General features: G+C 50.7%; 1 protein-coding gene across 10 annotated transcripts; it reads right to left on the bottom strand.

Annotated features, from left to right (window-relative positions):
* Positions 1-14,997: 14,997 nt before the first annotated feature.
* Macroh2a1 (macroH2A.1 histone) lies at positions 14,998-77,926 on the bottom strand. Of its 10 annotated transcripts, none has more exons than NM_017182.3 (9): positions 77,545-77,716; positions 70,977-71,181; positions 46,672-46,778; positions 46,133-46,330; positions 38,851-38,958; positions 32,805-32,904; positions 26,823-26,912; positions 24,805-24,979; positions 14,998-15,703 (listed from the first exon to the last, which is right to left on the bottom strand). In NM_017182.3, the coding sequence occupies exons 2-9, from the start codon at positions 71,146-71,148 to the stop codon at positions 15,538-15,540; spliced, it is 1,116 nt and encodes a 371-aa protein (NP_058878.1). In that variant the 5' UTR covers positions 71,149-71,181; positions 77,545-77,716; the 3' UTR covers positions 14,998-15,537. The 10 variants fall into 10 exon arrangements, 6 of the variants coding, with proteins under 6 accessions (NP_058878.1, XP_006253638.1, XP_006253635.1 ...); XM_006253576.5 differs by lacking the exon at positions 32,805-32,904 and adding an exon at positions 30,963-31,053 and having other exon boundaries at positions 15,059-15,703; positions 77,545-77,926; XM_006253573.5 differs by having other exon boundaries at positions 15,059-15,703; positions 38,851-38,961; positions 77,545-77,754.
* Between the last annotated feature and the right edge of the window lie 29,650 nt (positions 77,927-107,576).

Here is a 107,576-nt window from a genome sequence, read left to right as displayed (position 1 = left end):
AAGGTATGGCTCATTTAATGGATCAGATTTCTCCAGAGTAGCAACATCCCAAATCTTAACAGAATGAGTGCTTCTCACTCTTCAATAAAAGTGACTTCCACTTCAAAGTCGGCTTAGCTTTGAGGGCCTCAGATCGGATGGAGCCTGGATGGGTAGGTTCTGCACACCTCCACCCTGACCCCCTATGACACAGGCACCCAGGCTGTGTGCACTGTGCGCTTTGAGCCAAGTGGTGCATAGCAAGGCCAGGCTGGGGGCGGGTGGGGTGGGGGAGTCTCAGTGATCTGAGTTTAAGATGTGGGTTTCACTGCCAGCTGTGCGTGACAGGCGAGCCAGCCCAACTCTCATGGTTTCTGCTTCTGCGTGGTGGAATGGGGAAGATAACAGGCTTTGGGGTACAAGGCCACTAAAGACTTTGCTGACGTGGGGAGGACGGGGAGCAGGCCACTCCTTACGAAGGATTAGTCTTGGCAAGGTTGAGAACAGGACCTGCTAATCGTCCACTGGCAGAGCCTTCGCTGTGGGCTGGGGGCAGGAGGCAGGGAGAGCCGTGATTCGCATTGGGCACCTTGACGATGCGTTTCCATTTTTACAAAAGCATTAGCAATGCCAGAGGGTTCAGAACTGATGTCAGTTTAGCCTATGCATGGCGTGCTCTCTCTCTCTCTCTCTCTCTCTCTCTCTCTCTCTCTCTCTCTTCTCTCTTTCTCTCTTTCTCTCTTTCTCTCTTTCTCTCTTTCTCTCTCTCCCCCCGATGGAGAATGGGCTCTACCAAGCCATGCATGGCTGTGCCCAGTCAGAGGAAAAGTAAGGTAACAAGATCATGGCTGTTGGCAACCTTCGTAACAGCTCTGGGGCGGATGAACCATAACCTTTCCGTGGTCGGCGGGTGAAGAGGGCTGAAAAACAGACCTGTGGGTGAGACTGGTTGGGACAGAGGAACAGTGCTCTTGGGATGCACTTGGGGGGCCTGGGGAGATGGCTTTTGTTGCAGTTGCATGAGGACCCGGGTTCAGATCCCCAGCCCCCACAGAAAAGGTTGGGCATGCTTGATTTCGACACTCGAGTGGTGGAGACAAAGAAGGTCCCCGGGGCTGGCCTCCAACATGCATTCTCAGGTGCATGGACACCTGCACACACATATTACCATAAGATAAAATAGTTAATTAAAATATTAGTGGCAATCTGGAATGTTCTCTCTGCAGAGCCTTGAGTGAGGCACTCAGTGACTTTGAGACTCTGTTTCCTCAGTCTGCCAAGTAGGATGCTTCTCTGTCCATCTCCCGCAGGGCTGCCTTGGAGATGTGGAACTGTGTGCCGAGATGTGGGAAAGTGTGCAGCCCTGTCCAGTCACACGGAGCTGAGGGGGATTAAGATGTGGTGTGTGGGTTTTGCTGGCAAGATGTGATTCTCGGAATCTGGTGCTTAGCTTTTAAAGGTTTCTGCTTTTTAAGAAACAGGCAGAGACGGTGACTTTCTGAAGGCGACTCTGGTGGCTCAGGAAATAATAGAGAAAAGACAAGAGGGATTGCAGTCAGTCAAAAAGGAAAGGACAGAGGAGAGACCATCTTTAAAGAGAGAGGAAGCCTTGTCATCCTGCAGAGGACCAGTCCCAGAAGGTATGAGGGACTTTGAACCTCAAGAGGGAAGACTCCAGCCAGCAAATGGGCAAGTGGGCTGAGCACGTACTTTTCAAATGTACACGCAGCTCCTTCCCACACAGAAGACTTACTTAGCGTCTTTAGCTGTGAGGAAAAGGTGTATATCCAAGCTATGTAGAGATGCCGTCGCATCGGGGGATCATGGGAAGTAATAGCAAATGTTGCGACATAGGAGAGGAAAGGGTCACTTTTTTTTTTCTTTTTCCTTTTTTTTTCCGGAGCTGGGGACCGAACCCAGGGCCTTGCGCTTGCTAGGCAAGCGCTCTACCACTGAGCTAAATCCCCAACCCTGAAAGGGTCACTTTTATACCGTTAGTACCGTTAGTTGGATTATAAACTAGTCCAGCCACTGTGGAAGCTTTTGGAGAGAGAGAGATAGAGAGAGACAGAGAGAGAGAGAGAGAAAGAGAGAGAGGGAGAGAGAGAGAGAGAGAGGAAGAAGAAGAAGAGAGAGAGGGAGAGAGGGAGAGAGGGAGGGCAGGGAGGGAGAGACAGAGAGAAGGGAGGGAGAGAGAGAGTCAGAGAGAGAGAGAAGGGAGGGAGAGAGAGAGAGTCAGAGAGTGTCAGAGAGAGAGACAGAGAGAAGGGAGGGAGAGAGAGTAAGAGAGAGAGAAGGGAGGGAGAGAGAGAGTAGAGAGAGAGAATCAGAGGGGGAGAGAGAGTTAGAGAGAGAGAGAGGAGGGAGGGAGGGAGAGAGAGAGGGAGGGAGGGAGAGAGGGAGGGAAGGGGGAGGGAGGGAGGGAGGGAGGGAGGGAGGGAGGGAGGGGGGATATGACCCAGCTCTGCACTCCTGGGTACATTTCCAAAGGAACACAGCATATCAGATAGAGGTGTGTCCATACTTATTGCAATAATAATAATAAAATATAATAATAATACTTATTGTAGATACAATAACCAGTTTAGGGAACCAGACCCCATGTTTATCAGTAGAAAATCTACACAGTGGGGCAAACTAGTCTTCCATGATGAAGACTAAAATCGTTTTGTTTTTGAAACTAGACAGAACAGAGAGTGACCATGCTAAGTGCAACAAACCAGACTGAGAGGGACCGATGCCACATGGTTCTCATGCCTGGCTCTAGGTGGGCTGTAGGGAGAAACATGCATATAGAAACACGACTTTCAGGGTAAAGGGTAAGGGAAGGGGGGGCACGAGGGAGCCATGGAGGCAAATGGGAGTGATGAACATTGTGGACGCGCACAATGGGTTCCCAACGAAGCTCACCATGGTGAAAATGTAATGTACAATGTTAGATCTCTGAGACCCTCGGATCCGTCCAGCTGGTTCACGGATGACTGAAACGTGGCATCCGTTCAGCACAGAGCGATACCACGGTACACATGAAGGAACTACTTACCTGCGTCACAGCGTGGAGGGACTTCGCAAACACAAAGACTGTGTGAATTAAGTCAATTAAGAACGCAGGGCTGGTGTACGGTGTCCTTTACGTGTGATTTCTTACAAAGCCGGGTCTACAGAGACGGTGGGGGGAGCTGTGACTGCCCACGGGTGGAGAAGTTGCGGAAGAACACTCAGGTCGGTGTGTAGGTGAGAGAGGGGTTCCAGGGCTAACCTGGGGTAAAGGCTATCCAGTTCAATACATTTGCCTACAGTCTTCAAGTGCAAGCCATTCGTGATTCACTGAAGTTTTAAGAAAATGCACTTAAGCAAGCCCAGCGCATTATATGATCAGGCAGACGGCGGCTGGGTGGGACAGCCGAGTTCTCATTATAGACCCAGGGAAGCTAAGTAATGTTCCCTGAAGCACAGTTAATAGAGCATGGAGTTGGAACCCAAGCCCACTGCCCACTGACGGGAGAGTGCTAAGACCCTCGTTCTTGCAATCTGCCCATGGAACCCAAGCACAGCAGGATAGGGCTCAGGCCCTGTCATTCTTGTGACTTGCCCACAGGACCTGCCCAGGATAGAAAAGTAAATGTCTGCCCGTGTGCTCCTACCTGCAATCCCATCCCTGAGGTGTTACTAGGCCTCGGCCATCGAACCCTGATTCCCTCGACCCTGATGAGACGCCAGAGTAGAGGGTAGAAGGGAGACTGTGTCCTCTAGGATGGCCCCAAGGTGAGCAGTGCCCCAAGCAGTCTCTCTGTTCCTCCCAGGCGGGTGTCTGCAGAGGTGAACCCCCAATCTGAAGGGTGAGACAGGGCTGCTTTGATTTAATGGGGGGGGGAGTTCAAAGCCGAAAGGAAGCTCTCTTTAAATGGAAGGGCACCGTGCGTGCGTGTTGGGGCCAAAGGAGGATGGTGGAGAATTCCTAGTAAAACTTTACAGCTTCCTGCTTTCCGTCACTCCATCTTCAAGCCACGAAAGCTATGAACCTGGGGGGCCCCACCCCCGTCTTGCTGAGCGAGGGCAGGAACCGCTCCCCTCCACCTCCCTGCCCCCTCGAGCCCAGCCAGGATGGAGTTGTCAACTTCACAGGTGCCCATCTCTGCTTTTCAGAGTACAGGGCCAGCTTCCAGCCTGGGGTGACATAGAGCAGCCTTGAGCTGCCCACAGGAGCTGGGGACACCTAGTGCCCTTGGCCGGCTAGGCTGTGAGTGGGCAGAGGAAACTCAGCTGTCACCCCTTTTATGTGTATTGACTTAGTAGGGTGCAAACATGGTAAAGGTTCACTTTCTCCTTTATAGGAGTCTATAAAAAGGCTCTTAAACCGGAGTCCTAGGGCTTCCGCAAGACAAATGGAGGATGAGGCCTTGGGGAGGTGCTGTGCCTCCCTCTGCCCTCATCGTCGGTGAAGCGGATTCGGGCTGGAGCCTGGGTGCATTACCTGGGCCTTTCCATCACAATGAGTTCCTGCCAGTGGCTGGAGAAGTAAGTCCGGCCAGGAGACTGCTCCAAGGCCGGCAGACTGTTTCTGGTGAGTCCTCGGTGAACCCCTGAGTGGAAGCGGGAGCATTTCGGTCCAGGCCCTAATTCCTGGACCTATTACAGGGTCAGCGGTCCTGAGTTGCCAAACAAGCTAGTGCCTGTGGGAGAGGAAATGCCCTCTGAGTTACAGTTCTCAGCAGCCATCCTGCTGGGTGACTTGGGTCCCAGGGCAGCCTGCAGTGAGGAGGGATGCTACAAAGCCTGAATGGAAAAGAGGCCTCCTTGTTTGGCCTCAGGAACCACAGACCATGCCAGGGACCTTGTTTGTGGAAACTGTTCTTTGAAAGGACAAGGGAGGGAGCAGGTGACAGGGTTCAATGTCAAATTCTGAGGCAGTTGGGGGGTTGGTTCTCCCAGTCTCGGTTTCTCCACCCGTCGTCATGGGTGGTCACTCCTCAGAGTGCCAGACATATGAGTTTGTTACAAGGAGATAGTCAAATGGAGGGGAAGGGGTTTGAGGTGGAGGTTGAGTTTTCTGTGGTCCAGAGGAACTGCCTACTAACAGTCTCCAGGCATGCTTAGTCCTGAGGCCAGTGAATGCTGCTCTCTCTTTGCTCAATAAACAGCCGGGGGTGGCTGATAAATTGGGGTACTAGGCCCCTAGAGAGTCTGGGCAGCCCTTTGCCCTGCTTTCTTCTCTGTCATGTGCCCTGGCTGTGGCTTGGAACAGAAAACATGAAGGCATCCCCTAACCTCAGACTCACTCGCAGACTGGGTATCCTCTGCCCACTCTGGTTCCGCTCACCTGACCCCTGCAGAGGGCAGTAGTAGGGAACTCAGTCCAGAATCTCTGCATAGGGACTGACCCGGGGATTGGGGGGGGGGGCAGCAAACGAGCGGCTCCTATTGGGACCTGGGGACCTGGGAGAGAGAGCACTGTCTCAGAGTAGTCCCTTGCAGTTCTAAGACGTGAACGATAGTCTACACTAAGGACTTTAAGGGATCTTGATTCCCAGAGGAGCGGGATAACAACAGTGGCAAAGCACAGCCTCACCCTCTGGGCAAACCCACCGAGAACGCCTGGCTGCAGATCACCTTTGCAGTCAGGCCTGGTTGGGCCGCCCTGCCTGAGTCCTGCGGCCTCTCTGGGCCTGGACTTCGGAGATGTGTCACTAATGGGGAAAGTCCTTTGCAGAGCTCAAACGGGATGGTGAGTGTCGGGCAGCCAGCTCTTCCTGGACTTCTGTGCCCTGGGACACAGAAGCGTTTGTCGTGTGAGCACGCTGGTCCCATGGCCACAGTGTAGTGGTTAGCGGCTCAGCTCCACTTGCCCGTGGAAATGCTCTGGCTGGGACATTGGTTCCTTCTTCTAAATCAAAGGACAGAAAACACTCAGGCCATCGCCTGATGGGCTCTCTGGACCTGGTGTTCTAGAATCAATCTGTTCGCTCTAACTTTCCGACATGCTGATGCTCTGCCTTTAGTAGCTTCCAACCCTTGGCCCCTGCTGGCTACGTGCGGCCATCCCGTACTGGCGTAGATGAAGAAAATAAATTAGTGACTCCATTGCTTTTAATCAGCTTAAATGTAACCAATGTGACATTAATGTCTGCCAGATGAGCCCATACCGTTCTAGAGTGTTCTTCCACAAGCTGGACATCACGGAGATGCTCTACGCCACGGCAGCGTCGTGTGGAGGAGAGCTTCAATCCCTTCAGCCTCATACAATAAAGGGGGATCCTGACCAGCCCGTGGCAAACCACACAAGTGAGCTTAGCTGCTCCCGGTCAGGCCTAGTGTGGATGCGAGGCAGGCCGGCACACAGTGTCCACCCGATGAGATGATAAAGGAATGAAAGCGGCTTTCTTCTAGGCCAAGACCAGCGCTAGGCCAACCTCCAGAAGAGGGGAGGCGGCTTTTCACACAATCATAGGGTGGTGGCTTAAGTCTTTCAGCCAGGCCTCCCCTGCAGGAAATGCAGGACACAGACCTGCATCCCGCTTACTTGGGGTTCCTCTGCCGTCACTTTACCTTCCCAGGCTCCCCAGTGAGGAGACACCTGTCCTTTCCCTGCTATCTGTTCATGGCAGTGTTCTCTGGCTAGCAGTGTCCCCTGGCTAGCAGTGTCCCCTGGCTAGCAGTGTCCCCTGGCTAACAGTGTCCCCTGGCTAGCAGTGCCCAAGGTGGGAAAGAGTTTCCTGTCTGGAGGCATAGTGATGGTGGCCTTGAGGAGCTGAGGTACCTGCAGAGTGGGCCGGGTCCCCGAGAGTAAGGACAACCTTCTATTTCTGAGCCCGCTCTTTGCCTCTGTGTTGTCCCTGATTCCCGGTGACATCCTGTGACTTTTGCTGGGAGCACAGGCCACACCCCTGGGCCCATCTCTATGAAATGTCTCCTCAGAGTGCTACCTCGAGTTGGGCAGGGTGCAGAGTGGGGTGGTCCTGCTCTCTGGGGCGGGAGCTGAAAAGGCCTTAATAGGCACATTGTCCCCGTGTTTCCAGAGTGCCGCCCGGCCACTTCCTCACACGCTGCGCGCTGGATGAGCTCATGTCTGAGGCTGGGAGCAGCACAGAGAGCTGGGCCTGGCTGCTGGGAGGCCCTATGGCCTGAGAAGCCCTCGCAGGCTGAGGCTGGCGGAGTCCTGAAGCGGAACGTTGTAATGAGCGACGCCGACTGGATTTATGGGGCTGCGCACATGGGCCTGGCCTTCCTGCGAGGGCCTCCACATGGGAACAAAAACAAGTGCTGGCCCAAGTGTGGCGCGACTGGGTCTTAACAAGAGTCTACTAATTACAGGACGGCCTCTGCCAGAGCCCCAACCTGAGGAGCAGCAGAGCACCGGAGCCATTCCTGTCAGCCTGGGCTCTGCGGGAGTGTCCTGTCTCTACCAGGGATGGGGAGGCGGGGAGCAGACCATGAGTGTTTCGTTCATTAGCTCTGCAGCCTCAGACTTGGGCTCAGCCTTTCCTCACTTGTCCTCATCTGTGAAATGGGATCCCAGCTCTTCAGGGCCCGTGGGAGGCGGAGTCCCAGAACAAATAATGGCTAATTTCAGAATTACTCACTCCTGCTTTAAATCCTAGTTTAGCCAGGTCCTTATTCTGTGGCCTGGGCAAATCATTACCCAGAAGACAGGGATATAAGGGATGGTATGTTAGGAGGGTGTAATGGAATGCTATCCTCAGTCTCCTCTGTCTACACAGAGCGTGGTTCCCTAGTGCACAGCCATGGCTCTGTGCCGCTGATGTTTTCAACTTAGGAATAGGGTTGGCAGCAGCCTGCGTCCTGGAGTGGGCTCCCTAAGGCCCTGCTGCTGTGGTGACAGTTCTCAGGGGTGTGATGGTCAGGAAAGCAGAAGTGGGACACACTTCCTGCCAGGCACACAGGAGACCTACCTGGGCAGCCCTGCTATGCCGAGGGCCATAAGCACTTTGTTTGGATGAAGGGAGGGGAGTATAGTCAGTACCAGGAGCCAGGCTGTGGCACTGTGGCTCAAGCTACGGGATTTGGCTCTCCTGGCATACAGGGTGACCTGTGAGGAGCCTCCTGTGACACAAACAGGTATGCAACCATCAGGATAGTCTGCAAACGGCCCAGCAAGGACAGCTCTCTGAGGCCGGTGCCCTGTCCTGTGAAGTGTGTCTTCACAGCTCACTGGAACATGAGCAGAGGCTCTCTGCTGCCACGATGCCACGTCCCTTCTGCAAGTATTCTTCCCTGACAAGGCTGTGCTTGCCTCCTTTCAAATCTGAGGATGGGTCAGGTAGAGAGAGGCACCAGAGGCTGTGAGATCGAGGCTGTGGCATGCCGTGTGGCCACAGGGACTAGCCTCTGACACCGGGCTATGCTAAAGCTGTCGTGTGCACACAGGCGTCAGCACTGGGCGACAGCGTCAGGGATGGGCGTAGGTGTAAGCCTGAGGGAGTCCACATTCGCTCAAGCTGCCCCTGGCTTTCCTGAGTCAGGCGCTATGCCCACTGCAAGGCCTTTGCACACCGGCAGTGATTCACACAGCTGCCAGCATCTCAGGTCTTTCTGGCAAGGCATGGAGGGTGTGAGATGCACATCGCTATGTCTTTGTGAAAGGCAGAGTCTCCTTTGCTTACTCAGTCCCCAGACCCTAGTACTGTCCCATACCAGAGAGGCAAGGGACAGTGTGCATAGGCATACTCAAGAGTCCAGTGGAGGAGACGGCTGCTGACACACAGGACAGCTGTGGGCAAACACGATGCTCTGACCAGTGGACACTTACGGTGGACTGAGAGAAGCCATCTTTCCAGAAGGGGAACATTGCTGCAGGAGGCTGTGTGCGTGTGTGTGTGTGTGTGTGTGTGTATGTATGTATGTATGTATGTATGTATATGTATGTGTGTGCGTGTGTGTATGTATGTATATGTATGTGTGTGCATGTGTGTGCGTGTGCATGTGTGCGTGTGTGTATGTATATATATGTGTGTGCGTGTGTATGTGTATGTGTGTATGTATGTATGTATAAGTATGTATATGTGTGTGTGCATGTGCATGTGTGCATGTGTATGTGTGTGTATGTGTGTATATGTGTGTATGTATGTATGCATATGTATGTGTGTGCGTGTGTGTGCGTGTGTGTATATGTATGTGTGTGCGTGTGTATGTGTGTGTATGTATATGTATGTATGTGTGTAGTGGCGGCACACAGGGTTAAGCAGGACTGTAACTATGCAAAGGTGGTGGGATCCATGAAGGAGCTGGTGCATGCAAATGGCTAGGTAGGCAAAGCACGTGAACCTGCTAGAGTCAGGTCAGGTGCCGAGCTGCTGCTGCTGGTGAGATCTGGGGAGAGGGTAGCCAGCCTTTTTCCTTCGTAGGCCTTAGGTGACATTGGGAGGCAGATTCCTACTTGTATGGGTCTCAGTAATTAACCTATAACATAGACACTGAGTCTATCTGGATGCTGTGAGGCCTTCAGGGGTAGCGTCTACGTGGGCTCTGCGTGCTGGAAGGGGGCCAAGAGAACATGGTGATGGTTTGGGAAGTGATGGAGACACACTGGGAGGCACAAGAGAGTTGTGGAGAAGGTGGAAGCCATGGCTCTACGGTGCCATGCTGAGGGAATCATCAGCATCTTCTCTTTGTCTCTTCCACTCAGACTTGCACATCATTGATTCCTTGAGCACTCTTAGGGACAGTGGACAAGCGCAGTGCAAAGACTTAGAACCAGCAGAAGTTCCTTAAAGTTCACAGGGCGCTTGTCATGGTGGCATTTCCTTTTTAACGTGTGCAGCCAGAGGACCTCAAGGTGAGACCTCATAGCCAGGCCCTCTGTGGGACCTAATGAGGAGCTGCTGGGTTTCAATTATGCCAGGGGCCTTGCGTTGCACTGTTTGACTGACAGCTCATTACCCTGCTGCTGGTTTTTGGGGCAGTGGAATTTAATCTCCCAGGTGGGAAGCAAATCAATTTGCCCATCTGCCACAGCTGAGCCTACTTGAACTCGACTCTAATTTATTCTCTTAAGCTGAGGGAGCCTTGTTGTTTCAAAGTGCAGGAACATTAAGTTTCCTGGTCAGCCTGGGCAGGGGTGCACAGGCAAATGTTCCACAGTGTCTCATCGGGGGCCTGGCCTGAGCAAGCCACGACGGTCAACTAGGGACAGGCCACCAGCTAGTGTCTAAAGGCCACAGATCTCTTGGCCATTAGGCCTCTATGATTTGTTGGAGAGGGGTGATAGGACAACGTGTCATCTGATGGTGCTGAGATTAAAGTCACCTTTCCAAAGGGCTCAGGCCAGCAAGGCACACTGGCTTCCATTTTCTGTGTGTTCTAAACTGTGCTACCCTCCACTGCGTCCTGTACTGTAGTTTCAGATACTAAGACACAAGATTCGAAGAGCATCGTTCTGGTACTGTGTGCTCCTTCCCTCTCTACAGTACAGGTGTAAACCTGAAGCCAAGGTAGTGGCTTTTAACCTTGGGCACTGGGGCAGCTTCCCTGTTTTGCTCAGGAAGGCAATTGGGGGACCTCTGGGCCAGGACAAATGGCACTCACTGTGTGTACATTAGAACACATCCAGGTTGACATCAAGGGCACGCAAATCATAACGCATGGCTCCTTTGGACTGGAGAATCCAGCAGACTCTGTTCAGAGGCTTCAGGAAACCTGTTTGCAGTTCTTCAAGGGGTGCTGATGACCAATCTATAGAAAGCCGTGGCCACTCCCCAGAGCAAAGAGGTCTAGGAGGGCATCTCAGAAACTAGTCATGGGAGGTAGCTCCCACTGCTTTCTTAGGTTCTAAAGATGGTTCCTTGCATGTTCCTCAATTCTGTCCTTGACCAAACAAAGCTCTGGGGCCTCCACTTGCGTGTGCATGCACACACATGGCCATAGGATGGAGTTACCGGGGTGGCTGCAGCTGAGGCTTCTTCTGGGGAGGGAAGCCATGTTTCTGCAACAGTTCCTGAGTCTGACAGTACAGCGCCTGCTGGGTTGGTTTCCAGGGGTCAGAGAAAGGCCAGTCTGTTTACATGCCTTTGCCAGGAGTACAGGGGGTGTCAGGGCCCCGGGATTAATGAGCAGGGTATTGTCTCACCTGTCGGGAGGGTCATGTGATATGATTTTGATATGAGGGGCCCCAGAAGCAAACATGACAGGTCAAGTTATAAACAGAAGAAAAGCCCAAGAAAGGGTAGCCTCACCCCTCGCCATTGAACATGTCTCTCTTTCTTCTCACTGAAGAGTGGGTGCCGGACTCCCCCTTGCCCCAGAACCTTCAGGCAGACCCCCTCCCACCTCTACAAGGAGGCCCCAAGGCCAGCTTCTAAGATAAAGTTTGACACTGGTGCCTCAGGGAAAATTAAACATCACGGTTGCTAATGGGAGTATGGGGCAGGCTCTGCCCCGAGGACCACAGGGTGACTGCCAAGCAGCCTGAATGGCAAACAAGGAATGGAGAAGCTTGTCGGGCCCCACCTTTTGAGGAAGGCTGAGCAGACAGCCCAGGAGCCCTGCGAGCCAGGGCTGTTGGCTTTGGGTGAAGCAAGGAGGCTGTTGCTTGTGGAATTCTTCCCCCTTTCAGTGTGTAAGCTAATCTGTCAATCAAAGCTGGCTGCAGCTGTGACCCAGTATGCACCTGACCCCAAAAGGAGTTTGTCAAATGCTGGGCCTGGGGTGCAGAAGGTGGGAAGGAGAGAGGCTGCCATGAGTGGGAATGGGGGCAAGGCCTGGGTCATCAGCGAAACGACCCAGGGTACCTCCAGCCTGGAGCTGAGGGAGCTGTCCACGTTCCATTTGTCCACTCCATTTTCCTCCCTTGACTGAGAAGATCCCAACCTTCCCTACCAAGTCTAGTGCTGGCTTACATGTTCCAAGAAACCCTCTGGAGCCTCCCGCACCGGGAGACAAAGCTCACTTCTCCAAGCTACTGCTGGACAGAGGCGCTGCCTGGCTTGTCTATGTGACAGGCCAGCCACCAGAGGCCTGTGTCATAGGAAGCATTCACAAAATCCATGTCAGGCTTGCTTAGACACACATTTTTAAAAACGACTTATTTTTATACGTGTGAGTGCTTTGCCTGCCTGTGTTTGCATCTGTACCACGTGTATGTCTGGTGCCCGGAGAGGCCGGGAGGGTGTTGGACCCCCTGGAGCTGGAGTTATGGACAGTTGAGCTACCGTATTGGGTGCTGGGAATGAAACCTGGGTCTCCTAGTGGAACATCCCGTACTCTTAGCCACTGAACACCTCTCCGGCTCCTTCAGTATACATTTTGATTCTTCTTTTGTGCACTGGGTTATTTATGGCCCTCAGGCTGACCAACCAGATCTTGCCAAGATAACGGTCCGATACCAAAGGAGTTGGGGGGAGTGTGCTTCAGCGGTTTCCCTACATGCAGAGGCCATTACCATCCTCGTAGGCTTGCCGTGAGAAGCAGGGGGAAGGGTGTGTAGCAGGTGGGGGTGGGGGCGGGGGCGGGGGGATAGTTGCTACTGCTGCCAACTCCGTCCCAGTTAGAGCTGTGGTCTCTGTTGGATCCCAAAACCAATTGATGGTTCAGGGAAGAAGCTACTAAGAAGACCGTGGATTTATTCAGGGTGGAGCCCCGCTGCTCAAGGCAAGGGTTGCTCTTCAGGAACGGGTCAGGGGAAGGGAGGGGAGGAGATGGCTCAGTGCTTGCTGTGGAAATGTTAGCTGGGTTCAAACTCCTAGTACACACACACACACACACACACATACACACACACACACACACACACACACACACACACACACAGCCTGGTGTAGCGTCACGAGGCTCTGCCACCAGTCCTGTGCAGGACAGACAGACAGATCATGCTGGCTTGCTGACAGTCGACCTGGCTCTGGGGTTAGAGACTGTGATTCCATAGAGCAGGACGCACACGTGCACATATACCGAGCACATACCAAAAAAACGAAAAAGTAAGTGTCTGGGGCCACCGTAGAAGCCACGGGTATGTGGCCCCGGAAGCTGGATGGAGATGGGGGGACTCTGTTCTATAGCATTTGCTGTCACTAACCCTGCAGCTTGTGGCTGCGGGAGGACACTCGCTCCAGCAAGGATACACTGGCACATGCCCCTCACAGTGACTCGTGTGCACGCTTTACCCACTCAAGCTTGGCCTTCTGAGTGGAGTCGGATGCGTGTTTTGAGAGGTTCCTTGAAGATGCGATCCCAGGAACCACTGTGCAACGGACGTCCAGAGTTTAGAGTTATTTAGGTGATTTTGGGAAACCCCAAGAATTGCAACGGGTTCTTTTGTGCTGTTGCCAAGGAGGAACAGAAACTGGCTGCCCTTTTCCGCAGTCCCTTCCCAATCCTTTGGGCGACATCTAGTGGAGGGTTTTCAAAAACTCCGCCAGTTGCTTCATTGGAATCCTCCAAAGGTGAAGGGACACAGGTCTCAAAGAAGCCATTTAAACCTCGACTCCTACACACTTCACAGGTGCCCGAGATGTCTCTCTCCAAGTTAGACCTGCCACCGGGGCCAGGTGGACTGTCAGGGTGATCAGTGTCTGTCAGTCTGTCCACGGGTGGCAGCACCTCATCACTAGACAGCTGGGCCTACTTTTTTATGCGATAACAAGGAAGCAAGTTCATTGTTGCCTGTGAAATATTCACCACGGTGCTTGGCACACGGCAAATGCCACCAGCAAACAGTGCCTACTCGTGCTCCTGCGGGGGCTACATGTGGGAACAATGCTCTTGGGGATCAGGTAAGCTCCTAAGTCTGAGCCGTTCTAAGGTGCACCCTCTTGGGGGAATCGATGCCCCTTCCTAGTCAAGAGATGAGACGATCTAGACCTACGCTGATTTGGTTAAGAAAGGGCTCTGGAGCTGGAAGCTAGGGAAGTATCGCTCAGGGTTGAGTTGGAGGTGGTCGCCGCCCCTCCCGAGTCCTGACCTCGGTTGGGCTTCATCAGACTCCCCTGTGCAAAGAAAAGTTTGTTTTTTGATTCTTTTTTTTTTTTTTTTCTTTTTTCCGGAGCTGGGGACCGAACCCAGGGCCTTGCGCTTCCTAGGTAAGCACTCTACCGCTGAGCTAAATCCCCAGCCCAAGTTTGTTTTTTGAGACACGGGTTGTATAGCCCTGGCTGGCTTTTATATCACAGGACTCTACCAAGTTTCGATTAAAGGCATGTACCACCATGGCTGGCATGGAGGAGAGGCTGTGCATAGGCCCACACTCTGTAGGGTGCTTCATCCTCCTTCCTGGTTCTACCCGCCCTTCCAGACAGACACTCACTCGCCAGGGATTAAATATGGGGAGGCTTCTGGGCTTTCAGGCACGTTTAGGTATCATGAGTGCCCACGAAGCAGAGCATGTCTGTGTCACTAAGGCATCGAGTGGCAAGATCCTGGGACCTTGGTAGTGACAAAGTATCTCTGGGGACCCTGATGCTGGGGACCTTCCTGTAGGGGTTGGCAAAGGCAGGCCAGCAGGAGGTCCGTGGCTTGAGTCTTATCCGCAGGGCCCAGCCACAAGTCAGAGAGAGATGGAACCCAGAGTGCAAGGCTCTGCTCTAGCATTGGCTGCTTCATCTCCAGTGCGGCTGTGGGTGCGCTCTCTAACTTCTCTGTGAGGTGGGACTGACACCCCAACCACACTCGAGACTCCAAGCTTCCTACGTGAATTCGCTACATATCCTAGGGCCAGCAGATGTCTGACCTACCCGCCGAGGTCCAGGGACCGTCCACAGACTCTCGTGGGACTATCCGGGAGCTTCCTGGGTGTGCGCTGCCTGGACCTGTGTCCTAGGGACACAGGCCTGGGGCCCGCAGGCGCAGTAACGCAACACGTGGCCAGCCTCGACAGTTCAACGCTTTCCTAAGTTGATTCGCACAAATCTCAAACTGCAAATATGGGGCTGGGGATTTAGCTCAGTGGTAGAGCGCTTACCTAGGAAGCGCAAGGCCCTGGGTTCGGTCCCCAGCTCCGAAAAAAAGAACCAAAAAAAAAAAAAAAAAAAAAAAACTGCAAATATAATAAGGACCACAGATCCAGTTGTCTTTTTTTTTTTAACATTTTTCATTTTCAAATCTATCATTAAGACAAAAAAGTAAACAAAAGTTAGGTCTGTTGCAAATTTTATGATTTTTTTTTCTCTTCTGAGGGGGAAAAACCGTAATAGTAAAAAGAACGCCACTGGGTGTACAGTAAAGCACCACAACACGCGTTACAAACGGGGCTTCCTGCTGCTGCTGCTGCTGCTGCTGACACAGGGGCACGGTCTCTCCACTGCTCTGTGTTAATCAGGACTTCATTAAAGTAAAACTATAAAATCTCCTAGGTTAACTAAGTCAGACACGGTCTGGAACGCAGTGCTTAGCAAGGACAATGCCAGCTATCAGTGCTAACAGAAAACATTGTAGAAGGCCAAAAACAATCAAACCGGAAACCAAAACCTTATTTCCCCTAGATGAGCAGAACTGAAAAGGAAAGGAGCCCCCACCTCCCCATAAGAGCCGAGGGGATTTTTTTCTTTTTTTTTCTTTCTTTCCAGTTGGAGGTGGGGGCCACGACATGTGCTGGCTCTAGGGAACGCTGGCCTAGTTGGCATCCAGTTTGGCCATTTCCTGCACGTAGATGCCTATGCTCTCACTGTCAAAAAGCACAAAGTACACAGTTTTGATGGAGGACGACATAGTGGACACAAAGTAGCTGGAGATGGCCTTCAGAATGAGTTGGGCGGCTGTCTGCTTCGGGAACCCGTTCCTGTAGGAGAGAACACAGGGGGTCAGCACTCAAGGTGTCTACAGCGAGCAGGGTCCTCACCCTGGGCAGGAGATGCTCCCACAGGTGTGAAGAAAGCCCTCACAGGGTAAGCTGTATTAGAGAGCTGTCACACACCGTTGGCACTTGGGTGTGAGCTCTACAACATGACCTCCCTCGTCTCACAGCAGTTACCCCAGGTGTCCTCCTAGCCCCCGTGTCTTGAGGCAGACTGCCTTTGATGCAAGGGGAAAGGAGAGTGGATGGCCAGCAAGGTTACCGTTAGTCCATGGTATAAAAATGTCTGTTGTGGGGACAGGAAGCCAAGCTCATCCCTGGACACTGCTCGGAGCTCTGGGAGCTCTAGGCAGACATGGCTTTGGTGGGGCTCCCCCAGCAGGTCACTGCTAACTGGTTTGATATCTATGAGCGGCTTGCTCTCTCCATTAGGCGTCTAGAATTGGTTTCTGCTGGGATGTTTTAAGTGTAACATGACCTGGTGTGAAGTTTGCAGTCTCTCTGCTGCTTACTGTCTTCACGTCCACTTGCTGCGTGTTAAACAAGCTCAACTCGTTCAAAACCATAAGCACTGCTGTGGTAGAACAGACAGAGCCATCCAGCGCTCACAAGACGAGGGACAGGCAATATAACCAGGCATCTGTGAGCAGGAAGAAGAGGTGGGACCCAGAGAGCATTCTAGACAGTGGCAGCAAGAACCAAGGACACTGAATGCCGAGCGTGGAGCGGTCAAGGTGCGCAAGCTCCTGCTGCTTTTCCCCATGGTCCCCGGAACCGGCAGTCCATGAAAGCTCCACTGCTGAGGCGCCTATCAGTGTCAGTCCACCATGGCCATGGGGTCTGAGTAGCTCTGCCCTCGAGTTGTATAGAGCACTCTATACAAGTGCTCTATACAAGTGGCAGTAAGGGCTGTTGGTCCAGGGACCATCTCCAAACTGCACCAGCTAGTGTTAGAGCAGAGGGCAGGCAGGGCAGCCACCGTGGTGCAGAGCAGAATTCTGGGGCAAGTGTCGATAACCTTGACTTCAGGTCATCACGGAAGTCTCCAAGTCAGCATCCTGCCACTGATGTCACAGGGGGCTCCGAGTGTGAACTCAGGACCTGGAAGCCTGAGCCAGTCCCTGGCCAATACAGCATGTGCTCTTACAGAGTGGTCTGGCCCAGTGGAAGGAAACTCTGCTTGGAGCAGCCTTCAGGGCTACGCCTTGCTCACTGCAGTCTACAGTCCCTAGCCCACCTGCCTGCCACTCTGGCTGGTCCTCTCTGAGTTGATGATGTGATCACAGCACACGCAGCCTTCTACACTGTGCCTGTGACCCTGACTCCCCACCCCGCCCCCGGGAGCCGCACTCTCCCCAGCTGTTAGTGCTCAGGGCTCTTCACAAGGCCACAGGAAAAGCTCTTGCGACCTGCTTTCGCCTGGGAGACCTGGGCCATTGTGGGGTGTGATACATGCTCAGGGCCTCTCCCCATGGAGCTCGGCTCGGAGTTCCAGACAGTCTGGTTTCTTCCCGGAACAAGCCTGATGGTCTAGCTAAGCTGGGGGTCAGTGTGACAGAAGTCAGGGCTGCAGGGAGGCACCAGGCAGCTGGCACAGTGGCCGCAATCCTCTCAGGCAGAGAGGGGAGCACAGGAACGGGCCAGGTGGGAACTGCTGATCTGTTGTAGAGAGAGCGCGTTCCACCCTCTGTGTGTATCCTGCTGGAGCCTGCATCCAGGCCCAGGGAGCAGAGAGGGTGGCCGGGGCAGGCAGACCTCAGTCCGTGGGCACAACCTGGGCTGGCAGGCTCTGAGGAGAGTGTGCAGGGAGCTGTTCTCTGCATGGGTAGGTTTGACCCATATTCCACCAGTGCCATGCTACTGAAGGCCGGCCTGCCTGCCTGCCTGCCTGCCTGCCTCACTTCACGCCCCTTCAGATGAGCAGAGCCGGGGAGGCCCCCCAGACGAACGGTCACAGCTGCGTGCTGCTCCTGTGCGCTCAGCCAGCTGGTGCGCTTGGACTCTGCCGGGCACCGGCCAAGTGTGTGATGTGATGAAGATACATGGTGTTGCCCTGGCCTCTCTCCCGACTGCAAGGTCAGTCTCCTAAGAGCATCACAGGAGCAGGTTACGCCTAGCCGGTTCAGCTGTGGCTGAGGGAAGGCTCCTCCCTGGTCCTGGGTTCTAACTCTGAACCTGTGGCTGGTGCTGACATCACAGAGAGTTTGCCTTGCACACCCGGCTGGGCTCTGCACCTGGAGCTTTTGCCCCTCAGGCCTTCGGCCACTCTGACTGGGAGCCGTGGCCTACATGCAGGCAGCGGGTCAGGACTCCACAGTCTGGACTCTCAGAATGCAGAAGCTGGGGAAAGGGAGGCTGAGAGGTTTATTCTGGTAGGGTACCGCCCACCTCACATACCATACTCTAATCTGGCCTGCTGCTGGGCCAATGGGAGCCTGGATTGGTCCTAGGGAGCCCCGCTCTAAAGTAGCAGACCATGGGGAGAAGCAGAAGCAAGACGGGCATCTCCCTGTGCTGCTGGGCAGGGTCCCAGGCGCCCCCTAGCTGCCCTAGCTAGACACACAGGTGATGAAGTAGATTCATGGCTCCCCTAAGGTGAGAGCCTCTGTAGCTACACAGTGCCTTGGCTGCCCCATCATAGATGACCTGATGCCCTCCGCTTCTGGGTTGTGCCCTGCCCTAGCCCGGTCAGGTCAGAGTGGTGGGACAAGATGATATGTATTAATTAGGTAGAGTGTGGGGTCCAGGCCTGCTAGAGACAACTGGACTCCAGGATCATCCGAAGGTGGGAGACTATCCCCCAGAGCCTCAGAGAGCTACGACTGAGTGACCGTTGGCATTTAGTTACTGTGAGCACTTTAAGCAACGCCCGCCTCAGCTTGCCAGAGCCTGCAGACCAGTGTATGGTGCCCAACTGTGCTGGAGGGCTGCAGACCTGGACGCTGGCACAAACACAGGCTTCGAAGCACGGGCACTACTTTGGTTCCCATCTGAATGCCCCTCCTGTCTTGCCAGGTCTCTGCTGTCTTCTCTAACTAGGGTGGGCATCAAAGACTCAGGGCTTGGGGCTTCTGCTCTGGAGTTTAGATTTGGGTTCCAGCTGCCCTTGTGCAGGATGTACTGGTTTCCTCAAGTGCAAACCGGAATTTCTCAAGTGTGTGTGGTGATGAGGGGGTGACGCCACTGCAGCCACCTGTGCTCCCCTCCCAGACTCCCCAGTTCTCACCTGTGCTCCCCTTCCCAGACTCCCCAGCACTTCAAGTTCCTTGTTCAGTGCTGTCCCTGTTCTACCAGCCCTGGGCCATGGCCAGCATACACTGAAGTCATGTGAGCTTCCCTTGGGGTCAGTCCTGCTGTGTCGGGAACACCCTTTCTCCACATCCGGCCCCACTTTCCTAGGCTAGTGCAAAGAGATCTCAGGGGCTCCGGAAAGTCAGTTCACGAGGGCTGTATCTGGGGTAGGCTCCTGCTTCCTAGTCTGCAGGGTCCTCCCCTATCTGGGTCTTGCTAAGCCTCATTGCCTCTGGGAGGGAAAGGGCCATTGCGAGAACCAGGCCAGCTGGAGACCCCAGATCTAAGTCAGAGCAACATCCCAGAGATAGGAGGTCTAGGCAGCTTTGGGATGATGGGAGGACAGGGCTATCACCTCCTATACGATCACTTCTGCTAGGATTAGATCTCTTGTGCCATGCTGGTTACCCCTCTCTCTTCCCCCATCCACCATTTCCCGCATTTTCTGCAGCATTCATTCATGGCTGCCTGGCTGTGTGAAGCTCCCCCAGGTTAAGGCTACCTCTTGTAGGGAAGCCCAGAGCACTGAAGCTCGAGGAGGAGCTGTTCCCAAGACAATTGTGGCTGTTTACCACAACTAGAGGTCAGCAGCAGGGAGTGGTCTCTCCTTCCTAGCTGCAGGCCCAGAGGCCTTCAGGGCAGCTTCTGTTCTTTCTTTTCCTTTAAAACCATGCCGGGGCACAGGTGGCCTCTGTGCTGCTCTGGCAGCTCAGGTGGCAGGGCTGAGGTATGCCACACTTCCCAGGGAAGTCTGAGAACAGTGGGCATGGAGAACACAGGGCAGCGGCAGCAGGTCCAGCCTGCCCCGCCTACAAGCATTAGAGCCCTGGAAGAAAGCTCTTGTCCTGCGAAGGGTAAGATGTGGGGCCTCGATGCAAGCCTTAACCCTCCAAAGGTGGCTCTTTGACCTCTGAATGAAGTTAAGGATGCCACCCCTCAGTACTGCTGGGTGACAGTAGAGATAAAATGGCTGCTGGCACGCTCTTAAGTCTAAGACAAGTTTCCTCCAAGCCCCGCACTAGCACTGCCCAGCATGCTGCCCCAGGAGGGACCCCTTTCCTCACATCTAACAGCACAAGGTGTGTATTAACATTGTGACCATGGCCAGGGTCACACAGAAGGGTCTCCAGGGCCTCTAGTCAAAGGCTGGCGGTGGCAGGAGCAGGCCAGTGCCCCTGGGGCTGTCAGCAGTCCCTCTGATGCTGGGAAAGGGCTCCCAGCTCCTCCCCATGTTTGCATTCCAGCCTGACTTCTGTGCAGAGACACTGGACGCCACAAACAAGCCATTCCATCCCCTCAGCGCCCGTGATTTACTGGCTGGCCTGATACAATCCCATTCTTTTCCCCCTGAGAGCAAGGGCAGCTGTCTGCAGGGCTGTGGACGAGGTCTGCCTGACAGATGTGGCCAGGGAAGCCGGCACATGTGCTGCCGCTGGCATTCTGCCCTTTAAAAGCTTCCCACTGATTATTTTTAAAAACTTTTACTCCATGAAAAATGTAAATAAGTTTGTAATAACAGATGTTCTTTTATGAGAATTACTTTTATGCTTCAATTAAGAATTTCCCAATAGCCATATGAACGAGCGTGAAATTATTACCTCCAATAAAGGTTGTATGGCCCTGCTCTTCAGAAGCTCCTTTCATCAGGGCACATCAAAGTCATCCGAAGCATTAATTAACCGAGCCTCAGAACCATCTGTGAAGAAGGGTAGACCCCACGGCCTCGCTTATTAAGCAAGGCCCAGAACAGAGAGACTGATTTGTTTACCAGAGGTCACACAGCACAGTGACTCAATGCTGAAGGACAGACCTTCTACGGGAGGTACGAGCAGTAAGTATGGCTGCCTAAGCTCGAGCCAGAAGCACTGTTAGAAATGGCCTTGAGTCTACTCCGGGAGGGGCCCGGGCACCAATACCACATCCAGCTCTACAACAAGTTGTGCGGCATGAGCAGACACTTGTCTTTGCAGATACTTGCACAGCAGAAGGGAAGGCCACTGGGAAGGTTCAACTCTTTGTGTTCCTGACACAGGATAGGGTCTTATGCGGTAGCCAGTTTGGTCTCAGACTCCCAGCCATCCTCCTGTTCCAGTCTTCCCAGGGCTGGTCGTACAGATCAGTCATCACACACAGCTTTCTGGTCTAGGCCCAGTGTTGGTAAGAGGTTAGAATGGAGACACCTACCCACTTCTCTAGGATTCTCAGCTCTGCACTGCTGGGCTGAGCTCCTGCTGTAGCGTGGCACCTGCAGAATGTGCTGGCAGGTGTGAGCAAGCTGCAGGCCCAGGTGTGAACAGCTGCAGGTGTGAGCTTTCATGTCTGCTCAGTAATCCTTTAAGATCATCTATATTTACATGGTTAGGCTAATTTTGGTCTTTTATCCAGAGGTCCGAGGAAGACTACGTATGCAAACACTGGAGCAGGGACCTCTGGCAAAGGAGCCCCTGGTGTCAACACTGTATGCTAGGGAGAGAGAAACGGCATCTTCCACAGCTCCTGGCCTGGGAAGGATGTGCTCCCTCTACCATCACAGCCAGGAACAGCAAAGGCTCCAGAGAAACAGGGTCAGCAACAGCCTGAGGCCTGACCATGGTGGGGCCCGAAGGTGTGAGATCTCCGTGTGGCCCAAAAGGGACCAGGGGCCTCTGTCCTCCATAGTTCTTGTGAGAATAGAAGAGAGTGTTGGGCAAGAGCTGCTTTTAGCCTACAGGCCAGATAGTGTCTGAAAGGACAGCATAATGTAGGACACCCACCCCCTGTCCTTACCCTGTCCCACCTTGGATAAAGGAAGGACACAAGCCTCACACTGGCTCCCTTGGGAAGGCAGGTGCTCATCTGGACACACCACAGCTAGACAGACAGACACGCAGCTAGAGCTTCAGCCCAGCCGGAACTCCCCATGCCATGGCCAAGAAGATGCAACCCCAGTGTTCTCTGAGGCAGCAGTGCCCACTGCTGAGCGGAGCTCTGAGAACTCCCACTGCATGAACCTCGCTTTCGACAATGGCCTCAAGATGCTGCTCCAGGAACGGCTGGCTGTGCCTACTTTTCAGAGTGAGGTTCATTTCTAGGCCATCGATCAGCTAGTGCATGATGGGAGTCAAGACTTGACTTCAGCTGAGCTCAGCGTTGCCCAAAAGAGACGGGAGGAATGGTCTATGGCTACGTCTGACCTCTGCACTCAGTTACAGGACGACACGGTCCCAGTTCTGGTCCTCTGTCTGGTTCCAAGGGTGGGTCTCCTAAGTCCACCTAGGGTATGTGATGGGCAGGAAGGAGCTGGGCCCTAAGTGCTCTCTCATTCAGCCCCACCTTGTACCCAGACCTCAGCAACAGGCCTTTGGTTCGCCTTCAGCCATGGGACGGGAGATAAAGCATGCTAGGGAATAAAGCAAAAGGGATTGAGGGCTTTTGTGGCTTGAGCAAAAATGGCCCTCACTGGCACATAGAGAGTGACACTATTAGGAGGAATGGCCTTATTGGAGGAACTGTCGTGTTGGGAGGGCATTCAGGTTTCAAGAAGCTCAAGCCAGACCCAGTGACTCTCTACGTTCCTGCTGCCTGCCAGTCCTGATGTGCAGCTCCCAGCTCTCTCCAGCACCATGTCTGCCTGAGTGACCTATGCTTCCCACCACCATGACGAGCGACTAAACCTTCGACTGTAAGGCAGCCCTGGATAAATGGTCATGGAGTCTCTTTACAGCAATAGATACTCCGGTAAAGACAAGAGTCGATACACGGACTGGGGCAATTCTGTGATCGACCTGACCATCTCGTTGGCAGAATGGGACTTTGGCTTTGAAAAGGAGCTGACTGCTATAAGTGGGGCTCAATGGGCCGTCCTGTAGGAATGTGAAAGTCAGTGGTGCTGAGGGTGGTCTGGACTGCGGGGCCTGGCTCAAGAGGTTTCGGAGGAGAAAGTTAGCAGGTGGCTTAGAGACCATTCTTATGATATTCTGGTGAAGAATGATGAAAAGTCACAGATCGACAGCTCTGGCAGAGGGGATTTCCAGACAGCCTAGTATTGACTGTGAAGCCTGGCCATTGGTGACCAGCTTACCCAACTCTACAATGAAAAGGGGCACCAGGAAGTGTAAACAGACTGAAGAGGAGTCTGATGCTGGGTGGGATAAAGGGAGCGGGGGCCTCAGGGCAGGACCCACCCAGCTAAGATGCGACTTGTGGAAAGGAATTAAAAAGCTTAGGGCCAGGCATGGTGGTGCACACCTTTAATCCCAGCACTCTCAAGGCAGAGGTGGCAATGCTCTGAGTTTGAGGCCAGCCTGGTCTACAGATAGAGTTCCAGGGCAGCCAAGCTTAGACGGTGAAGGAGGCCATCACGAACAGAAAGCTGGTGATGTACTTGAACGAGGGGCCATGGTTCAGCCCCAGCAGCAGTAGAACTTGGCAGCTTTGGCCACATGGCTCTGTCTTTAGTCAAGGACACAGGAAAGGGGCTGTGGGATCTCCCTCCAGGGCTAAGCAAAGTCACTGAGGCCAGGCGTGGGGCGGGTGTCCCTGCATGGAGGCCTAGAGAGGCCATTGTGAGGCTGGAGCCTGGGTTGCCTTGGAGACCCTAAGATGTTGGAGATGCCAGAGCCATGGGATACCTGCAGCTACAGGGTGTGGAACCAGCCCAGGAGAGAGAAGTGTGCTGTAGACACCACAACCAGCAAAGCAGAGAGGAGTTCAAGATCTGAACATCACTTTGGCGTTTGCCCTGCTGGTTTTTGACCTGGCTTTAGTATTTCCTCACTGTGCCCCCTTTTGGAATAATACAAATCCTGTGCCATATCTGAAGTATATGATCTGCCTTTTGATTTTGTTTTTATAAGGAATTACAGTCCAGAGATTACGTGAGTCTCAGAGGAGATTTTACACAGGGTTGAGACTGACAGACTACGGGGACTTTTGAAGTTGGACTGAATGTATTTCTGTATTATGATCTGGCCACAAGCCTGTGGGAGTCAGGAAGTAAACTATGGTAGTCTAAATAAAAATAGGGAGTGGCACCTGTTAGGGGGTGTGGCCCTGTTGGAGGAAGTGTGTCACTGTAGGATGGGCTTTGAGGTCTCAGATGCTTAAGCCAGGCCCAGTGCCACTCTCTCTTCCTGCTGCCTGCCTATGCAGAACTCTCAGCTCCCTCTCCAGCACCGTGTCTGCCTGTGTGCCGCCATGCTCCCAGCCACAATGATAATGGACTAAAGCCCTGGACTCTAAGCCAGCCCCGGTGTTGATCACGGGGTCTCCTCACAGCAGCAGAAACCCTAGCAGAGACAAGGGTCTCACACAAAGGTGTGTGTGTACGGCAACCTAAGGTTCTTTTACCGCCCCGCATTCCTACTCTGTTTGCACCCCCTGAGTCTTACAGACTCTTCAAGACCCTCTGTTGGCTGGCTGGCTGTCTGTAGACCCCTGTGGTGACACTTGCTGTCACCAGGGTTTAGATATTTCTGACTTCTTATCAGCCTTCCATATTCTCTTAATGATTTTTAAATATGTGTGTGCCTGTGTATGCTACCTGTATACAGGCGCCTGCAGAGGCCACGAGTACGTCCGTCACTCTGGAGCTTGGGTTACAGACAGTTGTGAGGCCCACGAAAGAGCGGGTACTCGCAGCTGAGCCGACCCTGTAGCCCCAGCACGGCACTGTCACCTTTGCGTCCTTTGGACTGTGCTTCTGTCAGAAGCCCAGCCTGGAGGCGGCCTAAGCATCGAGTCACAGCTCTGTATTTGGGACCGCGCCTGCAGGAATGCACCTGTGGCTGACAGGGCTGCTGCGCCCGTGCCCATACCTGCCACTGCCAATAGACGGGAAGGCGATGGACTTCAGCTTTCTGTCATCAGCTAGAGCCAGGCAGTTTTTCACCGTCTTTTCTAGAAGTTCTTCACATTTGTCTGCGCCCCAGACAGGACTGTTACAGTGGATCACAAACTTGGCAGGCAGGCCGTGGCCTGCACTAACAGCAGCTGGAAGGGACAAGAGGAGGAAGCACATGTCACAAGAAGCCAGACCCACACCTATCCTTCTGCTCTGAGTGAGCCCCTAGCCACCTCTATGACTTGTGTTCACGGAGGACTGTGGCTGCCCTCCTGCTGCGACTCCATCAGCTTTAGCTACTGATGCTCTCCAAGCATCTGTCCACCGAGACTGTGGCATTCAGTCACCGCTCAGCAGGAGCAGCAGGTGATCGTCTGAGCTACTCTGCTGCAGAAGCATGGCGTACTCCTGAGAGTGGGCCTTACACACCAGCTCCACGGATTGCTAGTCAGTACCTGGGATGGACCTCTGACTCCCTACACACAAGTCAAGACAGCCTGACTCTGTGACCTGATCCTGCCCACGGTGACAAAACAAGATGGCCTCTCTAGGGGGCGACTCTTCCCTCTGTTGGGCTAGTCTCAGCCACACATCTCCATGACTGTCTGCTTCTCCCTTGTCAACTCTGAGGGCACGGCCTCAGCTCCCTTGCATACCTGAGCTATAAGCACCCTGTCCACCCCTGGGGCCGTTCCGGGACTGTGTGCCACAAGAACTGCTACACAGAGACATTCGAGTTCCTGGTTTGCTTGAGTGTCAGAACCTGGGTTTTTGTTTAATAATCGTCATTGCCCCCGTGGTATCATTAAGGCTGTGGCACTGAGACACCCTGTTGATGGCACCCATCGACAACTATACAGTGGCGCTCGTGGGGTTCACATGCTTGGGGCTAAAGGGCTGACATGATCCCTGTGGTCAATGGGCCAGAATAAAACTCATTAAACAAACCGACTCTGGGCAGGCCCATGCCTGGTCCTCCTGACGCTTTTCAAACTACTGTAAGCCAGGTGTAATGCCAGAACCTGAGCCCAGAAGTTTGAGACTTTGGTTAACAACAAAAACCTAATGTAGTTTAGACTCAAGACAAAAACAATGTTATTAAAACTAGCAAGAATAATTTGAACTATTCTAATGGCCTTCCCATCCTCACAGCTCTGGCTGCACCAGGCTGCCTCCTCCATCAGACCGCATCATGTGCCAAGAGTCACTGGTGGGCTGACAGTGGACACACGGGTCCCTTGCACAAGGTTGACTGTGGGTGGGACTGCCTAGAAGTGCTTTCTCATTGGTGCTCTGTCCACTGCACCCCTTATAGGAAAACAGAGTCTCATGGCACCAGTCAGAGTTCGTATTTCATCACTACAGGCCCCCGATACAAGCCCAGGGTGCAAGTAACACGACATCGCTGGTGAGGCTGGCTGTGTTTGTTTCCTGAGAAGACCTGTGTAGACATTATATATGATTACTAGTGTTCACATTTAGTCAAGAGGCCTCAGCAAATCAGCCATACCGGACTGCAGAGTAAGAAAGGAAAATCAGACATGTCTTCATGAAGAGCAGGTGCCCCCCGATGGACCCAGGAAGCCCTGTTCTTCAGGCACACTAACCACCCAAGATCCCCAGACCTGGGCCCAGCTTCCAGGTTTCGGCATGTGCCCCATGGACAGGCCAATCTTGTTCGTCTCTCTCTAAGATGGCGGTCATGGCACATGGGAAATGGGTACAAGTACAGCTGGCTGGAGGAGGAGGCAGCTCAGCCTCGCTCTCAGTTGTCCCCGGCTCTCGGGGCTGCCAAACGGTGCTTCTGCAAATCCTTTTAAGATGTGAAGGTGGCTTCCATGAGCCTTTAGCTCTGCAGCTTATATATGGGCTGCGTTCCAATGGTCCTGCTCCTCCTTGCCGAGACAGTGCTGTTACGCACCCTCAACCCTCCGCTCCTCCCAGCAGTGTGCACTCTACACCAGGAGAGCACAGCACCCTCCCACCACTTACCTCCAGCTACTTCCAAGGGCCCATTCTTTTTCCGAAGTTCCAGAACAGCTTCTACAAACTCCTTGCCACCTTTCTTCTCCAGTGTGCTTCCTAGGCAAGGGCAGGGCAGGGTCAGAATGCCACCCCGTCTGCGGCACAGACACTCAACAAGTCACGTGATTGCATACTTTAAGTGGCCTGAGCAGCTATATTTCCACAAGACTGCAAAACAGGATCTATGCCTTGGCTGGTCAGGGAGGGAAAACCTGGAGAGGAGCTGCCCTCAGCCAGTGGCCACTAGGCACTACTGTTCTCTCTGGCTCCCTTCGCTGCCCGCACCCTGGGAGTCACTCAGGTGGGGATGCCAGAGAGGTAAGGAGGCAGCGTCTGTTCTTGGCAGACGGGCCTGGCTGCATGCTTCCATGGGTATGAGAAAGCAGGTGGCATGTTCGTTCCCAATGGGCCTGCGGAGGCTTTCTTATCTCGGGGAGAAGCCCCAAGTAAGGGGGTCTGAGAGAGGGTGGCACATGCTCCTCCTACCAAGCTGCCAGCACTCTTGGAAGGAGCGCCGAGGGGAAAGTGTTCCCATTTGGCCACCTTCGGGCCAGCGCCACATGCTTAGTTCCTATTTTGCAGCTTTGGTGTCAAATGTGAATTAAATAAAAGAAAAAAAGAAAGATGGATTCAGACAGTATTCTCTTAATCACACTCATGATTCAGAATTGTTTTAGGAAGGAGAGCAACGTCAGAAGCAGAGCTTAAAGATGAACTGGTACTGCACAAAGCTTCCAAAGGGTGGCCGGCTGCTTAGGACCAGATTTCCAAAAGGCCTGAGACCAGGAGACGGGCTGTGAGAGCCACGCAGAGCAGCACCTCTGAGGACGCTGGGCTCTGAGCTCATGGGGGCCACGGGCAGCAGCCTCAGCTGTGGCAACAGCAGTGTGTCACATTTGGCCAGAACAGAGTTCTATTCTTCCTTGAGCTCTGGTTCCTCAGCTGTGTGAATTTTTTTAAATCCTTTTCCTCAAAAAGGATGAAATATTCCCCTTACGATTCACCGTTTGACTTGGAAAGTCTAAGTGTACCTGGGTTGGTCAAGGTCTACTGGATGTACCAGCCCAGGTCAGAACTGTCTCAGCAAACCTGTCTCATGTGCATGCATGTTCCTCGGAGGGGAACTAACCCCAGTAAGTGTCTGGGAGCAAAAGGCAATCCTCTGGGCACTGTCACAGATAAGACAGAGCCACCACCGTCACTGTAGGAAGCCCACAGTGCATGGGTGAGTGTGGTGAGCAGTGCCCTGCCCAGGAGTGGCTCCTCGGCTAAGCGAGGCCTGGGCCTTGGATTCCTGCAGCTGGATCCTCTGTCCTCAGCAACTTAGCAGCTCCTGCACTGTCACGCCCTTGGCAGCAACGTGAGCTTTCCCAGCGGCTCTCACCCGCTGCTACCGATGTCTGCACAAACTTCAGCACCAGAGGGGCAGCTGAATGTGCCACGCGTCTCAGGGACGCCCTGGCCTCTCAGACATCGGTACGGTCCAGGTGTGAGACCCCGATAGAGGTTCACTTGACATATCTGTGGGGCCGAGGAAAAGGAGTGTGGGTCCAAACCAACTAGTTCCTTAGTCTAGTGTTCCCTTTAACCCATGTGAAGAGGGGATGGATGTTCTGCTGCCTTCTGCCTACAGCTCACATTCTGAGGCGAGAACAGAGCAGTTTGAAAAAGTCAGCATTTGGCTTACAGAGATCGCTGACTCCCTCTTGAGACATAGAGCATCTCCTAAGAAAATACGGTGCTACTTTGTAATTAAAGGCATTTTAGCTTAGGAAGAATGTTTACTTTAAAATTTTTACTTATAATTAAATACTGCTTTAATTAGAAGTGAAACTGCAAGCTAAAAAAATACACTTAATGCATTTCTCAAACTTAAAAACGGAAGCCTAGGTCGCAGGCAATCAACCCAGTCAGGACTTGACTCCTACACACACACATGTATGCACATGTTCATGTAGACACACGTGTACTTTTTAACAAGAAACAGGCCCGTTTTCAACCGTGTTGTCAACACTCTTAATATGAGGCTCTTGCTTTTTAGGCTCAACTTCAGGGTTAATCACAAAGCAATCGGCTGGTTCGCCCCAAGCATAACCACGTGTTACTCCCACGAGAACAACAACATTATTCCATGCTTAGAAAGCAGGCACAGAAGTATCAGTGTTCAAAACAGCCTAAGCAAAAATTTCGGCTTGGACAAATGTCAGACTCAGCCCGTGGTCTATTTCACTGTTAGAAAGAACTGTTGCTGGCAGAAGTTAATCACTGGGCTAGGCATTCCTGCACTCCAATCCCTTCTTCCAGCAGTCAGGACTCAGGAATTCACACCGAAAATGCAAAGCAGCCCTTTCTCCCCGGCTTCCTCTTCCCTCCTCTCACACCAGTGTGGGAGCTGCAGCCAATTGAGGCTGTCATGAATCTGCATTGTCACTTCTTGGGGACCAGGTTTCTGAGGTCAGTACTAGTTTGGACTGGATCTCTGGGCAGAGAAAGCGGAGGTGGGCTTTGGAAGACTGGATTCCCACCTGGTGGTACAGTCTTTCCTCCTACCGAGGCTTCTAGCTGTGACATGGATGTGTGGTGTGCCCTTGTTCCTACTCTGTGGCCCACACTGCTTGGGCTCTCTGCGGCTTGTTCACGTTCTCCAAACCTATCTCTTCCCACGAGGCCAGCTCTGCTAACCAGGAGCCTTTCATACCACCAGCAGCTCCCTGGGCCTCATCGAGATACCTTGCCCAGGGAGCTTCCCAGCTTTCCCTCCCTCCCCCGCCCTGAATGAAGGCTGAGCCTTAGTCGTGCCCAGCACACAGGGCAGGCCCTGAGCCTTTCGTTCACTCACTCCTTTCCCATTGAGTCCGTCTTTCCTCAAGCAACCTTCTTAGGAGGGGTTTAATTGCCCACAGACTGGTTCCATTTTGGCATGGTACACGTAGCAGCTGCCCACATCACAGCATCCGAGGCAACTGTGACAGCAGGCTCTAACAGTGACACTGAGCCTCACTGGGCATTAGTCCTCGGCAACCTGTACCCAGAGCACAGGACTCAGAGAAGGCTTCCTGTGGGACTCCTCACCCCATCCTGTAGGAACACAGGAGTGGTAGCTGCCTAGGAACATCATCATATCTCTCTCTCTCTCTCTCTCTCTCTCTCTCTCTCTCTCTCTCTCCCTCTCTCTCTCCCTCTCTCCCTCTCTCCCTCTCTCCCTCTCTCTCTCTCCCACATTGCTGGGCCCAGCACATCTACGTCAAGTTACAGATGCACCCAACAGTGAGGCTGACAGTAGCAGGGCCCAGGACCTGGACACCAAGGTGCACTGCCCATTCTCACATGAGCCTCATTACCAAGTAGAGAAACTGAGGTGTGGAGGCATTACATGTCCTGGCCAGGCCCAATAACCAGTGGATAGTGACGCTAGGAGTCAGGTCCCTCCTAGCCAGGGAATGCCTCTTTGTGACAACCCTCAGGGTAGTGCTGAGTACTGAACCCACACAGTGGATCTGGAACTGGGGGAACTGGGCACACTGGACCCAGAGCAGGCACCAGCCGCCAGGACAGACCCAAGTGCTTCCTGAGTCTGGCAAAGTGTTTCTCAAGTGCTGTCCAAGGACAGTTTATAAAATAGACACCTGCAATCTGACTGCAACCTCACCTGTGGGAACCCATTTAGAAAGGGTACCCCTTGTGTATATCTGAGCTGTGAAGCCATTCACAAGAATGGACGGGCCTCTGACTTGGGAGAGCTGGGTGGGCACTGAGCCTGGGCACAGGCATAGAAGCGGCCCCGCCCACCTGTAACTGACACCTCGGGGGAATCCAGTCTGCAACGAAGCCACACCTCACGAGGCAGAGAAAGAAATGGGGCAGCTGCTGAGCCAGTTTCCAAACCAGAAGTGGCCGGGGCGGCTGCTCCGTGAGGCACAGAGCTGACAGCCAGCTGCACTCCTCCAGTTCACAAGCCAGGGACGAAGGCCCAGGATGGTCAGGACGGCTGGAAGTGTGAAATGAATGCAGCCTGCGTAGCTGTCAGAGGATCAAGCTGTCTGCGCGGCCGACTGACCATGCACGCACGCACACACACTCACTCGGCAGCACCCAGCTCGTCATTACCTACTTCACCACCGATGTAGAAGTCAGTGTTTGTCGGGTGAACGACAGCATCACTGTCGATCGAGGCAATGTCAGCCTGAACAACTTGCAACTATAACAGGTAAACAGATGCAGATCAACGGTGCTGGACCGAGACCCACGCACAGGCACATTTACTAAGGCCCCAGGGGCAGGGCTGGCCTACCTGGTCGATTCCAACATTTGAGCCCAAGGGGCAATCAGTCCACGCAGTGTGCGCACATGTGGATGGGGGTGAGGACAGGAGGAGGAATATCAAATGTGACATGTTTAAATTAAACATTTGAAGGACAAGTCCAAAAAAAAGAGAGAGAGAAACACACACATGAGATCATTTCCAAAGATTAAAAGAAACAAAACAAGGAACGCCCCGCTTCACCCTGCAGAAGCCTGGACAACACTGGCACCCACTGAGAAGGCTACGAAAACATGGCATCTGCTTTGAAACAACGTGGGCTGTCAGGCCAACCACAACAATGAGTTTCTCCATCCGTCTAGAGCAGTCAACTTGTAGCCTTTGATTTCTAATGCTTTTGTTTCCCTTCCAATGCAGCTCAAGAGAGCAGCACAGGTACCTGTACAGGGGGGCAGAAGGGGCTCTCAGGCTTGTCTCTTTCCCAGAGAATCTGTTACACATGCTTCGGACAGAACCACTGCCATTTATAGCCTCTGCCCTTTGGTTTTACAGACGCGGACATCTGGATGAAGCATGTGGGAAACAAATCCCAACCAGGTACTGCTGAGTTCCGTCTGCCTGCAGCGCTGCTGGGGCCTGTGTGTGTGTGTGTGTGTGTGTGTGCGTGTGTGCGTGTGTGCGTGTGTGTGTGTGTGTGCGTGTGTGCGTGTGTGTGTGTGTGTGTGTGTGTGTCTCATCCCTGTTAGTGGGGCCTGTGCGTGCGTGCGTGTGTGTGTGTGTGCGTGTGTGTGTGTGTGTCTCGTCCCTGTTAGTGGGGCCTGTGTGTGTGTGTGTGTGTGTGTGTGTGTGTGTCGTCCCTGTTAGTGGGGCCTGTGTGTGTGTGTGTGTGCGCGTCTCGTCCCTGTTAGGACGAAAGCAGCTGTGGTCAGTTGGGGGCAGGAGGCACACAGATTATACGGCAGCCAGGTACAAGGCACATGCCGAGCCTGAGGGTCCTAGCAACGCTGGGTCACTTCTGTGTCTCACAGGGCCACTTCTGCTGTCAGCTGACAGTGCCTCTCATGAAACGATGGAACCACAGACGTGGAACACCCGAGGGGACCTTTCAGCCTGTGCCCCTGTGTGCCCTTCTGACCAGCAGGCTCCAGCCTCACTGTGCACGCAGGTGGCAGTGGTCAGTCACACACCACATGGCTAGGAAAAGCTGGGGGAAGGGAGCTGGTAACTCATGAATAAAGCTCAGCTCCGTGATATAGAACCCAGCTCACTTCCCTGCGCACTCTGGGCGCTGTTCTAACCACAGCTTAAATGGAGAAACTGTTGTTTTGTTGTTACCTGACTTTTTCAGCTTAAAAAGAAATAAAGACAAGGAAAAAAAATCAACACACACATTTTAAAATCCCTCCCAAGAAACCAGCAGTCAGTCTGATCATTATGGAAGAGAATTTAGACGGGGATGTGTCTGCCAGGCAGGGGAAGGAGCCAATCGCACTCAATGAGACGTAAGAGACCGTCTCCATGTGGAGAGGTCTGAGTGAGTCAGTGTTCAAGGTCTACAATCAAAGGCCAATCAGGGATTGGAGAGCTGCCTGGACTGTGCTTAAGCCTAGGCGAGCAAAGAGCCTAAATTCTGGGTTCCATAAATTTCCATCTGACAGCTGGTGGTGCCAAACCCCATCCCCAATTACCTAGGTCATCTTTAAGGTCAATGTCAGCATTGGTAGGATTGATTATGGCCTCCACCTCAAAGCCGGCTAAATTACTGATTTCACTGTGAATAAGGTTCAGCTGAAAAGAAAAGCACGAGGTGGGAAATAACAGGAGAGCCGGCAAGTTGCAGAGGGTGAGAGCCCTGGGCAGTGGACGCTTGCAGTGCACTGGGCACAGAGAGAGGCTGGGAGCCGCTGGCTAATGCGGGCCTACTTCAACAGAAGACTCCCGCACCACAGGTGCTGAGGGGAAGCAGGCTAGGCGGGCGTGTGGAACCTGCGGGTGCTGTTTAGGGTGAAAGGGAAGCACAAACCACAGTGGCCTGGGAAGAGAGCTGGTAGTTCTCCTTAGAGGAACTCGTAAGGATGAGGACCCAGAAGCAAGGGCACGAGGGTAACAGAGGAATCCTAGCTGGCTGTGTGGACATCTACAAAGTGCCATTATTCTGCAAGTGTTTGTAGTTTTTTAAGACTGTTCTTACCACTGTAGCTGCTGGCTGACCCTCCCTGCTCCCATCCTGGTCAGGAGCAGCAAAGAGCTAGAATGGTCTGCTGCTAGAACACTTAATCTTATATGCCCGTTACTCACACAATGGTGACACCCAGGAAGAAACCAGTTCTCCAGGAAGATAATGTGTCTTTTTAAAAAGGAATTTTCACCTCACTGGTCAGGTTGTCCTGAGGCTGACGGCTGGGTTGTAAATACCTTGAGTTGTGTAATTCACCCAATCAACCGGGTCTTTCTGAAGAGCCACTGACTGTTCCCCACCTGTTGCTCTGTTGCCATGGAAAGCCTTGGTGACTATGGAGGAGCAGTGGGTGCTGGCTTCTGCTGCCCTGGCCCTGCCCCACTACTCCCTCCTTTTCTTTAGGTACAGATGTGACTAAACTCGTACCTTCACAATATGTCTTGTCATCAAGTTGTTGCTTCTTCAGTGACAACAACTGTGCCTTAAGCACACAGACCCATCAAGACCTAGGCCTGAGCCTACAGGGAACAGCAGGACTGAGTCTCTGTCCTGGCATTCACCATGGGAGAGTGTGGTGGAATATAGGGCAGCTCCTGGCAACTAGGCCCTAAGGGTGCTGAACTTCTGGGGCCATTGTGGGATAAAGAAAAGAAAATTGGTAAATTATATGCAAGAGAGATGCACCCCCAAATTTCTGATCCTTAAAAGCTGTTAGATTTTCAAAGCCTAATGGTCCTTTAGACTGAGAGTCCTTCCTCGAGAGAAAGCAATGGCAGAAATAGATGTGGTCGTCTGACCAGAGAAAGATTCAAAGACAGAAGAAAGGCCGGATTTCAGCTTCCTCTAGCACCTGATCATGATTGGGGGCCTCTCACGTCCCCAACTTGGAAGAAGACGGCCAGCAGGGGTCTCTTCACCGATCTGCTCCTCAGGGGCTCCTGATCTTAGTGGCAGGTGCACTGAGGGGCACAGGCCCTGGCTGTGCCCCCTGCTGGGAGGAGGGGAGGATGGGCTCCAAGGAAATGCTGTTCCTAAAAAGTAGTCTATGCTCCCAGCAGAGAAACAAGAAAATCACACTCTGTGAAAAGGCAAGAGGTTGGGGAGGGAGGGAGGGAGGCAAAGGAGAGAGTGGAGAAGAAAGCCAGCCTCTGCTGTGTGGCATGGCTGAGCACACATTTAAGTCTCTACAGAATGATGTGCTCAAGTCGTGCAGGTTCAACCCTTCAAACTTTTTCTAATTGTAGGGCACATCTGGGGTTGTATTCGCTGGAGAAACATGCGTTCACCAGCCAGGAAACATCTTCCAACCCTCAGAGGCCAGCAACACCTCTGTCCTGGGGAATGGGCTCTCTGGGGACACTGGAGTATCCTGCCTTTGCTGGGGGCAGGAAGCAGCTGCAATCAGAACCCTCCTCCTTGGAGAACTCCTAGTCCTTCCTAGCCTTGTCACCGTTCCTTGTGGCCACAGGTGGAGAGCATTTGGGAGTGAAGATCACAGCACCTCAGGAGGCCTGTTGCGTAGTACTGGTGCTAGCCCAGCCAATGGAGGGCTGTCGGTCTCTCCCACATCTAAGCATCGTCCATCATGCTTGTACAGTAATGTTCAGAATATGGCCCTGGGCTGGCTACAAGTCTGTGCTGCTCTTGACCCTGGACAAGAGAGTAAAACCCCTGAGCACAGGGCACATGGGCTGCGTGTGCACGGCTTTGAAAGGCCCAGTCTAGCAATCCACAAGTGAACTGCCAGGTCCTGGGCCAACACAGAAGTCAGCTGGCCCACGAACAAGCGACCACACACAGTATATGGCAGAGGAGAGGGACTTGGATCACAAATCAGACTGCCAAAAATTGCGAAAATTCCCAATAGTCTGATTTTCTGGGAAGGAGAAAGATCATTAGTGGTTTCAGTGTTTGAGCAAAGTGATTACATCTTTGTCATCTTGTGGGAAGATTAAAGACTTCAGTTTTATACCACAGCATGGGAACTTTAGTGCAGCTGTGGATCCTGCTGGCTGCTGCAGGAACACACTACTGGGGCATTGCCAACAAGAGACCAAGAGTGTCTCTTTGGCTACAGTTGGAAGAAAGGGACTTAACCCAGAAAACTACAGGTCCCTTCCCCCACCGGCAACCGAACACCCTCATCTCAGCCCTGTGGAAGCCTGTCCCTGACACCCGCGAGACTCAGGCCGCTGAGGGTGCCATGTCCTGTTTGGCCTGGAACATCAAACACCATTAGGTGCACCTCTTAGCTGAAGTGAGCGTCTCCTCTCTCATAGTGGGACTAAAGGAGACACCAGGCCTGCATTTCGGCAGCTTGAAGCCAGTCCTGCCTTACCTGGGGGTAGGGGGTGGGGGAATCATGTTGGGAGAATGTCTGGCACTGATGACAAGAAGCAAGTGGCCCAGTTCTGCTACCTTGACCTGACACCATTGGCCAAAGGGAATAGTACAATCCCTTTTAAAATCTGGTTAGAATTTTTAAGACATGAGAGTGATCATTACAGATTTTCTTAGTGGTATGTTGGGCCTACCTATGCTATCAAACTCTGGTGCCATTCATGACAATGAAGAGGGCTGGCCTCACCTTCCTGTGTAATCAAGTGCAATTCCTTTCCTGGCCTCAAAGCCCGCTTCCCTGCTAAAGGGGAACAGGAAAGGAAGTTGCTTTCAAGAACTCTTCCTAGTCACCCCATGAGGGCCACTCCTGTCTTCACATCTGTGCTGTGCTGTGCTGTATCACATGTCTAGTGTAAGTTCCCCAGAGCCTTAGGCCAACATATGGTAGGTAGGCTTCTGGCCCAAACAGTGCCCTAGAAAGACAAGGATATCCAGAACCTGCCTGACATCAGGATGGCGCCATACAGCATGACCACATTCCCTGTTTTAGTTCAGAAGCCGGGCATCAATCGGGATGGAGGGAGGGATGGGGTCGACAGCTCCCTCTCTTTGGCCAACTTCCCACCCTCAGAAGTGGCATGAGTCCAAGGGAATCCCTGCCACCACGATCCCCATCACTTGGGAGTTTGAGACTCGATTCCACCCTCCCTAATCTGCTTTCCCAACTGCTTCAAACACTACCACAGACCCACTGCTGACAGAGACGTGAATGCACACACTGCCAGGGTTTGCTGTTGTTGCTGTGGGGGTTTCTGTGTGCTTGTTTTTTAATAAGCCATGAGGTTTTAAAAGGGCCTGGAAAAAGCCACACATCTCAGGGCAACCACAAGGCAAAAAACATTTGTGGACTCAGGCTACCAGCACTGTTTTCAACAGTGTGTGTGAACATGGAAATCACAGGGCAGTGAGGGATGCTCCTGAGACTTCAGTCTGAAATGCATCATTAACAGCGACAATCAAGTCCAGACTCCTCAGCCCAGGGCTGGCCCTCCTGTGCGTAGCTTAGCAACTAAGGGGACAGTTTCCCAGCCGCACAGTGTCACATTTCTCCACCAGCTTTGTGGCTGTATTTAAAGATTTCTTTCGCTCACTGTCAGACAGGAAATGAGGTGCACAGGGCAGGGCACCACAGCTACCCTTCTAAAGTACACTTTCAGAAACATTCTCTAAATCTCACACCCAAACTAATGTCCAGGCCAGGCTTCCAGAATGCCTGTGTGACACTTGTGACCGTTTTATGACTCCTGCCCTCAGCACTACACACTAAACTTGTCTCCTGACTGTCAAAGTCAATAAAGGGCCTGCAAGTGCTGCTTCAGAATGATGTCCCTTGCCTCGGCTACAGGAATAGAGGGCTCTTGAAAGGCTAGAAGCACTCCAGTTCCTCACATGGGTGTCCAGGCTGAGCTCCGGTGATTCTGGGAGCCTCTCCTGGGGAGCATGGGTGTCAGCACATCCTGCCATACACACACTCAGTTGGAAGGGCAGTTTTCCTAATATCCGATAGACTGAAGTGTTCAAACATTCACAAGAGTGGATGGTTCACCTTGGGTTGGTGCCCAGGGCTGTTCTCAGGGCTGACTTCTATTCTAGGCTCTGGCTCAGCAAGTCTTCACCAAAGCCCAGATCTCAAACAGCTACTCTGGCTTCGTGACCTAGCCTAACACCTTCCCCTGCTCATCAGACCATCTCCTTTATCAGTGTATCAATACTTTCCCTGCTCCTATGGCTTTTCAGACCCTGCAAGCCCTGAGGGACAGTTAGCATTACACCGTTTTCATCCCTGAGGTGCCTGTTCTGCAATCTGAGACCAGGAGGATCCCAGGAGGAGGTACACTGCAGAGAGCTGCGGGCTCAGATGTGCAGACACAAACAAGGATCTTCACCGGGGCTCCAGGCAACAGCCTGGATGTGGACCTGATCCTATCTCCTGCTGAAGCAACAGAGCAACAGAAGGGGGGTCTGTGCTGCACATGGCTACTTCCAGAGCTCAGTGACTTCATGTTTGCTGTGTGTCTTTTCCAGTGAAGTGAATGTGAGTTCTAGCTCAGGCTGGTTGTGGGTTGGGGGAAAGAAGGGAGCAGAAACAGGAAAGGCCAGGGTGGAGGTGGCTAAAACAGCAGAGGGTCTCTCTCACACATCAGTGGCAACTGAGGCAACGTGACTGGACCTGTGAAAGGTGTGGAAGACTCGGGCATTTGCCTTCAGCTGAGAGGAAGTTAAACTTCCAAAGGCCAGACCTTAAGATGACAGCTAGAACTGCTGCTCTAAACAGATGCACACGGAATACAGATAACAGCTATAGGATGAACAGCAATGGTTAGATTCTGGAACGTCACCACAGGAATTGCATCATGAGAGCCTGAGTGCAATTAGTGACACGAGAGGGGAAGGGCAGGGGACAACGGGCATGAGTGAGCAAGAGAACGGTGTGACAGTGAGGACGTAAAAATGATGCAGCTTCTAACCCAGTACAGAGCCTGTGCGTGCTGGATCGGCAAGGCCAGGTCCAGCAACCCTTCAGGGTTATGTTACCGGTTAGGAGTAAGACGACAGTCCCCGCCCGCCCCTCTTCCAATCAGCCCTCACTCTCAGGTCTTAAAAGCCTTTGCATCATTTTTATTCTCAGTAAGAGCGAATCGACTTTTACAAAACCATGGCGTCCTGGCAAAGCTGCATCACTCGGGCGGCTGAAAATACATTGCCCGTGGTTAAAACAAGCAACTGGCTCGAGGAGTTGCCTGGTGGCTCAGTGGCGAACCCTCTATACCTGTTAGTTGGTCTAAGAACAACCCGGCTCCCCGAATCAGGAGCAGTGCCCACCAGGACCAGCTAGATCCTTCCCCCTGCACAGCCCACACTACCTGATGAGCAGCCCACTCCTCACAAGCACCTCCTTCCCTAGCTGAGCTCAAGGGTACCGGCCCCCAGTGGGAGCTTCTGGTCTGCGTGCACTCCCCTTCCTGGACCCTGGCAGAATCCCCAGACCCTGCTTGTTGATCCTTTCTGCATTCATCCCTGCCTGGGGTCACCTCCAAAGCCACCCTGGAGCTGTTCTGTCTACTGAGCTGAGTGACACCCAGGAACCTCAGCTCCCCCCTCCCCTGCCCCCCGGCCCTCGGGGCCCTGGAGCAGACTGCGCTGCATATGCCTACCTTCTGGCCGAGGAAGAGGCTCTTGGTAGAGAGGACAGTAAAGCCGTCTGTAGGCGCGCCCTCCGTTGTACTGTCTGCGCTGGCTGCCTTGCTGACTTCTCCCTGCTTCTTCTTGCACAAAGCAAAGAGTTAGAACATAGACCAGCAGGCAGGAGCCACACAATTCCTTCTTAGCAGAGAGACAGCCCCAGGTCTCACCCACTACCAACTCAGAGGCCACAGGAAACAAAGCCACTGCATGTCCCACAGTGGGGGCTGTGACTTATTTCGAGAGTCCGGTGTTTTAAGAAAACAATTTAAATTATATTTCTATTACTTATAATGTGGAGAAAAACCTTAAAAGTAAAACCTAAATTTTTAATAATTTCAAATAGAATCACTTCATAAATTCAGAGTAACATCTTGTCACTAATGGTTTTTAGGTATTTCGCCTTTTCAGATCTTTGTGTGTAACTCAAGTGTACTCAAGTGCACACTCCTGTAATCCAGTGCTCGGAGGGCTGAGGCAGGAGAACTACTAGTTTAAGCCAGGCTGCACCCATCAGTGAGCTCTCAGCTTGAGCTACAGTGCGAGCTTCTACCTAAACAAACAGAAGGAGAAGGCAGACCTCTGTGGCTGACCACACGGAGCCCTTTCCCATTTTCTTCCCTACAGTTCACAGTAGAGGCCATGGAGGATGCTCCTCTACTTTATCACATCCCCAGCATCCTTCAGACCAAAACACATGCACCCTGGTGTCCGGAGGAACTTCCTAGAGTTACAAACCCTCAGCTCAGCCTCTGGTGTGCGTCCTTGACCCCTGGTCCCCTTCACAACTCCCCTTCCACTGCCTAAGTAACTGGTAAGAAGGATGCATGGCACTGGGGGCCACATATGGTTCTGCATGGCACTGGGGACACATATGGTTCTGCATGGCACTGGGGACACATATGGTTCTGCATGGTGCTGGGGGCCACATGTGTGTTTGCATGGCACTGGGGACACATATGGTTCTGCATGGCACTGGGGCCACATGTGTGTTTGCATGGCGCTGGGGACACATATGGTTCTGCATGGCACTGGGGCCACATGTGTGTTTGCATGGCGCTGGGGACACATATGGTTCTGCATGGCACTGGGGCCACATATGTGTTTGCATGGCGCTGGGGCCACATACGTGTTTGCATACTTTACGGGGGAAACTAATAGAAATGTCATTTGGCTTGCACGTGGATTTCCAACATTTAGATGTTCGACAGGTTGAGGACAGTGGGAATGGTGGGACTTCAGGTGGTTCATCTTTTTCTTTTCCTTTTCTCCAGATTATCAGAATGCATGGCTCCTGAGAGTGTAGCTGAGGCCCAGCACCGAGGCCAATGCCTGCCTGTACAGTGGGAGAACGGGCATTTCAGATGGGGCTGCACTCCTTAGGACGGCGTCAGACAGCGAGCTCAAGGCAAGGCCCACGTCCTGTCCAGGTATGAATGTAGGATCCAAATCCACAGAGGTGGTGTGAGCAACCTTCCTGGCCCTGGAAAACCATGTCACTTTGCTGACTGCTTTGGCAGTGAGCAGTGTTTTTGGCAATGGCATAGCGGACGCCTTCTGTAAACTAAGTAAGCTACACTCAAAGCTCCAAGCTTCTGAGAGAAGACAAAGTGCTTATGAGGGAGAGCACTGGGCAGCAACAACAGTATTCAGTCTCACGGATTTGCTGTCTCCATACTTGCATTTATCTGACCTGACAGAAGAAGAGAGCCAGGCATAATCAAGACCTGCATGGGAAGCACAAGCTTGGGATACACTTCATTCTGGGAATGAAGACTGACAAAGCCATTCATAAGTTTGCGGTTTTCAGACTTCTACTCTCAACAAAACTGAAGAAACCACTGAGTTAGCAGCTGGAGACCACTGAGAAGCACACTGACAGAGAGTTCTTGGTTGATGGCAATACGCTAATGTCAGCTGCTACTCACTGGTGAGCATGGCCCGTTAACCACAGGAAAGCAGACCTGGTGAGTGGTGGGCGCTCGAGAGCTCCATGCGGTCTTTGTAACTCATTGTAAGTCTAAGCCCATTCTAAAAGGTTTCTCAGAACACACTGATGGGAGACTGCTAACCTGACCACCATCCTGGAACAGAGAGGATACACTGTTGCTGCTGTAACAAACCTTTCTGCTCTCCTCTGTCTTTCTAGGCAGCAAGACTTCCCAAATATTAATAGCTTCTGCCCTAGGATAGGACACTGACCTTTGTCTCAACACAGCAATTCATACATCTTAGGATCCATGAATCAATGAACGAGGAAATCATTCATTCCACCACAAGATACTTTTCTAATAAAATGTACTTTTTTCTGTAATAGTTACTAAACTTGGAATGCATTTGCTGGTTTGAGTAAATGTATATTATCAACTATCCAATCTGGGAACATGTATATCATATAGTATAAAGTCACAAGAAATATTTCAAGTGAACTGAAATACAGTGCCCTGCTACAAAGTCATGAAAACAGTGGGCATAAAGATGAGACACTGCGTGAGGCCAGTGGAATGGTTCAGCAGGTAAAGGCACAAGCCATGTAAGTCTGGTGGCTTGGGCATAATCCCCAGGACCCACGTAAAAGTGTAGGGAGAGAAATGAATCCAAGAGGTTGTTTTCTGACTTCCGTACTTGAATGCTCGAGCGCGCGCGCGCATACACACACACACACACACACACACACACACACACACACTTTTAAAGTATTATGTTAGAATTAAGTTCTGTAAATGAAAGGAGGGAAATAAAACATGTAAGTTTTCCAATGTCAGTAAACTGCTTTGTCTATTTTTACTGGATTCATAAAACCTGACAAAATTTTATAAATGATAAATATATGGAGCACACCGAAACATCCTTAAATTGCTTATGAAAAGCATCAGACTGGGGTTGGGGATTTAGCTCAGTGATAGAGCGCTTGCCTAGCAAGCTCAAGGCCCTGGGTTCGATCCCCAACTCTGAAAAAAAGGAAAAAAAAAAAAAAGAAAAGAAGAGAAAAGAAAAGAAAAGCATCAGACTTTAGATGTTTATGCTGCAAAGCTTTTTGAAAATTCTTCCAGGAAGTATGTAAGCCACACCACTGCCCCTCTCAGTCCTAAGGGGAAGTGCTAGTCTACGGCCAACGATGGGATGCAGGGATCTCCCCAGTGGGGTCAGAATCAGATGGCACAGCTTGTCCCTGTGGAGAGGCGTTCTAGCTCCCACTCCCCATGCAAGCCGGCAGTCACTGGCGTGACCTGAGCCTTAGGCTGGGAGGCTCTTGATTTTCAGCAGTGATTGGTTAGCACTATGGCCTCACTCACCCTGCAGGGTAAGGCTTTGCAGGGGAAGTCCTCCACCATCAGGAGGACTCTTGTCAAGAAGCAGAATCCTGAAAACAGAGACTGAAGGAACACCCATTCAGAGCCTGCCCCACATGTGGCCCATACATATACAGCCACCCAATTAGACAAGATGGATGAAGCAAAGAAGTGCAGACCGACAGGAGCCGGATGTAGATCGCTCCTGAGAGACACAGCCAGAATACAGCAAATAAAGAGGCGAATGCCAGCAGCAAACCACTGAACTGAGAATAGGTCCCCTATTGAAGGAATCAGAGAAAGAACTGGAAGAGCTTGAAGGGGCTCGAGACCCCAAAAGTACAACAATGCCAAGCAACCAGAGCTTCCAGGGACTAAGCCACTACCCAAAGACTATACATGGACTGACCCTGGACTCTGACCCCATAGGTAGCAATGAATATCCTAGTAAGAGCACCAGTGGAAGGGGAAGCCCTGGGTCCTGCTAAGACTGAACCCCCAGTGAACTAGTCTATGGGGGGAGGGCGGCAATGGGGGGAGGGTTGGGAGGGGAACACCCATAAGGAAGGGGAGGGGGGAGGGGGATGTTTGCCCGGAAACCGGGAAAGGGAATAACACTCGAAATGTATATAAGAAATACTCAAGTTAATAAAAAAAAAAAAAAAAAAAAAAAAAAAGAAGCAGAATCCTGGCTCCACCAGCTGTGTGACCTGGGCCAACTGAAAACTGCTTGCCTTTCCTTAGATTCCTCACTGGAATATGGGCCTGAGGCTAGAGAACTCCTGATTGAACAAGAGAAATCAGCCGAGTTCTGCACCAAGAAGGAACCTTTTTCTCTGCAGAGAACCCAAGCCTTCTCAAAGCAGCAGAAGCCCCGGGAAACTTCAGGTCAGCCCCAATACCCTGCACACAAGCAGCAACTGCTTTCTGATCGCAACTGTGTTCCAGTGAAGCCTGCCGTCTGCAATCGCTTCCCTTCCTACTGTCCTGGAAAAACAGTGCCTTTCCTTTCAGTGTGCTGACACAGGCAGTGGGCTTTTCTGATCTAAGCGTGGGAGATACCGCTAAGGAACCCCATCTAACTCAAATAACTAAGATTTTTAGAGTCTTACACTTCATGTAAATGCAAACGTGTCGAATGTTAGACATGTGCAGGGCTATTTTGAAAAAGCCTAGGTCAAAGTCAACCTGGAGTCACATTGAAGACTCCAGTGTTGAACTCCGTGTTGAAAAGGATGGGAGGGGGCCCCACCGACCAAGTTCACCTCTGCCTCAGCTCCTAGCCATCAATAAAAGGCAGCAGACTGCTGGGTGGCAATTCCTCATTAAGAAACAATGCCTTCCTTTGATATCTCTTTATATAGTCTTCTAATGCTGAAACTTTTAAATACAGTTCCTCATGTTGTGACCCCCCCAGCCATAAAATTATTTTGTGGCTATTTCATAACTGTAATTTTGCTAGCTATGATGGTAGACTGAATATGTGATATGTGTAAAAGCAGCTTTAATTCACCTGATCTAACTGCCGTCTCCGAGGCTCATTCACTGCTTCCGTCTGCTTCCCCAGGCCTAGTCCTTGAAGCTTCTAGCCGCCATTCAATCTAACCCAGGCCTAATCCTGGAAGCTTCTAGCCGCCATTCAATCTAACCCAGGCCTAGAGTGTCTCCAGTGGCTGAGACTTCCTGCCGAAGGAGCTCACATTCCTAGCTCTTTCTGAGCTCTGGCTGGATGGTCAACTCAGCTTTCTGGCTTTATATGTGTAGGATAGGAAGGGTTTCCATACATACATGTTTTTATATACACAGACTTTCTGAAAAGCACGTTATTAATGCATGACAGACTGTGAGAGGAGCAGCACTTTTTCCTGCATACTTGTTCTTGCCTGCCAAACGTACACACATTACTTATACAAAAGTACATTATGCAATATGCCCAGAGTCACTGGCTTGTAGATTTGGAACAGGCTCTGTCATTTTATGGGCTGGGGCAGACCAAGGCAGAGAGGGGGGCAGACTCGCCTGAGGCCACCCAAGTAGGAAGAGCCTAGGGCAGAGCCAGAGCCCTGGCCTTGAGCGCAGGAGGCTCTCTGTACCCTCTGACTGCCCCCGGCAGCTGACTCAGCTGTCACACTGGACATTTTCAAAACCTTCAAATTATATAGAATTGCGAGAGGAAATTATGATTTGGACTTCCAGTGTTGACACTTGAAAAATACCAACTCCCTCTCAGCCAAGTGTTTTAGCACGTCCCTGAGGTGGGGCGCTCTGTGCATGCCCCTGGAAAGGTGATTTTCCGAACGTTCCATGAAACATGGAAATGCCAGGGCCTCCACTGTTTCTGGGAGCTGACACCACAATTTACATTAAACAAATGTTTTGAAAATTAGCTGTTCACGGTTCCAATTTCAGCTTCCCCCTGACAGGGTTTAATGTTAGCCAAATACTGGTACAGTAAGCAGACAAAGTGTTTTATTGTGTAGAAGAAAAACAGACCACCTCACAGGCTCCCTGCTTTTGTAATCAGGAGAAAAGTTGAATGTTTGAGTGATTACTGACATATGGTTATTAGAAACATAGCTACTAGGGGCTGGAGGGACACACAAATAGATACCATACACACATACCCCCCCTCCCTCTCTCTCTCTCTCTCACCACTCTCTCTGTGTCTCTGTCTCTCTGTCTCTCTGTCTCTCTGTCTCTCTGTCTCTCTCTCTCTCTCTCTCTCTCTCTCTCTCTCTCTCTCTCTCCTGTCTCTCTTTCATACTCATACATGCACTCTCTCTCACTCCTTAAAGAAGCATTAGGTAAGCTAGATAGGTCAGGAAGTCACCAGGCAGAAACTACAAGAGAAGACTAAGGCCGGGCGGGGGAAGAAGGCTCAGCCAGGTTTGCTGCAGGCACTGACATCTAAGATGTTCAGATGACTTGAGTGCAGGCTTGAGTGCAGCCAGGGTAAGGGCCAAGCCTGAAACATGGCTCTACCCTGCTAGTGCTAGCGCCTAACACCAGGACCTCCCTATGGGCAGCCAGACACACCCCACCCCGGGGTCATTTCCAAGGAAGAAGAGACTTGGCTTCTCTGTGTTTCTCCTATCATTCCAAAGCAAGTACCCTGGGACTTGTCCTGCTTCCTCTGTCCTGCTGCCCTCCCCATTACAAATATTGGGAGAGGGCAGGGAGCCTTCCAGTCTGCTCACTTTATAGTGAGCAGAAATGAGTAAGGACCACTCTCTGAAGTCCCATCCCTGCCTGTCCTACCGCCATGCCCCCCTACCACCCCCCTCCCTCCTGGACTTCAGGAGAATGCTTTCTAGTATCTTGAAATATTGGCTGCTCTTCAAGGTCAGACTTCTCTTTTCCAAGAGTGGGGAACAATTCTAAGTATTCACTCAGATTTTTATTTCAGAGCAGTGTTGTTTGCACTCATGAGTGTGAGTGAAGAGACACAGCGCCTTCTCCTCAGCTAACACAAGCCCCAAAACAATGTCAACAGATGGGCACTGTTTTGCCCTTCCCCGTCACAGTGACTCTCCACAGAGGACAGTGCTTTCTGGACTGAAGCAAGCGTCCTGAAAGACAGCTGTCTGCAGCGCTCCTGCTGTGTAGCCATGGCAACACAATGAGACTGCAGAGCTCAGCACCGAGGCGTGTGCGGCCCCTCTGAGGACTGCATTACTGGTGATCCCTGGCAGGAGAAAACCTTTCCATGGACCCGTGCATCTCTGTGGGAGACCAGGTGCAGGGTGGGTATGGCGGGCTGGCAGCCACCTCTAGCTGCTCCCTGGAAGTCACTACCCATGCCCATGTCCAGTCTTCCAACTGAGCCCGGGTCCCATGAGACATTCTCGACTCCCACATCTTCCTCAGCCAGTTCTGCCACCAGCGATCAGTATGAGAAGGGCCGAGGGGTCCCCTGTGAACTCATTTACCCCATCCTATACATCCCTGCCAGACCCCATACCTTAGACTTCCGGGCCCCTTTCTTGCCTCCTGTTTTCTTAGCCACTGGCTTCTTCTGGGATGGAGACTTGGCCTTTTTGGCTGGTGGAGGCGTGATGATGGCTTCCAATTTTCCCTTGGATCCTCGTTTCTTCGCTAGCAACTCAGGATGGATGTTCGGCAACACGCCCCCACTGGCTATGGTGACTCCTTTTAGCAGCTTGCAGGAAAACCAAAGTTGCAGGTGGTGAGCCAGACAGCCTGCTCCATGGTGCCCTGCCTGGTTCAAAAGGTCAGCCCTGCTCACAGGCGTCCGCTCCAGGCCGCTACAGCTCTGACTCTGTGGCAGCTACAAGGATGCTCAAATCCTGAGTCCTCACTTGGTGAACTTACGCTATCATTCCTTCTAGGAGCAAAGTGCCCACGTCACCTCCCTGTCCTACTTTCAGTGAAGTCCCCAAAGGCAGGAATCTGCTCGGGGTCTTGCCAGTCACCACAGCCTCTCCTGGGTGGTTTGAGTATGTGCTAGCATGTCTGGGGACAGGCTGGAGAGCCCCGTACCTGGTTTAGCTCCTCATCATTGGCCACTGCTAACAGGATGTGCCGCGGTGTGACCCGCCCCTTCTTGTTGTCTCTCGCTGCATTGCCGGCCAGCTCCAGGATCTCAGCTGCAGGGCAGATAGAAGCATGCAGTCATTTCCGGGCACCTGAGAGCTCATATGCCACATCCCCACGTACTTCTGTAAGCTGTGCCTCTGGGGCAGCCACTGGGGCAGAGATGTAATAGAAAGGTTGGGTGGGATTTAAAGGTTCCCCCTGCTGCTTTGAAACAGAGGTTAGGAGGAACGGGGAGCAGCAGAGGGCACTGGGCAAGTGGGCAGACTAAGATCTAAACCCAGCTCTGGCTCCCAATTCCCAGACAGAGCCACCTGTGAGGGCCACTTGGACATGGCCCACTGCATGCACCTGCAGTGTCCAGAAGGACACCAGGCCTGCCCTTCTGTAATGCATCCCCCGTCGGCAGAACTCAAGGGGAAGGGACTTGATATGAACGGTGTTTGAGAAACCTTTGATGCTTGACTCAAAGAAGAACGTGTGCACGGCGGGATCTGAAATCAGGAAGCCGTGACGAGGCTCACGCAGTCAGTGTCACAGTAAAACAGGAGGGTGGGAATAGTGCAGGCTCTAAAAAGCTAGAGACAGAACCAACTACTGTATGTGTGGTTAACCGAATCCTCCAAAGGCCTTCCGGAGACAAGAGGCCTGAGCGAGAGTCACACTGTAAGAATCTTCCCTAAGCTGGATGGCAGCATGGCCACTCTGAAGGGAATATTCTTGTGCTGTGGCTGGAGACCGCTCAGCAGCAAAGAGCCACGTCTAACTCAGTTCCAGAGCCTCTGACACCAGCCTCTGGCCTCTGCTTGTACTCATACACATAAAATGAAAACGAAGGGTTGGGGATTCACGCTAAGGTACTCAGGAACGGAGCAGACTGACACAGTCTTGCAGTACAGTGAACACGGCAAATGCGGTAGGTACCGTTAAATCTGCACGCCGTCAGAGTTCCTCTGCCAAAGAAACCCTGCCCTTTGTAACATGAACGGGCCTCAACTCTAGAGACCTCAGGTGACTTGTCTAAATGAAGTAAGCCAGGCACAGAAAGATAAATACACACTCTGTGAACTTACTAACATGCCAGATCCAAAGGAGTCAACAAGAGAGAGTGATCACCAGAGGTGGCGGGCGAGGGCGGGGGAGAGGAAGTGACAGTCAAACGATACGAAGAAGCAGTTCCAGTCTAGGGGAATTTTAGTGATGAGCGCAGAGAGGTAACCACAGCTCATAATACTATGTATTTCCCAATCGCTAGCGTGGACTTTAAATGTTCTCCAAACCTAAACACAGGCGTATGAAGGGCAGACACATTAACCAAGTTAATCTCCTCGGAGAGCACGCCGTGCCTTGGAGTATATAGACCATGTCTTGACTAAGAATAATATAATACGGGCTGGAGAGACAGCCCAGTGGTGAAGAGAACTAGATTCTCTTCCAGAGGATTTGGGTTCAATTCCCAGCACTCACATGGCAGCTCACAACCGTCTGTACCTCCAGTTGTAGGCAATCCAATCCCCTCACACAGATGTGCATGCAAGCAAGACACCAGTGCACATAAAAAAGTAAAAAGAAATTACTGACAAAAAAAGAATAAATTTTTTTCAGCTTTTTTTTTTCCTACGTGGGGAGGTTTAATGAGAGAAGAAGAGGAGAGGAGAGGAAAGGAGGCCGGCCATGGGCACATGGAGGGAAGGGCAGTGGGGGTAGAGAAAAGGGGCAGGGAAGAGGGGGAGAGCAGCGAAGAACAAAGAGCGAGCGAGAGGCTTTTCCAGCATTCTGTGTGTCCAAAGTTTCTTCAAAACAAAAATCATGAGAAGGAAAAAACAAGGCTGGGAAACTGCGTCCAACCTGCGAATGGTGCTTTATGGTCTATTCTCCCGCCTGGGACGCAGCCTCGTGGGACAACGTGAAAGCCCTAACACCATCATCCATGACGCTGAGGAGTCCTCTCTGGCAGGAGATCCCTCCCTTCTTGGCAACCCAGTTCGCCTGGCAACCGGCCCATCTCACCCCTCCTCACTGTCTTCATGGCATGTGCACGCTGTTTCAGATGTCTGCTGCCCATGCTATGGGTCTGCCCATGCCACCATCCGGCCTACAACGTCCCTCTGTACCACTTCTGGGACACTCAGGCCTGGCCTTCTGCATGACACTCTAACACTCGAGTTACGCTGTATGCTCTAGATGCCCTGACTGCCGGCGCCTGGATACGTCCTGGAATAACCTGGAACAAGTCGCTATTGTGGTAGACATCATTCGGGGGTTTCTACTCCACGTTTCATCATTTAGTTCCCAAATAAAAGACACAAACCTTTATATCTGTAAGACGTCTTAAAAGCACTAGAGCTGGGCAGAGAGACATCAACCCTCTGTGCTACTTTGTCTACTTCCCTGTCAATAACCAAGAATTAACTTGCCATGTTCCTTCTGGGCTGGTCCTACCCAACTGGCCAGCCCTCATGGCCAAGGTCTCATGACCCACCTACCCCATGGAGTCTTCCTCTCTCCTCTGCTCTTGCTCAAACTGCAAGTCTGGTGACCGGAGCCCCGCCCACCTCCCTTCTGCCCAGCTACAGGCTGCAGGCATCTTTATTGAATGGATACATAGGTTTACATTAAGGAGCAAGGTTACAGAGCGTCACCTGGTGTGCCCCAGGGGCCAGTATTTAGCATCACAACACATAGCAACAGACCAAACTTCAGCAGGTAGCTGCATGAAAACAAAGCCTGACGCTTACAATACTAATTAATACTAACTAATGCTTGTCTACTGGGCCTGCTTTGATGCAGGTCTCACTTAGGTCTGACTTACTAGGCAGCCTGGGTAGCCTCAAACCTGGAGTCTCCTGCTTCAGTCTCCTGAGAGGGACAGCAGCGCAGGCACCACCATACTTGAGGTGGCATGCATATGTTTAATATTAACAACTGAGCCCCATAACAACTGAGCCCCATGCAAAACCTGCTGCCTATGCGTAAAGACACCTTCACAGCAGCAGTGAGACAGGGCAAGGGGCAACCAGGTGCACTGGGAATGGCGGGTTGTCGTCCCTATATCCAGGAAATCCTGCTCAGTCCTCACACAGAGATGAACAACCCCATGTTTGAGAAGGGACACAGAGGCACTGAGGTCCCTGTCTTACCAGCAGGAAGGGAGTTCAACATAAGGCTGCATAGGCCAGAGCTTTAGAGAGGACCACACCTGGGCTTCTTGCCCACGAGAGCCACGAGAAAGGCAGGGAAAATAGCCAGTACCTAGGGCACTAGCTGGAGGAAGGGCTGGACCTTCCCACCTTAGCTGTCCCCCACCCCCCACAACCTCTGGACAACATAGTCTCTCAGTACTGAGGGGCTTGCTCTCCTGAAGGGTCCCTACGACCGCTCCTGGGCCCTCTGTTAAGTGACGAAGGTACCTGTGGTGCCCCCGGATGTAGAAATGCTTGCTTCTGCTCCGGCAGACCCTCGGGCCCCTGTGCTTGGGGGGTGTAGGTAGCACATGTGCAAGGCTACTGTCCTGCCACAGTCCAAAGGTTAGCAAAGCAGGTCCTGAGGCCCCAAGAGAGCTTAAAAGGCAGGGGGAGGAGCCCTCCAGAGCAGGCCAGGGCTGGAACTTAGCACCTAAGGAGGCATAAGAGTGGCCTGTGGCACCATGGAGCTGTGTAGCCCATTTTTAAAAGTGTTCTTCCCCTCTTCAGCCTTTACCCCCTTTCCGAGGCTATAGGGAAGGAGGAGCCATCGGTATCCAGAGCCAGAGTATATAGACAGTGGCTGGGGGTTAGAGTCGGCTGACCCTAGTGTGCTAAGAATACCTTACCTGTTCCTTGTTAGCAACACAGTACATGCAGGTGGACTGTCAAACCAAGTCCTTAAGCCCACCCCCTGACAACTAATCACGTGGGGGCAGTTTCTGAAGAAGTCTGTTTCCCCTCCTTGCAGGGCCGTGAGCAGAAGGCTCCCAGGCAGAGGTGGGCTGAGAGAGATGTAAGTCAAAGTCTGAATGGTGTAGGCACAGACATGGGTGGGAAGGCAAGATGAGAGAAACGGAGAGAAAGCACACAGTGCCCCAGAAGAAAACAAACACAGGTAGAGGTCAAGGAGCACAAAGGCCCCCAAAGACCCCGAGGACGCCTTCCAGGTTTCTTTAGCCTCCACCTCGGGTTCTAGAGTTGTGGCTCCAGCTTCAATGAACTTAGTTTTCCCTTGGGACATTTCAAGGACTCCTTGTGTAATGCCAATGCAGCTTTGATTCAGAGATGGCAGCCTGGAGCCACGCAGAGTGGCGTGAGCAGTGGAGTAGGTGTGCAGGTCTGGGAACGGGAGTGCGAGGGAAGGAGCAGGGTGAGGGTGCCACTCTCTCACCTTCTGCATCAAGGCGCTGAAGCCCAAGGCTTCCTTTCTACAAAGCCCAGCAACACGCACAAGCCTAGAGGAATGTCCAGGCCTAGGCCCCTACCAGGGGGGCCCCAGACTCTGCAGGAAGCAGGAGCTGTATCCATTACAGCGGTGAGGAGGGGCGTGGAGAGACTCCAGCTCACTGAGCGAGCCCTGTATCTTGTTTACGCTCATGTGTTTCCAGATGGACAGAAACCATAGTAACACTGTCATCAGGGGACATCCAAGACTGAGCACCTCAAAGACACACCTTTTACAGGAAGCATGCCCCACGCCCCAGTGTGCCTCTGCACGGCAGTGGGCAGAGGGCCTGGCATTTTACAAGTTGAGAAAGACGAAGCGCACATGCTGACAGCACACGTCGCCCATGCCGAGCAGCAGTAATACCCTCTGCCCTTTCATCCACAGCCCCGTTTTAGGGACAGCAATAAAGTAAGGGCCTTCCTGGCCAGGAGAGCGCTGCCTGCTGCAGGGAGAAGGGCAGATATGAACTGCCAGCCACGACAGAGCTGTTCCTGTTTGCTTTTCGGGGCACAATGGCCTTCCTAAGTGGGACATGGGAAAGGACGGCTGCTTTGAGACTGTGGCAGGATATACGGCATGCATCCCAGCAGGGAGGACCTGAGGTCTGCACCTCAAAATGTGACCTGGGTGAGTGACATGGATGGCAAAACCATGGAGGCCATGCTGCACCCACAGCCCCTGTAGGCCACTGCACCCCACAGGCCATGGAGGCCACTGCACCCATCCCTCTAGGGTGGGCCACTGCACAGGTTTGTCTTTTGCTATGTGTCGTAATGCTGACTACTAGCTCCCAAGGCCTGGTTGCCCCCAGGGATGAGAGAGTCTTCGCCTACACAAGTGATGCTATGTAACTAGAGCTGGGCAAAAGAGAGATAGGCAGGGTTTGGGTTCCCACCTTGGGGTCTGGGCAGAGACCACAAGGGAAGAGAGAAGGTGGAGAGGGGAGAAGATGCCATGGGGTAGGTGAGTCATGAAAACATGGCCACGAGGGCGGGCCAATTGGAGTAAGAGCTGCCCAGTGGAACGTGGCAAGTCATAACTCGGGTTATTGATAGGGAAGTAGACATAACAGCACGGAGGGCAGAGATCTATCCAGCTCTCATGCTGATTAAGGCTTAATATAAATATAAAAATCGTTTAGTCTTTTATCTAGGAGCTGAATCAAAGGCAGAGTAGAAAACCCCCATTAATATTAACATTCTTTCTGCAACAGGTCACTGCACCCCATCCCATACCCCTGAGGTAGGCCCAAGCCTCACCACCAAGGGGGCACCTGCTAAGCTAAACCAGAGCCAGCTTCTGTCCCTGCCCCTAGCTCATTGGCACTGATGCCATCCCACATGGGAGGGGACCTGCTCTCCCTCCATTTCTCTTTTTCTTTTTTTTTTTTTTTTTTTTTTTTTTTCGGAGCTGGGGACCGAACCCAGGGCCTTGCGCTTGCTAGGCAAGGGCTCTACCACTGAGCTAAATCCCCAGCCCCTCTCCCTCCATTTCTCATGGGAAGGTCTTTGTGCACCTCTAATGTTTTGCCTCTGGCTAGTTGAAGGAATTCCAAGAAACAGAATCACAAAACCACCCGATTTATAAACTTCTCCATGATTTCCAGGGCCTGGCCTGGCCCCTGGACCCCTCCTCAGAGGGCTATTTAGGAGCTACACCTGAAAGTTTCCATCAACAACGTGAAAGTGAAAAACCGTGGAAGGCTGGGCTGGGAGCTGAGGAACCCTCCCACCAGTGCTCAGGATTCTCCTTCTTGGATAGAAACAGGCTGATGACCAACACTGGCCTCATTGGGGCCCACAGTGCATGAGGTCAGCTCCAGAGAGGATTCTAAATACGGTAAAAGTTCCCCAGGCAGAAACACTGTGTGAGGCTCACTGCTGGATAGCTGGGTGGCTACTCTTTGAATGTTATTTTAAGATCTGACTTGTAAAACACACAAGCATCCCGCTCTCCTGACCAACCGGCTCCTGGCTTGTGGTAGCCAGGACTGGCGATGTGGCCGTGTCTCCTCGGAGCCCAAAGCCCCCAGCCTCATTGAACTTGATGGTTTTAGAGCAACATGCTTTGACAGCCGCTCCTGTCTAGGACAGCTGGCTGAGCAAGAGAACCTGACAGCCCTACTTCTCAAGTCTGCCCCAACACCACAGCGGTTTAGAACCTAACCCATCCCCCTCCCCACAACACAGCATCTTGGACTGAACCCACTCCCGGCATGGAAGCGTTTCGTCGACCTTCCTTCAGGGAGATGAAGTCATGGCTTGCAGAATTAGACTCTAACAGTTAACAGGTGACGTGGTGAGGTTGAGCCAAGCCACAAACACAGCCTTGCAATAGAAGAACCTGGGGCTTTTATGGAACTGTTTGAAGCCTCTCGTCGTCTGACAAAAGAAAGACTGAAAATGACAATCAGGAATCAAAGGAAGCAAATGTTCACGCAATCCCATGGAGAATACAGATATCTGCTACAGAGCCAACAACATGTCAGGGGATCTGTTTATTGTATTTCTTTTGATTCCTCGTCCCTCCACTGGCTTCACTAAGTTCAGAACCCGGACACCGTCTCAGAAGGCCTTAACCCAATCAACCCCGACTGGAGGGTGATTGCTAAGGACTTCCCGAGTCCTGACCACACCTTGGCCCCCTCCAGTTCCCTCAGCCGCGGCCTGGAGTGTCTACAGTCATGTCCACCACAGGATTTGGACTTCCTAGCTTTGGGATGGGGTAGGGAGGACTACAGCCAGCAGAGCCATCCCCTTGCTGAAGCTCTGCCACCATGAAGCCAGCCCAGAGTCTACTCCTACCCTGGCCTGGGCTTGGGGCATTCTATGGAGTAAAGGCTACACAGGCATTGGGCAGTCTTCAAGAGTGAGCCACTCTTCTGCTTCCTGCAAGGCCACTCAAGCTAGTCCCTGGCCTCAGCTCCATGAACCAGGTGGCATCTGGTCCAGTGCCACAAAGACTACCAACAAACAAGACAGGATCACAGTCTAACGTGGGGTCTCTAAAATTCATTCCATTTAGACGCTCACTTTGCACCAGTCAAAGTAAAGATATTCGACATGCATGCTAATGGGGAGAGGCACTTGGACTGCCGGCCAGTCTCGCCTCACTGTAACCTGCTGCCAGCCCCCATGCTCCAGCAGCTCCTCAGCCAGGAAGCCCTCCACACACATGAGCTTCCAGCACCTCCAGCTGGCCTGAGGCAAAGGGTGGCAGTCATGAGTGCAAACACACCACAGGCGGCACTGTCCGCTGTCTGTCACACTCGGAGGCTTGAACCCTAGCTCCTGTTACTTGCTGTGGCCAAGACAACACCAGGCCTCAGTTTCCCATTCTATCAAACAGGGATTGTGGTGACCTCTGAGGTTTGTAAGGGCTGCATTACTAAGTAAAACACAGTAATGCGAGCTACTACTTACTGCAACAGCCTGGGGAGGGGTGCGGGCAGCACAGCCTCGAATACTCGCCAGGAATTCTTCCATCTGAATAACGGGCGAACACAGGTACTCGAGAAGCAAGAGCAACGCCACAGAAAACCTGCTGTCTCCTCCTCGGCAGTTCACCCTCTGCTGTTACACTTAACAGCTCACATATGTTTGAAAAATGCACTTGAACTCCATTAACCTCAGTCCTGCCAGACCTGCCTTGACAGAATGCAGTACCCTCAGGCAGCCGCACAGGCAGCCGCACTGGCCTTCTGGCTGCTTGGCCTTGGGATGGGGGCTGGGACGGTCCTCTGACCCCAGCAGGGGGCACCATGGCAGGGGAGAACCAGAGCCAGCTGCTGAGGCTACAGAACGAGGAGGAGGAGGAGGAGGAAGAGGAGGAGGAAAAGGAGGAGGAGGAGGAAGAGGGGGAAGAGGAGAGGGAGGAGGAAGAGGAGAGGGAGGAGGAGAGGGAGGAGGAAGAAGAGAGGGAGGAAGAAGAGGAGGAGGAGGGGGAAGAGGAGGAGGAGGAGGAGGAGGAGGAAGAGGGGGAAGAGGAGAGGGAGGAGGAAGAGGAGAGGGAGGAGGAGAGGGAGGAGGAAGAAGAGAGGGAGGAAGAAGAGGAGGAGGAGGGGGAAGAGGAGGAGGAGGAAGAGGAGGAGGAGGAAGAGGAAGAGGAGGAGGACAGGGAGGAGGAAGAGGAGAGGGAGGAGGAAGAGGAGGAGGAGGAGGAGAGGGAGGAGGAGGAGGAGGAAAGGGAGGTGGCCTAAGGAAGCCAGTCCAGCCCAGCCTTGGCTGGTGCTGGTCAGGGCCCTCTGCACCACCAACTGCTTACTTTCAAGGTCTCTCAGTTAATTTACAGGAGATGGTTAGTGCGCATGTTTGTTTTAGGATGGAAAGCCACAGCCATTTGTTCTTAATTCAGCGCAGGAAGAGTGAAGAATCAGATGTCTGCTGAAATGAAATGATTTAACAAATATAAGATAAAGAGGAAGCTCATTTCAAATGCCCCGCTTGGCACCAGTCCCCAGATGGACTCCTAGAGGGAAACTAGGCACAGAGCAGCAAACTGTGCACTGCTGTGAGGGCCGTGGCTTTGACACACACTCACACAGGCAGCATGGCCAGGGAAACACGGGAAGAAATCTAAACAAGTGAGTGCAAAGCGTGCTACACCACATGCTTTTGCCTTAGACACGGCCTGAGCTCACCACAGCCTGTGCAGCCTTCTCACAGCATGGCTGTGAGCACAAGGAACTTTAGGTCGCTCTCCAGAGCCCAGTGTTTCTAGAGGTAACAGAGGTAGCAGAGGGACCTCAGCCCCTGGGGCCACTGTCTAAGCATCTGCATAAGCTCTATCAACACCCGGAACTGCACTCTACATCTCCTTCTTTGAGGGGCCAATGAAGGGATATTGGTCCAGAGTCTCTTACCCTCCACTCCACTTCCCAGCACTCCAGAGCAACACAGCCTGACACACCTGCTTGAGCCTGTGGGCTCCTCCTGAAGCTCCTGGCTGCACAGATGCTCCCTCACAACGTGCTTGTTCTGAGTCTGCCAGCACAGGCCAGGTCCTCCTGAAAGCCCAGCACAGGCCACCCCACAACTGCCCCTCCTTGGCCACACCCTTGTTCATGCTCTGGACTTCCCGCAGTCTGCAGCCCACACAGGCCCTGGGCACACACTGGCAGTTTCCTAGGAGACTGCTCTGGAGCTTGTCCCCTCAGGTTTCAGCTTCACTAAGAACAAAGACTGGGCACACACTAGTCCTCCTAAGGGGCTGCTTCAAACAAGGAAGTGCAAGGTGGACTGGTGGTTCTTCTGGGTCAGATCCAGCCCAGCAGAGCCTCTGTGGGGAGCTGAGTTTCTGTGCTGATTAAGTGACTTGAGGATCCAGTGAGCTGTGCCCGCTGTAAAACACCTCACTGTACCTGACGCACAGATAAGGGCTCAACAAACACAAACTGCTCCATGCTCGAAAGCACTTGCCTGATGCTCTCAAAACATCACCACAGACCAGGCTCTGAGTCTGTACTAGAGGCCACTGAGTCCTGAGGTAGGGGCTGGAGGGCGGGGAAAGTGTTGCTGCCTTGGGTGAGTCATCCTCGTTTTTTTTCTTTTCAGTAAGTGGAGATACTGACTTTCAGCAGTGGTATCCAGATTTATGCAGACGACAGATAAATGTTTACCCAAGGCTATCCCAGCTATCAGCTACTACAGGGAACATCAGTCAGGATCTAACAGAGGCAACAATGAGCCACAGGCAGAGGGACTGAGTTTCCAGGTGGCTCTGCCAGCTGAAATGGTAGCCCTGTAAGGAGCCATACTTCTGTAAAGATCCAGACCAGCCCAACAAACAAACAGCTGGAAGACCACAGTGTGAGAGAGCAGACAGACAGACAGACAGACAGACAGACAGCCCTGCTGAAGGAGGCGGCTCTGGGGACCAGGTAACCCGTCCTTTCCAGTCACTAAATGGAGATGCAACTGCCTAGTAAGGAAGGGGCTGGATCAGAAGAGAAGATAGAAAGGGAGAGAGGGAAGGTAGGAACTTTGGCCAGGGCAGCAGGCTGAGGTGGGGCAGCCTGGCAAATCCAAGGACGTAGCAAACCAGGAAGGGGGCGGTGGAAAGACAGACAGGGCTGGTTAAGGTTAACACCTTTGGTTGGTCTTGCTGCAACTCACTACAGCTCTGAGGAACTTGATATTATTTTCATGGTATTTAATTCTGGGCCTACCAGACACAGGAACCAAGTGTTCTGTAAACATTTCTCCGTGTTCTTGCAATTTCAGTGGGAAATCTTGAGATCAATTATGCAGAATTCTCACCTACTTCCCTCTCCTCTCCATAAGTTTTTAGAAGCAATTCCTGGTGGTGATACACAGAGAGGTCTTGGCCCTTTAAAGTCACGGCAAGGCTCAACCAGCTGGGTGGCTCCGAGCAGACTATGCTGCTCTCGGTGGATGTAGCTGACAGTCCTCAATGACCTTTAGGGGCAGCAGGAGAAGGGAGTCCACGAGAGCCTGCTAAAAGAGCCTGCTAAATCACGCCTGTCTGCCAGCAGCAGCGGCCCTGTCGAGTGCCCCTCCTCACACACAGGGGTGACCCGCTGCTCTCAAGTGCATCCTAGTTCTGGTACACCTGAAACTCCAGGGTCCAGCCCAGCTCCTCCTGAAGCTCATCAAACTGACTGGCCTCCCCCTCCAGTAAAGACCTGTGCTGTGATGCAGAGGGACACCAGGCTGCCCGTGTACTAGGAGCAACCTGTGTTCCTGAGGGACTGAGGGAAGGAGAGGAAGGCACAGTCCTGCACTGGATTCCGAGGTGGCCTCTGACATGGCTGAAGCATGGAACACTTATTCAAATCTGAGTCCAGCGCCCAGTGTGTGCGCTTGGCGAGTCTCTCACAAGTAGGTCATTCCAGACGGGATCCCGAGTGAGGGGCCCAAGCACTGGTGTGGTCACAGAGTGTGACAGGCATACACACAGGATGTTCTCCAAGGCCCTGGCCTGGTTTCATATATTAGAACACAGGCTCTCAATACGGTGCAGCAGAGTGAAGACGACTGCCATCCCAGAGGAAAGCAGGTCAGGCTGGGCCCAGGAGTCTGCCAAGCCCTGCCTCACAGTCCTGCCTGAGGAAGACTGGGCTTGGGTAAGGGGTTGAGGAGGTTACGGGCTGATTTAGGATCCTCGGGTTCTCCCAACGGAAGCAGCCTATCCTGCTGCTTCACCATGTGTGGCCACTATCCTCTTGGCACACTGCTTTATCTTTCCATTTCATTTTCTAGATTTATTCTGGACTCCTAAAGGAAAAGAGAAACTTCAAAATGTGTCTATAAAAAACCAGGGAGAGACGGGTAGACAAAGAGTGGGGAGATGCTGTGCCTTACTGAATGTTCTTTGTCTCGGGGACTGTACTATGGGAACAGTTTCTTTACTCTTGGGAATAAAGTCACCAAAAGGCAAGGCAATGCAAACTGCTGGGCATGATTATAGGGAAGGGAAGGGAAGTTTATAGGAATACAGTACAGGCCAATGAAACAGAAGGGGTCTAGAAGGAATCCTTTTCCCCCTACAAGGGAAAAGATAGAATGTTTGATTGATTGTGCTGGAATGACCAGCTTACCGGATCAAACAACATTACAGTGATCTTTCCTACACCACACACCAGGTAAATTCCAAATTCTTCAAAAGAAGGAAATGAAAAATGAAACCCTAAAAAAAAAAAAAAAAAAGGCCTTCTGGGAAGGGAGAGGCATTTTCTTCAGTGATGTGAATAACCACCCATTCTCACACAGACAACCCTAATAAACATCAGAGGTGCACAGAAACAAAAAGGCTTGACTGTCAGGAGGGAAGCTGCTGGACTGGAGCTCGGCAGAAGTGGGAGAGGAATGAGAAAGGAGACAGATTAGGAAATACCCAAAATGCATTAGGTGCATAGCATACTCGGACAAACGGTGTCAGAACACACCCATGTCTAGATCAAAGGCACTTGCCACCGAGCCTGATAGATAACCGGAGTTCAGTCTCGGGAACCTCCAGGCACAGAAGCATGCCCATGTATACACACATGCACACGCAAACACACGCAAAATAAACAAGTATAGGGTAAGCGTGTGTGCTGCACTTCTAAACAGGGGCTTTCCATATGAGGGCTGGAGAAGTGGCTCGGTAGTTAAGTCCTCTTGTGGAGGGCCTTGGGTTCAGTTCCCAGCACCCCAAGGGGGCTCACAACCATCTGTAACTGCAGTTCTAAGGGATCAGACATCCCCTTCTAACCTCCACAGGCACTGACTATGCACATACAGGCAAAACACCCATATTCATGAAGTTAAATATTTTTAAAGACTTACTTCATATTATTATTTAAATATACAACAGCCATAAGTGTATTTGGATGTAATGATAGTCGGAAATGGGGTAAAAGCAAGAAGTTGTATTAAAATAACTGAATAAAAACAAGGCGACTGCTGTAAGAGCTCTAGCAGAGCTTAGGAGGACTCGAAGCACCACAGCTGAAAGGTCAATGCCGTGGCCCAGGCCGGGAGATGACTTGGCGCAAAAGCATTTTCTACGTGGTCTGGTGACCCATATTCAAACCCCAGGGTCCACAGGAAAAGTCCACAGGTGATGGGAACTCCTGAGGAAGATGGGAGGCAGAGAGGAAATCGCCCAGAAGCTTACAGGCCAGCTAGCCTGGAGTACACAGTCAGCAGCAGAAACAAGAGACCCTGCCTCAAAAACACAGATGGTGAACACTGGTTCCCAGAAGTCCTCCGGCCTCCACATCCCTGTAGCACATGCATGCCTTTTATTACAACATGAATTTACTGTCAATCACAGATTACATATCATAGTATGTAACTGAGAACTAAAACAGTGGAAAGACTGGGGACACTTACCCCTGCAGAAAAAACGGAGGAAAACAGTTAGGACCGACAGACAGGAGGTGGGGTGAAACTAAAACACGCTAAGTCTGCGCTCCAGAGAGAGACAGAGACATCCATCCCATCGTCAAGTTTTCAAACAACCTGCAAGTATTTACCAGCAACAGATACAGGTCCCAGATGGAGAAAATACCCTGAGGTTGTGCCATGCTTTGTGAAACTGAAACAGATTTCAAGACGCTAGGCGCTCCTATCGGCCCAAGAAAACAGACCCTTAATGTGGAACTTGTCTGTTCGGCAGACACTGGCGACCTAAATAGAAAGCCCCAGATGGCCTTCCAAGAGACACCATGAAGACACAGTGAGCGTCCATGCTAAAGGCTTTAGGTACTGTGGTTTGTCCTCAATAAGGCAGAGGCTTTCAACAGCATACACACTACAATGTGTGAACACCTATACGCAAAAAACTCAAGTCTCAGCATAGATGTTTATACTCTAGGCAAAAAATTAACTCAAAATAGTCCTCAGATCTAACTCTGAAGGACGAAACCCACAGAGCTCCTAGAAGCTAACGTAGGAGAAAACTTAAGATGTCTCTGAGTGACGTGAACACACTCAGGGCTCATCTGTGGGAGAAAGGGATCAATGTTAGACTTTATTAAATAGTTTTTCTGTCCTATAAAGTCACTGTCCAGGGCTGGAGATGGAGCCCAGTGGCCTAGCACATGTGATGGCCTGGGTCAGTCCCCAGAACCACATCGATAAGACTGACAGATGCTGTCAAGAGGACTAACACTCTGAGCATGGCAGGCCTCACCTACAACCTCAGCACTGGACACGCTGGGGCAGGAAGATTCTGAGCTTAAGGCTACCCTAGCTGACAGGCATAGGCCGGTTGAAGGTTGGTCTTGTGCTCTGTGTATTCAAATGCTGATTTCTGTGCCCTGAGATCCAGTTACGGTCTGGACACAGGCATTGAATATTGAGGAATCTTCAGTATCAATGTGGTGTCAAGAATGCTCCCCCATTATCTCTGATTGATTAATAAAAGGCTGAACAGTCAATGACTGGGCAGAGGAGATAGAAAGGCTGGACTTCCAATCCCAGCCAGGGTTCCATAAGAAAAGAGGCAGGAAGAAGAGGTTGGCCACGAGGCAAGTGAGCATCCAGTAAAGAAGGGCCACGAGGTGGAGAAAAAAAGGGAAGGCCACCAATAAATCAGGCAGGAGGAAGAGTTGCCAAGGGAGTTCACCATGACACACACGAAACAAAGCAAACCACAGGGAAATTCAAACCACACGTAACCCAGAGCCTATGGCTGGGGCTTAGCTACATAGCACAGAATGTCAAAAATAGCTGCTCAGTTATTGTGCTTAAAGCTTGTTGAATAAACCAATAGGTCCTGTTTGCATTTGGGAGCTAGCCGGGTTAGAAAAATCTGTCACTTTGAAATTTGATCCTCTATTTGAAATCTTAGTTAGGGTTTTACTGCTGTGAACAGACACCATGACCAAAGCAACTCTTACAAGGACAACATTTAATTGGGGTTGGCTTACAGGTTCAAAGGTTTAGTCCATTATCATCATGGTGGGAGCATGGCAGCATCCAGGCAGGCATGGTGCAGGAGGAGCTGAAGAGTTTACACCTTGTTCTGAAGGCAAACAGAAGAAGACTGGCTTCTAGGCTGCTAAGATGGGTCTTAAAGCCCACGCCCACAGTGACACACCTCCTAATAGTGCGACTCCCTGGGTCACTCAGATACAAACCATCACATCGTCCAAATGGAAATGTAGAGAGAATCTTTACATGCTGTATGTATAGAAGCGTCACCTGTCAATAAAAAGTCTATGGCCAATGAGCTGAGGCAGGACTAGAAGGTGGGACATCCTGCAGGGACAGATAGGACTCTGGGAAATAGTGAGGCATAGGAGAGTTCACCCAGAACACTGCCAACCACGTGGCTGGTTTAAATGGATTTACTATGCGCTAGTCAGGGGACAAGCCAAAGCTACTGGCCTAAGGATTTAGTCCTATTCTACCTCATCTCAGTCATTTCAGGAACAACGAGGCCCGCAGCTACAGACTTCAAAATAGGAGAATGGCAGTGCTGGGTGTGGCGTCAGATGCTTTTGATCCCAGCGCTGGAGAGGCAGATCTCTGAGCCGGCATCATCTACAGTGAGTTCTGGCCAGGACAGGGGTGCACGGCAAAAGCCTGTCTCAAAGCAAATGCACAAAGAAACCTAAACGATAAGGATGGACAAAGGACAGGCAGACTGCGGACTATCAGAACTCAGTCCCGAGCTCAACCGCCGACCCGTGTGCAGGGGAGAGGCCAGTCTCCAGCCCTGCTGCACCTCTACAAGTGGGGTGAGGTCCACCCTTGGTAACAGGCTCCTCCCTCTAACCCCAGAGCATACCCAAAAGGAAACCGTTGGCTGCTGACACCTCTCCGTGAGGGAAGTAGTGCTGAACAGAGTCTTGTTCAGAGCTCCCTGAGTCATCCACCCCTCGGGAGCCGGAAGGACCGGCAGGTCACAGTGGTCACGGTTCCTTAATCTCTTTAGTCACCTGACAGCTCACTGTGTAAGACTGTAATGTGTCACCAACAGAGACCACTGACAGTCTACCTTGGTGACAAGCAGACCAGGACGCCTCCTTGCTACACACACCAGGCTGCAGTGCCAGCTTCACCCTCTGGTTGGTAGAGAACCTCGGCCTCCTAAACGTTCAGTACTCACAGAGTCAGAAAAGGAAAGATGCGTCCAGACGGCCCTGCACAGTGAACGGTGCCACTCCAGTGCCACTGTGCTTCACAACACCCCCCCTCAACCCTTTAAACTTGTGGCTTCTCACTTCTGCTTTAAGGACAATGAGGTTGGTGCTGCCTTTGAAGAACACGGGGTCACAAGGAATCATGCAGTCAAGGGATGCAGGCATTCCAAGGCCTGTGAGCATCGCAGAGCTCAACCGAATGTCTTCCTCTCTCCGCTCTATTTTTAGCTGTGTGAGTTCAGGACACACTGCGGTGTCCCAGAAAGGGAAGCAGAAGAGAGACTTGGGATTCATTTTCAAGAAAAGTGACAGGTTAACTGCAGGCCTGGCCTAGGTAATCTCCAGAATCCACAGGATTCTTTGTCATCAGACGTGACAACTGTGACAGGCACATGTGCACAGCAAGGGCCGCTGCTGCAGACTGCTCTCGCCCCTCACTCAGGCATGGGCTGGGAGCTGACGGTGGCCCACTGACCGACAGGGATATGCCACATTGAGCCTGAGAGAGACACCAAAGGTGCGTGGGTGAGGAGGACCGTGCGTGTTGTCAGCCAAAACCAGCTGGCAGAAGCACACCAAGTGGTCATGTTGTACCTGGGGTTTTAGTGCAGCCAGGCCCAAGAGCTGAACCTCACTCAGGCTGGGTGGAGGCCATCAGATCACAGGGGGAGGGACAATGACACACAGACACACACTGCTTCTCCACTGCTACCCTGGAAACTTAATAAACCTTAGTCAAGCACCTCAACTGTAGCATCGACCAGGAGAGGACATGGGAAGGCTCTCTGGCCAGGGATGAGGGGGAGAGGAACATCAATATTTGAAATGTTGCATGTGTGTGCGCCTTGGTAGTGGGGGGGGGGGGGTGCTTGGGAAGCAGAACAAAAGAGTAGGGGATTGGTAATATGCAAATACTGATGATGACGTCATCATTTTATACATTTTATAGATTTGATCCAAGTGAGAGGGAAAAGTTACAGGCCACTGCCTTATAAGATCCACATAACACTATGACCGTAGGTTTGTAAACAGCCCAGCTTTGACTCGGTGATCCTGTGGGGAGGGCTTATCCTGGGAGCTCGTAGCCAACACGTCCCATCCTGCTTAGCTGCATGGTATCCTTTGCTGGTGGATTTCATTTTGGCACAGACTAGAAAGTTCAGTACAGAACAGGTATGTAACCAGATTACATAACAGGGTGTCTGACACAAACAGGAAAGTGGTCTGACCATGCAAGAACGAGGCTGTAGGTCCCTCCCTAAATTGGTGTGGGAGTGACTCACACAGCAGGAGCAGACAACCTCCCAAGTGACTGTCTCAGTTAGTCACTGCAGCACTACCTACATTACAGGCTCTCCCTGGAGGGCGGCTGAGTCTTCCTAGGTCCAGCTTGGAGAACCAATGTCAAGCTGTGGTCCATTCTTTAAGGTGACACTGTGTCTCTTGATTTAGCCCTCTCAGATGTCACTCTTCTGGGCTTGGTGTCCCTGACTGTGTCACAGCAAAGCTTTCTTATAGGTATTTCTCCTTCCCCTTCCTTTGTTTCTTTCCCTTTTAGCGACAAGGTCTCTGTGTAGTCCTAGCTGTCCTGGAACGTGATAATGCAGACCAGGCTAGCCTCCAACTCACAGTAATACCTCTGCCTCCAGTGCCGAAATTACAGGTCCGCACCACACCCGCGCCACCACACCCGCGCCACCACACCCGCGCCACCACACGTGGCTCATATAGTTATTTCTTGAAAACCTGTGATAAGCTTGGGATCCACTACACCTCCAATTTCTTTGCTTTGGGAATTCAGCGACACTAGTATGGCTTGTTTGTTTGTTTGTTTGTGGGGGATTAGAAAAAGGAGTCTGAACCTGCTGGAGACTGGTCTCTCCCCTTTACATAAGGCATGGGGTGGGAGCTGACAGTGGCCCCGATTCCAGCTGTAGACACTACACTACTAACATGTCACACACCTCAATAAGACGGAAATTCCAGGGGACCAGAGGTAATGTCCCATGTCTTTTCTAACTCTTGAGAGAGTTACTAATTTTTATTTTATGTACATGGGTGTTTTGTCGGCACGTGTGTGCAACATGAGCACACCCACTGCCCTTGAAGGCAACAGGTCTCCGACACGTGAGTTATGGACAACTGTGGGCTGCCGGCTGGAGAGATGGCTCAGCGGGGTAAGAGCACCCGACTGTTCTTCCAGAGGTCCTGAGTTCAATTCCCAGCAACCACATGGTGGCTCACAACCATCTGTAAAGAGATCCGATGCCCTCTTCTGGTGTATCTGAGGACAGCTACAGTGTACTTATATATAATAAATGAATAAATCTTTAAAAAAAAAAAAAACTGTGGGCTGCCACGTGGGTGCTAGGAAAGCACTCGTGCGCTAACCTCTGAGCTGCCCCTTCAGCCCGAGCCCCATCTCTTATACGGTATCTCCCACTGTCAACACTCTGCTGAGCAGGAAGAGGCCCATGGTTTCTGGGACTGCAGCAACAATCAAATGTCTTCAAAGTATCACTCATCACGAAGTTCCTCGGTGAGCTAGAATGACTGCTCTGAGGTTAAGAATGGCTGCTACTCCTGCGGGAGACCAGTTTGGTTCCCAGCCCCCATGTCAGGCAGTTCACAACGGCCTACAGCTCTAGCAACAGGAGACCCGATGTCGTCTTCTGCCCTCTGCAGACACCTGCATCCACATTCTCACACACATTCCTCATACCCTACATACATGGCTCAAAGTAAAGTAAGTCCTTTGTCTTAGGGTCCCCAGTACCATGAAGTCTATCAGGAACCATCTAGGAGCCACTAAGGCTAGCAGGGGACTTTCCTGGAGGCAGCCCACCATTTTTGCATGACTTAGGATGGATGGGTGAGCTCTGGGAGGCAAGGTCCCAAGACACGTCACCTCAGGATGACTTCTTGCCGCTGAAGTGCCTTTTTGCCACTATGACACAGCCTAATGCTCCCTGGGCATCAGCCCACCCTGTTGGGAAAGTTTCCTGCAGATCAACAGGACTTTTATGAATTAGTGCTGTTTAGATGAATTAATGATTTTGTAGAATTCCTAGTTTGATTAAAATAATTTTTGAAGGAAAGCTGTAGTTGATTTGCCAGAAAGACACAAAGTTAGAAACAAGAATAGAATGTGCCCACTCCTCATAGAAGAGTAAATAAAGCCTGTGTTATAAAAAATACAATGAGCTTTCTTTTATAAATAACACTAAGAGGAGAAACAGGCTTGGGACAAATTTGTGATCAAGGAAAACATTCATTCTAGGTCAGGTCCAAGGACGACGTCACAAGTGTGCACTGTGGTAAAGCAAGGCCGTGGAAAACTGCTGCTGTGAACCTTTAGTGAGCTGATAGAATGAACCATGCTAAGAACTTACTATGGCCATCCTATAACTCCCCTTTGCGTAACATTTTATCTATGAGGTGACTTTCTAGAGAACTTTTGTCTGGGAAGGTATTAAAAGGCCAGAGAGAAGAAATAAAGTGGTGGCTTGGGGGGCTCAGCCCATCCATCCAAATGTATATGCATATGTCTGTCTGTCTGCATGTAAGTGTGCAAAAACACTTGTGGTGCTGATGAGACAGGCTGTCGGGCCCAACCAGAGAGTGTGTGTGTGTGTGTGTGTGTGTGTGTGTGTGTGTGTGTGAGAGTGTGAGCATGAGTGTGAGTGTATGTGTATGTATGAGGGTGTGTGTATATGAGGGTGAGTGTGTAAGTATGTGTGTGTCTGAGTGTGAGTTTAAGTGTGAGTGTATGTGTGTGTATGAGGGTAAATGTGTGTCTGAGTATATGTGTGTATAAGTGTGAGTGTATGTTTATGCATATTATCTATGTAAATGACTTTAATTCTTTTCCTTTATTTTCTCTCTGGTTCAGGAAGAGTTAATGAGCTCCAACCCTCTCCCCTTGGCAGTGAGGGGCTCTGAGAAAGAGCACTAGCAATTAAGTCTTTTTTCCTCTCAATTCCCTGCCACTACTAGCAAGTTTATTATCAGAAACCAGCAGCGTTTGGTCTTAGACTAGAGAAGAGTTTAGAAAGGTAAATATTACTGAAGGTTTTAACTTTTGCCCTCACAAAACCAAGTTTTGTCCCTGCAAACCCAAGGCCAACCACCGAGACCTGCTCAGCTTCGGAGTGCCGGGGCAGGTTCCTGGTGGGAGGCAAGATGGTGGCTGTGTAGAAACTGTCCTTGACTGCCTCACTGTCCCTGTGTGTCAACTCCTGTTTTGTTTTTGTTTTGTCTGTTGCTGACTGTCTAATGTGAAGGAAGAGCTACGTGTCTCAGTATCAGTGTACCCAGCACTCTCAGTAGACCAGGCTGCTCTCATCTCTTGGCCAGGAAGCCAGGAGGCCGGGGACCTTTCTGGGCTCTCCTCCAAAAGCCTCCGTCACTGGATACCTCGAGATGCCCACTTGCCAAACTCTCTGGTCTGGTGCTGAAGACCCCTATGTCTTGAGTTCAGAAACATCCTCGGAAACCCTGAACGACTTCTCAAGTCTTGTGGAAGCTCACAGGGCTCAACTCAGAGAGACCTGGGTGGGTGGATCAGATGGAAAAACAACAGTGGGCAGGGAGAGCTCCTCTTACCCTGCCTTGGGGAAGCCGCAACACAGGCGCCTCAGAATAGAACCTCTGGGGACTCTACAGGCTGCGTCTGCCTCCGCTTTACAACTCACTGGGGCAGGGGCTGTGATGCTCATTATACAAGGAAGCAGCTCAAAGACCAGAGCGAAGGTTAATACTGTCACCTCAGCAGGATCTATGTCACCCAGGAGACACCCCTGAGGGTCTGTATATACGGGAGTTTCTACATTGGGTTAAGGTAGGAGGGTCCACCCTACGCAGTACCATCCCATGGGCTGGTGTCCCAGGCAGAGTAAAAGGGAGACAGCAAGCTGGGCACCAGCATTCATGACACAGTGCAAGTGGCTCCCTCATTCTCCTGCCACCACACCTCTTCAAGGTGGGCCTTACCTTCAAACTATGAACTGAAATACACGCGCCCTTCCTCAAGTCATTTCTGTCACAGAAACAAGAGAACTAACTCACATAGCAGATGGCCAAGGGCACTCCTTCTGCCCCAGAAGGCTCTACGGTTTGGGCCCCTCTTGTGTCTCCCGCAGACCTTCCAAAGGCAGGAGGCTGGTTCATCTTTCAAATGGATGTCCCCAGATCCACCCCAAGGCCATTGCTATCGTTTAAGATGGCCACCTCCTTGTAGGGAGGGCAGTGAAACAGACATGCAGAGAAGTTTTAACAGTGACACTTCCTGGTACTGGCTCAGTCCCACTTCTGCCTCCCAGCCTTGTCTCGTCACCGCCTGTCACTGACCGGTACCTGTTCTGGTCTAAAGTACTAAGGTTGAGGGTGGGTCTGGCGTCTGTTCGGGCCCCACAGACTGAGCCCTACAACCCTCTGAGAGCAGCTGCTGTGCACACGGCCCTGTTCTGAGAGGGGCTTGCTGGACATGGCCCCTGAGTTTATCTGACTCTTCTCTGTGGCCGGGAAAGGATGCAGTGACCTCACGATGACAGCGCAGCTCTGACAACTGTGGACGCGCCCCTTCGGTTACATGTAACAGGCAGCGTCAGGAGGTGTTCATGCCAGGGACTACAGCGGTAACCAGGCAGACACAGCGTGGATCCAGCCAGCAGTCATCCTCGTAAACACACTATATCTCACACTTCCCTGTGCAAAAGCTGATGTGGCGGATGCTGGATACAGAAAGCCTCTGAGCTGCTTCCCAGCCATACTCGGGGGCTGCTCTCGCCTGTGAGCACCACCATGCATGACCAGAGCTAAGAGGGACCAGGGTGGGTGCAGCAGGTCAAGGTCTCCAGAGCCAAGCAAAAGGATCTTCACCCTGATCTCCTAATGAAAGACCCCAGCTTAACAGCAGTAACGCCATTTTGCAAGGCTGTACTTAAGATGACTGGTTCAGGGAAAGGTTAGAACACTGAGTACACAGCAGCTGCCAAGCAGGATGTGTTTGGTTGAAGGCCTGGCAACAGGACGACTTCGGTTGAGCACCTGACAATGAAAAAAAGCCCCGGGAGAGGTCCCACACCCTGGTGGGGGGCCGAGTCAGTCGTTATGTTCCAAGAAGGTAGCTAAGAAACTTGCCCCCGGGCTAAACCCTTGCCATATTAGAATCCACCAATTATATCCCTGTAACCATGCATCTGCTTCTGTATGCTTGCTTCTGCTCCCCAAAATCCTATAAAAGCCCATCCTTGGTTCCGTGGGGCGCGCCAGTCCCCCGAGTGACTGAAGCGCCCGCAGGTGCCTGTGCCTGTGTATCCCGACAATAAACCAAATCCTCTTGCTGATTGCATCCTGTGGTGTCTCAGTCTGGTCTTTGGAGTTGGAGGGTCTCCATCCCGAGGGAAAGTTCTCCCTGAGAGCTTTTCACTAAGTCCTGGGCTCAGATTCATAATGAGACAGGCAAAGGAAGGGCTTATATAGACACTTGTGTGGCACTAGGTAGCAGCTACCTGAGATGTTGGAGCAATGGTGCTGTCCCCTCACCCTTCACCAGCATAACATAGGACGCCACAGGGAAGAAATGTAAACTCACAATGCACTGAACCTAATGAGAGTGTCTGAGCTCCCAGGAAGCAGGGGCCTGATGGTGTTAGGAAGCTGATGTGACAATTTTCCCGCTCTAAGGAGGCCCTTCCAGCACTCAAAGAGCTTGGAATTAGTGGGGCAGAGATGGTTGTCTCCATTTGAGCTGTAAGGAAAGTGGGCCCAGAAAGGTTAAGTGACTCACTCTAGGTCACAATGCCTTTAAACCAGCGCTGTGTGAAACCACAGAGTCCCCTGCTTTCTAGCCACTCACTCCGACCCCCTCTGGCTGATTGCCAGTGGTATACGTCATCCGCCAGGTGCCGTGGGCAGCTCCGGTTATCAACCTGATACACCTGGGAAGAGGGAGCCTCCACTAAGGAACCGGCTCCAACAGACTGGCCGGTGGGCACCTGTGGGGGCATTTTCTTGATTGCTAATTGATGCATGAGGCCCAGCCCACTGTGGGCGGTGCCATCCATGAGGCCCAGCCCACTGTGGGTGGTGCCATCCATGAGGCATGCCACTGAGCTGAAGGGGAAACATAGGAAAGCAATGGGCTCACAGACCCGGAATATAAGAACCAGCTTTCCTTCCGACCGTGGGACAGTCTGAGCATTAAAATGAGTAATGGCATGAATTACGCACCAAGTCCAGCAGTCGTGAGCCAGTACTGAGAGCACAAAAAGTAAGAAGAGAAGAGCAGAGAGATGGGGGTTGGGGGTATGAACATCTGATTGTCAGAAAAAAAAAGCCACCTAGGAAATACAGAATAAAAGAAACGAGAAGAATCTCTATTTCATAACCACAATAGGTTTCAAGGCCATCCTCAGCTCTTTAAGAGTCTGGGGATAACCTGGGCTGCATGAGGCTGTCCCAAACAAAAAAGAATAATAAGTAAAATAAAAACCCAAACCCCTAACCCTTGTTCACCACAACCACCATGGCCTCGGGCACTCTCGGTAGGATCACCCTGGGAGACTGGAGACAGTGGGTGGAAGGCTGCCTCGGGGGTGGGGGTGGGGGTGCGGATGCCACTGCAGCTCAACAGGGATATGACAAGCCCATGCCAGGTGCAGACCAACAGTCTACACCACCCCTGCCTCGCCTGGAGATTGTAGCAAGGCCTGGATCTCCTGTGGTGAGGAGCAGCCCTGACCAAAGAACAGGCAATAGCCTGAAAGCTTGCACGGGCAATTTAAAGCATGAGTGTCTCGAAAGACTTGAAAACAACCAAACCCGAGAGCCCCTCAAGATGAGACAGGTCCAGGCAGACCTGACAGACACGCCAACCTAAGGTACTGAAACGGATCCCGAATCGAGAAGGAAACCCAAAGTCATCAGCAACGTTACCAAGTTAACTCTGAAGACTTGAAAATGGGGTTCCTAACAGCCAAAACTAGAGACGACTCTGTACACAGAAACTGTGTGTGTGTGTGTGTGTGTGTGTGTGTGTGTGTGTGTGTGTTAATCAAGTAACTGAGGTAAAACGTTAGCAACTCGTGGATCTAGGTAAAAGCAACTACTGTTCTGGTCTGACTTCTCCAGATGTTTAACGAGCTTCTGTAAGTAGGAAAAGATCCTGTTAGTCCTTGGAAAGCTTGAAGACCCACCACGTCCAACCCCTGGTGCCTGCCGCTGGCTCAGGGGCACTCACCGGTCAGGTATTCCAGTACGGCAGCCATGTACACAGGCGCCCCCACTCCGATCCGATACTTAGGGTGGCCTTTCTTGATGTACCGCAGCATCCGTCCCACGGGGAAGATGACCCCGGCCTTGGCTGACCGGGAGGTCTTGGTGGATTTCTTCTTCCCACCACGGCTCGACATGGCGACGGCCCCAGAAACAGATCAGCAAGCTCACTGTGAAGGCAGGACACACAGTCAGGGTCACTGGAGACGGCTCGCTACCCAGGTACACTACGGTCTTTTCATAGGAACAGATGACACGCAAAGCAGGCAGCTGTTGAGCCTGCTGGGCCTGCCGTCTGGCCCTTGCAAAGAAAACACATCGTCGCACAGTTTATCCCGTGACATCGATTTTATTGGTCGGTTCCATTTAAATGTTATACTGACAATGACTGATCTTAGGTGTCTTGCTTATATGCCTCACGGTGTAAAACTAATAAAGTAGGTTTTGAAAAATTTAAGCCTGCAATGCTAATATTAAACAGTCATAAAAACTATTGGACTTAGCATAATTTTTGATTGTTGCATCATTAATTCAACAACTTAATTATTATTGCCAGCACATTGGGTCCTGATCTAACAGATAACATAGTTCAATAAGTAATTTTTCCATAAAAATTTTATTATAAATTTTATTATTACATTATACCTCTTTAATGATTTCATCTTTCTGCACTTGAGGCTGGAATAATAAATCTGTAGTAAAATGGGAAGAAAGCTATGGCCTCCACCTAAAACAGGACATACAGCCAAGAGGCTGGGTTCTTACACTAGGACCCTGACCAGTGACGGGCAAGAGCCAGATGTCACAGGCTGGTATCTTGTCCCTTTCAGCAGGAACGGCTTGTGATCAGCCCCTTTGCAGATGCACAGACCTGCTGTCCCCCAGAAGACCTGCTAGTGTGTTTGCTGCCTCTGTGGACGGCAGCGTTGGCCAGAAGCCGCAAGGACCGGGACCTGGCAAGTCCTGTACATGCTTGCCTTGGTACATCCCTTCTGTTTCCTTCTCTGACAGTCTCCATAACAAAGAGCTAGTGATGGGCAAAGCCCAATCACCACTGTTGCCGTGGATGGGGAATTATCAGGAAGCACAGCAGAGAATTTTTGGGACTGGGCCTGAAAATGGGCACACCACTGCTGTTCCTGATCCATCAGTCAGAATTTAGCCACACATCTGCACGTAATTACTAGAGAGCTTGGGAACGTGCACTCTAGCCATCTGCTCCAGGGGTTGTGCTGGGGCATGTGACGAGCCAGTTCAAAAGCTAACCTTGAACCCATGGTCTGACTGGTAAGCACAGTATAACTGTCCTACACGCAGCCTCATCTGAGGGGAGGACAGTTCTCCATCCTGGACAAGGTGACTTCCAAGCAAGCACTCAGCCTCTTGTCAGGGCACCGCTGACAAGCTATACTACTTAGCCAGAGAAGTATGTCTGTCCTTGCTGGGTTCATCGTCCAGGAGGGCATCATAGTCTGTTACCCAAAAGGATATGCGCCCTGAGGGTCCCAGACACTCCAAAGGTGCAAAGACTGTACCTAGTTACCACTGCGTGCTGGCCACCCTTTGCTGTCAGCAGCCTAGGACAGGAAGATCCACCCACTCTAGCCAGGTGATCTCTGAGTCACACCCCTGTGCTGTGCGTTAATTGTGGTTTCCGTGTCTGAGGCTTCCTGAAGCATTCCATCCAGGTGTTCAGAGGTCAGAAACTTAATCTGACTAAGTGTTCAGACGTGGTGCCTTTGGCAAATGATCAGGATTAGGCAGAGTCAAAGATGGAGTCTCCATGATTGAACTGTGGTGGCTTTAAAGGAGAAAAGGGTTTTGAGATAGACAGACAGACACACACACACACACGCACGCACGCACGCACGCATGCAATCCCTGTACCATGCCTTGTGATGTTCTACACCACCTCAGGACTCTAACAGGCATGTGGCCCCTTAACCTTTTATCTCCACAAGCCCTTTTGTAAATAGCCTGCCTTAGCTATCTCACCATGGTTCCAGGACATATGATCTCACTAGGAGGCTCCTTCCTCTGTGCACTGAGCACAGCAGCACGAACGGCGCGTGCTGGAGAAACAGGGTAGGAGAAGAGGCATTCTCCAACCGCAAGCTGCCTGAGGAGCAAGGTGCGGCTGCAGAGTGCAGTTTGTCCTCAGGGCACAGACGGAGCCAGAAAGCTGCTGCTGAGGACTCCATCAGAGGGGTGGACAAGACGAGCGGTCCCGTAGAGTGCTGCAGAGAGTGCTCCTCAAGGGAGAGCTGTAGGGATGTGCCACAGGCCCACCACTCCTGGATCACCTCCCTCCCAAACCACCCTTAGCCCCGCAGCTCCCTGGACTCATGCACCTTTCCCAGACCTACACTCCCACCTCGTGTGCCTGTGAACTCTGTGGCTGACGCAAGCCCATCTAGGAGCTCCCCATGATGGAATCTGCTACGGCTGGGCTTTCTGTCCCTACGGACATCCTGGCTAGGTCAGTTCTCATGAACAAAGTTCTGATGACCCCAATCTTCTTATTCCCAGCAATTGGAGCTTCTCTCCAGACTGACTGACTTAGTTATTCCTGATACAGCTCCAGGGACCCAGCAATAAATAAATAAACAAATAAATAAATAAATCATTATATAATAATTTCCCTCTGCCAGCTCCCCCTCTCTAATGCATTATACACGTTGATCCTTTTCAATTCTATGTTCTCTTCAAATGCTTTTCCAATCCTCCCTCCCAACCTGTTCACCAGTCTAGATTTGCATGCATTTGCCCTCAACACTCGCTACACTGTATCACTGACACCTGTTTTCTTAGGGTCTCTGGCATCCCAAACCAATTTACTCTGTTCACCACTGTAACCTTACTTGCTATTTTGTGGTTGTTTGGTTGCCATTACAATAAATGTTCTCCCATCAGCGGAGAACAGAGCTGCACATCCAAAGGCCGAGGACTCATAGCAGTGGTTTGTCTGGAACCTTCTCTGGGATTATTTTATAACACCCATTTGTGAAGACCCATCTTTCAAATTGCTGTGAAAGCTGAGACCATCAAAAGTCAGGGAGATTGTTCCCAGGAGGAGTTCCCGGGAAGAAAAGGACCTGACCACTGAGATACAAGTCACATGAAGGATTATGGCTGTGACCATCGTTGATCCTGTTTACCTTTCCTCTCGGCACTGTCTGGTCTGAGTAATTCCAGCCAGAGGAAACGTGATCTTCTTCACACCTGGACACTGACCCACGGACGCTAGAGCAGAGACAGCCTTTATCAGGGGTGACCAACATTTTCACCAGTACAATGTGTTGGGCTACATCCATAGCTACCCTAGGCTTGCAGGTTGTAGGCTGTACGTGTAACCAGTCTGGGCGCTTAAACCACAAGAACGATCAATTCTGAAGTCTTCACTAGCTAGCTAAGCTACAGAGTTATGCAGACTGATTCTGAATGAAGTTATTGGCTAGGACTCCTAGGGAGTTGTACTCAGAGAACCTGTATGTGTGGAGGAATCTCATCTATAAGTGTCCGAAACACTGCCAGTGAGGCCCACCGGCTCCATTCCCTGCAGCCGAATAAATGCTTGTATCCACATGCATGCCACCTTCTAGTCAACTCTGACCATAAAGGCAAGGCAGAGGCAGTCCATCCTGCAGGGGAGGACGGTGATCCTGTCTGCGGCAATCTCCATCTACTCCTTCCTGCTGTTATTCCTGGCACTGCTATGTCCCCAGAGGCGTGTGGCTACACTACACAAGCCAAGCTGTGCTGCGACTGGCCCAGAACAGAGACCAGTCCTCTCCGTCCAACAAACACTAAATCACAGAGCGAGGCGTCTGCAAACAGAAGAGATCCGAGTACACGGACCATGGCCCGTTTCTAGTGGTAGGAAAAGCAAACCCCAGCTTGTAGCTGGGGCCTGAAACTTCGCCGGTCGATACGCGCACTACACCACCGTGCTTTCTGGGCTGTACGAAGGGACCAGTCCTGCATTAAAAGGGCAACACTGCCACTTAACTCCTCTCCCTGCTTGTGCTGTGACAGCTCCTTTTTTAAAAAGCCATCAGGAGGAAATGTGACTTTAAGGAGCCCAGTCAGACCAAGTATCTGGAAGCTTCCAGGTATTTGCTACACGGGGATCCCAACTAAGGGTAAGAGATGGCCTAGCCACTGCTCTCCTCTCTTACTCTTACTTTGGGGTGTTCCTGGCTGCTCTTAGATCAGCTGTGGTTCTGATGGGATTCCGTGGAGTTTCCCCTGTCCTCGTCTGACCCTAGATTCTAGCTTCACCTCACTGGTTAGCTTGTACAACTGGCACACATGGTTTCTCAGGCCTTGGTCGCTTGCCCCCACCTGTCCTCCTATGCCCAACAAACTCGCCTCTTGACCTCGCCAAGCCACATAGGACTCGACCCCACTAACACAACTGTCCTTCCTCTACTGACCTACAGTCAGTTCTCCAGGGCAGGGCCTGGGCATTTCTTGCTCATGACTATTTCCTAACCCAGAACAGATTTTTGGGACATACGAGTGACTGCAAGCATCAACCAGGCAGGGTTGCTCTTAGCAAGCAAGTTATAGGACTCTTTGGAGTCCTCAATTAGGAGCCCCTGCTCCTAAGCCTACAGAACAGGGATGGGGGCATTAGCAGGTAAGGGTCCAAGTCACCCCCACTCTTTCCCATTTTATGTTCCTAGAATGGGCTCCGAAAAGCCCATCAGGAACCAAAGACTACTGCAAATCCTGAACACCACATACAGACTAGTAGTTTCTCTCTTCAAATAGACCTTTCATCGACTAGGGGACACCATCAGCTCCAAGCATGTCCCCATGGGAGGGAAGAATGGCTTTCCAGATCCTGAGGAAGGTGGCAGAGTGAACTGTATCACTCCCTAAAGTTAGTCCACATGGTAGAAAGTAAGCCAGTGAGGAAGTTCTCACATGTGAATTTCCGGACCGTTCTCAGTAGACAGTGTGGGCTCTCCCTGCCTCACCATAAATCAGTACCTGCTATAAACAATGTCCACCCACCTCTCCCCAATACCTTCTTTACCTAGGGATCAACATGAATAGTCAACCAATGAAAACGACCTAGCTCATAGCAAAATGAGAAAGGGGGAAAGTCTAAAGTCTCGGGGGATTCCTTATCCTTAAGAGGAAAAAAACCCCACAAATTGAAAAGGTTGATCTAGTCAGAGAGGGTGGTGTGTGTGTGTGTGTGTGTGTGTGTGTGTGTGTGTGTGTGTGTGCTGAGTTACTTTGGCTCAATTGGTCAATTGTGGACAAGCTGTATTAAGTGCAGTAGCAGGTACAAGGCGTCTATTTCCGTGTTAATGGTAACTGTGACTGTACACCTAAAGGTTAACCTACAGGTAACAAGAAGTTTAGTGGGGTTAAGACTCGAGTCTTCCACTCCAGCACAAACTGTTCAAAACTGGGACTCCCTGGTGCAAAGTCTACAAACAAAACACTTCCTCTCTTTTAACAGTAAAACCTCAAACCACAGAGGTGTCAGCACTGAGGGAAACTGAGCAGGAGAACCCCCCTAATTGTCTATTCTTCTAAGCTGTTTTACTGGATCATTAAAAAATCTTACAAAGACTTCATAATGACTGTAACTGTTGGAGCCAAGGTCTGTCTCGGCGGCTTGTTCAAAAGTTACTCTTTGAAACCTAGAAAACAACTTTCCCCTACATATCTTCTAAGACTCTTTCAAGCAATCTTCTGCCCGGCCGTGAGTTACCGGCGGTCTCTGCAGGAGTGGGAGCGGGGCTCAGCATCTCGCACACCTGTTGTCAGGTGACACCGCCAGCAGCATCCCGCGCCTCCGGTCTCTACACACCCCACCCCCAGAGACTCTCTTCTCAGCTGTCCCTCTGCGCGCGGGGAGCCTACGGCCTTCCGGAGTCACCTTAAAAATAACACCTCCCCAGCACAAAGCAAACAAAAGGCGAGCGAGAGCAGCGGGGCTTCCATGGCTCCTCTCCAGCCCGCCCGGGCCTGCGATTCCGTCCGCGAGTGGTCCCCAGGCCTCGCCTGCTCAGGCCTCGCGGCGGGTGCCCCACCAGCCGGCCTCACAACGGCCCGTGGCTCGCGCCCCACTTTATTGTGCCCGGGAGGGCACGCGCGGGCCAGCGGCGCACGAGCAAGTAAACTCTGAGCACAGCGGCTCCGGCCCGGGCGGACGGACCGGTCTCGGCCTCCGGGCCTCGGTGCCCTAGGACCCGCGCCACCCCTGGCTCTACCGCCCGGAGAGAGGGGGGAGACCCCATCAGCCCCTTTCCCACAAAGCGCCCCGGCGGGGGCAGGGGTGCGTCTCCGAGAGAAGTTGGTTTCCGGGTTTGCTTTCGGAACAAAACCACCGGGACCCGCGCGCTGCCCCGGCAGGGCCTTGGCGGACCCCGGGCAGCCCGAGGCCCGAGGGTAACCGCCCGAGCTTCCCCGGCTCTAGGCAGAGCCCAGCGCGCGGCGGCCGTAGGGCGCGGGGGGCCCGGACCGTGCGGACCCGCAGCTTGCGGCTCCGAGGCCCGCGCGGTACTTACCGGGCGGCTGCACGGTGAGGGGCCCGAGCCCGGTCGGCCTCTTGCGCCGGTCCGCTCCGCACTCCTGCCTGCCCGCCCACGCCTCCTCGCTTCCCGCCCGCGCGTCCCGCGCTCGCGCCCTCCGCCCGGCTCCGCTGGAACCAGTGAACTGGAACCACTCGCGGCGGCCCCGGGATTCCCACAATGCACAGCGCGCCGCTCGTCACATCCCTTCCCGGCCTCGCGCGTCCGGCCACCCCTCCCGCGCCACTCGGCGCCCTGGCCTTGACCCCGGCCTGCGCCGGGCCGCGGACGCCAACGGCGCCAGCCTCGGTTGCACCCAGGCCTTGCCGCCTGCCCTCTGCCCACCAGACATCGGTCTGCGCGCGGGAGCTGCAGGGGTCGGGCCTCAGGAAGATGCTTGTTCAGAGCGCGGCTCGGCAAGCATGTGCAGTGAGCACCTACTGTGTGTCTTGTGTCGCCTCATCACCAGTGGCGTTGTCCACAAAGAGGGAGGGCACAGTTGCTGTTACCAGAGATCTCTTCCTCCAAAGTCAGCACAAACTCCGCGCCTCAAGCCGGCCCCCTGTCTTTAAATACAAGCATTATTCAAGCAGCTGTGTGCCCCAAGATCAGCTGCTGCATCTCAACTCCCTTGATCAGTGGGATTCTTCAGAACTGGCCTCAAAGTCTGGGTTTGCTTTGCTCGTGGAATCGGCTAGCTTCCTCCACCAAGCAAATGTTTGATGACTACTGGCTCCAAGTGGAGAGCTACTGAATTTAAGCAGTGCTTATTTTTACATATTAACGTGGGGGGTTGTCAGCCAGAGAAAGGGCAGCAAAGTCCATCCACAAAACCAAAGACTCTCCTCCAGACCCAGGCTGCACTAGAATAGCAGCAGGTTTTGGGGGTTTGTGACCTTAACAGCTGAGCCGTCTCCCCAGCCCTTGTGCATTTTAAAGACACGAAAGGCACTGTCTAAAGCCCCTCGCCCATGCATTCGTTATTTCAAGGAAATACCTAGGACATTCTGCACACCGTGCAGAAATCTGGGTGTAGTTGTGGAATGGTAAACAGAATAGGCAAAACCCCCTGCTTTCCTGGAGCTTACAGTGGTGGGAAAAGAAAGGCAAGAGACAAAGGAGTCATGCATTACAGGGTATAAATTCTGGGAGGAAATTGGGTCGGAAGAAATAATAGGAAAGGTAAGCAGGGGTGTGTTTAAGAGGTAGCCTTGAGGCTGGAGAGATGGCTCAGGGTTTAATGGCACTTCAGGCTCTCGCAGAGGACCAGGATTCTGTTCCCAGCATTCATGTGATCCTCATCACTCCACTCCGGGGAATCCAATGCTCTCTTCTGACATCCATGAGTACTGGGTACCTCGTGGTGCACAGACAGACACACACGCAGGCAAAATACTCAAAACACATAGAATGAAATAAGTCAGTCTGACTTTTTAAAAAGAGATGGGTTCAGCAAGAAACATTTGAGCAAAGGCCTAAAGGAGTAGAGGGAGTAAGCAAGCCATGGGGTTACTGAGGAGGAGTGTTCCCAAGTGTGAAATTCTGAGATAGCAGCATGTCGAAAAGTATTATGGGCTGGAGTATGAAAGCAAGAGTCCAGAAAATGGAAGGGAGACAGCCAGGCTTCCTGTCACTGTAATAACTTAAAGGAGCAATTTAAAGGGGGAATGACTTTATTCTGACTATCAACCCACCGCGCATGGCTCCAGTGACCAGGGCCTATTGGAAAACAGGCTGTGGCAGAGTGCATGACAGAGGCTACTCACCTCAGGGCAGACAGGAAGCTAAGAGGGAGCCAGGGCAATATACACTCCAAAGCCCTCTGCAACCTAATTCCTCCCACTAGGACTCACACCCTAAAGTTTCCAACATGTCCTCACGTAATAGAACCAGCTAAAGACCATGCCTTTAGTGAAATTGGGGTAAAGGTGGGCATTTCATTTTGGAGTCCTAATATCCGCCCGTGGGTCCTAAAGTTTCTGCTCATCTCAGTGCAAAAGGCAAGAGTTTCAGTGGCCTTGGTATTTCCAACAGTGTTCCAAAGTTCAAGTCTGAAACCTCGAGGCTCAAGGCAAACTCTTGTGAGCTCCTAGAGCAGTGGTTGGTTCTCTGCCTTCCTAATGCTGCCACCCTTTAATACAGTTCCTCGGGTGGTGACCCCACCCCCCAACCATAAAAACTGCAGTTTTTCTGCTACTGTGAATCAGCGTGAACAGCTGATATTCAGGATGGCTGATAAGCAAACCCTGTGAAAGGGTCATTTGACCCCTGAGGGAGTCATGTCCCACAGGTTCAGAAGCACTGCCTGGTAGAGTTAAAAAGCAATGTGCATACTTCTAACACCCAGTGGCTTAGGAGAAACACTCCCGTTCTGAATGGGGAGGATGGGAGCATTGAAAGGAGGGATGAAACAAAGTAAGACCGGAACTCACCAGACTCCATGTCTGGAATCCTGGGATGTGGTTGGCGTCGAATGAGCTCGGAAAAAGCTTGTTTCTGTGACCTTGCTGGTTAAGTCCATGTGGCCTCTCTCTTAGGCTGGCTTCACCTCTCATCTTAGTGTTGATTCCATGACCCTAGGAAGTCTAGTATGCTTGGATCTTCATTCTTACTTGGGCTTCATCTTCCCACCCTGAGCAGGAGCTCTGACCTTTGTCACACATGTCTGACCGTCCATGTAGTTTTCTTTTGAAACTGGATAGGAGCATCCATGACCCCTCGACCCTTCCATTCTGCATTACTATAAAGCCTACATCAACGTCAAGGGCTGCTGAAAGCCCTAGGGCAACTGGCTGTGTTGGACTGCAGCTCCAGCAGCTTCTGAGTGCTTAGGCAGCTGAAACCAGTTAAACACTTGCCTAGGTGCCCTTTCTCGAGCAGGGAACCTCTTCCCTCACTCCTGCCAAGGGGAGGTCTTCCAAATGAGTTTATAAATTTCATACCCTGTGCCTGCGAAGCCTGGGGTCTGGCCAATGCCTGAGATCCCTTCAAAGTAACTTTTCTGTTGCCCCAATGCAAAGCTCGTGGCTTCTCTTGCTGGGGAGATGTCTTTAGTAGGCTCTGGTTTCTGTAGGAAACGTCTCTGTCAGCCTCTGATACTGACTTTTCTGACCAAACTTTTCTCAGATCTTTCTTGTTTTTTTCTCCAATTGCTCACTGTAAACCTGGCTAAAAGCATCGAGTGACAACCATGCCACACCAATCCTGCCTTGAATCCTCCTCCATCAGATTAGTTTATTTGTTCAAGCTCAGTCCCCTGTGTCTCAGGATACAGACCAAACGTCATGAACATGGCCTCAGTTTCCTATGAAGTCATTGTTCTCAGCTGAAAGCACACAGGCACAGTGCGCAGTGTCCACATCCATTTCCACTCTGGTCTTCTGTGCTCCTCCCAGAACCATCTATTAAATTCTGCTTACAGGGCTGGACGGTTGGCTCGGTGGTTTAGAGCACTTGCTGTTCTTTCGAAGGACCCGGGTTCAATTCCCAGCACCCACATGGAGACTCAGCACTTCCTCAAGCAGCAGGCATACATGTGGTGCCCAGACGTACATGCAGGCCAAGCACTCGTGTGAATGAAATAGAGCTCTAAAAGATTTAAATTCTGCTTCCAGAATTCTAGGACTTGTCAAGCCTACATGTTCAAACTCTTTATAATTCCTCTCATAGTTCAGGTGTAAAGACATCTAAACCACGTAACGCTTCTCATATACCACTTTCCACCTTGGTCGTTTCGTCGTCGTCATCATCATCATCATCATCATCACCACCACCACCATCATCATCACCACCACCACCATCACCACCATCATTATCACCATCATCATCACCATCATCACCATCACCACCATCACCATCATGATTATCACCATCATCATCATCACCATCACCATCATCATCATCACCATCATCATCATCACTAACTAACTGGAAAAAAAAAACAAATCAAAAGAGGAAAGATTTTATCCCAGCTCACAATCCCAGAGCATCACGGCAGGCGTGCATGGTGGCATCTCTCACATCGCAGTGCTTGTGATGCAGGAGGATATGTGCTCCTGCTGGCTTTCCCCTCCCAGCTTATGGTATGGTGCCATCCAGATTCATGGCATTCCTCGTTAATTAGTCCTCTTAAGGTTATACTTTACCCATCTGGATGCTTCTTAATCTATTCAAGCCATCAAGATACGCTGTCCCAGGAATGAGACAGGTAACAGGGGGACAGCTAGAGAGACAAAAGTGCTTTGAATTCCAAGACATGGTGCTCAAGGTGAAGGGGGAGGGAGTGTAAGGGAAGCCACAGGCTGACCTCTGAGTCCCTGGGCAGATAAAACTAGAGCCTGCGGTCCCCTTGTACCACCTTCAGCCCTGGGCCCCCAGTGTGCCATCCACACAGACTGCAGTAAGAATGTGATCACAAGCTTGTGCCAGTTAACACAACAAGCCTCCGTCCACCTCTGCCTTCACCTCCTGTTTAGATTCTTTCCAGGGACCTGCCCTCTTCCGCAGCTACCTCAGGGACACACACCGGCTGCTCCCATTGATTTTTAAAGACTGTGTCCCCCCCCCCAATTGCAAGATAAATGTGTGTTCATCGTGAAAACTAGAAGAATAAAAATGCTCAAAAAAAATCACCATTAGTTCTCCCTAGGAAAGAATGCTCTTCTTTGAGTAAGGAGCAGTCTGCTGAGTTACACAGGCTTCCTAAATCTGCTTCCTATTAAATGTGTGTGATTTCCACGCCACTGCTCAGCACTTGCTTTTAAACTTAATGGTCCTTCATGAGCATTTTACCAGCGAGTTTTCCTATAACCACAGCTCTCAAACTATTTGGATTCAAAACCCCTTAAAACTCTTAAAAATTACTGACAACCCTGAAGAGTTCTTGTTGTGCGAATACATCTATTCTCTAGTGAGGTCTGAGGACGTAGCTCACTGACAGAGACCTCACTTAGAAAGTGTGTGGCCCAACATTCAAGCCCTTGCACTGCCTAGATAGACAGATAGATAGATAGATAGATAGATAGATAGATAGATAGATAGATAGATAGATAGTAGATATAGATATATGTGTATATATACATACATGTATATATATACATATATCATTAGAAACTAAAACTGAGAAAAATATTCAATTAAGTGTTCATTGAAAAATGTTAGTGTTAGCATTTCCTGTAGGTTCCTTGCAACAGTTACCTAGCAGAAGCCAGGTACAGGTCTAGCTTGCTATTAAAGGACTGTTTGGTTGCTCGCATGTGCTCTCTCTCTCTCTCTCTCCCCACATGGTTCCTGGCCAGCCTCTTCTCTTCATTCTCTCTCCTCTCTCTTTCTGCCCTTCTCTGTCCCCTTTCTTTCTCTGCCTCTACTCCCTTCTCATGTCCCAAATAAACTGCGTTTTATACTAGCCCCATCCTGTGGCTGCTAGCTCGGGGGAGGTGCCTCAGTATGGGCCTGCTGAGGCACCCCCTCCCCACTGCATTATGCAGCCTCATCACAAAACGAATCAGCTAGCACATGCACAACACAATCCTGTCCTGTCATGAAAACAATTCTATTAACCGAAAAGTTAGCAAGAAAAGCAACATTGTGTTGTGGTTTTGAACTCCTCTTGAACACCTGGTTTTCTAAAGGTAGAGTCTCATGTCTTCTGCATCAAATCATTTGCTATATGCAGATTTGATGAAGAGTAACCAGCTTTGTGTAGTGTGTACTTAGAATAAAAGATTTAAAGTCTTTTTAGATAATTGCAGATACTTTTTAATTCTACATTCAAATTCAACTTCTTTTGAAGCTTTATTTATTATTTTATGTGTATTTATGTGCCTGAGTGCATGTGTATGCACCACATCCATGGTACCCATGGAGGCCAGAGAAGGATACTAGAGTTCCTAGAACTGGAGTTACAGGCAGCCAAGAGCTGTCTAATGTGGGTGCTGGCAATCAAACCTGGGTCCTTCGGGGGAACAGCAAGTACTCTTAACCACTGAGCCATCTCAAGCTCTAAAAAGTAATAGTTTCTTACATGTCATCACAATGTTGAATCTGAAACCAGTGAGTCAACTTTTCACATCAGGTATATTATAGTCCATTGGTCTTGAAAGGACCATTTAGCCATACAGGATTGGGTAATATCTATTCATGGTCACTTGGAAAATGCAGGTTCCTTGAATTATGCAGGACTTCCAGTGTAAGCAGGTCATTGCACAACACTGGTACTCTACCCCGTTTATATCATATCCACCATGTGTGGCTTTCTTTCTGTCACTTTGATAAATACCATAACCAACACAACTTGGGAAGGAAAGGGTTTATTTGGCTTAGACATCTGTCTTAGTTAGGGTTTTACTGATGCGAACAGACAGTACGACCAAGGCAACTCAATTGGGACTGGCCTACAGGTTCAGAAGTTCATTCCATTATCATCAAGGCAGCATGGTGCAGGGGGAGCTGAAAGTTCTACATCTTCTTCTGAAGGCTGCTAGCAGAATACTGACTTCCATGCAGTTAAGACAAGGGTCTTAAAGCCCAGCCCACAGTGAAACACCTATTCCAACAAGGCCACACCTCCAAATAGTGCCACTCCCTGGGCCAAGCAGATTCAGACCATGACAACATGTCTGTTACAGTCCCACACTGATGGAAATCAGGGCAGGAATTGAAGCAAACTCACAACTCACATTTAGTAACCTTTCTTACCCAGGGTCACCTTGCCCAAGGTTTTTCTCCATCATTTATTTAGCAGTTAACAAACTGCCCCAGAGACATGCTCACAGTCCAACTGACGGAGGCAATTCCTCAGTTGAGATTTCCGGCTTCCAGGTGACTCTTCCAGTCCAGCCGACAAAAGCTAGCCCCAGGCTTCTCATCCAAGGGTTTTGTTTTCTTTTGTTTCTTTCGCCCAGTACTTGGGAAGTTGTCAGATTCATAGTAGCAAACAAATGTTTCAAGTTTGTATCTTTTGCTTGAAAGCTCAACTACAATATTGGAGACAGTAAAATCACATAGGCTGTCCTTGAAATAACTGGTTCATTCTTTTCTGTTTCAAAACCGTTCACTACATCCACAGGCAGTGCGACTTTTGTGGGGTTTAAGCGTCTTTGCTTCACGGACAACCTCATCCAAGAAAATCCGCTCGGGAGGCAGAAGCAGATAGATCTCTGTTAGTTCCATGGCAGCCTGGTCTACCGAGCAAGTTTCAAGCTTGCTAGAGGTTCGTCTCAAAACAAAAGCAAACTACATTTGGTAAAAAGACAGATACATTGTTATGGCCAATTAACTCTTCCTCTTGGGGAATCCAGCCCAGAGCTAAGACTGGATAATCTGTTTCCTCAAGGAACAATGCTGAGGCCTGTGGATCTTTAAGGTCCCACGAAATGTCATGATTCCCTTTAAAGACAGAAGCAAATGAAGGTTAGGTCCTTTTTTAATCAAAGAAAACAACTTAGCATATGATAGTAATTAATTTGCTTCATGACAGCATAAAGTATAATTGTTCCTTTTGTCCCCCAAAGGAGGAGGCTCACAAAGGCACAAGTGCCTATGTCCCACGAAAGCCCTGCAGAGCCCCCTGCCCATCAGTGCTCCAATTTGAAATGCGTTCCTCAGAAAAGGTCGGGATAGCAATGTTCGGTTAGTCCTTGGGTTGTCATCCAAGATTGTCAGGCAGCAAAAGCGCCCCATGTGTGTTTCTGAATTAGTCACATAGAATATTTTTTTAATCAGTCCCGAAGGGTCAAGATTAAATATAATCCTTTTCGCTGTGACATCAAGAGCACGTTGAGACTGGCTCATTCCCCTGTGAGGACTGGGAAAATAGAGACTCATCAGTAGATGACTGCTGGTGTGTGCTCACAACACACTTTTGCTGATTTGTTCAAAGATCAACAGTGAGAAGTCAAACCATGTCTTAGTGCCACTGTGAGAAATGTTCTGAGTCTTCAGAGACCAGGAAAGGCTCATCTTGGAGTTGGGGGAGGTGGGGAGGAGGGATCACAGACTACCCAGGGGATGACACAGAGACAGGACTTGACAGGTTTACTTAACAGTTCATTGCAGTGCTCCTCTCTCTCCTCCTGGTCTGCCTCAGTTTGACCCTCATATCTACAAAGGTTTGACCATTTTAAGGGTGCAGGAAGTGCTGAGGACACCCGAATGCTTAACCCCAACTCCTGACTTCTCTCCTGAGTCATTTGATCGCCTGGGCTAGAAGTCTTTCAGAAGTGGGGTCTCCGGCCTTGTGACTCTGCTTCTGAACCGTATTCCCAGTGCTCAGGTGTGCAGGAAGCAAATCTTTGAGATAATGCCCCACATCTTTGTAGTAGTAAACAATCCTCTTCTCTTGGGCTCTGTGTGGACCGCAAGGGGTGGATCTCCAGGATACCAGAAAGAAGTGCTTGGGGAGAGTGGGTGGGGCCACCAGGAGAAGGGCTTGGTCTTTCTCCTCCAGTTCTTCCCCTCCTCCTTACACGCACTTGCCCCATTCCCAGGGAACCTTCACCTTCACTGAGTCTCCTACTTTGATCCTGCAAATCCCCTCTACACCTGACACCTTCCCAGGTTTTCTAAGACTCCACTCCTTCTGTTTGTAAGCAATGAAGACAGAGTTTTAGGGAAAGTGGGTGAATGTTTACCCTTGACGAAGAATAACAAAGAAGCCAGGAGGCTGCCTGGGGTGTCTCTGGGATGGAGGAGGGACTGTATTACCACATCTTTTGTTGCTTTCTAGATTGAAGTGGGGGGTTTGCCGCTGAGGTTAGAGCTAGGCTGAAAGCAGTCTTGATTCTGCTTCAGAACAGCTGTACTTAGAATCTACTTAGGTCCACAGAGAGTTGGGATGGAGTGGGGGCTCCTTTCATGATGTTCGTTCATCAAACAAACAAGCAAAACAAAACAAAACAAAACAACACAACAAGCTTTGTTGCTGTTCGCCGTGAGATACAGAAGCTTGGCACGTCAGAATAAAGCAAGCTAAGCTAATGCTTCTTCAGGTCAATTCCTCCCCTCTCTCTCCCTCTTCTCTTTTCCTCTTTTTACCTCCCTTTCCTCTTACACACACACACATATGGAGGCATGCAAATGCACACACATTTTCACAGGAGTCCACGTTTGTCATATAAATTTAGAAACATCGGCTGGGGATTTAGCTCAGTGGTAGAGCGCTTACCTAGGAAGCACAAGGCCCTGGGTTCGGTCCCCAGCTCCGAAAAAAGAACCAAAAAAAAAAAAAAAAAAAAAAAAGAGAAATAAATTTAGAAACATCAAAACGTCTATCTTCCAGGGGAACGGGGATGGCAATCAGGTGTGGGGAGAGGGGTGGGAGAGGTATGGGGGTGAGAATGGAATTCAGTGTGTGTGTGTGGGGGGTCATCTCTGGTGACTAGATGGAGGCCCAGGAGAGGATATGGGGAGTCTATGAGGATAACACTAGCTGAGATTGCTACAAAGTGGGTATGGAGACTGAAGTGGCCACTTCCTGTAGCCAAGCTGGACTTCCAGAGAGGAAGACATCAATCCACCCACAAAATCTTCAACCCAAAATCTGTGTTGCCTACAAGATGTGCAGGGATAAAGAAGGAGCAGAGACTGAGGGAATGACCAGCCAATGATTGGCCCAACTCGAGAGCCATCCCATATGAGAGAGCCGACCTCAGACACTATTAATGACACTCTGCTGTGCTTACAGACAGGAGTCTGGCATAAGTGTCTCCTGAGAGGCTTCATCCCACAGAAGACAGAGACAGATGCAGAGACCCACAGCCGAGTGTCAGGCGGAGCTCTGGGAGTCTTGTGAGAGAGTGGGGGATAAAGGTGAGCCAGCCAGAGGGTCAAGGACACCTCAAAGCCCAGTCAACTAAGCTGGGCCCATGGGGCTCACAGACCTCGGACACCATCCAGGGAGCATGCAGGAGCTGGACCTAGACCCCTACAGATGTGCAGCTTGGTCTTCATGTAGGTCCCCTAACAAGTAGACTGGGGACTGTCTGTCTCTCTTCCCTGCCATTGGATCCCCTTTCCCCTACCTGGACTGCCTGGTTGGGCCTCAGTGGGAGAGGATGTGCCTAGTCCTGCTGGGACCAGATGTCCTAGAGTGGGGTGGTGCCCAAGGGGGGCTCCCCTTCTCTTAGGAGAAGAGGGAAATGGGGGGAGGGATTGTAGGGGGCGGGACTGGGAAGAGAGGAGGGAGGGGATGCTGTGTTTGGGATGTAAACTGAATTCTAAAAGATAAATTTAAAAAAGAAAATCTATCTTGAAACACGAACATTGTATATTTTCCCAAAATGTAAAATTGTTTTGACATGACAGGTTATAGCTGTTAGGTGCTGGGTATCAATTTCCTCCTAGATAAAGCCTTCCACATTGGAAGTAAGTTCATTAAGACACAGAACGTTCCAAAGGAGAGCAAAACAGTACCATTGTACAGGGAAGCTCTTCTACTAGACAAGTAAACAACTCAAAGGTTTAAGGAAATCCCTGAAACAGACCAGATATACTAGATCCCTTCCACTCTAAGCATATATAAGCAGTAAGGCCTGCTGACAGACACTCAGGCAAGTTCAACTGCTGGAAAGAGATGCTCTCAAACCTGTTGAGCTGCCTATAAGTTGTACAGTGAGATTCAGGTGTCCAGCTTTCATGAATTGTCGCCTCTGGCAAGGGATGGGATTTGGTGATTCAGCTGCCTGGGAGTCATTTTTTGCTCCTCTAAGAAGCACTTCACCCAGATTCCTGTAAGTAACATACAGAAAAGTAAGCCTAGCAGAGCTCAGCTGCAGCTTCAGGCTTTCAGGTTTAGGAGAGAAGCAGAAGGCTTATCCAGTCAGATGCCCAGGGTGGAACAGACTAGCCATCCCAGCCCGAAGACACATCCACAGCCTCACGACCTTCAAATGCAAGTTCAGTTTTCAGTGAGACTGGTTCCTCTGGTGAGCTGCCATTGAGAAAGACCCCCCACACCTTTTTTTTTTAATTCCACATGACTCAGATCATGGTGTCCACAAACCACCTTGAGACTGAAATCTCCTGTTTCAAGCTAAGAAATCCTGAGGACTCAAGAACACAGAACACACCTCAAGTCAGGGGACCTGAACATAACCAGACACATCCCCAAGATGAGAGGCAGCAGTTAAGGGATGGCTGTGGAGAGAGGGAGAGACAGACAGACAGATGCTCACAAGGCAAAGGGGACAAGTGGCAGGAGGGTTGGCTCAGGCAAAGCCCTGAGTAAAGACTACCCCACCCCCATGCATTTCCCCATCAGGGCAGTCATAGCCTTTCCACACCCCAGATACACTTGGGGCTTTAGCTAATCAAGGAGGCATGGAGAAGAGTCTCAGGACGGGAGCGAACCCAAACCCGCAGACTGCAAAGCTAAGTGTGGCCAGCAGAGGCCCCTGGTGCGCAAAGAAGGGAAGTCACCAGCATGAAGAAAGGCAGGAGCCCTGCAGGTAGCTCTTCCCATTCCCACTACACAGCACTCACAGACTCTAAACTCTCCAGAAAAACAAAAACAAAAACAAAAAAAAAAAAAGCCAAACAAACCACGCATCTTCTTCTTTCCCCCTCCAATTATATTTCTTTTATTTTTAAATCCTCCATAAGCTCCTGTCATTTTTGCTTTCATGTATTCGTCATTACTAGGAGATGTATTTCTTCTCCTTTCCTTCTTTCTTTTTCCTTTAAACTTTTTTATTTTACTATTGTGGGCAGGCGGGTGCAGACGCGGCGGCGCACATGCGCACATGCGGAGGTCAGAGGACAGCTTGCTGGAGTCCGGTCTCTTCTGCTTCCACATGGGTCCTGGGGATCGAACTCCGGTTGTCAGGCAACTCAAGCAGTGTGTGCAGCTCAAGCTCTTTCCGCTGAGCCTCTTGATTTGTTCCCTTCCCGCGGGCCCTTTCCTCTTTTCATTCCATTGTACTTTTAGTCATGTTTTAATTTACCTTTTTTTTAAAAACATTTTTACATTTTGAATTTTTAGTCCTATCTTACACCTCCCAATTTGTGTTTGCACACACACGTGTGTGTGTGTGTGTGTGTGTGTGTGTGTGTGTGTGTGTGTAGGCCAGAGGTCAGTGTAAGCCTTCTTCTCCAGTCAGTCTCTGCCTTGATTTTTTTCCTCAACATAATACTCATTGATTATTTCGAAATTTCACATAATGTACACAATCATCCTCACTTCTCAGTCCCCCCCAATATCTGCCCCCCTCACTCATGTGAATCCCCTCCCAAGGAGAAAGAAAAAGAAACACATACAGGAGACCAAATTATATTGCCCATATACTCACTGGAGCTTGGTCAAACTCCCAGTGGCCAGCCCCTTAAAGACAACTGAGTCCTTGGCCACCCTTACCCCTGCCAGAAGCCGTCAATTGTGGAGAGCTACACTTCAGCATCCCTACCACAGCTCCTTTCCATGGCTTCCAGTCTCGGCTGTTATTTTAGGGGTGGGGGGATAGAAGTAGTCACAGAACCTTCTATGATTCTCAGACATCAACATGGTCTCGGATGGCTGCAAGGGCCACTCACATCAACTGGGCTCCAGAGGTAACCCAGACCACAGACACTAGCATAGCCTCCTGTAGACTGGATGTTTACCTTCAGCAGTAGTGTGGGCCTAGACCAACAATGCAGCCTCCAGTGGCAGCCCATGCACGAGAACCTTGGGCTTCAATACACCCTGGGACAGCAGCATGGACCATGGATACCAACATGGCCTCAAGGGTAGCAGGAACCATGGAGGTTTTTTGAGGAGATCCAATCCAGAAAATGAACCATTCTTGAGCATCCTGTCATTGCTCAAAGCCAGAGCAATCGTGCGGGTGGGCAGCACATTCCGGAACTGAGTCTACACAAGCTCCAGGCTGCTGCATACCACCCTGCTGACCCTACTCAAGGACACACATAGCCTTCTCTCACACCTGTCACTGACATCAAGTCTCTAGGTCAGCCTCTCTCCATTGCAGTGGCACTGCTCCGTACCTCTGTCTTTCCCACGTCTCTGTCACATATTCATTCCTCATAGTGACATTGGAAACTGCTGTGTCACACGGTGTACTCTTTTCTTGTGTGCAAGTAATTTTACATGCAAATATTTATTGCAATGTGTTGTCGATCTCCTTCAAAGTTTCTAGTTTCTGACACACCATAAATACTGGACCATCGCCGAGTCTGGTCTGGGATATCCCAGGGTCAGGGTGATGCTGCAGCTAGGCAGAACATCTGGGGCAAGTTCCGAGAGAGCTCCAGGCTGCCACAGACCTCCCTGCCCTCTGCTGCCCTGAGGTTTTCTGGGCTCAACCAGTTCAAGCTGTAACCACAACTGCTCCATTACTACAGAAGTAAGACCAACCCTGTTCAGTAACGACATCTGGTTCAGCAGGACTGACTCCTCCGTGTTCTCCAGCATCTGGTCGATAGAGTAGATGTTGGGGTGCACTTACTCAAAGCACTGAATCTGGTCCAGGTTGACAGCTGGATTGGTCGGCCCAGCCTTCTTGGTGGTGCCAGCACTCTCTGCCATGATTTTTAGACAGGGTCTCCCAATGAACCAGGAGCTCACTGAGCCAGCTAGATTGGCTCACCAGCAAGTTCCCGAGACCTGCCTGTCCTTACAAATGCCTAGTGCTGGGCTGACAATCACCACCCCCTCAGGCTTTTCTCATGAGGGCTGGGATTTGACTGTAGGTCTTCATACTTCTGCAAGCACTTTGCTGATCTAGTCATCTCCTCAGCCCCTAGATTTCTCATCAGGAAATTATTTTTAATTTCTTCCTTCCTTCCTTCCTTCCTTCCTTCCTTCCTTCCTTCCTTCCTTCCTTCCTTTCTTTTTGAGACATGGTTACTCTGTGTAGCCCAGGCTGGAACTCACAGAGAGCTGCCTCTGCCTCCAGAGTTCTGGGATTAAAGGCTCACAGCACACCACTGCTTGGCTTCCACCACTGCCCGGCTTCTATTGTTCTTTCTATACTTGTTTTTTCTAACCTCTTTCTCTTTTCTCTCCCACCCCAAAACTTCTTTCCTTACTCCCTTTTCTCTCCTTTTTTCCCTTTCCCTGTTATGCCATCTTTTTCTAGTTCCACACTTCCTTAGGTAATCAGTCAATAAAACAGAAACCAGATACCGACTGTTCTGTATCCATTCTGTATCAGTTTTTGCAGTGTGGAGGATGGTGGTTACTGATGCTTTGATACTTTGTATTCCTGCCTCCCAGAGTTTGTTGTTGTCACTATTACAGTCTCTCCCATTATCAACACCCCTCCTCCCCAAAGCCGTCATGAGTTACAAGTGGTAACATATCAGGGCCACACTAAGACCACGGTTGACACCAGTTTACCCTACATCGGTGTTGACTATTGCCGTGGTTTTTTACCAAGGTCTAGTGGAGGGTGTGTGACTTCCACTGCAGCTTCACGGAAGTAGTGGTGAGACCTAAAAGTCTCAACCTCTGCCTATTACCCTTCCTACTCCCACTCGCCAATAACTGGCAACTGATGATTCAAAAAAAACAAACAAACAAACAAAAACCAAGCAAACAAACAAACAAAATGTTGTCTCTGAAGGGTTCACTTTTCCAGAGTGTTGTCCACTGAATTAAGACAGAAGGTAGCCTTTTCATCTTTTTAAGGTTTTAAAATGTTATGTATGTGAGTGTTTTGCCTGCAAACATGCATATGCACCCATGCAAGCAGCGACAGGAGACTCATGCAAGCATCGAATCCCCTGGAGCTGGAGTTACAGATGGCTGTGAGCCACGGTGTGGGTGCTGGGAACCACACTTAGATCCTCTAGATCTCTTAGCTCTTAGCCTGTGAGCCACCTATCCAGACCCCAGAGGCATTAAATAAGTGAATGAAGTCTATCTCGTAAATGATTTCTTCTACGGGTTGTGCCTCTGATGTTGTTTCTAGACCCATTACTAAGCACCTAGGCTTTCTTCTATAATATCATGCAAGGATTTTTATAATTTTTTTGTTTTACATTTAGAGTCTGTGACCTATTTCATTTAGTTTTGTAAAGGGTCCAAGGTCTATGCATACATTGCTAGGCGCATAGGATTGCTATGCCAAAGACCAGTAATCCACACTCCTGTGGATCTATTTCTGGTCTGTCTGTTCCTCCCACTCAGTCATTTGTCCGTTCTGCCCCTAGACCCCCTGTCTCCATGCCTGCAGCCTTCTGTGATGCCTTGAGCCTGTATCTTGCTTCACCTCTGCTCACTCTCACCCTATGCTGCCTGTTCCGGGTCTTTTGCCTCTCCATGTAAACTTTAGAATCACCGTGTTGACACTCTCAAAATAACTTGCTGAAAATGTAATCTGGATGACTATTCTCCTTCGTTTTTAGATTTCCTGGAAGATTTGATATAGGATCAGTTGCCCCGGATTCATCCCCTATACATAAACTTGACAGAAATTAGTTGTCTGGAGTTTCCCATGGTGGGACTGTTTCGAGTTACAAGATCTATTTCTTGAGTACAGTATTATTTAAATTATCCAGTCTTAGTTTATTTAATCTATCTTATTTAAATCGTCTATTCTTAGTCAGTTTGAATACTTTACCTAGAATCAATTCCTTTCTGTTGAATTTTCAGTCACTCAAATAAAACGAGTAAGATTACACACTTTCCTAGTTTAATCTAGTGCCTTTTTTAATTTTGATTTTTTTTCTTCTTACTTTCTGGAGATAGAATTTCTGTAGCCTAGACTGACCTGAGCTGGAGTCACGGTTGGTTGTGACCAGCCATGTGGGTGCTGGAAATATTCCCTGGGTCCTTTGCAAGAGCAGCAGGTGCTTCTCAACAGCTCTCCAGCCTCCAACCCCAGGTTATTTGTCAAGTACACATTGGACATTTGGCGTGTCAGAATTTTGATGGTTCCTCTGGCTTACTTCTAACACACACAGATACTATTCAGCAGATTACTATAAGTATAAAAAGTTGTTTAAGTTCTTTCTGGTTCGGCATATGGCTCTCCTCTATTAAAATGTTCATATCCACTTGGCAATAATTTGAATTTTATTATCACTAGGGGTATGTTTTGCATATCAATTAAGCCAGGTTTATTAATTATGTTCTTCAGATTTTTCAGTGTCCTGGCTGATTTCTTGTCCCCCCTTCTTTTTTCTCAGTCAGGTCTGGAGTGAGGTGTGTGAAAGTCTTCTATTCTGAATCTTGATTGGTCCATCTCTTTTACTTCTGACTGTTATGATTTCATCTTTTGATGCACGAGATTACACATATGTATATATGTGTCTGCATGCTCTTATACATAACATTAAACCTATATTGTTAGTCACGGACAGGTAGGACTATGGTGTCCTAGTGAATTGTTCTACAGCATTATGAACTGTTCAGTTTTCTTCTTTATAGCATGTCTTAAATATATTTATCTAATATTAGAATTCTTACATCTCCTTTGCTTAGACTTTGTATTGTATCTCTCCCCCACCCCAACCTTCTGTGCTCCTAAAGAGATTCTTTGGCAACACGGAAATGAGAGAGTTAACTCTGAGGGTCTACATTCTCCAAAGGGAATTACTAGCAATTATCCCCAGCCTCCAGGCCTGAGAAAAGCTATTCAGACTCAGCCCCTCTCAGGTATGCCCCCTCTTCTCTTCCTTGTCCCTCTCCCCCTCGTAGCTTCCTTGAGGTTGGATCTCCTGACTCACGTCTGCTTGCAAGTGTCTGCCTTGGGCTATCTTTAGGAAATCTGCCCTAAAATTCTCTTGTTTGGGAGCTGTGGATATGAGACCCCCAAGTGAAAACCTCAATCTGCTTGCTTACTGAATGCCTTCTGGTTGGGGTACTTGTCAACGGTTCGCTTAGCCGCTGGGATATATACCAAATTTAGGACTTCCCATCTCTCCTTCATCTTGCTCTACAAATCGTCAGTTGCTCTTTGGTGCTGTTAAACAGGCTGGGCTTTTGTAGGTATTTTTAGCAAGGGCTCGTTATGGGGGTGAGGGGAAGCAAGCTCCCATTCCAGGAAACAGAACTCACAGCCCTCGGTTTTACTAGGAAACCACAGAGTGATGTGGGAGAAACCGTTTTCTTGCTGGTCCGTGGCTCTGCAGGACATCTTGTTCTCTTCCCCCACCCTGACCCCACGTTTTCATTTTCCAACAGCTACGCGTTTAGATGTTTTGGTGGCTGGTGACCTTAGCACAGTTATTCCATATCCCCTGCAGCTAAATCTTCCGGCTACTGAGTTTTTACCCTTGCAGGAAAAAAATACAGGTAGGGTAGCTCTTGGAACAATGACAGGGGTGTGCGGAAGTAGGGGCCAGGTGTTAAAAAAAAATCTTCATAGCTGTTCACTTCCCATTTACCCAAGGACTATCTGGCCTCCGCACTGGAGTACCTGCCAGGAGTCCCACCGTTTCCGCCGCCGTTACTGTCTACTTCTGTTACATGGTATCGCCCCCTGGTGGTTGAAGACTGTCAGGCCCTATATTAAGCGACTCTTTGAACGCGGCTTGTCTAAGTGAGCTCTCTGTCAGCAATGGGAAGACAGGAGAATTTTTAAGAGATGCAAAGACATGGATTGGGGATTTAGCTCAGTGGTAGAGCGCTTGCCTAGCAAGCGCAAGGCCCTGGGTTCGATCCCCAGCTCCGAAAAAAAAAAAGAGAGATGCAAAGACATAAGACAGGATATCCAGATCTTAATATAACAGTGAATTTCTCCCTCTGGATTGATGGCTTTGGTCACTTGAGAACTAGACAGTGACTAGACAGTTCTTGTTAGAATTCTTTGGTTTGGTTTTTGGTTTGTTGGTTTGGTTGGTTTTTGTTTTGCTTTAAAAGTCTGGGGCAGAGAGATAGCTCAGTGGTTAAGGGCACTTGCTGCCCTTGCAGGAGACCTTGAGTTTGGTTCCGCATGGCACCAGCTTTCAGGGTGTATAAAGCCGTCCTCTGGCTTTGGAGGACACCAGGCACACATATGGTGTATACACATACATGCAGGCAAAACCTTTATACACATAAGAAATAAAGACAAATCTTTAAAAAAACATGTCAAAAATGTCAATAGGTGGCCGGTTAAGAGGTCACCATGTTTTCTGGGAAACTTAAAAATATTTGGGGACTGTCTCTAGATAGAGACCGTGCAAAATGGCTTAGAGCATAGGCTGCGCCGGGTAATGGAAGAGCTCGTGCGTGATGCGGGAGACTTTGCTGCTGTGCACCTCACACTTTACTTCTTGCTGGTCCACTTGTTTTCCTGGTCAGGTGATCCCTTTGAAATCCAGGCTCTTTTCAGTTTATGTCCCTATGCTTCTCTAGCACCCCAAAGAGCTTTCCGAGGTTAGAAAAGGTGCAAGACTTGAGCCAGACTTGGTATTTACACTGAGCATTCTATTGGCCAGGATTCAATGTCTGCACCTGCCAGCAAGGAATGCTGGGAAATGTAGTTTTTCTCTCTGGAAGAACATATACCATTTGTGTATAATTTGATCTCTGTCTCTGTCTCTCTGACTCTCTGACTCTCTGTCTCTCTGTCTCTCTGTGTCTCTGTCTCTGTCTCCGTCTCCCTCTCCCTCTCCCTCTCCCTCTCCCTCTCCCTCCCCCTCTCCCTCTCCCTCTCTCCAGGGAGGGAAGGAGGGAGGCAGGGAGAGAGAGAAAGGGGTGGGGGAGGCAATGTAACAGTTTCTGCCAAGGCACTCCAGACGTTCTTGCCTCTCATGGTGTTTACTTAGGTCGAGTTGGTAGCTGTACTGGGCATGACTGGTTTTCAGCTTCTTCATCTAGAAGGAAGAGAGTTTTCCAACACAGTGTGGACTAATTTCCTGGTCTTAGGATCAGCCCAGCAGACAACATGGCTTCTGAGTAAACTTTTTAAATAAAAACCTGAGGTAATATTTTTAAAAAATGTAGACATGTAAAATCCATGCTCTGAGAATTTTCAGTGTCAATCTGGTCAGGTCCGCACTTCCTAGATGAAGAAATAGAGCATTATTCAGTTCACAAGCTGCCACAGGTGCTGTGGAGAAAGTCGTGGTGGTGGTGTATGTGTGTGTATTGTGACAAGCACAGAACTGTTGGCATACCATTTGGGCTAAGGGACCTCCTCCCCCTCCTCCCCCTCCTTCCCTTCCTCTCCCTCTTCCCCCTCCTCCACTTCTCCTTCCCCTCCTCCCCCTTCTCTTCCTCCTTTCCCTCCCCCTCCTCCTCTCTCTCACACACACTAAAATTTTTATCATGCTTTCTCAGTCCCTCACTCCTCCCAGACCCTTTCCACTTCCCTACATGATTCCACCTCCCTATACCCTCAACTTTTATAATTTCCCCTCTCAAAAAGCAAACAAAAACAAAAATTCAAAACAAACAGAAACAAAAAGATGAAAAGAAGCAAACAACACACACACAAAAGCCCTGAAAATTCATTCTGTGTTGGCTAACTACTGGTGGGCATAGGGCCTGCCCTGGAGTGTGGCTGACAGACTCAGTGGGACTCCAATGGGGGGAAAAACACAAAATGAAATAAAACACACAACCCAGACTTTCCTTTGCCAGCAGATATCGGTCGCAGAAACCTTCTTGGTAAGGGATGGGGCTCCTTGTTCCCTTCCCACTCTCGGTGCTGGAAACCCGGCTGGCTTGAATGTGTTCAGCTCTCGTGTGCTGCCGCGGTCCCTGTGAGCACATCAGTTCTGCTGTGTCCGGAAGTCACTGTTTCCTTGGAGCCACCTCTGGCTTTTACAATCTTTCTGTCCCCTCCGCAGCATAGATCCATGAGCCCTGAGGAAGGCTGTGAGGAAGGCATCCCGTTTAGGTCTGAGCGTTCCAAAGTCCCTTTTGCTCAGCACACCGTCCAGCTATGATTCCTCATCTGTAACAAGAGGAAGCCTCTCTGCTGAGCGCAGGGTAAGCACTGTCCTCAAAGCTGAAGAGGATGGCAAAGCCTGGTCTCTGCCCCCATAACAGTTGTCTACGCAGATGCACAGGGCTAGACTAACACGGATTCCTAATCTGGAACAGTGTGGTTCTAGGCCTTGTCCCAGGCCTAGCAGGACAGGGTGTGAGGGGTAGGGCTCCATGATAGGCCCTCAAGCCCTCCAAAGACCATCACCACTGTCTGCCTTCAGTTACTTCCATCCATCTGAGGGTCAGCTGGTTGAATGGACCTAGCGCTTCAGGTACTGTGAGAACCTTCTGGAAATTAAAGGGTCAGGGGGGTATACACGTGACTGGGAGTTAAGAATTTCAAAATGTCTCCTGAGAGGCTCTGCCAGAACATGACAAATACAGAGGTGGATGCTCACAGCCAATCCAATGGTTCTCAGTTCAATAACTGAGAGTGGGGTCCCCAATGGAGGAGTTAGAGAAAGGATTGAAGGACCTGAAGGGGTTTGCAACCCCATAAGAACAACAATACCAACCAACCAGAGCTCCCAGGGACTAAACCACTATGCAAAGAGTACACGTGGACAGACCCATGGCTCCAGCTCCATATGTAGCAGAGCATGGCCTTGTAGGGCATCAGTGGGAGGAGAAGCCCTTGGTCCTACCCAGGCTTGATGCCCCAGTGTAGAGGAATGTCAAGGCCGGGAGTTTGGAAGGGGTGGGTAGGTAAGGGTTGAGGGTGGGGGAACACCCCCATAGTAGCAGGGGGGGGATGGGATAGGGAGTTTATGGCCAGGAAACTAGGAAAGGGGATTAAAATATAAATTAAAAAATCCAATAAAAACTTTTCAAAATGTAACCTGAGATAGACTTGGATACCAGCTCCGGTTTTACAGGCAGTGTGACCTTGGGCAAGTCCTTTGATCTGAGACTCAATACCATTGCTTATGAAATTCAAAGGAGACTGCTGCCTCTTTCTTACATGGTGTAGATGAAATGGACTAATTTGTGAACATACTAGGCATGGGGCCTAGCTCCCCAGTGTCCATGAGACTTAGCTATAGGTTTCCCAGCATGGCCATCCTCTGAGAACGGCTGGGGACACATGGAAGACAACTGGTGTCATCTGAAGCTTGACCTACACCAATCCCATTGATTTTTACCTTCTTTCACTAAATCTGTCTTTATCTGGTCTCTACTAACACGGGAACAATTGATTTCTCACAGCCAAGAAGCACTGTCTGCGTGAAATTTAGAGCGATCTCACGGGAGTTTAATATGAGTTCTAATGAGGACTCACTCGGTGTAGCTGTAGCTGAAACAAATGCTTACAATACATAGATTGCTTTTTTTTCCTCTTAATTCCCCAGAAAGATAAGGCCAGACTTGAGAATCTCTTAACCTGGGCTCTGCATACATGATCTTGATAAAGTGATTTAATCTCAACTGAAAAGCATAGATGAAAGACAGTCCTATTCCCAGGATACAATGGAAAGCTTCCTGGAATCTCTTGCAGCTAGGGTTCTAGGTAGAACTAAATTTCTTCCTGTTGTTGTTGCTGTTGTTGTGTTTATTGTTTTGCTTTTGTCTTTGTTTTTGTTTGTTTGTCTTCTTTGCGACAGGGTTTCTCTGTGTAACAGAGCCCTGGCTGTCCTGGAACTCGATTTGTAGACCAGGCTGGCTCTGAACTCACAAAGATCTGCCCATCTCTGCCTCCGGAGTGCTGGGAATAAAGGCATTTGTTTCCATGCCTGGCAGAAATAAATTCCGCTTAGTGACCTTTCTTGTGTGGTTTTTGGAAGATTGGACACATCTAGAAAGAGAAGATCTTTCTTCTAAAGAGTTTAGCTTCGCGGTTGGGGATTTAGCTCAGTGGTAGAGCGCTTGCTAGGCTTGCAAGGCCCTGGGTTCGGTCCCCAGCTCCGAAAAAAAAGAAAAGAAAAGATTAAAAAAAAAGAGTTTAGCTTCAATGAAGCCAAACCAAGATGGCTACCAGCTTCAAGAGCAACAGAATCGATTACAGCAGTAGTCACAGTGACAGCTACAGCAACTGCTTGCTGTATATATAATTCTTGAATATAGGGATTGTGACATCATCCCTACTCATATTCTTCTCCAGTCCTTACCACAACTTTCTAGTCTTTGGAAATCTTTTGTGGGGGGCTGGAGAGATGGCTCAGCGGTTAAGAGCACTGACTGCTCTTCCAGAGGTCCTGAGTTCAATTCCCAGCAACCACATGGTGGCTCACAGCCATCTGTAATGGCATCACCCTCTTCTGGTGTATCTGAAGACAGCTACAGTGTACTTATAAATGAATACATCTTTAAAAAGAAGGTTTATATCTTTTAAAAAAGAAAATCTTTTGTAGGAAATACTCAAACAGCTTCTGGGTTTCTGTATTTGATATGAATGACAAGGGATGATAATACTACTACTATTTTAGAAGCACAGAGATTTGTCAAGCTGCAAAATGAAAACACCCACTGCAGAAAAGCACTCAGTCAGTAGCTGTCACTAACAGTTACAATAAGGCTGTCTGTGTGTCTTGCCGCACACTGGTGTTAGCAGGCCTTTTCCCACGTTCCTTTCTGCAGTTGGTTAGGGGGTATCTACAATAAGAAGAAAATTAGCTCTTGGCTAGTGCTGTTTTCTCCTTGCTTTCTTGCCAACAGTTCGTGTTGTCTTAAGAGATTAGGCCTTTTTATGGTTTCCCTCATTGCCCTGCTGTCTGCAGGGAAGTTATGTCCTGACTGGCTTGGCGTGTCCTGCTTGATGGAGACCAGGCCTGCTGTGGGGCTGAGAGCAAGAGGGTTATTTGATCTCTCCACCGTGGCTCTAACAAGCCCCACGGAGAAGATTCTTACCCACAGAGCTCTGCTGGACCACTTGCCCCAGTGTAGCCAAACACCAGCAATTATACCAGAGCCAGGAGGGTTTCTCTGGCTGCATTTGGCAGTTGACAGAGGGCAGCCTCCACGAGGGCTCCTGGACCAGCTCTGAATGCCACTACGTATTTCTCAGACAAGCAACTGGGCAGCAACTTCTTGGCTGGGCTGATGGGAGTTCCTGATGGATATCCCCATGCTTCCAGGCATTTTGCATTACAAGATAAGTCTTCTGTCCTGGGGTCTATCAAGACAGGCCCAAGGTCTAGTACTGGGGTCCCTGAGTCCCGTCCTGTGGACGCGTGTTGTTGGAAAGCAGAGAAACCCTCTGTCTATACTAGCTCATGAGTTGTTTTATTAACACTGCTGCCTGGCACGTTCCCCACTGCCTTCTCACCACACCACTCTCTCCCCAAAGGAAGGCATGGTACAGAGCCAACTCATAAACTCTTAGATCCTGGAGAGGCTCAGGCTCGTGCCTTTCCACAGACAAAGAGTAATGAGGGGACTGCAGGCTGCTCTGTTGCAGCTCCCTCACCAAGCGCCGGCCGCCAGCTCATGTAAGATGCAAGTTTGCCTGTGCAGATGGCTTGTGTCAAAGTCTTCTGAGTGTCATGTGCTCCCACTGAGCTCAGCACGGCAAACAAGTGTTTTGTTTTATTCGAGAGCAGAAAACTCATTATTTGAAGAGCGGGGGTGGGGGGATGGGGGGTGGGGGGTGGATCCCCTCCCCTAAACTGAAATTTGATCCTTTTGACTCGGCACAAAAATCAACCCAGAGGGGATTAAAGACCTGAAACTGGCATTTTGAGAAGAAAGGAAACACTTCAAGACATTGGCACAGGCAAGGATTCTCTAGAGAGGACCCAGAGCAGAGGGAGCAAAAGCTGGCACTGGCAAACGGGAGTCCATCAAACCCTGGCGAAGGAAACAGTGAATGGAGTAATGAGATAGAACAGGGAGGAGGTATTTCCCAGACATAGACATCCAAAGTGTATAAAGACAGCAGACATCTATGTACATAAAGAAAACAGACATCCATATACGTGAAGAACTCTTTTTTTTTTTTCTCTTTAAGACAGGGTAGTCTTAGCTGCCCTAGAACTCACTGTGTAGATCAGCCTGGTCTTGAAATCACAGAGATCCACTCGCCTCTGCCTCCAGTTCTGGGATCAAAGGTGTGTGCCACCATGCCTGGCTCCGAGAGCTCAATCTTAACCTTGAAAGGCAAGTATTTCAACTTGAAAACTTATCCTTCAAGTACAAATAGTTGCTAAGCATGTATATATTAAAGAAAAATGTTAGCCACCGAGGAAAATACACATCAACGGTGAACTATCAACTTGCTGCAGCTAAAATGGCTGTTACTTTATTATTTATTTAAAAAGAAAAAGAACGACAAAGAAATCCTGGAGCGAAGGTAGAGGGGAGGGAACTCTTGAATCCTCTTGTGAGAACGTCAACTGGTGCCTTCGTTACGGAGAACAAGGATGGACGTCTCTACAACACCCTGAGACAGACCAGCGTGGGCCAAACGGAATGGAACCCACCCCAATGCGCGCACAGGTCTGGCAGATAGCCAGGGTTTGCACTCAGCCCAGGGAGCCAGCAACTGATGGGGGTTGCTCCCAAACTGACGGAGTTGGGGTATCATCAACTGAATGGAGGAATGGAAGCCAGAACCGGAAGTCCTGCAACCAGCAGCAGCAGGGGCAGGACTGTACTAGCCATGAAATATGTTTTAAATTTTTTTTTTTTTACATATGAGACTATTACTAAAGGTAGAAAACACACACATGTCGTGCACCAGAAAAAAAAAAAGTGAGAAGGGTCGTCTAGAGAGATGGCTCAGGGGTTTCAGAGCCCTTTCTGCCCTTGCAGAGGACCGGGTTCAGTTCTTGACACCCACAACAGTTCGCAACTGTAGGAGAAACAGTGTGACCGCCTCTGTAGAAACCTGTGGGGGTTGGGGGGGCACGCAGCCGCAAAGGCATCTCCTGCAGGAGGACCTAATTGAGGACTGACCGAGGATTGCTGACGTAGACAGTACCAGCCAATCGGGAACGACTATTTAGAGGAGATGCTTTCTTGGGACCAATGGGGAGCGGGTGGAGGGTAGTAAAGGAGCTTGCAGCAGTGTTCAGACCCGCTTGCTGCGGCTTGCTGTAGTGTTTCTCGCCTGCTCTTGGTCCGTTGCACCATCTCACCTCCAACCCCCTCAAGGGCAGGTAGGGTAGGGCAGCACGTAGTCCAGGCACGGGCAACTCGCAACCACTTTTATTTAGTTCCAGATCCAGGAGACCTGATACCCTCTTCTGGCCTCTGTAGGTACCTGCATACCCGTGCACATGCACATACATAAATATTAAAAAATAAAATAAAATAAAAACCTGTTTTAGAAGTGGGAAGGAAATTCACTCAAGCGTTTAAGGGATTAACTCCGATGCTGAGGTAAACAACATATTTTAAGGTATTTTACTTTAAAACAAAGTAAGACCCACATTTTCTCAACTAAGATGGGCATTCCATATTTATTTAGTTATATGCACAATGCTTTGGACCTGACAACTTTTATGAAAACGGTATTTATTATGGCATGCACATGGGAAAGTGAACAAATTGAGCATTGTGGCTTATTGGATTTTCACTAAGTGAACGCAGCCAGCACCGGGGTCGACCTAAGTCAGTCATTACTAGACGCCCGCCTCCCACAGCAACTCCTACCCAATACCACACACAAGGAGGACCCTTTTAAAGATCTATTTATTTTTATGTGTGTGCAAGCCTTCGTGGGTATATGTACACCATATGGACACAGGAACCCACAGAGGCCAGAAGAGAGTGTTGGGTCTCCTGGGTCTGGTGTTACAGGCATAGGAATGAATTACTACGGGGCTGCTGGGGGCCAAACTTAGGTCCTCTCCGGGAGCAGTAAGGGCTCTGTACCACTGAACCGTTTCTCCTGTCCTCCCTTTCCTGATTACATATAACAAATTACATCTGTCCCATTTTTACTCTTCGTGGGAACTACTTCGTGGGTAGTTTGTGCTTGGTACTTTCCGGGGAAAGCCGTTTGCTTTGCTACTGTTGATCGTGGGAAGAAAGGAGATGGCACAGGGTGAAGATCTTGGTCGCTTTCCTCTGATTTCAGCCCTACCCCCTCCTCGAGCACATGCTAAAGCAGCAAGATCCAGGCTCAGTGAGGAAGACCCAGGTTCAGGAAGATCGAGACCCAGTCTCAAAAATAAGGTGCGGAGGAGGATGGAGGACACCAGAAGTCAGCTTCTGGCCTCTTTGTGGGCACTCTTCATGGGTATGCACCTGCACACACAAGCATGCATTATCGATACAACACAGAGGGAAGGGTGGGAGGAGAGGGGAGAGAGAGAGAGAGAGAGAGAGAGAGAGAGAGAGAGAGAGAGAGAGAGAGAAGATCTGAGAAATGCTGTGCCCTGCCGGGCTAACATGGTTATGCCTCTCCTGCAGTCTCTCCCACCTGCCAACATCTCCAGGACTAGGAAAGACTTGGGCTGGTCCTGTCTTCCCAGAGCCCACACCACCAATGCATATTTGTACTTGAGTCTTTTGGGCTGGGAGTGGGGTGCGGGGGAATCAAGCAAGGTGGAGAAGAGTCTGTGGACATCTTGCCGAGGGGCACAGGTCTGACTGGAAAGGAAGTGGGTCTGTGGTGAGCAGTCTGGATCAGGTCCTTCAGAAGTCTAGATCATTCCTCCTGCATTGTGCTCTCTGTCAATCTGTCCATGCCTTGCGGCTGTCCCGGAAGCAGATGCTTCCTCTCAGAGATGGCTACATTATTGGGTTCCGAGCTCCCCTTGTGCATATCCACCTTTCAACCACAATATGAGAGGCAGAGAGAGAGAGAGAGAGAGAGAGAGAGAGAGAGAGAGAGAGAGAGAACCTTATTTCTGTACTGTGGAAAGTCAGCTTGCACAATGGCCCAAGATAGGTTTTGAACTCAGGATCAAACAACCTTAGGGCTGGGTCCTTGGCCCGGATTTGGCCTCTGGGGGCCACTCCCCCATCTCTTCCATGCCTCAGTCTCCTGTGATGGCTTCATGACTTGCCCTCCATCTGTGCAATCAGGCAAGTCATTCATCAGACAAAGTCTGTGTGATCATAAAATGGGCAGGGCGACATTTCTTCTTCCCCATTCCAAGCCGCACCTCCACTAGCCTGCAGGAATCTCTGGGAAAATGTTCTAGGGGAAAAAAACAAACCAGGGGTGGTTTTTATGACTCTCTCCTCACCTAAACCTGCTGGGCTAGGACAGAGCACAGACCCTCAGGCTCTGACCATTATCCTCTGGTTTGGACTCTGGCTGCCCTGGCTTTGATGTTGTCTACTAAATGACCACCGGGTCACGGGGGAGCTCTGATCTCTCCAGCACCTAATAATTCAAATAGCCCGAAGTCAAGAGCAAGCTAATCAAGCAGCCGCCCTTGCAGCTGCAGGATGGAGCTGGCAAGGAAGGGAGTCACTTTCAATCTGAGGCGCTTGCCCTGTAGCCTGATGACCAAGGCTGGGTGGGTGACACCCTCCTCTGGCCCGGGGATGAGGTTCATTCCTGCACCAGGGCTGCCTGGCTGTGGCCACTGGTTGTAGCATTTGAATCATGGTCTGTCCTGGCTGGGCCATCGGGTGAGAATTAAATTTTAATTTAGAAAGTCCTGTCTCCGCAGCCCCGGTGGCCGTCGTCTGGTGATTGACTGACTGGTTTCTTTCACCTTTGCATGCCTCGGGTTTTTACTGGCAGAGGAAATGAAGGCTGAACCCGGGCAGGAAATTCCATGTACACAGGTGTTTCTGATTAGCCCCGTGCACCTCGGCCAGGGGCACAACCAGGGGCCAGGGTTTTCTGTGTGACCCCAGAGCCCCTCTCTAGCCTGGTAGCTGTGACTGCTTTGTATCGGAGGAAGGCTGGGCTGGACACTTAGGCTGGTTCAGGGCAGAGGTGCCAACAAAGTGTCCTGCCTGACCCCTGGAGCCCCAAGACCACCTGTCATCTATATAGGATCGAGCAGCCTCTGCTCCTGCAGTGGGCAGTGGGAGCCCCAGAGCCTGACCTGGGAGATTAGCATCCCGAGGTGTGTTTACACATTGTAGGCCGCTCTTCATGTGGCTGACCTGCCCCCATTTTCACATCTTCCAAGGGGCTTAGAGATCCTAAAGTACCCCCTTCACTTAAAAGGACATCTTCAGAGGGGTCAGGAAGGGCAGCGTTGGGCTTGGTCTGAGATGGCCATCTGTGGAGGTAGTTTCAGAGGCCAAAGCAGCAGCTTCCTCCTCCCATCGAGCCCCTGCTGCTGTGGGAATCTTTCTCCATTAGCGATTCACTCGCATGAACAAAGGCACTGGGGGGTGGGGGCTCCCATTCTACGACTATACCTTGAAAGCAGAGGAGCCCGAGAAACCAGAAACGACACAGCGATATGCTTGGTACCCAGTAAGTGGCTACTCCCACTCCCAATCCCACCTACCTGTTTTCACATCTGTAAAATGGGCATCATAAGAACACCGTGTGCCGAATCGGCATGTGGGCTAATGAAATAGTTTCTGGCCACTATCAGGTACATGCCTAGAATAGAGCTGACAGAATCCACACTTAGCACCCACTTGGGTACAAGCTCCCTGGGAACAGCTCCAAGGGAATTGCCCCCAAAGTGCATTTTATGGATGCATTGGGTTATAACTTCAAATGCAGCCTAAGATATTACAAACATCTCAAAGGCCTATTAGATGGTTAGACAAAGTCACCGGTTAAGAGGACATAACAGGCATGAACCCAGAAAAAGCCTAGTGTACCAGCCTGTCTACCCTGATTCTTTGGGAGGACCAGTGATGGTGTAAATGGTTGCTTGTGTACTAGGTGTGAGTCACTAGGAGGTTCCTACAGCACAGCAGCAGACAGATGTGGACGTGTATAAGATAATAACGTTCTAGCCAGCCTAAGACCTGTGGCATCAGTGGAGGACAAGCCTAATGTGACCTCAGATGTGGGGAAGAGCTTGAGAAAGCCCCTGCCCTACAGGGGGCATGGAAGCATGTGTGCGTGTGTGTGTGTGTGTGTGTGTGTGTGTGTGCATGTACGCGTGCGTATGCATGTGTGTGTTTGCATGTGTGTATGCATGTGTGTGAGTGTGTCTGTTTGTGTATGTGTGTGCATGCATGTGTACTTGTAGGCATGTGTATGTCTGTGTGTGCATGTGCATACATGTGTTTGTGCATGTGCATGTGTGTGTGCATGTGTATGTGTGTGTATGTGTGTGCATGCACGCATGTACGTGTGTGCCTACATGTGTGCATGTGTGTGTGTGTGTGTGTGTATAGGTTGTTCACCTGTGCTTGTACAGATTGATGTGTCTTCCTCTGTCACTCTCCATCTCATGTCCTGCCCCGCTCTACTCTCTGAGGCTGGATTTCTCCATAAAGCCAGATCTTGCCCTTTTAGCTAGACTGCCCAGCCAGTGTGTTCCTGGCACCAGCCTGTCTCCATGCCTCCTATTGTGGTTATAGGTGCAACCACCGCGCCAGCTGTTTCCATGAAGGCTGGGGATCCAAGATCAGGGCTTCGGGCTTGAATGGCAAACACTTTACCTACTGGGCCATCTCGCCAGCCCATGGTCAACCTCTTTTGGTTGATCCTGAGGGATCTCGAATCCCTACCACTCTGTAGGGCTGGAGAGAGAAGGGAGAAAGGGAGAGCTTTTTTCCCTAAGACTAGGAGAGTCAGGTCCCTTTCCCCGAGGCTACACCTCAGGACATCTGACCTCTTTAGTAAGCTCTAGGGACAAGGGCTTCATGCTGAGCCACAGGCAGCTTGCTGCCAAGAATCAAAGGGGTTCCCTTGGGACCCCCCAAACTCTGTGGGAAGAGGGCTCCAGGTCTGTTTGTGTGTACAGCCCTTCGGTGGTGAGCTGGGAGCTATTCCATGGCTGGACACTTGGAAGGTCCCCCTTCCAAGGACCTCTTGCTCTCAGCGAAGCCCGAATGAATGACTGCCACGTCTCTGTGCAGGGTGGGAGGTGACTGAGATCCCTCTGGCTGCCTGTCGTGGTGAGCAGCAAGGTGGAGCCGCCTCTGTCTCTGTCCGTCTGTCTGTCTCTGTCTCTCTGTCTACTACCCTCTTTGTCTCTGTCAGTCTGTCTTCAGTCTGTCTGCCTCTCTGCCTCCATCTCTCTTTGTCAACTACCCTCTTTGTGTCTGTCAGTCTGTCTTCTGTCTGTCTGTCTGTCTCTGTCTCTCTTTGTCTACTACCCTCTTTGTCTCTGTCAGTCCGTCTTCTGTC

The sequence above is a fragment of the Rattus norvegicus genome, chromosome 17 (genome assembly GCF_036323735.1).
Source record: "Rattus norvegicus strain BN/NHsdMcwi chromosome 17, GRCr8, whole genome shotgun sequence".
NCBI classification, from domain to species: Eukaryota; Metazoa; Chordata; class Mammalia; order Rodentia; family Muridae; genus Rattus; species Rattus norvegicus.
The sequence above is the reverse complement of the archived record's forward strand: the minus strand, read 5'-3'. Positions and strand labels throughout refer to the sequence as shown.

Coding starts and splice junctions, on each gene's coding strand:
- Macroh2a1 (XM_006253573.5), bottom strand. CDS start 71,148: ATGTCGAGCCGTGGTGGGAAGAAGAAATCCACCAAGACCTCCCGGTCA. Junction 38,962..46,132: donor AAGGGGCCCGGAAGTCTAAG/GTATGGGGTCTG, acceptor GCTTTGTGCAAG/AAGAAGCAGGGAGAAGTCAG. Junction 26,913..32,804: donor TGACCTTAAAGATGACCTAG/GTAATTGGGGAT, acceptor GCCCTTGCCTAG/GAAGCACACTGGAGAAGAAA.